Here is a 113,555-nt window from a genome sequence, read left to right on the forward strand (position 1 = left end):
CAATGCTATGTTTTTAGTGAAAAACCTTACAAAGTAGTGTACAAAACAATTATTTGGATACTGGAATGTATATTGTGTAAAATAATACACAAAAAAAAACTTAAATAAATACTTTTTTTTAAAGTTTAAAACATATTTTTGTAAGTTCCTTTTAAAAAAATGACTTGTCCAACCAATGTTAATTATTTATATTGTTGAATTATTTTTTTTCTTGTCGATTCGTCCATATAAGGAACTTTTTACTCTTTGAACTTCTATTTGGGAACCACGTTAAATGATCAATATATGAATGTGTATATTTTCTCCATTGTTGAAGCATATGATAAAAAGATCATAACATGTCATTTTTCATATCGCATGTATTATCAGCCCTCGGTCAATATCAACCCTCGAGCCATGCGGCTCTTGGGCTGATATTGAACCTTGGACTGATAATACATGCGATATGAAAAATGCTATGTAATAATCTGATATTATCATATATTTAGTACAAAATACAGCAATTTTGTATATCTAATAAAGGTTCTTTTTTCCAGTCTGTATCACCTACCCTGTATCGCATACCCCGTATCGCATAGCTAAACCCGTATCGCATACCTGGCGTGACGTCATAATTCGAATGACTTCAACGTTTCACATATAACGTCCAGTTGCTGTATTTCTTGGCAAAGGAAAAAATTAGTTCCAGTAAAAAAAATGTCCTATCATTTCAACTAAAATCGATATTTTTCCAAACAATATTACCCAGTAACGTTACGAGCGAAAAAAAGACCCTATAAGATGTAGAAATATCTGAAGTTTTATTGTTTATTTGGTCATAATTTTTGTAAAGTTTCTTTCCAATACCTGATGGATTAGATTAAACCCAATTACAAATTTTTACGATTTTAATTTGGTTGGAATAGAAAGCAAACTTTCAAGAAAAGTTTTTCTTGCAATTCACCTCATCAGAAAATTAAAATTATCATGAATAATATCATCGACAAATAAACATGCAATAAAACTTTCTACATCTTATGATATTTATTTGATAAATATTAATTTTAGTTGAAATAATAGCCTAAGGGTACGACCATTTGATATTCGGGGGGGGGGGGGGAGGGGCAGGAGGATTTTGAAAATAAATAACTCAGCCTTGATAATAACAAAAATAAATGGTTTGTCATTACCTTAGCTGTATTTGGCAAAACGTTCAGAAATTTTTGGTCCTCAATGCTCTTCAACTTCGTACTTTATTTGGCCTTTTAGGAAATTTTTATCCTGGTATCTATGATGAGTTTATCTGTGGTAGTTTGAAAGAAAATTACCTGACTTGCAATGTATTGAAAATAAATAACTCAGCAGGTCTAATCGACAGTATGAGAAGGCACCAGATTCTTCATAAATTCATCTTTTTTCCCAAAAAAATCGGGAAACACTTCCCAATTTTTTTTTAAATAAAGGTATAAATATTATTTAAATATACTTGAAATGTCTGAAAATTGGTTTCATTTAACTGGAGGTATATTGTCTCAGGAAAACTTACCTCACTTTTATTTAAACAGGGCCGTAACTACATTGTGGCAAATGCTTGTCTTCATATCAAATTGTGTTCACGGCGAGTGCCTTGCAAGAAGCAAGTTCTGTTTTCCCTCAGACGTAGCCCTGATTTTTCGGGATGAATGTTTCTTATTTATTCGTCTTTTGTTCATTGATCGCCATTTTGTATTCTATTAGTGTTGCATTCCTTTTGTAATCTAGTAATTTTGTTATGAACTTAATCATGAGTTTCCAAAAAAACAGCAGCCACGAATTCCATTTTTGCTTTTTCATGCACATTGGTCTTTTGATGTTGTCCATAGAAACTTAAGTCTTACACTGAATTTATACATTTTGCTTTAAGACCAAAATATTGTCAAAAAATTGTTAAAACAAAACTTGCATTTTCAGATTATGAAAGGGTCTTCGGAACACCCAGAAAGCATGATTTTGCATCATTTGTTCTATAGCTTCTTGGGCCTTCAGTGGCTTCAAAAACCTTTTTAAAAAAATTGTCTCGCTCCGCTCGGCATAATATGTTTGCCAATACTTTAAAAGAGGCTAGTTACAACCAAACTTTAATACTATGTATGTATGCAATACATGTATACAGTTGGGAATATAAAAGATTCATTTCTGCAGAGGATGACTAATTCTGATTAAATGGTACATAATGACTTGACTATACATGTATTATTTATAATAAACAAATCTATATTTTCAATATAGTTGTGAAAATGAATAATCAGTCCCTTGCTTTAATGAAAATGAAAAATCTTGCCTCAATTGTGCAGAAAATGAATAATCTGTCCTCTTAGTTTACAAAAAATAAATAACCGATCAAAAACAAATCCTACTGTCCAACCCCCCCCCCCCCCCCCTCCCCACCAGAATATCAAATGGTCGTCCCCTGAGGACAGTATCGTTAGTGGATGCATTTTAATACATGATCTTTAACGTATATTGAGAATGTTCTTTGCTAAACTATTATTTCGGACGGTTTAAAAAACAGAAAGGGTTATCCTATGAGTCTGATTCTATTAATATATATATTATAAACAGAAAAGTACATCATGGCAAAATCCGTATCGCATGCTGTATCAACATGCGATACGGGTTTTCCCATTAATTATTCTATATGTATTATATATTAAGTACAAAATATAGCAATTTTGTATATCTAATAATAATTCTTTTTTCCAGTCTGTATCACCTATCCTGTATCGCATACTCCGTATCGCATAGCTAAACCCGTCTCGCATACCTGACGTGACGTCATAATTCGAATGATGTTAACATTTCCCCTATGACGTCCAGTTGCTGTAATTCCTGGCATAAACGAAAAAAAAAAGAGTTCCACTCAGTCCTTTGATATTTTTCCAAAAATTATTACCCATTTACGAGCGATTTATATATAAAAGAAGACCCAATAAGAGGTAGAAATATCTGAAGTTTTATCGTTTATTAGGTCAAAATTAAAATGATCATGGATAATATCATCGCCAAATAAACAATAAAACTTTAAACATTTCTACATCTTATAATTTTAATTTTAAAAATTAAAAATTTTAGTTGAAATAATAGCCTAAGGACAGTATCGTTAGTGGATGCATTTTAATATATAGGGGACATTACGATGTGGATATTAAGCAAATAAGGAAGTCTTTAAAAATAAGTCAGCTGGAAAAATAGAGGAAATCATAATGTTCTTTTCTAGCTTATAATTTCGGACGATTTAAAAAAAAAAAAAAGAAGGTATATCCCATGAATCTGATTCTATTAGAATAAATGAAGCATGCGATACGGATTTTGTCATGTATTATTCTATTTATCATATATTTAAATAGAATCAGATTGATGGGATATCCATGTTTTGTTTTAAATCGTCTGAAATTATAAGCTAGGAAAGACCCATTGGTGGACATCAGCTGTTGTCTGCTCTATGGTCGGTTGTTTGTCTCTTTAACACGTTCCCCATTACCATTCTCAATGCTATTATGATTTTCCTGTATTTTTCCAGCTGACTTGTTTTTTTATAGACATCCTTATTTGCTTAATATCCACATCGTAATGCCCCCTATAATCTTATTACATTCTCAATATATGTTAAAGACCATGTATTAAAATGAATCCACGTACGATACTGTCCTTATATTGCAACTAAAATTAACATTTATCAAATAAATATATAGGATGTATATAAGATGTAGAAATGTTTAAAGTTTTATTGTTTATTTAGCGATGATATCATTCATGATCATTTTAATTAGCTGAAGAGGTGCACATCAAGACAAATATTTCTTGGAAAAATTGATATCTACATGTATTCTAACCAAAATTTAAACCGTAAAAATTTGCATTTGTGTTTAATCCATCAGGTTATGAAAACAAACTTCACGAAAATTATGACCAAATAAACAATAAAACTTCATATATTTCTACATCTTAAAATATCGATTTTAGTTGAAATGATAGGACATTTTTTTAAGTGGGAACTCATTTTTTTCCTATGCCAGGATAAACAGCAACTGAACGTCATAGCTCAAACGTCATGTCAGGTATGCGATACGGGTTTTGCTATGCGATACGGGTTTAGCCATGCGATACGGGATATGCGATACAGACTGGAAAAAATAACCTTTATTAGATATACAAAATTGCTGTATTTTGTACTAAACATATGATAAATATGGATACTAGAACACACCCATGATAACTATATGCGTAAGCCTTATTATAGTATTGGTATTGTCATCTGATAAAGCCATGCCGATTATAAGATGCACAGTTGTTTCTGCTTTCAAAATCTTTCTGTATGAAACCGTCGACCTGGAACTTATCAATTATTGGTGATATTATTTTTGTGGGAAACAAAAGGGCCTGGAATGGAGTATTTTTTAATCAACAGCATTGTCCTATATTAGTTATAAATAAAATTGAATTCTTAGATTCGCTGTTTTACGTCATGCCGGCTAAAAAATTGAAAACTGTACCTATACGCCTTAATTTAAGTCCAGATTTTTAGTATTCGTATTGTCATCTTAGAAAGTCATACTGATTAAAATACTACAATATAGTGCAGTGACAGAATAGGAAAAAGTCGATTATTAAAGGAGTTTAATTTCACTTCATGGTACACGGCTAAAAGTTTGCAAAGTCCTAGAAAAATGATTTTACTTGAATTTAAGATTGGTCGTCAAAAAGTCGTATGGTGCAGTTTTTTTAATTTCAGCTTTTAGTCAGCAAATTTGACATCAAATGCAGATAATAAGTGGCATGCAATTTGGCTTTTTATTCAAAAGCTGCCATCGCATATCTTTCTTTTTTGTCTTATTTAAACGTGAAACATAATGTTTTATGCATTAGGCAAAAAGGGTAATCCTCAAAGCCTTTTGATGACAAATTATGAAGGTAAAAACTACTGTTAACGGGGAAATTTTGTGTTTTACCCGATTTCAACATCATACAACAAAGCGCTGATGAATGGATTATATCGTATCTACTATAAAGTAATAAAACTGCAATTTTTCTTTTCATGTACATATGTTTTTATGAGATCATATTGTTTAAAACGATATTTTTGTCAATTTCAAAAATCTCGTCTAATCAATCATTTACTTAATAACATTCCGGATAGTTGTGTCCCGTCCATGATTGGGCTGGGACATAGTTTTTCTGTAATATTTGGACTTGATATTACTTGTTTTTGTTGATTTTTAATTGTTTCGTTGAATTATTTTGGTGTCCGTAATTCTTTTTTAAGGTTGTGTTATTTTGATTTTATTTATGTAAAAGGCGAAATAAGTTTTTCAATGGTTTATTTAGGAAATAGGGATCCGACAAAATCCCCAAAAAGATAACAAAACTAGAAAGTCCGCTGAAACTTTGCGTTACCATTTCAAAGAAGCAAACATTCATTTTAATCCCTTAATTAAATAGTGTTATTTTATTAAATGCAGAAGTAGAATAATTATTTTTACAAACGTACAGTAAATTGAGGTATTTTGACACAGTTGATTGGTGTAATGATGAAATATACCCAAGATTACGCATATAATTGTGACTTTAATTCATAGATGTACATCTATCATCTGGTTCATTCTATTCGCTTGAAAATTGTTTATAATAAAAATGGATACGAATAATGCATACGTCTACATGGCATAGTGATATCTACAGTTCGCACTGCAATTTGAAATGCAGAACATTTTAAAGACCTAAAGTAAACCTTGTTGCTCTGAGTTTTGATTTCAAAACTCAGATATATTGAAGACTACCTTTCTCTTTTTACATTTTAGTCAGTCAGTACTTACATTTCCCAGTTAGCTTGTGATAAAGGATACTACAGAAATTAGAATGTTCGCTTCATATCTTGACCTTTTTCTTTGATATTGAAACGGATTGACGACTACAAACAAAAATCTATGACAAACTTTGGAGGGCGATTTTAACTTTCCAAATGTCAATTCCCCAGCTAGGTCTCAATGTACTACACTCCTCTGCGCCATCGTATAATGTGCACATATCTCAAATGATACCTTACGCTGGTGCTTGTTGAGTCAATACAGTCTTCTTGGACAGGGGTGTGTACCCCTGACTACTTAAAACAGGCCGCAGAATTTTAAGGGATATTCAAACATATTAGTCGACGATAATATCAAAACGGCATGGTAAAAGTAGAAGAACGACGTAAATGACAAACAAAATTCTGCAAAACTCTACATAGACCACCAAAGATAAACACGAAACATACTGAAAACAAGGGGGTATCTCGTGTGCCCCCAAAAGGTTTCGAAGATTCTGTTTCAATTGTAACACCTGAGTGTCGAACGTGGAAATTTATTTTTGGTGTCATGTACTTAATTTTGAAGAACTTGCGACTGAAATAGACACAAAATAGGTTTTTATATTACCGTATCACGAATAATGGTACCTTTAAGCTCTGTCGTGGCCCAATTCACTAGCACGTCTTTTGGCGAGTTACAATTTTTAGATACTAATTGTGTCAGATCAGATCTGAAAATTTGCAATTAATTTGTGTTCCATTCCTGTTTCTAATATATTGATACTTTTGATTCGCACGACACGGGTAACATTTTTTGATACAACCAAACTGAACTATTTTTTGTTTTTCCTGGAATTCCCCTAGCTTTGTTTAAAACATAACCATCGGTAACTTACGTACTGGTGCCTGTAATGTTTCTTTGAGACATACAGACAAAATGGCAGCTGGCTCAAGTCAAGAAACCGAAGTCACGGCTATCAAAGGTTGTGCTAGGTGTACTATTGTTTATCTGTGGGTTTTTTTTCACTTTTTGGCCATGGTGTTGTCAGCTTATTTTCGACTTATGACTTTTAATGTCCCTTTGGTATCTTTCGTCTCTCTTTCATTTGCTTTCATCTATAGTAAAGAAAACTACAACCAAGACGAGGAATTTCATTCTCTAAAACAGAACATTTTAGTAAAGGCTGTTTAATGCTTATTTGTCATATACTTAGAAGTAAATTACAAGAACATTCACAGAAGAAAGTTTTTTTTACCATCAGTAGTGTGGTATAAAGTCTATCTCTAGTTCCGATATCCAATCACTTATACAGACCAGAATGTAGGGCATAACGACCACGACAATCGGAAACATTGCACAGACTACAGTCATATGATCATGGCGAGTGTATACTGTCGATGCGGATCACAGATGGTTTATTTTCTTGGCTTTTGTTTAGAGATATTTTGTGTTTCAAGCAGCAGGACAAGACGTTTCTTTCAATACAGGGTTCTTTTGACATTTGTCCTAGAGGTGCACTGATGTTTCAGTTGTTTTATTGTCCCCCATAAAATAGATTGACATGGCCGAAGTGTATTTTGTAATGACGATGATGGCCAATGGTGATGGGTAAAAGCTCGCTATATGTGGTACACAAACATTTGACCACCACTCTATTGCAAGGCACAACACGTCAAATGTCCGAAGTTTAACATTGATAATATCATTATAGGATTCGTGCTTAAGAATTTTGTCGTGTTCTTTAAACACTACGGACCAATACTGACATTCGAAATTTGCTAAAACTTCCACTTGCGAACATACGTATTCCAGCCAATGGTCAGAACGTCGTAATAACGTTCCCACATCACAAAAGTCATTTGAGGTCTGAATTACTGATTTAAGTTAGGTATATTTAGTGCTATGTCAATATATCCCGCATAAAAAAAAATCTTGAGTCACTTAGTTTGGGATTGAATAACCGAAACGTTCTTCATTTTCAAACGAATAAAAGGCTATTCTTTCATAAAATATACCGTTTTAAAGTTTTAAGTTTATCTTAAAATGATTTATTTTCCTATTGATACAAATTTATTTCATAGAAATCGTCACGACATTGTAAAAACTCCACTATAAGTATGTTTTGAAATAATTTGTGTTGTCTGTTTTGCATGTAGCGTATTCAACGTATATGGCTAAAACTAAAAAGTTTTCACTTTCATTGATGTATACTAGATAGTTATATGAATAAATACATATTTTTTCATAATTTTCTATAAATTTTGTTAAGTTTTGACAGACGTTGTTCTTATTATTTGAAAAAAAATACATCATTTAAAACTGAAAACTATCCCCCTTTTTGTACAGTCGCATACGTGTGTTTGGAAATCTCATATAATGATGGATTTCCACTTTTTGGATGAAAAATTGAATAAAGAAGAAAATAGATTTAAGTATTCAGTCATTCTACTGTAAAAAGGGTATTTAAATTGGAGTTAGATATTCAATTTTATTTTTCCTTGAAAACGACATATGACCTTTGATCAAGATTTCTGAAAAACTGCACCATATTTTTATTTGACGACCAGAAGAATCTCAAAGTACACATATTTCCGAATCCAATGATATATGATATAGCCGTATACCATTTTTGACGATTAAAATTTTATAAATCCGACTTTGGTCACCGGCCTAATAGGGAACAATGTGACAATGATTGAATTCAGTAGTGTCAACCCTTATCCAAAATTCGAAATACACCGTATGGTGGTGAGCCCGTCAGATGCGGAACGTACAGATAAGGTAATAGGTAACAGGTGAATATACTATTGGTATCGGTATTCGTGCCCGCGTCACACTGTCCCGATTTTTACGCAGATGGCAACACGATTATGGAAATTTTCAAAATCGGGACTGATCGTATCCAGATCAGGCTATTCGTAGTGCCATCTTTAACCATCGTAGAACCATCGGCCACTTTTCTAGCCTTCAGGGACAACTTCGGAAAGGGTTCTAAATTTTTTAACATGTTAAAAAATCCCCGAAGGTGCGTCCGACGTGGAGGGTTCGTATTGAGTTCGTATCACCATCCTCACCATCGTAATGTCACCGGGAATGCATCTTTGACATCGTATTGCATTCGTGTTTCCATCGTTTCCATCGGGCAGTTTTGACATAACGATGTCTACACGAATGAATCACGAAGCTACCCGAAGGTCTTACGATGGCAACACGTGAAGACCTCGTAATCCCGTCGTGTTGCCATCGAATAAAAGTACGAAGGCGACAAGATGGAACTACGACGGCAATAAATCCAGCTAAATGTAAGTTAATTTTCGCGCTAAAATACATTTAAAGTGCCATGCGCGATATGCACTGGTCAGTCTCATACCACAGTTAAGAAAGACGTTCACAAAACATGGAGCTCATATCATATGATTCTATGAGAACAAGAAAGGCGACAGCGTTGTTTCTATTAATTCAAATGGAACAAGAAGAGCAGCTATTACAGGCTCAGGATTTACTTTTACAAGTAAAATATAATTTTTTGTCAATTTTTCATATCAAGTAACATAATGAAAATCATAAACGCGCCTCGTACACCAACACTGCAGGTACACGTATATAGGGAAACCAACCTTTTCTTCATTATTCTGATTTTTTATGTATCGTCTGAGTTGTTGTCACACGAATGTTTACTCCATAACCATTTTGTTTTCTATATGTCATATTTTGCCGCATTTGTTGCTTTCCCCATATCCTTCCTTTTGTCTATATTATTATGATATTCTCCTGGAAAGAGCTCTTTTTGAATAAAAGGGATCAACGAACCCATTACCTTACCTTTAAGATAGATCATTTAACATGGGCATAATTATGGGTGATTATTCAGACTAGTGCACACATTTTACGAGACTAAGAGTCAAGTTTTACCCTTCAACCCCACGGTCTTCCGTCTTATGATTATACCAGAAATTAAATGTGCAATATAATATATATTCAATATTGATCAAACAATTTAAAACGCGTGATGCCTTCGGCATATAATTCAAATGCATCGTAAGCTGTACACAACGTCTTTTAGACATCGTATGGCCATCGCGCCATCATCGTAATCCATCGTGTAGCCTTCGTAATCCATCGTGTAGCCTTCGTGATCCATCGTGTAGGCTTCGGCTGAGATATGAAGCTTAAATACCCGTCTTCGGTTAACTTTCGTATTTCCATCTTTTGCTATCGTATATAATTTCGGCACCATCTTATAGACTTCGTTATTCATCGTACTTGCTTCGGTCACTTTTTGGTATTTTAACGAGATCGGGACCAACTTCGTACGAACTTACAATTTTCGCATTCGGGTGTCCATCGTATATAAAAATCGGGACAGTGTGACGCGGGCAATATAAAAATCGGGACAGTGTGACGCGGGCATAATCATAATGTTAGATCTGGGGTTTTTTTTGTTCTTCCCTCGCCGGGATTCGAACCCATATATATTTCTTTCACCAGTCATTTTGTCCAATTTTCTGAACAACATGGTATTAATTAAATTTACTTACACCAGTGATATCGTCCCATGCTGTATTGAACTCAGAACCATCTATTTTCCCATCATCCAGGTGAGCCAGGAAGTTCCTGTAATATTTTATTCTGGCTAAATCTGAGGTTGGTGTAGCTTCATGAGCAGTAGGCAGTTTGTCATATCCACCATGAGGAGGGTTCAAACTGGCCAGGTTTCTAAGTAACGTTATCATGAGAGTAACATCAAATGTTTTAGAATCAGGAACATCTAAAATAAACAAGAGGCTCTCAAGAGCCTGAATCGCTCACCTTGAAGATGATAACCAAAAACTGCAAAATTTCCTTAAAATTACCAATTTAGTGGCAGCAACCCAAAAATTGGTTGTTATATTCATCTGAAAATTTCGAGCTGATAGAACTTGACCTAATGAACACTTTTATCCCATGTCAGATTTGCTCTAAATGCTTTGTTTTTTTAGATATAAGCCAAAAAACTGCATTTTACCCCTAAGTTCTTTTTTTAGCCATGGCGGCCATGTTTTTTGAAGTAACAAAAAATAAAACACAAACTTTATTCTAGGTACCCTAAGGATCATTCAGCTTAAATTTGGTTGAAATTGGTTCAGTAGTTTTAGATGAGAAGATTTTTAAAGTAAGAAAACATGATAAACAAATTGTGTAAAATTGTCCTTAGATGGCAAGAACTCTTTAAGGGGTCAATTGACCTTTTTGGTCATATAAACTTATTTGTATATCTTACTTTGCTGAACATATTTACTGTTTTTACAGTTTATCTTTATCATTAATACTTTTCAAGATAATAACCAAAAACTGCAAAATTTCCTTAAAACTACAAATTTAGTGGCAGCAACCCAACAATGGGTTGTTAGATTCGTCTGAAAATTTCAGAGCTAATAGACCTTGACCAATTGAACACTTTTAAAAACCCCATGTTAGATTTGCCCTAACTGCTTTGGTTTTTGAAATATAAGCCAGAAACTGCATTTTACCCCTATGTTTTATTTTTAGCCATGGCGGCCATGTTTTTGACGAAACAGAAAATAAAACACAAACTTTATTCTAGATACCCTAAGGATCATTTAGCTTAAGTTTGGTGGGAATTGGTTCAGTAGTTTCAGAGGAGAAGATGTTTGAAATAGTTTACACCAGGCAGACGACGACGACGGACGACGACGGACGACGACGGACGACGGACGCCAAGTAATGGCTAAAGCTAACTGTTCCTTTAAAAATATAAAATCATCACATTATGAAGAGTGGAGGCTATCATAACGCATAAGATATTATACATTGTAATAAGACTGTATATTGACCTTTATGTTAGATGTTATTTGTGTGATTGGGTTGCTCTCTGATTGGATTATAATAAACAACATCTCATTATTTTCATCTGCACTAAATGGATGGAGTGTTGGTATAAGACATGACAATTGGAAATCGTACCACATCTCCTTATCATTCCGACTTAAAGAGGAATGCACACTATTTGTCCGTTCGTCACTCCGTCACAAGTGTAGTTTCTGAGTAATATAATTTTTTTAATACACTAAAATACAAAATGTACCTAAATGTACTTTAACCTATAATGGATTACTTTTTAAATTGTTATTTGTATGGAGAGTTGTCTCATTGGCACTCACACCACATCTTCCTATATCTACTAAATACATAAACCCTATGGCCGATCCACGGCGTCTGACAGAGCTGTTTCTGTTGGTTTTTTTTACATTTCCTATTTGTCAGGACAATTAAAAATTAGTGAAAATACTACTTCTTGTGTTATCTTGATAATATATTCTACATAATACGAATCCTGGCTGCTTCTGTTGCAAGTGAACGGTTATGCCAAATTACTGTTTACGTCCGGTTCAATTTTGGGTCCTCATCGCGGTCCGTGTTTAAGTCATATTAATTTCTTTCAAAAGCAAATTCAACGATTGTGATGGGGAAAATATACAAAACTAATTTCAGGATAAAGACAATAACTGTTAAGTGTCTTTTAATATCAACAGTATTAAATGTATTTATACTCGGATCGAAACAGGAGTAACGTTGAAGCTCGCATTACACCTGTTTCTTAGCCTCGTAGAAGCTGATATTTAAAGATTTGTTTTGAATTTTAAGTTTTGGTGTTTTAACGCCACTTTAAGCACCGCGTTTCGGCTATTTCGTGGCGGCCAGTTTTTATTGGCGGAGGAAGCCAGAGTGCCAGGAGAAAACCACCGACCTTCGACAGGAAAACTACGGAAGCCTGTAAGTGTCAGGGATGACTTAGCTTATCTACCTCGTTATAACAACTTAGCTAACTTGTTTTAACAACTTAGCTAACTTGTTTTAACGACTTAGCTAACTTGTTTTAACGACTTAGCTATCTCGTTCAAAACTACTTAGCTAACTTGTTTAAACATCTTAGCTAACTTGTTGTAACAACTTAGCTAATATAACTTGTTAAAACCACCAAGCTTACTCGTTATAATGACTTAGCTAACTCGTTTAAACAACTTAGCTATCTCGTTTAAACGACTTTGCTAATTCCGTTACTCGTTAAAACGACTTAGCTAACTTGTTTAAACAACTTTGCTAACTTGTAATAACGACTTAGATAATCTACTTACAGCACTCGGCCAACGAGATCCCGACACTTAAAGACACTTTAACAGATATTGTCAATGTAATATAGATCAAATACAGTTATTGGTATACTATTGGGGTCAATAATGACCCAATAATTGTGTTTAAAATTGTGTATTGAGCTGTTTAATATCTGAATATAAATATTATACTTTCCTTAAAAATTAATTGGCCTTATCGGACCAACAAGAAAATTGGCATTAAGACTTAAGTCTATCTATACTTACTCTGTTCATCTGAAGCTGGAATTTTACATGCTGAAGCTGGCATTTTACATGCATGTTTAAATATGTTCATTGACAATGAAATCTTTGGAAACACAGATTTCACTGAGGCTAACATAACTGTATAGTTATTGAATGATTATTATAGTAAGTTAATTCTTCCCGAGGTGCAAAATTGCCCTAAGGCGAGGCCGAGAGCATGTTATATCCGAGGGGACACTTAACTTACTTTTCAACGAATATCCAGTCAGTAAGTGTTTATTACATCTGTAACAGGAGTGGAGTTTCCACTGGCTTCGTTTTCCCGTTGTCTACCCAAGTTCGAAGATATTGGACAACCATTTATAAAACCACGCAAATATAAACAAGATGTGTATTAAGAGACATACAAGAATAATAAAACATACGGTGGTGGCTAGTCTAATTGTCATTGTAAAGTTCCACATTTGTAAGCCAAACGGTATAAGCATCTGCTCATTTCATATCCTCGTGTAGACTTTCGCGACAGGTGACGTCATACTTATAGTTCCTAAAAGGACAACGATTCCGGCCGGGCCGGGTGTCGGGTACGTGCAAGAACAGGAAGTTCAGACAAGAATAATTACATACTCACACATTAGTTCTAAGATCGATGAGGTAAACTTACCAACATTTCGAATACAGGCACATATATTTAACTCCGCCGCATTTTTGCGCCTGTCCCAAGTCAGGAGCCTCTGGCCTTTGCTAGTCTTGTATTATTTTAATTTTAGTTTCTTGTGTACCATTTGGAAATTAGTATGGCGTTCATTATCACTGAACTAGTATATATTTGTTTAGGGGCCAGTTGAAGGACGCCTCCGGGTGCGGGAATTTCTCGCTACATTGAAGACCTGTTGGTGACTTTCTGCTGTTGTTTTTTTCTATGGTCGGGTTGTTGTCTCTTTGTCACATTCCCCATTTTCATTCTCAATTTTACATATATTGTTATTCAATAGTATTTCACTTAAATGTTAAAAAGTCATAAAGACATCACGAGACATCATTACGGAGTAAGAAATCTAATTCCAAAATCCGAGCGGAGCATCCAGGCACACATCTTGTCCAAGGTTCCTGGAGGGTGAATATGGTAAAAGTCGTCATGGAGATTTTCTTAATCTGTACAGTAGTCGAAGTAGAAGTTCCATACAGATAATTCCATAATATGGTCATGTTTAATTACGTTAAACTCATAAGCATAAAGGCCAATATAAAATGCAATGTTCCATCCTTGTGGCCGTTTTTCCACGCACTGAAATAATTTCAGTTCAATCTCCCATAATTGTCAGACACTTGAATAGTTAAGAAGCGCATTCATCTTATAAATTCTAACTCACCGAGAGTCTATAAAAGTTGTTTTCTATTGTGAATTCGGTTTCCAACACGTTATTGCACTTTTTACAAGCATACTGTTGGTGTAATTGATCAAAATGGTTGGTAACAGTATAAAAATGAAAAAAAGTACCCTCTATTTTTTTTCACTAAATGTCTTGAAATTTCTTTTCTCTTCACTGTCGTTCAAGAAACGCGGCGTTTTACATGTAAAAATTACATTTCACTTTTGAAATCAACACTGACTGAGTTAATATGCATATGGAGAACAATTTTACGACTGATTTAAGTAGCGGTAACATGATGGACATGAACCTCCCGTACGCTGTTTGAATTTAGTTTGTAGATATGGCGGCCGAATTTAACGGTTTCAACGCGAACTTGAAAAAACGGGACAGATCTGAATAATTTCGATGTTAAATACGACATGAATTTTAATGTGTTTAAATAAACAAGAATTCAGAAATTTTGGTATTTTGTGTAGCTTATTTAAATTTTATTGTACCACATGCAGAAATTACCGAAGTTAGGACAACATCTAACGCTATATTTCGTCTGCTTCAACTTTCCATTATCAGTGAGGTCAAAACAAATTACCTAAATAATCACAGGTACTCCATTTAAAAGTCACAAAATCATAATTAACGATAACATACTTAGCGTAAAAGTTCCGTCCTGCCATGGGAACACAGAAAAAACCTCTGCAAGCAATACATTTCGGATTTTTTTATAATGGTCATGTGGCATGCGGGATAAACTCCGGTACACTGATCATGACTACTTATGTTTATCTGCCAAATTGTTCCCCACATCAAGGAACAGTGATAATGTTGGTTATACTGTTGAATATGATCACGGTTATTCATGTAGCCGATGGCGAATCCAGAACTTTTCATAAGGGGGCCCGTTGATGGGGCGCTCCAGTCATGCTTCAGTGATTCTCTATATAATCAACAAATGTTTTCCCACGAAAAGGGGCCGGGCCGCCAAGCCCCCCCCCCCTTGGATCCGCCTATGGTAGCCCACAGACTAATTCAAAACTTAACAAGTTTAAAACAAAAAAAAAAATATTCAAATAATTCACAATCTTCTAATTCTGTACTTCCTTTGGCAAACTCTCAACAAATCTTTTCATTGAGTATGTCACATATCAGATATCTACCTTATACAGTCCCAGGAGATGGAAACTGTTTTGTTTTCTTTCTCTAGGTTTAATCATAAAAGAAGACTTGAAAGACCGTAGTCTGAGTAGTACATTTAGTACTGTATGTATTGTATGCTCCCATATTGTCCAAAATTGGATTTTATGGGAAGATGGAGTTATTATGATAACCCATGAGAATACCATGACTTTGATAGATATATACAGGGCATGTTACTTAAAAGTATGTGGGCTACATCCTTTAAAATTCAAGCTGCAGCAGTCGCCTGCATATTTTATGCGTCAGTTTAAACCTGATTAAAATATTTTCACTCTATCACTATCAGGTTCACATTTCAACATATTTAGCAATACACACTTATGGTTATATAACATCACAGTACCAAAATTGTACTCAGTAACCAAATTGCACCTATTCAGCAAAAAAAACCTGCAAAAATCTTAGTACAAGTTTTCTTATCAGTCAGGGGTGCTACTTAAACAAGTGATTTAATTATCACCTATTTCAGTGATTTTTTATATTCAGTTATCACATATTTAATATGTTTGCTATGTAATAATACAATCCAGTTTCTATAACTAATTTATTAACAAGTACATCGTTTGATGGTCAGACTACAGAATGACAACATGTGTATAAGAACTTTAATTGATCTATTTAATTACATGTTTATTTAAGAATGTGCAGACATGTGAGAGTTGCTGATCTGTCAATTATAATTACTGTAACAGATGATACGGTAATAAAGTGAGGTGAACTTTATAACACTTCTCCGGCCTTAGATAAAAACAAATTAAAAACAAATTAACTCAATTACCGAAAATTAATGTCTTTTCACGGCTACTGATTGATAAGTCCATATCAGTTTGAAAACAAATAAAAATGTCAGATCACAAAGATTCATTCGTTAAAGTTTGTCTGCACTGAAACTATAATGTCCTCTACTATGAAAATAAAAATAAAAATGTTCGCACTGGTCTTGTTGTTATTTCTTACACTAATTGATATGTACACACATGCACTGCGAAGTACTTAATGCACTTCAAACGGTTGTGAGGATTATTATGCCTCTTTATAAATCAACCATTTATTTCAACACAAAATCCTTTAAATGCGATGGTTCTTTTCTTATTCTCTTCGGATAGCGTGGTTCCATTTGTTCAGTCATGTTTGACGGTTTCTCGATTTGCGGTTGTTCGGTCTCAGGAGTATTTATCGGTATAGTTATTTCTGGCTCAAACAAATCACTGTCATTGTCACATTTTTCTTCATTTTCGTTGTTTGTGCAATCGAAGTTTCGTACTCTGATGTGGTCAATATATCTACGAATGACACGTCCATCTTGCAATTTAATATGAAATGAAAGTGGTCTTGATTGTTTTATAACTTCTCCTGGAATCCATTTAATCTTTGAACCAATTGCGAAATTTCGGGCAAATACTCCCTGTCCTACATTAATTTGTCTGTTCACAGATTTCTTATCGTGATAATGTTTCTGTTTTTGTTGTCTCTCCTGAACTCGCTTCTCGATATTTGGAAAAACTAAATCTAGACGTGACTTGAGTTTCCTTTTCATTAGCAATTCTGACGGTGCCAGTCCTGTCGTTGTTTGTGGTGTAATACGGTAGTTGAAAAGAAAACGGTTCAACTTTTCCTGGATAGTTCCTTCTTTGATTTTGTTCATTCCTTCTTTGAAACTCTGAACTGCTCGTTCAGCACAACCATTACTAGCTGAATGCCACGGCGCGGAAGTGCGATGTTCAATTCCATTTGATTTCACATAATCGGCGAATTCCTTACTAGTAAATGCGGCTCCATTATCACTAATAATAAGATCACATAATCCATGTGTTGCAAACGTTTGTTGAAGTTTTGAAATCGTAGCTTCGGGTGTTGTAGAATTCATAACGTGTATGTCTATCCATTTTGAATACGCATCAACCATAATTAGAAATGATTTGTTCATAAATGGTCCTGCAAAGTCGATGTGTATTCTTCACCACGGATGGCTCGGATATTCCCACGGATGTAACGGTGCTTCTGCTGGTAATTTTCGGTTTTCCTGACAACTATAACAATTAACAACAGTTAATTCCAAGTCATTATCCATTCCCGGCCACCATATATAGCTTCTTGCTAGACTTTTCATTCTAGTAATCCCTGGATGTCCTTGGTGTAATTCATTTAACATGGCTTCACGTCCTGGTTGTGGTATAATTACTCTTCCTCCCCACAATATGCATCCGTCCTGACTACACAGTTCATTTTTTCTACTAAAATACAGTCTTATGTCTTCACTGGGACATTTTGACGGCCATCCATTCAAAATGTATCTAAGCACCATAGACAGTATTGTGTCCTTGCGTGTCCACTTTTGAATTTGTTTAGCATCAACTGGCGTAGTGGCTAAATGTTCCATTAATAATATAGTATCACCTGGCGTTGGTGTCTTTTCAATGTTTGTTTTCAGCGGTAGTCTACTTTAATAGTCCATCCGCATTACCATTCAAACTGCCTTCTTTGTATACAATCGTGTACTCATATGCAGCTAAAGTCAGTGCCCACCTTTGAATTCGAGATGCGGCCATTGTAGGTATAGGTTTATCTTCTCGAAATAAACCTATGAGCGGCTTGTGATCGGTAATGATTGTAACGGGGTGTCCATACAAATATTGATGAAATTTCTTGATACCAAATATTATGGCCAGACTCTCCTTCTCAAGAACGGAATAATTCTTCTCTGCTAATGTAAGTGTTCGAGATGTATAAGCTATTGGTGTGTCGCTGCCGTCGTCCATTTTATGCGAAAGTGCGGCGCCTAATCCATATGGTGATGCATCACATGCTAAGATTAATTTCTTTTTCGGATCGAAATGTACAAGTACTGATGCGGATTTCAACAGCTGTTTTGACTCTATGAACGCTTTTTCCTGTTCTTTTTCCCAACTCCATTTTGTGTCTTTCTGTAGAAGTACATGTAGCGGCTTTAACAAGTGAGTCAAATTCGCTAAGAATCTATTGTAATAGTTCAGCATTCCAAGATAAGCTTTCAGTTCTGTCACGTTTGTCGGACTTGGTGCTTTATCGATCGCCTCAACTTTACTCTCAACTGGATATATTCCGTGTTTGTTTATTTTAAATCCCAAATAAACAACTTCTTCGGCCATGAACACACACTTCTGTTTCTTTAACCGAATTCCGATTCTCTTAAATCTAGACAATACCTCAGAAAGAGTATTAAGATGTTTCTCCCTTGTTTTACCCGTTATCAGTATATCATCTACTCGAACCAAAACATTGGCTATACCTTGAACAACATTTTCAAGTGTTCTTTGGAAAATACCTGGGCTGGACGCTACACCATACGGAAGTCTATTGTATCTGAATAAACCCTTATGTGTGTTTATAGTCACATACCTCTTACTGTCCTCATCAAGTTCAATCTGTTGATATGCTTGGTTTAAATCCAATTTTGTATATTCTTGTCCTCCTCCAAGCGTTGCGTATAAATCCTCTGTTTTAGGAATAGGATAATTATCCAACTTTGAAACGGCATTAACGGTTACCTTGTAGTCACCACAAATTCTAATAGATCCGTTCTCCTTAACTACAGGTACTATCGGAGCGGCCCAGTCGGAAAATTCCACTTGCTGAATCTGACCCTCCTTCTCAAGACGTTCAAGTTCCATCTCCACTTTATCCTTCAACGCATACGGCAAAGGGCGAGCCTTGAAATATTTCGGTACGGCACTCTCATCAACATAAATCTTGGCTTTCATGCCTTTTACAGTTCCAAGTTCATCTTTGAAAACCTCCTTATTTGCTTCCAAGATCACATTCAAATCACTCGATTGCTTATCACTTCCAACGACGGAGAAAATATCCTTCCAATCCAGTTGGAGTTTGTTCAACCAGTCTCGGCCAAGTAAATTCGGACCTTTACGCTTCACTATCAGTAACGGTAATTTTGCGCTTTCCTTTTTGTAATTGACATTGACGATTGCACGTCCTATTACAGGAATCTGCTCTCCCATGTATGTTCAGAGTTTAGCACTTGTCGGTTCGATTCTGAATTTCGACTTGTATTCCTTGTAAGTATCCTCGCTCATGATAGAAACTGACGCTCCGGTATCTACTTCCATGGCTATTTCACATTCATTTACATTGATTTGCACTTTGTATGCCTCATTAGATTTATTTCCAAAATGAAAAACTGAGTACACTACCAACAATTTGACTAGCGTTTACATGTACATTAAATGCCGCTATAAAAACAGTACTTTTAGGAAACATTACTAATCAGTACATTAAATGCCGCTATATAAACAGTAAGTTTAGTAAACATTACTAAACAGTACATTAAATGCCGCTATATAAACAGTACTTTTAGGAAACATCACTATTCAGTACATTAACTTTTATATCATTTTCAGTAATGTTGGGAAAAAGTTGATTACAGTACTGAAAATTACAGTCATTTTTCAGTACTGAAAATTTCAGCCATTTTTCAGTACTGAAAATTTCAGCCATTTTTCAGTACTGAAAATTTCAGTCATTTTTCAGTACTGAAAATTTCAGTCATTTTTCAGTACTGAAAATTTCAGTCATTTTTCAGTACTGAAAATTTCAGTCATTTTTCAGTACTGAAAATTTCAGTCATTTTTCAGTACTGAAAATTTCAGTCATTTTTCAGTACTGAAAATTTCAGTCATTTTTCAGTACTGAAAATTTCAGTCATTTTTCAGAACTGAAAATTTCAGTCATTTTTCAGTACTGAAAATTTAATTATTTTACAGTACTGAAAATTCAATCATTTTTAAGTACAGAAAATTGTAGTCAAATTCAAGACCTAATAAAAAACTCGGTTATGCTATCACAAGGGGCCCTATCACAAATATCATAAGCCCCAAGGGTGAGTTGGGAATAGAAATATGCTCACTTGGTCCTGTTCCGATCGGCAGTAAAAAGCTTGTTAAAGTGGGGCGTCCATCTGGCTGTGAAAGATGTATCAAATTTGCAGCTACGTCCTGTCAGAATGCATATATCGAGGTTTAATCCAATGCCTCGAGTAAATAGAGTGACAAGATCTCTGTTAAGAACCCTTGCAACAACTCTTCTTGTTGCATGGCAAAATTTTTGTCCCTTACTTATATACCTTTATTTTCCAGTGGAAGTTGAAATTCCCCCTGATCATCATCGGGATGGGCCTCTATTATTAAAAGACCTACTAGTACCTGTTGTATTTATTGTTAACTTGTTCTCGTCCAGAACCATCGTGAAATATTTGCCACTGGACATAAAGCAATCAACAATCAATAAAAATTAATCATCAGCAAATATCATAAGTTGGTTTGGGATAAAAACAAGAATTTTATTTTAAAACTCCATGGCTATATTTTATCTTTCATTTCAACACATTAATACATTAAAGAGGATTCTTTTGATGAACTTTATGACCACATTCGTTATGTGCCTGTTTCAAGCCACGACTTCTCATTTTTGATTGTTGTTATTTGTTGTATGTCATAACTGGTGTTATACAATGTTTTTGGCGTAAACCAGTGCGGGGTTTTTTTCCTGACGATTAGTTTCGCTAGTTATCAAGATGACTTTTACAGCTTTCCATGCGCAATGATGTTTTCATTGATGATTTATGTGAAAGGCGGAAAAGGAGCTGTCATAAAAACAGTCAAATTCAATCACATTAGCAACAAATACAAAACTATCAGACAGGGGTCACCAATACAGTTTTTCAATATTAAGCAGTCAGCACCATAAAAGAAGTTCTGAATAGGTCCGAGAGAAAAAAAATAGATGTCATCTAGATGTAAAGCACAATGTCAGAATATCGTTCATCAAACTAAATGTATAACTACACAAAGACATATCTATAACATGACTTCGTCCGACTTGGGACAGAGGTGCATATAAATATGGTGGGTTAAACCGATTTTGTCGACGTCTGACGTTGAACATTATGGTTATTTATATAGTATCCTTGTTCTGTTGTTGTTCGTTGGGAGGCATACCACATCTCCTTGTTTTATTAATAGAACTAAATATGTAGATTATATATATGCAGTCGTCTATATTAAAACTGTTGCTCTTTCATACTTTCTTGTAGCACTTGAAATGCAATGACGTCTTTAATATAGTTCACGTTTCTCTTATAGATAGAAAAGATTCTGTTGATACCATGACAGTTTGTTATCAGTAATAATTTAAAAGTAATTCAAAAGAATAAGCACACGTTTCAAGATATTTTTATAACACTAACCTTGGATCAAGTCAGGAACCTGTAGTCTAGTGGTTGTGGTTGGTTCATTTCGGTAATATGTGTTGTTTGTAAATTGTTTTGTTATACATGTACATTAGGCAGTTAATATTCTGATATGAATTGTTTCATATTCATATGTCACATGTTTAAACCTTTTATAGCGACTTTTACTCACTCTATGAAGGTCGTACAGTCGACTACAATTGCGTATATCTACCTAAAACTTTGGTGAATTATTATAGTTGTATCTGACATTGAAAATTATAACAACATTCCTTATTTTTACCAACACTGATATTTTCTATTCAACGGCAAGAAAATAGAACTTTGCTTCGTATTGTTCTTTGTGTGGTTTAATATAGCATAAGAATTTTGACAGCAGTAGATTTTGAATGAAAAGCTGGACTAATTTTTAGGGTAGTAAGGCAGAATCCAATTAAAATACATAATTCTAAATATGAAAAGAAATGTTAGTTAAATCTCCACAAAACAGTAACACTTCTACAAAAGATATTTCAGTCTATTACTAATTGGAGTCTTATTAGACTTTCTTCATCTTTTACGTTACAAGTAAAGGAGTGTTCAAGTGCAAAAAAATGATTTTTTTGTCCTTGACCTATTAAAAGCACTTTCAAAATCACGGTTAGTGTAAAAGATCTAAACTACAGACAAATTTTCTACCTATGAACCCAAAGTGAATCGATCTATCACATGATTTTTTTTAATTGGAAATGAACACGAATCGAGTCTTCACAAGAATTTAACAGTAACTGAACATATTGTAGATAATATTATAGAAAGTAAATATGACTTTTTTTGGTCGTGAGCATGTTTTATACAACCTATTTTTATTTCTTTCTTGTTGATCAAATTTCTTGGTCCTCAACAATTAAAGTCAGTCCTGTAAGCTCTAACCAATAATGTCTCAGACAAATACAACTTATAAGATGCAACGAGAATGCTCAAGCTGAAACGTTTCGCTTGCTTTTATATTCACGAATTATTTTATGCTGATAGACCAAGGTTAGAGTTTTAGTACAGGTGTCACATACATCACACATTGTCAAAGATCCATGAAAATGAAGTCAATGTGAGATAAACCAATTTAAGTCAGAAAGACATGTATAGCTGACAATCATTATACACGCGTAATATAGTTTTTCTATTGCTTATCTCATACAAGAAACAGCCAAAACAATGAAAATTACATATTGACCAATGAACCATGAAAAAATAAAGTCAAGGTGACTCGTCAGATGACCCCTGCTAGACAAGACATTTAAATCATAAAATCATTTCATACACTATATCTAGTTTTATATACTAGTATTGCTAAAAGAAATAGACAAAAAAACTAAATTTAACATTGACTAATGACCTGTGCAAATTAAACAAATAATAGTTCACAAGACACATAGAAAACTAATGACTAAGCAACACGAATCCCACCATGGGTTTGATCTCGGGTGCTCCTGAAGGGTATGCTGATCCTGTTCCACATATAAATGTAGCACCCATCCTGTTGCTCATGTTATTACAAATCCGTTAAATAGTCCAATTCGGTAGTTCATTAATAGGTAAGTGGGAAAATAACATAATAAAAATAGAAATTTGTTTTCAAGCAGTTGCTTGACAATGAAAATGAGGTCAAGGCCAACAGACATAATACAGACTTTCGTTATACATGTATAAGCCACAAGGTATGAAGCCTCCAGTTAAAGTCAATTACCATATAAAATATCAAGCTCAATACAAATAGCTAACGCCGTAGGATTGTTATCTGTATCTTTCGCATGTCACAGGCATGACAATAAAGCAAGAAGACAAGCAAAGTCATGTACATCGATGACTCGCATCCTGGATTTTAGTTGTATTTGTTGATCAACTTTGAAACAAATTACTCAGGGAAAAGGGTCTTACTTGCAAAAGACAGAACGAAAGATTTTTTTCTAATCCATTTATCAACTTAATATTCTAAAAATAATTTATTCAAACGCCTGTACCAAGGTAGGGACCTTCTCATTGCTTGTCTCATGTCCAAAAAAACATAAAAAAAATCTTTGTTGATTTAGTTTTCATTCACAATGCAGAGCATGCTACATGTATCAAGTGTCGATGGTATGTTTCCCTTTTGATTTTTGTTTGGTGTTTTTTATCGATTGATTGCTGTCGGATACGAATGCGTTTTTTTGGAGCTACATGAATGGTGAAAGCATAAAATTTCTACATGTCAAACAACATGGAAAGGACTATTTCAATGTTTTGTACTTAAATGTTTCATTTAAAACTAAATTTTCTCTTTTGGGACTTTATCTGTAATGTTCATACAATAATTTTAATTTAAATTGTATATTATTATGAACGAGCTTCTGGTTTTGAAAATATACACTCATGGCAAGTTATTATAGGTTCTTTCGGTCTCTTTAAAAATACACCACCACTGTGTGTCTCTTACAGTTTTATTTAAATGTTCTTCCCTGCAGGCCTGCACATAATTACTTATTTGTATGTTATATTCTTGTAGGATGTTGATTCAATGATAAAATCCTGTTTAATAAACCGTATTAGACTCTTTGAATTCTTCATTCTGTTGCTGAAATCTAAAAATAAAATTCAGGGTACAATTTTCTTAAATAATCATCAAATACTACGGTAACCTTACCAATCAGGGTTATTATTAAGGAATTTTAAGATGAGTCCATATATTTAGCATTTCTGACACGTGCAATGGTGAGATTAAGGATTTTTTGTGATTTATAATTTATCATTGCAGTCTCCATGATAAACTAGAACAAGATAAACAAGAGTGCACACGCTGAAATATCTCGCCTTCTTTACTTATCATTGATATTATGTTGATAGTCCTAAGTATAAAGCTTTATTAAAGACTGTCACATAAACTTAACATTAACCAAGATAACTAAAAAAAGACCAATGAACTATGAAAATGAGGTCAAGGTCAGATGAACCATGCCAGGCAGACCTGTACAGCTATGCTTCCATACAACAAATATAGTTGACCTATAACTTATAGTTTAAGAAAAACAGACCAAAACACAAAAACTTAACACTGAGCAATGAACCATGAAAATGAGTTCAAGGTCAAATTAAACCTGCACGACTATATAGATCATAAAATATTTCCATACACTAAATATAGTTGACCTATGGCATATAGTATTAGATAAAAAGGCCAAAACTCAAAAACTTAACTTTGACCACTGAACCATGAAAATGAGGTCAAGGTCAGATGACATCTGCTCGCTAGACATGTACACCTTACAATCATTCCATACAAGAAATATAGAAGATCTATTGCATAAATTATGAGAAAAACAGACCAAAACACAAAAATCTAACTATAACCACTGAACCATGAAAATGAGGTCAAGGTCAGATGACATCGACCAGTTGGACATGTACACCTTGCAGTCCTTCCATACACCGAATATACTAGCCCTATTGATTATAGTATCTGAGATATGGACTTGACCACCAAAACTTAACCTTGTTCACTGATCCATGAAATGAGGTCGAGGTCAGGTGAAAACTGTCTGACGGGCATGAAGTACTTGCAAGGTATGCACATACCAAATATAGTTATCCAATTAGTTATAATAAGAGAGAATTTAACATTACAAAAAATATTAACTTTTTTTTCAAGTGGTCACTGAACCATGAAAATGAGGTCAAGGACATTGGACATGTTACTGACCAAAAGTTCGTAACATGAGGCATCTATATACAATTTGTGAAGCATCCAGGTCTTCTACCTTCTAAAATATAAAGCTTTTAAGAAGTTAGCTAACGCCGCCGCCGTAGCCGCCGCCGCCGGATCACTATCCCTATGTTGAGCTTTCTGCAACAAAAGTTGCAGGCTCGACAAAAATTTAATAATAACATTAACGGTACCAATTTTCTGCACCAGATGCGCATTTCAACAACACTTGTCTCTTCAGTGATGCTCGTGGCCAAAATATTTAAAATCCAAAGCGTATATAAAAGATGAAGAGCTATAATAAGTTAACCCTTAAAATTAGATCTATGAATATTTTTTAGTCATTGCTATAACATTGTTTTTATTATCCATAGTTCATGGATGGAGTATGATGCATGCACATACATATTTTTTTAAATTCTGTATTTTACTGATAAATATACTCACTTTTATAGTCAACATCACACTTTTACACTAACAGCAGCAACTGCAGGTGAGACACAGAGTTCTGTGGATTCATTTAGAAAATGTTCAATCTATGTATCCCTATGAAGATTTCTTGTTCCCTAGTTTGGTAAAATAATTAAGCTCATTAGTATGCAGAGGAAACCAGTTTTTACAATTCTAGATAAGTTAACGGACAATGATAACGGATAAAAATTTATGAATATAGCAAAGTGGGCTAAAACAAATATGAAATAATATAAAATAAAATTTTGAATTAAAACCAAAAAGTATACAGATCTTAAGATTAATGTTACAAAGAAGTATGTAAAGTTTAAGCAATAATCATAAATTGATTTTGAGATACGGCGTGACATGCATGTAAAAATACCCTCCCCCTTTTTTACAAAATACTAAATAACTGAAAAATGAAATTTTAAATCATCACCAAAAAGTATACAGATCTTGAGATCAATATAACAAAGAAGTGTGTAAAGTTTTAAGCAACAATCATAAATTGATTTTGAGATACGGCGTGACATGTAAAAATACCCTCCCCCTTTTTTACAAAATACTAAATAACTGAAAAAACAATATTTTAAATCATCACCAAAAAGTATACAGATCTTAAGATTAATATAACAAAAAAAGTGTGTAAAGTTTTAAGCAATAATCATAAATCGTTTTTGAGATACGTCGCGACATGTAAAAATCCCCTTCCCTTTTTTACAAAATACTAAATAACTCAAAAATGAAATTTTGAATCATCACCAAAAAGTATACAGATCTTAAAATTAATATAACTAAGAAGTGTGTAAAGTTTTAAGCAATAATCAAAAATTGTTTTTGATATACAGTGCGACATGTGAAAAAAACACCCCCCTGTTTTAGTTACAAAGTGCCGCAACTCAAAAAGTTTTAATCTTATTTTGACCGAAAAGTATACAGATCATTTGACTATCATAAGAAACAACTACAATAAGTTTCGTGAAATTTGGATAAGTCGTTCTCAAGTTACGGCGCGAAATGTTTACGCCGGACAGACGGACAGACGGACGGACACCGGACATTTGTATAACATAATAGGCGTATAAAAAAGTAATCAAAGCGCTGTAAGCACTGTAGGCAGTTAACCAAAAACCAAGGCAAACATAATTACGAAAACTGTGGCAATGTTGCTTCAACATTTTTTAAAGATTTAAAAGAACAAACATTAAACATTCATATTGAATATCCGTGTTGAAGGCCGTACTTTAACCTATAATGGTTTACTTTTTTAAATTGTTATTTGGATGGAGAGTTGTCTCATTGGCACTCACACCACATCTGCCTTTATCTATATATAATTGTACATTTATGTTCATTTAATGAATTAATTATTAAGGCAAATAATTCATATTTTATTAAGGTTTTCAATAGCAACGCACATGACCGTTCGTGGTCATGAGTCTTTCATGAGTCAGCAGTGGTACAAATTTGCAATGATTGCAGTTCTTCTAGTTGATCGTAATTGTTCGTATTAGTTGACTGTTAATGGTTCAAGATGACTTTAGTACGAGCTTGTAAAAGTATGAATGGACTTGCTTCCCTGGAAAGCAAACTGAGTTTGTGTTGTACAGTACAAAAGTTATGAGACACAAATCAGACAAATGTTTACTACTACAGGGATCAATGGTGAGGTCTGACTGACCTGTCCATAGTAAATGTAAACGACTCCCACCTTCACTCCAAATCAACGATGTCTAAGTTTGGAATAAAATGACAGGTGTTAGGGTCTAGCAAAGTGATATGCATATGTGTCACATATGAGATTGACCTTGTATGTCATTCAATCTTTTCTGAAATGACAAACAGGAATGAATATGGTTTAGGCGTTGGTATCTCAATCTTTTGCAAGTTTTAAAAACACACACAAGAGGGTTTGGGGTGACCCTAGGGACTACCCCTATTTTTCATTTGATTTTTTATATTGTCCCATATATGAATATAAGTATATGGTTTATGGGTGGGGATCTCGGCCGTTATCAAGTTTTCCAACAGGAGGGGTGGGGGACCCCAGTGACTTCCCCTATATTTCATTCGATTTGTTAAATTGTCCAATACATGAATATATATGGTTGAGGGGTGGGGATAAAGGAAATAAAGATATGAATGAATGAATGTTTCTAAGTTATCAAACAGGAGTGGGTAGGGTGACCTTAAGGACCCTCCCTATATTTCATTTGATTAGTGCTCATACATGAATATATATGGTTTAATTTAAAGGTTGGGATCTCGACTCTTTCCAATTTTTCAATCAGGTGACTGCAGGGACTCCCCCTATATTTCATTTAATTTAGAGTTGGGGATCCCAACTGTTTCAAAGTTCTTCAACATGAGGGGTAGGGTGACAACAGGGACTTCCCCTATATTTCATTTGATTTGTTATATAGTCTTATACATGAGTATATATGGTAAAGGGGTGATGATCTCGAATGTTTCCAAGTTCTCAAACAGGAGGGGGTACAGTGACCATAGGGACCCCCTTATAATTCATTTGATTTGTAATATTGTCCCATACATAAATATATATATTGTTTAAGATTGTGGATCTCGACCATTATATATTCTCAAACAGAGTGGCCCCACGAACTCCACCTATATTTCATATGATTTGTTATATTGTCCCATACATGAATATATATATATATATATATGGTTTAGGGGTGGGGATCTTGTCCTTTACCAAGTTTTGGTAATTTTTGTCTCTTGTGGATAGTTGTCTCATTGGCAATCATACCACATCTTTTTTTTATATAAGAAACTTCCAGCTATTTTAACTGACCTATCAAAATTGAGAAGGAAAAAATACCCCTTGAAATTGCAGTAATATGTTCAACTTGAAAAGCATTTAACATGCATTACCACCATTTATCACTGATGAAAAAAAAATTATACTGTTACCAGGAACATATATATTGTTAGATAAACTGTTCCCAGCTGTCACAATGTATTGGATTTTCACATTAAAGATCATTAAAATTGGTGTACAAAATATTTTCTGCTTTTTCTTTCTTTTTCATTTAAAAGTCTTTTGGTTTTTAATTCTAGTGTTTATATTTATTAACATGCATAGATGCATAGATGTATTTTGTAACCTGTCTGGATTTTTTTAGTAGCCAAATCCGGGATTACCTTTATCCGCTTCCGGAATCGGATCCGATATTGTAATCTCGTGGCAGCCATTTTGGTTTCAATGTTGTTTTTGACAGATAGTGAGATACGATTTTACTCGGATTTACACATTATTTATCGGCGATTTTATGTATAAAGCTAGCGATAGAACAAATTGAACATGGCTGTCATGAATAGTAATGATGAATATAAGTTTGAGATCGTTTATTAGGAAACTTTGGTAAAAATGTTTGCAAAGTTATTTTTTTATATTATTTCAAGGTCCGTCGGGCATGTCGTGCGTAGCTAGTAACAAAGTAGAAAGTCCGACTGCAAAAGTGGAAGGTCACAGACCTTGGACCACCGCTAATTTAAAACCCTGCGTCCAAATTGAAAAGATACGAAAATTTCGTCTTCTTTTAAATTCAAAATTGCCGCCAACAGTTGAACTTATATACGTAGTTGACTACGTATTGTCGACAAACAATATTCCTACGACTTTTGCAATTTGGGAAATCTTAACTACTTGTCTTTAGAGATTTTCGGCGATTAGATATTTCATACATTTGTTCTTTGACATCTTATCCAAAAGCTCAGAGGATAATAAACTACATAAGGATTCCTAATCTGTAATCTGTAATCTGTAATCTGTAAACGAGTTTCTGCCAATCAAGGCACACCTCAAAATGTGCTCTACTTCCTATGTGCAACTTTAAAACTTTTGGGAAAATCGACGATCATTTAAGGTTTTTCTGGTCATATTTTTTGTAATTCAGAATGAAAAGTATAAAAAAAACTGTCCAATAAGTTACAAATAATATAGTAGCCAGCTAAATTATAACAATGGCACGTATTTCAGCATTTATTGGGTAGCACACAAATCCAGAGTGCTCGCATAAGGCAGCTTAACTGCCTAAAAATGAAGCTTTGCTGTAGTAAAATATAAACTTGCGTAGCAACAGATCAAAATGATTAGATCTATTCGTCAACTCCCCCCCCCCCCAAAAAAAAAAAATCAAATTATTGTCCCCTTAAAACAAAACAACCATTACCATGGCAACCATAAAAGAACCATTGTAGTAAAGTTACAGATTGCATAACAATATACCCGGAGACAAATTATTTTAAGTGACAGTTTTGATGGCAACATCCCGTGGCGGATTCAGTAATTTTCATGAGTGGGGCCCCGCTGACTGCCTAAGAGGGGCCTCGCTCCAGTCAAGCTTCGGTGATTCCCTTTATAAGCAAGCAGGATTTTTTTCCCAAAAAGGGAGGCTGGACCCTCACCCCGAGTTATAATAATAATATAATAAAACTCATTAGGATTAAACCAAATTTCAATAAGGCGCTCTACATAAAATATCAACTACATAAATGAATAATTTACTTATATACAAATGTAAACAATAGATCTAAATAAACAAACTATAATTACAACAACAACCAGGTGCTCCGCAGGGCACATCTGTATACGACCGCAGTGGTGCAACCCTGAACGGTTGGAGAAAATTTGGTCACAATATTGAAGCTTCATACTGTCTGAATTTGGATTGTGATCGAATTTTTGTCATAATTAAGGTTTTTGTCACAAAATAAATGTGGCCAGAGATCTAACAAATCTACTATACAATACTGTGCAATTGAAGGCTTCTTCGTGAATTTTTTCAAAATTCGAATTTCGAAATTTTTTGAAAAAAAGGAATCCCTTAAAAAATTTAACCCCCCTAAAAAAACTTATTGAAACCCCCTTTTTAAGCAATAACCCTTCAACTCAATCCCATCATTTCCCTTGTAGTATGGAACCTTGTATTACGATTTCAGAGAGATTCATTCACCTAAACAAATTTTGTTTGGAAACTAGAAACATGCTTCTTTTTTGCCCTTTTTTGGCCCCACTTATTCCTACATATTTTGGACAATTATTCCAAAACTTAATCCTAGCCTCCCCTTTGTTATGTGGAACATTGTGGTACAATTTTAGAGAAGTCAATACAATTACACACAATTTATTGTCTTGAAACTAGAAAAATGCTGGCTTTTGGTCCCTTTTTGGCCCTTTATTCCTAAACTTTTGACCCATAACCCCGTAAACGAATCCAAACCTTCTACTTGTGGGTTTAAACATTGTGGTACAATTTCAGAGCAAATGAAATACTTATACACAAGTTATTATCCTTACTAGAAAAATCCTTGTTTTGGGCTTCTTATTCCAAAACGGTTGGACAACCATCCCCAAAATCGATCCCAACCTTCCTTTTGTGGTATTGACCCTTTAGAAAAAAAAATCATTAAGATCTATTTTGTTAAACTAAAGAAACTGTCCGGAAACCAATTGGGCTTCGGACGACGCAGACGACAACGACATCATACCATTATACAATCCAAAAAACTTTTTGAGGTCGTATAAAAAACACCTATAGTATAATTTTTTTATTTCACTGGATAATGAATTCCACGCCTTTGTGCCACTAAAAGAACCAGATGCTCCGCAGGGCGCAGCTTTATACGAAAACAAAAACTCCCAAAATCAATCCCAACCTTCCTTTTGTCGTCATAAACCTTGTGTGAAAATTTCATAGATTTCTATTTTCTTATACTAAAGATATTGTGCAAAAACTAAGAAAAATGTTTGTTTTGGACCGTTTTTGGCCCCTAATTCCTAAACCGTTGGGACCAAAACTCTCAAAATTAATCCCAACCTTCTTTTTGTGGTCATAAACCTTATGTTAAAAGACGTAGGTCCGGTAAGGGCCGATTTTGGCCTCAATTTTCAAGTTCATCTGACGAAATATTTTAGACACTAAGTCTTTTTAAACACTTAAGTGTCTATTTCAATTGATTCAATTAGTTTTTGTGAAAGATTTCAACTGATTAAGTCATTAAAAACGCTCTGATTCAAGCTTAAACATGAAAAATCTATCAAATTCGCCAAAAATCGTCACTTTTCAGATGGTTTTGGTCAAAAATGAAAGTGCCGCATCCGTGTTCATCCTCAACCTTTATATATAGTATGTATTATCATCAAATACAACTTACATTTCAATATTATGGATGAACACGAATGCGGCCACTTTCATTTTAGACGATCTTCGCTAGCCAAGGGTTACGAACCACTCCCGCTCTCTCGTAACCCTTGGCTAGCGAAGATGATTTTAGACAGAAACCGTCTAAAATTTGTCTAAAATGCTGAAATTGTGAAGATTTCAGTAATTTAGCGTGACTTTATGATGATAGTACCCGATATATGTGCATTGTATTGTCAAACACAGCCCATATTTATGTACCAGAATCATTCTACTTTCCAAAAAATGGCTTAACGATTACATTATCACAATTTTGTAAAACTGCTATATTTTGGGGCCAAAAAGGAGTCTTACCGTACCTACTCCTTTAATAGAATTCTGTTTACTGAAAGTTCTTGTGCGAAAACCAAGTAAAATGCTATTTTGGGCCCTTTTTGTCCCTAATTCCTAAACTGTTGGGACCTCCCAAAATCAACCCCAACCTTGCTTTTATGGTCATAAACCTTTTGTTTAAATTTCACATGTTTCTATTTACTTATACTTAAGTTAAAGTGCGAAAACACCAAATGTTTTCGGACGACGACGACGACGACGACGACGACGACGGCAACGTCATACCAATATACGACCGAGACCACAATTGTCTGTTCTTCTTCGCTTCGTTGTTCACGAATATAGTCCCTAGTGTTTACTCGTTTAAACTAATATCAATTTGACATGTTACTTGTAACTTTTCTTTTCATTTAAAGTACCTAATACAATACCAAAGAGCTTCCAAAACTTAAAATTACTGGAATTTATTACAGCTTTGTGTTTATTAACTTAATTCTCTGGTTGATGAGCTCTTTTGTGGCCGGTAACAGAGTAGAGAGTAAAATCACAAAAATACTGAACTTAAGGTCGTGATAACGTCGCTGTGAGATCGTAGCGCAATCTCTCCGAATAGAAACACGCTTTCGCTACGCTCTCGCAACGATTGTACAGCGACCTTTGCGATCTTATACGATCTTAATGCGCTTCCACTACGCTTCTACCACGACCTAATTTCGCCACGACCGCACCACGATTGTTTTGAACATGTTTAAAGATGGCCACGCTCTTCACGATCTTGAAGATCTCACCACAACCGTGGTACGACCTTACTGCGACCTACACGATCATCAAAATTTGCATTTTTTCCACAGATCGTAGTGCGATCGTGGCTTAGTTGGACTGGGGTATAAGAGAAAACTCAATTCGGAACATCCATAATCACGTGGCTAAATCAAATAACAAAACGCATCAATAAAAGGATAGACAAGAATTATCAATTTCCTATTTTGGTGTCTGTATGATCTATAAAATATATAACTTTCTCACTGAATGTATATGTTCCGGACCATATGAGTATTTGGACCATACGCGTACGGTCATGACCATATGGGTATATACTCATATGGTCCGACCATACGCGTATGGTCGGGGTAATTAACACTCTGTTACAGTTTACTTGTAATACTTCTAAACTCTTCATATGGTATGACCGTTCATTCAAAAGACGCTATCATATAGGTAATTTTATCGTTATATTATAATAAAAAGATAAGCTAAATAAAAATAAGAAGTTTCACATTGTTAATTTTACTTAATTGTCAAATTTAAAGTAAACACATTTTATACCGATGGTCATTACCGATGGTCATAACCGATTTGTTATTACGAGTAAATGGCAATATGTCGACTAAAAAATTAAATTCCAAAAATTTCTTAATGAACTGTTACATAAGAAGTCACTGGAAAGTAGCATACTATTAGTTTATTTAAGTTGTGTTGTGAAGATGGTGTATTGCATTCAAACATTTTACGATATTTGAGATCTAGAGCTTCTTAAAAACACTGTAGACATCAGAATTGCCAAAGACCTCGGTATCACTGTACGCAGCTGCAAAAAAGGCTTGTTTTTCACTCGCAAACAAAATGTGTAAATGAAAAAGATCGTGCACAAAACTTGCAAATGCAAAAAAGCTATGATACCGTGTGGAAGTGAATGTCATCCAAGCCTACATGCACTAATGTAACTAGCGATGAAAACTAACTATGGCATCAATATTAAATTTTTACGTAGATTTTTTTATTATATAATTAAAAAATTGTCATGTTTTAAACCATCACTGTTTTTTTTAGATAAAGTTCTTGTATTATTGAAACGTTTATAATGTAATTTGGAAAAATAAATATACCTATATGGTCCAAATACTCATATGGTCCGGCCCGTTAATAACCAAACGAGTATTATACTCATATGGTCCGACCATACGCGTACGGTCGGACCATACACGTATGGTCGGACCATACACGTATGGTCGGACCATATGAGTATACGCATATGGTCATGACCATACGCGTATGGTCCATATAGAGCTTTCTTACAAATTGACGAAAGGTACGTATGCTTGACGAATCATACGTAAGACTCGTTTAAGCGATCCTTTATTTTGACATATTTAAATAATAGTCGTGGAACTTCGGACAATTATCCTACATACAACGACAGTTATTAAATTGGACTTTTCCGATATATTTATAGGATGTCGGGACGTACGATATGTTAAAATATGATACCACCAGGTCGGATGAGATAACACTACAAAATATCCTAAATATATCTAGTAGTCAGACAAAAAAAATGCCCCTAAAAAACTAAAAACCGACCCCTCCCCTACGTATACTCTTCAATATTACAATGTTTTGAATCATCGCCCCCCCTCCCCCTAAATGTGTATATATGATATACCGGGGCAATGGAACGAATATTTTAGCGTATAATTGCGTTTTGCCTATAGTCCTCAACATTCATCAAATATTAGCCACTGGACGATAAGTGATAACTTCGCGTCTATCTTTAAACTTGTGTATTATTAAATCGTCATTATAAAATCCACAATGTATATGGTGTAAAATCGTAGATTTATTTTCTTGATATACAAAATCTGTTTTTCTAGATTTATTCAACATTACTTTTTCATCATTTTTGTTTAGCAAATCTCGATATTCCACTTTGACAATTTGCTGAAAGTGTACTATAAAAAATAAAATAAATGTTAATCTTGTCGTTAAATTTAGACTAACGTACTTCAATAATGCCATTGAAAAGTTAATCGTGAAACTCGTGCTTAAAAATTTCCCGCGGAAATGTGTGTTCTCGTGGTTAACGTAAGTATTACGTATCGGACGTAAGTGTATTTGACACTATTTTTCTCTGTTTGATTATATTAAAATCGTGTATTATTTGCGATATTATTCTTTTTTGAAAAATAAACTTGATTCAGAAAAGAATTCTGTTTTACTGGATAAAACACAGACTCTTTTAACAGTTATTGTGGAAATGAAATACGTGCTCCCTTTACGTTCGTTCGTACCTTTCGTCAATTTGTAAGAAAGCTCTAATACTCATATGGTCCGGAACATATACAAAGAGGGTAACCAAAGATTTTGCGACGATGCAAATATTAAACTTTACAATATAAATAAATATCTTTAACCAACGAATTCAAATAGCAAAAGCTATGCAATTAACAAATATATACTTATATGCTTCATGTAAATTATTTAACAATGAAATACATTAATTATGAAATTTGAAGTTTTACCAAGGGCGCTAATAATTAATTAATAACACTGTCTACCACACAGCATTTCGGGGACACTCCCTCTGGTATCATTCCCCCTCTTTTATAGCTGACTATGCGGGGGATTTTTCTAATTATTGGGGGCATTATGATGACCTATAGTTGCTAATGTTTGTGTCATAGTCACAGTCATCCTCATTGCTTCCCTCAATCTTTATTCTATCACCAATAGTTTCAACACCTAGTCTGATCAAGTCTTGATCAGTAAGGTGCTGAAAAGAGTCATCTTCTATCCTATCATCTTTAAAAATTTTAATTTGAAAGATTTGTAGATTAAGTTCTACAAGAGCACGTTGTATAGCAGACGACATGTTGCCAGTATGAAAATAAACCCGAAAAATATATACATGTTTTCGGTTATTTTCGGAAGTCTACCACCACCACATAATGAAAAAAAGCACTGAAAGTAATTGATTAACCACCTAGTATAATATTTTTTGAACCAAACATAAAACATTTTGACCACTGATCTTAAAGTTGTTTGAACTGAACATAATATTTATTTTACTGAACATAATGATCAGTCTACAGAACATAATATTTATTTCACTCAACATAATGATAACAGTACTGATAATAAAGTGCTGCGCTTTAGCGCATGATACGCCCGTTGCTCTTTTAACTTGTTTTTAAAAGTGTTAGTTATTGTCCAAAAATTGGAAAATCCCCCCATTTTTAAGAATAAAAAATCATAACACGGAAATGTAAAATCTTAAATTTATAAAAATTGAAAGGGAGCTTACATCAATATATATAAACAATTCACCAAAGTCTCATGGACATTGGTGAAAGCCTTTTTGAGTTATTGTCCGAAGTGTTAAAAATCCCCCTTTTTTATGAATAAAGCCCCATAAATCCAAAACTTAAAATCTGAAATTTATAAAAATTGAAAGGGGGCTTGCTTACATCAATAGATATAAACAATTCACCAAAGTTTCATGGACATTGGTGAAAGCGTTTTTGAGTTATTGTCCGAAGTGTGGACAACGGATCCCCTTTTTTATAAATAAAGCCCCATAAATCCAAAACTTAAAATTTGAAATTAAAAAAAACGAAAGGGAGCTTACGTCAATAGATATAAACAATTCACTTAAGTTTCATGGAAATTGGTGAAAGCGTTTTTGAGTTATTGTCCGAAGTGTGGACGACGGACGGACAGACGGACGGACAACGGTATACCATAATACGTCCCGTCTAAAGACGGCGGGCGTATAAAAAGTGTGTTTGACCACTGAATATTTCGGTTTCTGTAATCAACATAATGAGAAATCTACATAATATAATAATATGTTGACAGAAGATATTTTCAAAAGTACTGAATATAAAGACAAAAGTATATTGATTAAAGTGCTGAATATAATACCAGATCTGCACAATATAATGATTATTCTACTGATCATTATGATGTTATTGCTCAACATAATTGTTATACTACTGAACCATGTGAACATAATAAAAAGGGCACTCATAATCGAGAAAAAACGCTGAAAATAATTAAACTTTCACAGCATATCCTAAATATGAACAACGAAAGACAGCTATCACAAATAGATTCTGGGTGTATCTGTGACTGGGAAATGTGTTGGTCTGGAACCACACACACACAATAAACAGTACGGACTCTGACTCTGGGACTAGCTCTTGTAACAAAAGACGACTCTGGTTAGCGCAATGTATAATTTAATAAGTTCAGCATGGAAGTAGAGTTGGGACTGCTCAGTGTAATACTAAATCCATTTTGCCACATCAAAATAACAACATAGTTTATATAACAAACCAAAACTACTTGTACTTGACAAATATTTCTCTAAATGAGTGAGAAAATTCAAATAAGGGATAACAGAAAAATTAACACATACATGTAGATAATAATTAACAATTATAGAACATACAGACTTATTTATGGGATTAAAGCCTTGGCTTGTCAAATACGAATAATCTGAGACTACTATAACACGTGTTATGGTAGTCTCAGGAATAATTATAGATCATTTTGAAGTAAAATGTCGCCATTTAAAAAAAACAAATCAAAACATGAAATTATATTAGCTTAATCTTCTAAACTTGACCTAAATCTTGCACAATAAAAATATCAAAATCCATAGTGAAATATTGCAAATATAACAAAATCACTGGTTTTACAAAATCTTTAACAAAATGTCCAAAAAGTATCAAAATAATTTTTTGTCCATTTTTCCACTGTGACACAGCTATGGCGTTCCATATTCCTTGTCTGTCCTATTATATTCATATATGGTATTTGAAATGAAAATAAGCACAAAACCAGTCATTTTAACAATTAAGATCCTATCAAGGAACCCTTTTAAGGTGACTATATCAGAGACAAAAACAAAATGTATACAATAGATATAAAAAAAAAGAAGATGTGGTATGATTGCCAAATAGACAACTCTCCACAAGAGACCAAAATGACAGAAATTACCAACAATAGGTCATCGCACGGCCGTCAACTATGAGCAAAGTCCATACCGCATAGTCAGCTATAAAACTTTAAAGGCCCCGAAATAACAATGTAAAACGAGAAAACTAACGGCTAACTCATGTACAAAAAATGAACGAAAAACAAATTGAACACATAAACAAACAACCACTGAATAAGTATACAAGACGAAAAGAAAAGGACAGTACAAAATATGTTAAGAATCTAATCTAAAATAAAAATGAAATTATCCTCGTACAAAATAAATATTTATATATAAAAAAGGTGACTAGATGCTCTGCAAGGGTAATTAGCATATTTCGAATTTTACTTAATATGTTTTTGACCAGCAATTTAAAAATGAATAAATACATATTTGAACAATAAAAAAAAGAATTTTTCATCATAGGATCGGGATATTGTAACTTGATAAAGGAATTCGAATGTGAAATGATGGTAGCTAACCACGGATCCAAGAAAAGACACGTATTATATGTCAATAAACACGATATTAAAATAAGAAGATGTGGTATAATTTCCAATGAGATTTCTGTTTACTACAAGCTATAACTACTGGAAGAAAAAGCTCAAGTAAAATTAAATGTTATCAAGGATTGGAGCGGCCTTGTTATCTGAAAGACAGAGAAAACAACATGATTTTTTTTATATCGGGAACTTTTCAATATTCCCAACTATAAAATCCGACAAATTAACGAAAAAGTTTTTTTTTAGTGAGAACAACATTTTATCAAACCATAATTATTTATTTCTTCAATATAAAAAGAAGGAGATGTGATAGGATTTTCAAAGTTAAAAAAATAAATGGATTTAAGCAATTATAGTCGGCAATAACAGGTTCCGACATGAAAAATAAGAATTAATACACAAACTGACGGCCTAATTCATAATAAAACAATTTACGAAAAACATATATGACATACACGAAAAAACGACAAACACTGAACTACGTGCTTTTGACTTAAAACAGGTACATACAGAATTTGGCGGGGTTAAAAATGTCTGTGTGCGCTCAATTTCTAAAAAAAAAACCCCTATCACAACACAAGACCAAACTATAAAAAAAATCAGTTGAATGATCGGATCATCATTCAATACTATCAATGACGATATCAGATCAGGTGCGGGATCCAAACCACGGAACACCCTTAAATTCCACAAAATAAAAATAAAATCGAAAAACTTGAATGGGGTTTCAATCACCAACACTCCCTCTCCCCTCATGCCGGATCCGCTCAGTCAGACTCAACTTTTGAGTGTGTAATTTAGGTATAAAAAATTGATAACAATACAAAATAAATAACTGATATCAAATTGTAACAGAAAAAGGAGAGAAAATCATTCCAGACATGTGTTGCAGCATTGGATTACAGTAGTTTTAATAAATATTTATATGACAGAAGTATCATGGAAAATATAAACTAATCATGAATGTGGCAGAAGAGATAGTACACGGTTTATGTTCTTCTCATTGATATTGTTCAGGAAGGCTCAGAGTGATTGTACAGTAAACTTGCAAGCGATTGTACAGTCAATAAAAATATCCGACATGGAGAAAATGAATATATTTGGATTTCTACTGGAACAATGACTTCAAAACTTTCAGACAGGTACGACTATATATCAGAAAAGGTACATGTGGAAATTCAGGTAGCAAACATTGATTTTTCGATGTTTTTTTATACATTTTTCGTCGTTTTTTTTATACATTTTTGATCCCTGTTGTGTGGCAAATTTGATCGTTTCACACATCATGGAGCTCCATCATTCTAAGGAAAACGTTTGGATGCACATAGCTTTCTTATTATTTTATTGGTTCTTTATGAGAATATTTAAGCTACCAAAACCTGAAGCAGAAACGTTACATAGCTATATATAGTAACATAAGAGTTCATCCAATTTTCTTCAAGCAACTTGTTATTTTGCAAATGTCGGGGCCCCTTTTGACAGTCTCCCGAATGACCAAATTATAAGAAAACCGTACAGTTCCGTTTCCACACTATGGTACTGGTCCCTTCGAATAGAATCACGCTTTCACTACGATCTCGCTATAATGATACAGCGACCTTTGCGATCTTACCACGACCTTAGTGCGAACTCACTAATACCTGATTCCACCACGATTGCTTTGAACATGTTCAAAGTTGTATACGCTCATCACGAACTTGAAGACCTCGCCACGACCGTGATACGACCTCACTGTGATCTTCAAGATCGCGCTACGATCGTCAACATTTGCATTTTTTCACAGATCGTAGTGCGATCGTTGCCTAGTGTGACCGCAGAATTAAACTTTATTAGTTGAATAGAGCCACAAGAGCTTAACAAAAAAATATTACTTCCCTTAGCCCCATATGTTTACCATTTCCTTGTAACAGGACTCAATTTGGCAAAAAAGAGGGAAAGTGCAGAGTTTATAAATTAGCCAAATTATGTTTAATAAAAAGAAATAATATAGATATTCAGACATTTAAAACTTTTTTCAGTTTAAAAAAACAAATGAAAATAGTGTTCAAAAGTAAACTTTCGTTAAAAAAATATGGATTATTTGAAGAAAAAAAAACAACAAATTGCACACATTTAAAGAACATTTTATATATAAAACAGAATTTACAAATAATTTAACATAAAACAGATAATGTTTATCTGTTTATCTTTTAATACAAAAAAGTTATGTATTCCTGTCGACAGGAAAAATATGTCCACAAATCCGAATTTTGAGCGTCCGTCGTCGTTAACTTATAAACAAATTTTCTCCTCTGAAACTACTGGGCCAAATTTTACCAAACTTAGCCACAACCATCATTGGGGTATCTAGTTTAAAAATTGTGTCCGGTGACCCGCCAAACTAACCAAACTAACCAAGATGGCCTCCATGGCTAAAAATAGAACATAGGGGTTAAATGTATATTTTTGCTTATCACTCTGAAACCAAAGCATTGAACAAATCTGACAACGGGTAAAATTGTTAACTAGGTCAAGATCTATCTGCCCTGAAATTTTCAGATGAATCGGACAATGGGTTGTTGGGTTACTGTCCCTGAATTGGTAATTTTAAGAAAATTAGGAGTTATTGCCCTTTATAGTCAATTTTAAACAATTTTCATTAATTTTGTAAATTTGGGTAAGTTTTTACAAAATGTGTTCCTCTGTAACTAAAGGGCCAAGTTCCTTACAGATAGAGAAAATTGTAAGTAGCAAGAATGATGAGTAAAGTATGATCTACGAACAGATCACAATCACCAAAAAACAATTTTGTCATGAATCCATCGTTTTCCTTTGTTTAATACACTCATAAACCAAGGTGCGCAACACAGGCTCTTAAGAGCCTCCAGTTATACTTCATTGAACTTTTGATGTCGTCCCTTAGGCCGTTAGTTTATTTCGTCTTAATTGTTTCACATTTTTTTTGTCGTGGCCTTTTATAACTGATATACAGTATGGGTATTTGTCATTTTTTGTCAAAGGCCGCACGGTTGGTTATAATTGAAAATACTACTTCATTGATCTCCAGTTGGTAGTTGCCAAATTGGCAGTCATACCACATCTCCTTACTTGTTATGATATTGTATACATTTTTCGTACATGACTTTAAATTTCGCGTCCTGTCTTAACTATAATATATGAAATATTAGACGCTTGACATTAAAAGCAAACAACTAACAATCAATCAATTTAAACTCGTGTTTAATAAGTAGAAAATCAATTAATTTTTGGAGTTAAAAGGGGGAGGTGCCAGGAGGTCTTTGAATGTAAATATGGTGGCCTGGTAAGAGCTGGAATCAATAGGCATGCTTAGCGACAAGTTAAGACTTTAAAAATAATTAAAAAAATCCGCAAAAAATCGTGCTGCCCCATTCCCATCCTTAGAATAACAAAAGGTCGTACCCTTACTGTTATTGTCCGTGTGTTTTATTATTTATCCAGCTTGTTGTCCATATAGTGTCCTTCTAAGGAGGCAACTGTTTAATATTCGGGGGGGGGGCTTGATAATCACAAAAATAAATGGTTTGTTCCGTGGTAGTTTCAAAATACATAACCTGACTTACAATGCATTGAAAATAAACTCTGCAGGTCTATTCGAAAGTATTAGATGGCAACAGATTCTTCATAAAATTCATTTTTTCCCCAAAAAAAGTCGTGAAACACTTCCGAAAAGTTCATATAATAAAATTATTAATATTATTTAAAATATACTTGAAATGTCTGAAAAAAGGTTTCATTTAACTTGAGCTATATTGTGTCAGATACACATACCTCACTTTTATTACAGGGCAGTAACTACATTGAGGCAAATTTTATGCTTACGTTATAATTTTATATATACTCAAAATTGGAATAAAAAAGAAGTATCAATTTAGATATTTCTCATCAGACTCGTTATTTTTCCTTAAATCTTTTATTTTTTTATTTATTTCAAAGTCTAATTTTCTGTCAACCAGTGTATTCGCTGATACTGTTTTTCTCTTTAGCCCTTTCTAGCCTATTTTGCTGCAATATACTTGATACATAATTTTCTAAAGTTGTTACTTTACAATTTTTTATGCCTCAATTATGGGCATTATGTTTTCTGGTCTGTGCGTGCACTCCTCCATCTGTCTGTCCCACTTCAGGTAAACGTTTGTGATCGAGGTAGTTTTTAATGAATTTGAAGTCCAATCAACTTGAAACTTAGTAAACATGTTCCTTTTGTCTTTGTCTGAGTTGTCATTATAGATGGTCCTAGCTGTCTTTTTTAGACGGTCCGAGTTGTCCCAGGACGGACATGTTCTGCAACTAACTAAAATGCCCCAAGTTTGAACACGTTATTTGATTTCGTGATCACCAAACTAACCAAATGAAATGTGAACTACATTGATATATTTCGTAACTTTTTACCTTAAAAAATCCTGGTCCTATGTAGATTTGGAAGTTGTCGTCAGCAAAAGATTAAAACACCGTTCATTGTGGGCTTCCGTTGTCGTTGATTTCTATATTTTATGCAATTGTCAATTTCATCATGCAATACTTTCTCCGCAATCAGGGGTTCATTAAGGGATACACACAGTTTGATATTCATGCTAATAATATATAACAGTTACGATTTAAAAATCAATTTGAATTTAGGTTGCAGTAAGAAAAAAAACAATATTAGGTCAATGTCATAAAGATATAAACTTTTTAGTATTCTGAATAAAACTGGGGAAAGGAAGGGCGCATTTAAATCTTGCCCTATCCCAGTTTCGCCGTCTCATACATATTTTTTGTATGAGGCTAAGAAACTGGGGAAGGACGAGGTTCTACCGAGCCCTTCCCCAGTTTTGCGCAAAGCACAAAAAAAGTTTATATTTTTTCTGTCATTGACCTAATATTGCTTTTATACTGCAACATAAATTAATAAATTGATAGCTATTCAAATCGTAACACAAACGAAAGACTTATTTTCATCCCTTCATGGAACCCTGATTGTGGAGAAAGTGTGCCATGATGAAATTGACATCGTACACAATAGAGCTTTGTTACAATATTTTATATAAAATAAACACAACTAGTTGCAGTATAAAAACATTTTATATTTTTCTGACATTGACCTTATATTGTATGTGTAGAAGTACTTAAAGATGACAAAAATTTTTAGTACTGAAAAATGACTGAAATTTTCAGTACTGAAAAATTACTGAAATTTTCAGTACTGAAAAATGACTGAAATTTTCAGTACTGAAAAATGGCTGAAATTTTCAGTACTGAAAAATGGCTGAAATTTTCAGTACTGAAAAATGGCTGAAATTTTCAGTACTGAAAAATAACTGAAATTTTCAGTACTGATAAATGACTGAAATTTTCAGTACTGTAAAGAACTTTTTCTCAACATTACTGAAAATGATATAAAAATTTATGTACTGAATAGTGATGTTTCCTAAAAGTACTGTTTATATAGCGGCATTTGATGTACTGTTTTGTAATGTTTCCTAAAAGTACTGTTTATATAGCGGCATTTAATGTACTGTTTAGTGATGTTTCCTAAAAGTACTGTTTATATAGCGGCATTTAATGTACTGATTAGTAATGTTTCCTAAAAGTACTGTTTTTATAGCGGCATTTAATGTACATGTAAACGCTAGTCAAATTGTTGGTAGTGTAAACTTCATTTTCACTTTCACTACTTTCATCCTGCTCCATGAAATGAGCACGTGGTTTAAAACGTGATTTAAACTCTCTGTGATTTTCACTTAAATTCCCATTGCACTGGGGTAAAGCTGATGACCGTAACTGCATTCACGGTCATCCAAAGATGTCGGATGAAAAATTAGGTCAGTTTCTGTATTGCCTGTTAAAGTGTTTCTATATCATTTTCTTTACAAATCATACATTGAAACGATGTAAATTTATAAAAGAATCACTCGGAAATCACTAATTACTTCTGAGAAATGTGCATGAAACGGGAAATTCGATTTGAAAAAATCGCCAAGATGACCGTAAATCACAATCGAGATGACCGTAACAGAATCAGCGATTCATAACAAGGCTGACCGTAACTGCTTTTAAGATGACCGTAATTTGTAAATGATGACCGTAACTTTTAAAGGATGACCCTCAATTCTAAGAAATATCCGTATTTATATAACTATCTTTTTGTATCAAATGATTAATCGTGTTGGTATACACATATTAATATGAAAGTTTTATCCTATAGGTAGAAGAAAATAAGACGTGCTTCAAATGCAAAGATTACCATATGTATCTTTTTTACAGTAGAGGGTTCAATTTTTAAAATGAATTTGCCAAAAGACATGCGGTGCACAGCCTTCAACTGCTCGACAAAAGATTTTTTTTTTTGTTTCTGGGATTCCTTTTAATGACATATAATAAATACACATTTTTAAAAATGCCAAAAAATTGCATATTATATCGTCCTTCATTTTGTCGTGCAAATAAAATAACAGAAATATTTTGAAAATCCTTAACCTTAACCTTAATTCTCTCCGGCCAGAAGTCGCATAAGGCCTCCACGCTGTTTTTCCACCCTTTTCTATCTTTTGCCGCTGTTCTGGCTACGTCCCAACTTGTCCATCCTTGTTGGTTCCTTTCTTTCTCTGTTGTTTTTCTCCATGTAGTTTTTGGCCTTCCTCTAATTCTTTTCCCTTCAGGTGCCCATTGTAGAGCTACATAGCTGTTGTTGTCTCTTTCACGTCTTAATGTATGTCCTATCCATGTCCACCGTCTCCTTCTGATTTCGCAACTGATGTTTCTGGTGTTAGCTATTTCATTTACTGTTTTGTTCGATGTTTTACTTTGCCATCTTATTTTTAGGATCTTTCTTAGGCATTGGTGTTCTACAGTATTTAGTTTCTTTTCTTCAATGTTTGTTAATTTCCATGTTTCGCATCCATACAATAATACAGGTCTTACTAATGATTTATATAGGTGTATTTTTGTTTTTCGGCCAATTCCTCTTGCATACCATATATTTCTTAGGCGATGGAATGTCCCTCTTGCTTTCTGTATTCTGTTTTTGATGTCACAACTGCCTCCTCCCTCTTTGTCCATGACTGCTCCCAGGTATGTGAATTTGTCTACATCTTCTATTTTCTGATCGTATAACGTTATCAACTCTTTATTCTTTGTTTGCTGGGATCTCAGAGTTTTACATTTTTTGGGGTTAAGTTTCATTCCAATTCTTTCAGCTTCAGTTGTTAATTTCTGTGTTTTTTCATCAAGGTCGCTAAATTTTGAGGAAAGAAGTGCGATGTCATCAGCAAAGTCAAGATCTTCTAGAACAGTATTAAAGTTCCATCGTATCCCTCTTGCTTTGTCTGCAGTTGTTTTCCGCATGATCCAGTCAATGACTAGAAGGAAAAGAAAACCTGACATTACGCATCCCTGTTTCACTCCTGATTTTATCTCAAACCATTCTGATGTTTCTCCCTGATCTATGACAGAACACTTAAATCCTTTATATATCTCCTTTATGGTTCTTATTATCTTGTCTGGTATTCCATAGCTCTTCATGATATACCATAGACTCTCTCGGTGGACAGAGTCAAATGCTTTTTCGAAGTCTATAAAAAGTATTATTAAAGCTGCCCTCCATTTATTTGTTTGCTCAAGTATGTTTCTAAGGATAAAAATCTGTTCAGTTGTTTCTCTTGTTGGTCTACATCCTGCCTGCTCATTCCTGAAAATATCATTCGAATAAACTAGTGAAGGTGAGCTCCAGCAAAGTAGATCCTTAAAATACTATTGTACGAAAAGCGTATCACAAGGCGGAACGTTGTCAATTTGTATGCATACAGAAATGTTATTCATACAGTCAGGATTCTACTTCTTCAAAATTATCTCCCCATTACGCCAGTTCATGCTCACAGTCGTAGAAATGGAAGCCATTGTCAGTCCGGAATGCGGTTCGATAAAATTGTTTCCCTTGTTTATTTCGCTCTCCTGTCAAATCATGTAATTTCGCTACCTCCAATGGTAGACGCTACAACGATGGGTGTCGTCAAGAAAGGTACGATTAAAGGAATCAGCTAGGAATTAGACAATCACCATTGGTATAGGTGAGTTGTTTAATAGTTGTTGCTTTGTGATAAATGCATGTTTTGGATTTATTGATAATCAGGAATAGCTGGAAAGGAAAGAAACGTGTTGCTACGTGAACCCGGAAAGGCCCGGACGAATTTAAAAAAAAAATCTAGAGACGATCGTTCTGAGTGTGCCACCTACACATTCAAACGTGTACACAAGCACAATATTCCATATCTATGTAATGTGTTTTCATAATTATGTGATATAGAGCAAAAAAAAGTAGCAGTTTTTTGTGTCTTGTTGTTAAGCATTTCCACGGGAGATAATGCTATATAAAATACTCTTGCTTTGTACGTTTTAAATACAAAATATACACCCGAAACATGCCCTAACATAAAAAGGTGCACTCGATTTTTCTCTTTTCGATACAATCGTTAACTGTTTTGGGGAATTTTTTCTTGATTCACATAATGGAAGGGCAGACACGAAAATTTCTGAACTAAAAGATTGATATGTTCTCCGTCCGTGATAAAAAAAAATCGGAGGTAATGCATTTTCTTCATCCAACTTATAGATACTATATATAAAAAAAGAAGATGTGGTATTATTGCCAATGCGACAGCTATCCAGAAAAGACCAAAATGACACAAACATTAACAACTATAGGTAACCGTAAGGCCTTCAACATAGTCAGCTATAAAAGGCCCCGATAAGAACAATGTCGTCGACTTGATATCTTATTGTTTTGCATTACTATGTAAAAGATACATTGAAAACTTATGCAAATGGTGTTTTAAAAATAAGAAAATTGTCGTTTTATTTGTTTCTATTAACTTTTTTAAATTTTGTTACTATATCAAACATTACAGTAAACTTTTATCGCTTTCTCGATAAACACAGAGCTTCGATTCTTTTGTTCTATTTCAAAAGTGTTTCCGCCTGCATATATCAAGACAAATTAAGATTTTAATCTGCTTCCTCTGGACCCATACACATGGGCTCGATTACCAAATATTCGTATGTATTATTAATGTTTTTAATGCTCCATTTATTGACATTATGTTTTTCTGGTCTGTGCGTACGTTCGTCCGTTCGTCTGTTTGTTTGTCCGTTTGTCCAGCTTCAAGTTAAATAAAATTGAAACTTAGTACACATTTTCCCTATGGAATGATCTTTTTAATTCTAATGCCAAATTACAGTTTTATCTCATTTTCATAGTCCACTAAACATAGAAAATGATAGTGTAGATGAGGCATCCGTGTACTAGGGACACATTCATGTTTCTTCAAATTTTCGTCGTATCGCTGTAAATTTGTGTTAAAATTTTAACGTCGATATCAATAAATATTTCATTGTTTACGAGAAATATACAATTTACTATCATTGTTATAAATCCTAAATATGGCCAATTATATTATAGTTTAAAAAAAGAAATTTATGAAACATATTTATATCCGCTAACCGAGCCCCTATTGAGATCGACAAACTCAACAAAAAAGCTTTGAATACAATACGGATATTTCTTAGAATTGATGGTTATCCTAGAAAAGTTACGGTCGTCCTATATAAATTACAGTCAGTCTTTACAAATTACGGTCATCCTTTACAAGTTACGGTCATCTTTTTACCAATCACGGTCATCCTTGTTTTATGTTACGGTCATCTTGAAAATATTTTGATTATGATTTACGGTCATCTTAACGATTTTTTCAAATCGAATTTCCCGTTTCATGCACATTTCTCGGAAGTAATAAGTGATTTTCGAGTGATTCTTTTATAAATTTACATCGTTTCAATGTATGATTTGTAAAGAAAATGATATAGAAACACTTTAACAGACAATACAGAAACTGACCTAATTTTTCATCCGACATCTTGGGATGACCGTGAATGCAGTTACGGTCATCAGCTTTACCCCAGTGCATTGGCAGATTTGTTACGGCATTTCTTTGCGATATGTCCTTTCTTCTTACAACTGTGGCATTTTGCATCCTTGAACCTGCATTCAGCGGCTAAGTGATTTCCTCCACAACGGTAACAATCTCCTTGTTTCGAATTTCCAGAGTTGTTTCTTGTATATGATTTTGAAACTTTGTTGATTTGTTTCTGAAATGTTCCATTTGTCCCACTCGCTTGGATGTCCTGTGCATTCTTCTCTGCAGTCTCCATAGCGGTAGCAATTTCCAATGCCTTTTCAAATGTTAAATTCGGCTCTGCTAACAGCCTCCTCTGTATGCGGTCACTCTTTATCCCGACGACTAACCTGTCACGTAACATCGCGTTTAACGTGTCACCATAATTACAGTGTTCTGTCAGACTTCTTAGTGCTGCAATAAATGTCCTCACCGACTCATCGCTGTGTCTTGGTCTACTGTTAAATTTAAATCTCTGAATGATTTCTGATGGTACTGGATCTCGGTGGTCCTTCACTAGTTTTGTTAAATCGGCCAGTGATTTCGTTCCTGGTTTGGCTGGTGCTAATAAATCCCTTATTAATTTGTAGGTATTCTTCCCACACAACTTAAGAAAATATCCCTTTTCTGGTCTTCTTCGTCTATCTCATTAGCATTAAAATAATGTTCCATACGTTCTACATATTGTGTCCAATCTTCGGAGTAGTGGGGGAAGTGGGGGTTCTGGGCCACTTTTGCTAATGCAAACCCTATGGGAGTGAGGTTAACCTCCCAGAGTTAACCTCCCTAATAAATGACGTCAATTTAAGTATTATGACATTAATTAATTAAATTAATTACTTTGTGTATGTCATAGATGAGTGTATATTAAAAGTCTGATGTAATTGATTGATATTATTGATTATTGCTATATAGATGTTTAAGCCTTTTGTATATCGATTAAAGATTTTATCCACGCAAATACGAGAACGAGAGTTTCTGTGTGACTCTATTCCTAATGAGTTTGTTTTTCTTAAGTTTCGGCTTCTTGGTACCACACTAGTAATAATAATAACAATAGTATGTACAATATTTAATATCCCCGTCAATTCAGACAAATATGGGTCGGAGAGCCATCCACATGGTGCCTTTACAATATAACAAAAATATATATAACTATTTAATACATAAAAGAAATAGAGAGTCGTCTACCACTCAACAGTATCTATAACCTCACGAAAGGGCCAACAGTATGCTATCTTTCGTGCAGGGGTGTAAACTGTCGAGACTTGAAGTTAGTCTTTCCGGGGTAGTTAACTCTCTCAAATATCGCGAGCTTTAATCCAAGAATTGAATTTGATTAACCAATGTAACCATTTTACATAATATTGCTTGATTCGATATATGACAAGTACAGTTTAGCTTTCATCGTTTTCATCGTCTTCATCCTCCTCTCCTTCCTCTTCCTCGTTATCATCATCATCGTTATTATCTTCACTTTCATAACTATTGTTAGTCTCGTTGTCAATAACTTCATCTAGATAAATTTCCAACTGAGGTTTATATTTCCTGATAGCTACTTTGATGGCTTTCTCGTAATCCATGTCATCGTTAACTAGCTCTGTGATCTTATTCATGACTTTGCCATGCAGATTACCATTTTGTAACTGTAGTAAATACTCAATTAAACTACTATATCTGGACATCAACTGATCCATATCCTCGTCTTTTAGTTTGCGATTAGCCTTACTCCTGGCGTGGTCTTCTATCATGTCACCATCGATGTATTTATCAACTTTTTCTTCCCATATATCTGCATTTGCCTCTCTGGCAAGTTCAGCTAATTTTATGAAAGCCATATCTTCTCCACCTTCTATATCAATTTCGTTTACACGAGGCTTCTTTGAGGGTATGTCTTCATCCTCAATTTCCCTTTTTCTTTTTAAATCATTATTTTCCGGGCACCACTTATTCATATGTCTAGCTAAATCAGGAACGCTTTCAAAGACTACACCGCAATCATCACATGAAGGCATGATTTCTTTATCGTCTGGTAAATACGTCTGCTCACTTTGAAATGATTCTTCAAACTGATGTGGTTCTAGTTCTTTTCTGCTAATATACTTCTTAGAATCACCCCCACCAACCATGTTCTTGCTTTCAAATATATTAAGTTTTAATCTGTCGTCTTCCGGTGTATCTTGTTTCAGATCAATGAATAGACTTCCATATGGTCGTTGTGTCCCTTCTTTGTACTTATTCATGAATTTCTTCGGATTATTAGGATACATCTGTCTAGCAAATATGGCTGGCCCAACTTGATCACGTGGGTTTTTGAATAGGACTATATACTGGCTATTGATGCTCATGGTTCTACTCTCCTTTCCCTTCGAGAACGCATTTTGCAGTATACAAGCTACACTTAGGTTTCTGTGATGACTGCCCTCGACAAATAGTTCACACACATCCTTACTATTGGTGACGTCTCTCATTAAATCGTCTAGGATGATTAAACTTGGATATCTAGAGTCAATGAATGAATCATCATTCAAATTTTCAGGTAAACCTTGAATAAACATTATGTTCTTGACTGTCTGTTGCATTTCACTAAATAATGGCTGCCATCGTTTATAACACCATATAATCCTCTCAGGTGATGGTTTTATCATAGTCCGTGCTCGCTCCAATAATGTTTTCATCCAAAACGTCTTACCTGAACCAGTAGGTCCAGCCAACATCATAGTGAATGGATGATGTAGTTGGACATTTTGTGGCGGCGGCGGTGGCGGCGGCGGCGGTGGTGGTGGTGGTGGTGGTGGCGGCAGTGGAGGCGGTGGTGGTGGTGGTGGTGGAGGAGGCGGTGGTGGTGGTGGTGGTGGTGGTGGTGGTGGTGGTGGTGGTGGTGGTGGTGGTGGTGGAGGAGGCGGTGGAGGCGGTGGTGGATACGCATGACTGCTCGGTGGATATGGTTGATTGGTTTCGTGTTTTCTCCTATAATGTCTCAACATAGCATCTTTTCTCGAAAATTCCGTGCCACAATCTGGACAGGTATTTGACATCTCAGAGAGCTCTTAAAACACGTCCTCTACCGTCAAATGATAGAAACAAAGTGATTAGAATATTGACCTTCATCCTAATTAAATTCTCCAATGTCCATAGGCTAAACTTTGTATCCCATCATCTAGTAAGTATATTTTGTCATCATAAGGGGATAAGCCCAGTTTGTTGATGGATATATTATATAACTTGTGGTCATATGAACGGATCTGTGTCATGGTAGACATGTGGATTTCTTTATTGAACAGACATTGTTTATAATGTTCGTGTCTTGTGTCATGTTTGATCACACTCTTCTTTATACCTTTTGCTGTTTTCTTCTCGCAGAGTTGTTTATTCTCCTCATATATCAATGAGTACATCTTCGACTTGAGGCCGACAAATTCCTGTATGGGAATACCATGTGTTTCATCCTTCATCTTTCCTAACACCTTCTTATTCAATGTGCTATGTAGTGGATGATTTGGGTCATATTCTGATGTATCAAACAAGTGATTGTCCTCCATCATATCCTGATATATATCATTAGTGCTAACGGTGTAGCATAATGAGTCTGTGTCAGTAAATAAAAGTTTTGCTTTGGGTCCATATTTGTTCTTCATATAGTTATAATGAAAGTCATACATTAGTGTCTTTGACAAATCGAGTATAGCAAATCCAACGTAAATGGGTCTATTCAAGTATAATCGTTGTTTCAGCATGTGAACTGCCACCAAGTTTTCGTTGAATATTTTAAAGGCATGAAACGTTGGTTTGCTGATAAGTTTTCTTGCTTTAGACTGATCACTCAAAAGCTTTATATCTGTTCTTTTCCTTAAATTTTCCATTGTTTTTCCAAAGACTGCATTATTCATGAGTTTAAAAAAGTCCTTCTCAAACTCATTCTTTGCAAGTTTTTTTTTCTCTGTGTTAAAATCGATATATTTTTTTAGCCAGGGTCGTTGCTCAAACGCGAGTACCCTATGAATCTTGGTAAGTCTCATTCCAAGTGATAAGTAGAGTTTCAAATTCCTATAATGTACCACGTATTTTTCCTTTGGATATAAATTCGGTATCAATTTTTCAGTCGACGTTCCTTTTAAATCTAAATCTTCCAATAGCTTTTTCGCATAGGGCGATAACATTTCATCTGTAACCTTCAACTTTTCGGGAGCGAGTGGATATTCGCTGTGGTCATCGTGCAGTTCCTTTGGATATTCTAGGTCAACTTCTAGTATATAACCATTTTCTTTCTCATCTGCAATGTCACTTATATGAAGGTTTTCAATTTCACAATCGTCTAGCCATTTGAAGTCTTTAACCGGAAGAGCCTGAGACATGGCCCATCCGTATAAGTTGTTGGCATCTAGGTACATCACATGGCTATTTGGTTCATTTTCGTCGTAATTTGGAACATTTTTATTGTTAGCTTTAGCATGACGCTGGGATATCGTTGATATTCCCCCTCTTAAACCTTTCTCTATAAACAAATGCATGTCTACGTCAGTGAGTAATTCTAAATTCACACCTGTCATTTTCAAGGCAGCTTGCCAGGCTAAACCGGGCGAGGTATAGAAATGTGCAGCATCCAGTCCATAGTAGTTGAGACAGATCTCCCTGAAATTTTCAAAGACGTCGGCTAATGCAAGGACATCTGATAGAACGTATAGATCGTGGTACTGTCCGAGATTCTGTATGTTAAACAATTGCCATACCTGTTGTGCATGTGCATAGTCCAGTGTGGTTATACCTTCTCCCGATAGTGTACTATAAAAATCTTCAATCGGTGGTAGTAGAGTTTCCGCAAACTTTGCCTCGAAATCAAAATACTCGTATGGGTATACTTGTTTTCGCAGAAGTAGACTTATCTGTTCTTCTCCAATGTGTCTAAATTTACTCGAACCTTCTTTTGCCAGGTTTTCAACGAGCTTTTGTAATGAGGAAGACATAAACTGTAGAGTATGGAAGCGCATATGGTACACCCCTTGTAAAGTTATTTTGTTGCTAATAAGTCGGAATTATTAGTCAAGTTGTGTGTTATAAGCTGGAATCTTATCATCAAGTTGAAGTCAAGTTGTCGGAATGATGTAGAAAAATTGTTTTACAATGTCGACTTGCTGATATAAATATAATGGCATAGTAATAAGAAGTCGACACGTTGAATTCAACTTATTAATTGATTAAGTCGACAACTTGTTTATTTGATATTATATCATCATGTTGAAGTCAACTTGTCGGAATGATGTAGATAAAGTTTTTATTACAATGTCGACTTGCTAATATAAATGTAAATGACATAAAATAAGAAGTCGACTTGTTTATTAATTAAGTCAACTTGCTTATTTGATGTTAACTTTATTCGTTCTCACGGTCAGATTCCCACGGTCCGTATTTTACTTCCTGTGCTGACACATTAAAGATGGAGATCGACAGCAACAACATCAGCGGGAGCAGTGGAAACGAGTCATAAGTAAGTTTATATTTGTTTTCTTTGGAGACTTAGCGTTATATTTTAATATGAAGCAATACTGAACACAAAATGAAAAAGATCATAGGGAGAAAAAACGTTATTGTTTGAATGAAAGGGCATTGAAAAGTTACAGTTTAACGTGACCTGTGATAAGATCTAGAGTAAGACGTCTGCTATTATTAAAGATATATTCTACTTAAAGGGTTTCACCCCTCTCCCCACCATCCCATCACAAGTACACTACCCGTTCTGTACGACTGTCAATGAAAAATGGAAAAAAACTGAATGGTCCCTCCCTTTCGCCTTTCAGAGTCCTTTGTAGATCAATCTCCATGACTCATTTAATTCATAACAGCTAAGCAAAAAAAAATTAGTAATCTAAACAAATAATTTGATTCACAACTAGCAGGGTGGATCTTGTCATTTATAAGGGTTGGGTATGGGGATCCTAGCCCACGATAAAGGGGAGTTCCAACTATATGTCCCCATTCAATTGCATTGATCTTCCAAATAAATGTAAAAAAGGGTTCCAACCCCGGACCCCCTGGATTCGCCACTAATGCCAGGTAGAAAAGCATGATGCGAAACGAAATATGTGTTCACTTTATTTTGATATTGACCGATTAGAAGATTTTGCTATTCATTAAACATTTCAATTGAAGAAATATCGTCTATTTCAGCTGCTTGGTCACCTGCCCGTCTAATAAATGGTCAAAGACTATGGAATCAAGCAATATTTTAAAGGTAATGTTGAAAGTAAAACAAAGAAATATGTTGCTGACATCGAACATCAAATCAACACACTTTGGCTTAAAAACAAACAAAATTTGTCAAAACTTTCTTGTATAGTTTTTATAATGTTTTTCTTCATTTAGACTAATCAGCTCCATCTTCGTGGAAAGTATGAAAAAGGTTTAATACTGTATTGTGATTTATTTTTTGTAAAAACTGCACCTTAAACGGCCAAAAATTACAAAAAATAAAGGATTACTAAAATAGGAAAAATGAGCACATATTTACACGGCTCTAGCGAAAAATATAGTGAACCATGATATAAAGTTTTCTTCATATTTTGTCTAGCATGCGCAGTAAAAGCGAGACATGTAGGTACGGTTTTACAGGCGACGGTGAATATATGGCGTTAACATTGCAACCAAGTTTGCTGTTCATGTCTTTATCTCGTGAAGCATAACGAGTAAGGTTCTTATATTTAGGATGCAGATTTCCTACATATTGTTCTTGCCAGTCAGTCATGTGCCATTTATCTTTGACCTATTTTAAATGCTTGAATGACCCTGAAGAACTCTAATAGTCAATTTTGCAACCGAGTTTACTGCTTAAGTCCATATCTCAAGAAATAGAAGTCTAAGGTTGATAATATTTGGCATTAACGTCTCCAACTACAAGGGGATGATAGTCTGAAGTGTAATTTTAGCTTTGACTTAGGTTGATGATATTAGACAAGGAGGTTCCCCACTACCAGGGGATGTCATTTTGATACCTGTAATTTGATCTTGGCCTTGTTTTTATGGTTGATTGACTTTGACAATATGCGACCAAATTTTATAAATTAGTCAATGATTGATAAAGAACTAGATATCATGTTTAAGGAGGCATGATGTTACAACAAATTTAGCAAAAATTGAAACATATTTTTTTCATAACAAATTTTATTCATTAGGTACACTATTCGTTGTTTCTTTAAGATATGATACAAAAATCAACCAAACAAAATAAATTCGTTTAGGCATCAGATGACTTTTAAAATGTTTATTCGATTGCAATATGCTGGAAGAAGATATGTCCTCTTGTTTGAAAATGAAAACATGTTCAAATGTAAAAATATCATATGCTTATACCTGATACCTATAACGGGTAAATTTAAAAATGAAATATGTTATAAATATCGCCATGAAGATTTATTTTGGATTGTCAAAACTTACTGTGTATTTTTCCATTTCGTATTCCATTAAATGTGAAGGCGCAGCGCATTTCCTAGTAGTTTTATAGTAAGCTGATGACGTCACAGTGAACACCCTATTTAGATATCAAGCCAATCGGATTTTTCATTTTATCATTACATCATACGTGTAATTTCTATCTTTATGTTTCAGTTACTCTGTTGTCTCCTTTGTGTTGCTGATCATGACGTTACAGGAATACCTTACCCAGGCGATGATGCTTCTGTGCCTGAACTAGTCCAATACTATCATCAATTATGCTACACGTCCCTTCAAATATGTGGATTTCTCTTGTTTGTTCACGGAACATTCATGAGTTGTTCCATGTTAAAAAGACTTAAGAGAAGATTAAATATCAGACGGCGTAACAACCAGTCGCCATTACCTACAGTTGTAAGGACAATCCTGGCTTTACACCGTAATGGCCTGTCTAATGTTGGATACAGGTATATGTGGAGGACTCTGAACATAGGCTTTGGACTTTGCGTCACACAATCAAGAGCAAGGCTTTGCTTAAGAACAATAGACCAACAGGGTGTACTTAACAGATCGCATCGAGTTCTTCGAAGGAGAGTGTACTACAATAGAGGACCAAACTATCTGATTCATGTCGATGGTTACGATAAATTAAAACCCTACGGCATAGCTATACATGGGGCAATCGATGGATACTCTCGTAAACTTTTATGGTTGATAGCAAGTCCCTCCAACAATAACCCCAGATATGTCGGTTACTGGTATCTTAATTGGATCAAACAAAAAAAGATGCTTCCAAGGGTTGTTCGATCGGATGCAGGAACAGAAAACGTCATAATGAGGGATTTACAAAGATCGTTGCGACATAATCAAAACGATGAAATGTCGGGACAAAATTTTTTTCTCGTCGACAGATCTGTTGCAAATCAAAGAATAGAAAGGCTTTGGGGTACACTAAAAACGAGTTTCACCCAGTTTTGGAGAAACCGTTTCCAGGATTTCCAAGACACTGGACTTCTTAATGTATCGTGTCCAGTACATAAAGAATGTGTTCGATTTTGTTTCCTCTCCGTTATCCAACATCAATTGGACATGTTTGCTGAGAACTGGAACTCACATAGAATAAGAAGACAACGTGCTGAAGTTGTAACACCAAGTGGTATTCCAAATATGTTATACTATCAGCCAGAGATCTTTGGTGGAAGAGACTGTTCATTTCCTTTACCATGTAACTTACAAACAATTGACAATCTTATAGAGGAATATACAGAGAACTTTCCAGAGCATGGCTGTAGCAATGAATTTATTAACATTGTCGAGTTGCTTACTGGAAACAGACGAGATCAGTTTCCCATCATCACATCATACGATGACGCAGAGCTATTGTTTTGGACATTGATTGCTGCCTTACCGAATTGAACATTTGCTATACATTTTTTATACAATAATGATTTTGCATAAACATTTTTTTAGAAATTAATTATATATATAATATAAGTAGGTTTGATATTTGGTTTTACCATACAAGAATTAAATCAAACAAAATTACTAGGAGTTACTATATACTGTTTCTTGGTCTAGATGTTTTGTTGTTGATTATGGTAAATATAAAAGAAAATACTCTCTACGCCTAGTGCAGCATGATACGATCACATTTATCAAGGGAACAAACAGTAGGGCAAGTGTTGACACAAAGCTCATGCCTGATTTGTAACGCCTGGTCTCGGCACAAAAAAGTTTGCCAATGGGATATGATATTCCTATGTTGATCGCATTCGTTTGAATGGTTTTGTTTCTACTTTCTTGTACTCAAGGATCTAGTTTAATGACAAACTTTTTGCGCCAATACTTTAGGATATGAAACAAAAGACTAGTAAGAGGCTGTATCGCTCACATCAACCGTGGCTACATAAGCCAGCCCAAATTAGACCCCGATATAATAGGTATGTTCCCCGTTATTGCCCATCAAGGATGGATATAGCACTGCTTGAAAAGTGTTCATACAAAAACAAATGTTATCAAGTTTGGTCTCAGTAGTTTTGTTTGAGATCTTTGATCCCCCTGGCCCTCAGCTCAGGGTCCAATGTTAAACTATGTTGTTAGTAATTCCTGCAATCTTGGGTTATAGTCTTGAACCTACCAGACATAGTTTGCCTGTGCATTTTAAAAGATCATTGTGACCAAGTTTCATTGTAATTTGCACTGTACTTTTAGAAAATATCTTTCAATAAATTTCGCCATATTGTATAATCTCAACTACGTTCGTCACTGGCAATCAAGTTGGATTGTACCCTGTCCTGCCGAACACAATTTTGCTAGAAGGCCATCCAATGATAAGTTTTGCTTCAATTTGCTTAGTAGTTTCTAAGTAGAAGATCTTTCTATGCATTTCCAAATAAGATGCACTTACACTACGTTTTCCGCGGGCGGCCATCTACGATTGGAGACATACCTGACAGATATATTTATTGTAAGGATTTACTAGTAGTTTGTTTGCAATTAGTTCTATAAATTCTGTGTAAAAATGTGCTCCGTAGAGCGTAGCAAGTAACGACCGTATAAAGGGTACATTCGGGTAAGTGTTGACACAAAGTAAATGTAGACATATTAAATTGCTAGACTCCATCCAATTCAATCGCCCCGAAAGGGCCAATCACATCTCTAGACCCGATTTGGGCCTCTTGTTTGTTGGAAACGATAAACTAAAAACTTAAAAAATTAAGTAAAACACAATGTATGAAATCTACAAAATAAAAATATAAATCTATAAAGTATACACATGTCGAACAACATTTTTCGTTTCATCAAGTTGAAGCATTTTCAGTCTAGATCCTTTTTGTTAATTGTTAATGTTTGTGTCATTTTGGTCTTTTGTGGATAGTTGTCTCATTGGCAATCATACCACATCTTCTTTTTTATAAGTAAGTTCAGAGAAGATATTTGAATGCATTTCATACAAGTGTGGCAGTTAGTAGATAGATATAGGAAGATGTGGTGTGATTGCCAATGAGACAACTCTCCATCCAAATAACAATTTAAAAATTAAACCATTATAGGTTAAAGTACGGCCTTCAACACGGAGCCTTGGCTCACACCGAACAACAAGCTATAAAGGGCCCCAAAATTACTAGTGTAAAACCATTCAAACGGGAAAACCAACGGTCTAATCTATATAAACAAAACGAGAAACACGTATATATTACATAAACAAACGACAACTACTGTACATCAGATTCCTGACTTAGGACAGGTGCAAACATTTGCAGCGAGTTTCTGATTTAGGTCTGGCATATCTGGAAAGTAGGATGAAAACAATTTTAAAACTAGATCATCATTGCTGAGTGTTATCCATGCCCGCCGTCATTTTACACCAAATTTATGAAATTTTGGAAGTCTTTTCGAATATTCTCTAGAAAATCTTCAATGGGTTTTTAAATTTTTATTGTAAATATACACACTGCAGTTTAATATTCATAGATCAGTAAAAAAAATATATTGTACTCTTGCATCCAATCACGGCGTTTCTAAGTTGACTTCCTTCATCTGCCTTGGGTACACAAAAGGCCAACCTAATGTTGGGGAAATGTAATATATTGTAGTACCGGTTTCCCTTTAAATGATGTTTTAATTTTTTTTTTTTTTTTAATTTTTTTTTTACAAAACTTTGGAATTTGCCCAACAAATTTTGCATGCAGTATCACAATAATAATGATTTGTCCTCTGAAACGTCAAATATTACTTTTGAATCATATATTTTCTTGTTTTCCAAAAACAAATGCGTTAAATTTTCATCTTAGAAACTGCCAACTTTAAGTTTGAGAGTTTTACTCGAGGATGGTATTAAATTTATGTCTTCATCAGTCCAATGATCCTTGATTATATGTGCATCGAAAATTTTAATAAAAAGAGTCAATAAATAACAAAATGATTTTGGTTTTGGGATTTAAAGGTGACTACTAACACCGTAAATTGAGGTGTATACCCAATTAAAAGTGCTAAAATACAAAAATGTGACCACAAAACTTTTTATGAACAGAAAGAAATTTAAATCTATATACTAGTCTATCATTTAAAACAATTTGCAGCCGTGTTTTTTCCGGAACTGTTATATTATAAAAAGAAGATGTGGTATGATTGCCAATGAGGCAACTATAAATATCCACAAAAATGACCCAAACATTAACAACTATAGGTCATCGTACGGCCTTCAACAATGAGCAAAGCCCATACCGCATAGTCAGCTATAAAAGGCCACGATAAGACCGGTAAAACAATTCAAACGAGAAAACTAACGGCCTTATTTATGTAAAAAAAAAATGAACATTAAACTGTTAACTTTTCTCTTTTGAGATCAGTTGCAGTACTGTAATGCCAATTATATAAAGAGGCACAGCCTGGACACTGTGTTATGTCTGGACGACCTGATCACTATAAGGCATCAGCCACATTTTGTAGCTAAGTCCTAATAAACCAATACATAACTGAACATACAAAATGCGTTTACAAAGAAAGATACAAGAATAACAGATACTAATAACATCTGTTTCATTGTTAATTTTGACTCAATCAGTGCCCAGATGAAGTATAAAGTCAAGTATATTCAACTTTTTAAAATGAATACTTGAATGTTTTGATAACCCAAGTCAAAGTGGACAGCAGTTTATTAACATTCACAGTTCTAACTAATGACAGCAGTTCATTAGCATTCACAGTTGACAAATTCAAGGCAATGGCTAGTTTGCATAATAGGCATTTCATAGCAGTTTATTTAGCCTTCACAATTATTAGCAGGTTTTTGTGACGAAAATTTTATATGAGATACATGTACCCAAAAAAACTGATGTCAGCACTGAATATTCATGAGAACTGGTATACTAACAGCTATCAATAATGCATATTCATACAAAGTGCTAAGTTGATTTTCCAAGCTGTACATCAGAGAAACAGATTTCACCACTAATAACTCGTGTATTACAATATTTCTCCATTCTCCACAGTAAAATTTAAAAAAACTAAGAACGGCTAGCACTTAAAATATTGAAAATTGACTGTCTCCAGTGGAGAAATATTGCAACACACTTGTTGCAGTGGTGAAACTATATTAATTCTCTTTCTCTTTTGGATTTAAACCAAAAAAAAAAAATAATACACGTAATAATAATGTTATGTAATATGTAAAACATTGTATTATGTTTCCAAAATTATGTTTCCAATTTTGGAAACAAACTTCAGTAACATACATCAACTTCATTAAAAGAGGGACGAAAGATACCAGAGGGACAGTCAAACTCATAAAATGGATTGTTTGGTCAATATTAACCATAACCAATCGGCTATTTGCAGCCTATGTTTACCTAATACTCCCTCCCCGTTTTTCAAGTCTTGAATAATGAATATGATGTATTTTTGTTTTTTAACAAAATCATATTAAAATAGTCGTATCTTCATTTTCAAATAACATCTTGCACTGCAAGTATATGATATTAGTTTATTACATTCCTGCCAACATCAACTATTCTATTTGAATAAACCAGTATCCCCCCTTTTTGGGCTGTCTGTGTGATTTCTGCTTTCCCCTACAAATTTATGTCAGAATATACACATGCATTAACTGTAACTTCAACTTACTGTACTGTGGGTTTGTGAATGCATTCCATTTAGCCTAAATTATAATTTATAATTGACAAAAATAGTTTTTCACTAGCAAGAATTTACACACAGTTTGGAGCCAAAAATGCACATTTGATCATTCAAATGAAGGTTTACTTTCAAGCTGAAAACACAAGTCAGGTCCAAGCATTTTTATAACAAAGATTAAAATCCAATCAGCTATCTAACTGCTATGGAACTGCTGTCATAACTGTTGTCCAATTGACAACACTTTAAAAGGTACCATGACTGCTAAGAAATGGTCAAATTAGACAGTTTTTTCAAACTGGTATTATATAAAATGCTAAGAACAGCTAAAATAATGCCAAAAATATGAAAAACTGGTAAATAACAGCTATTAGCTAACGAAAGCAGTTCAGTTTGACTTGGTAAATTCATAGTTTGGGTGGAATTAATAAAGTGATGACTTCACCGAATATTAATCACATTTTTCTCAGCAACTACCCATCTTTGAATCCTGATGGACAATTCATTATGTATTAATGCCATACCCTGGGTGCAATCAGAGAGCAATTAAACATTCACTTCCTCTTTATCGTGGACTTCATTTTATATGGCCCCAAACAGTTTTTGTGGTTGCATATTGGTATGGCATGAATTGTGAGATCTGTTCCTTCCTATGCCAATTAGAACCAAACTCTATCACAAGTATTCACGGATGGCGTCCTTTAAAAATTGTGTCTGGTAGGTTCAATCTATAAGATTACTGCCAGCATGGAACATAGTTAAACATTGGACCATAAGGAAAGTCTTTGAAACTACTTGCCAAATTGTAACCAAACATGGTCAAAATGGGTATCCAGAAGGTTCAGGTCCGATCCAGGATGGTTAACAACATGCCACAGATCTTAATTGAACATTTGAACTTAAAAGGGAAACACAATCTAAGATAGCTGAAAGTATTTGGCCAATAAGGATCAAAATTGATCATGGTGGTCCTTGGAATGTAACCTTTTTATGCAGTTAAGCTGCTTTATGCAAGCACCCTGGATTTGTGTTCTACCCAATAAATGCTGAAATACTTGCCATTGTCCTTATCTAGCTGGTAACTTTGCTATTTATAACTTAAAGGATAGTTTTTTCATACTTTTCGTTCTGGATTACAAAAGATATGACCAGAAAAACCTTAAATGATCGATTTTCCCAAAAGTTTTGAAGTTGCACATAGGAAGTAGAGCACATTAGGATTCCTTATGTTGTTTATAATCCCCCGAGTCGAGACAGTCGAGATCCCCACCTTTAAATTAAACCATATATATTCATGATTGAGAACTAATCAAATGAAATATAGGGAGAGTCCTTAGGGTCACCCTACAAACTCCTGTTTGATAACTTAGAAACAGAAATTTATATCCAAAATTTTCCACTTTATTTCATCTGGATTATAAGTCTGCTAGTCACTGATGTTTCAAATAATGCTTCCTCAACCATATATATCCATGTATTGGACAACATAACAAATCAAATGAAATATACTAGGATCATCCCACCCCTCCTGTTTGAAAACTTGATAACGATTGAGATCCACACCCCAAACCATATATATGCATGTATGGGATAAGATACAAAAACATTAAATGAAATATTAGGGCAGTCCCTAGGGTCACCCCATCCCCTCTTGTGTGTGTTTTGAGAACTTGTAAAAGATTGAAAAACCAACTCCTAAACTAAATCATATTCATTCCTGTTTGTCATTTCAAAAAGATTGAATGACATACAATGTCAATCTCATAGGCGTCACATATGCATGTCTTTCTATGTTGTGATGTTATGCTATTGTTTCTGTAAAAGGGAGAAGGTTTGGATCCATTAAAACGTTTAATCCCGCTGCAAATGTTTGCACCTGTCCTAAGTCAGGAATCTGATGTACAGTAGTTGCCGTTTGTTTATGTAATTTATACGTGTTTCTCGTTTCTCGTTTTTTTTTATAGGTTAGACCGTTGGTTTTCCCGTTTGAATGGTTTAACACTAGTAATTTTGGGGCCCTTTATAGCTTGTTGTTTGGTGTGAGCCAAGGATCCGTGTTGAAGGCCGTACATTGACCTATACTGATTTACTTTTTTGAAATTGTTATTTGGATGGAGCGTTGTCTCATTAGCAGTCACACCATATCGTCCTATATCTATGTCACTTTGATAGACCTAACCAACGTGTACTAGATCTTGCCCAATTTTCGGTGACCATAGGAATGAATAATTATTGAAGTTTTGTTTGAAAGACTTCATAACAGCATTATGTAACAATATTGTTTTTTGATAATTGTAAAATTTTATTGATGGAAAATAATTAGTAGGTTTAAAGAATTTCCCTTAATTATAATTTGAATTATTACTGGTCCTATAAAAATTTGCATTTTCATATGGCTCATTATAAAGAAAACATATCTTTCAAGCCCAAGAATGTTTGACCAACTGTTTTTATAATTACCTGCCATTTTATTCCAAACTCAGACATCATAAACTTGGGGTGAAGGTGGGGGACATTAACATTTACTATGGACAGGTTAGTCAGACCTCACCTTTGATCCTTGTAGTAGTAAACATTTGTCTGATTTGTGTCTCATAACTTTTGTACTGTTGAACACAAACTCAGTTTTCTTTCCAGGGAAGCAAGTCCATTCATACTTTTACGAGCTCTTACTAAAGGCAACTTGAACTACTAACAGTCAACTTATACCAACGTTAACTATCAACTAGAAGAACTACAATCATTGCAAACTTGTACCACTGCAGACTCATTACCATGAAAAAAATATACTTGATATATGCGATGCTTTTAAAACTTTGACAAAATATGAATTATTTGCCTTAATGATTAATTCATTAAATGAACATAAATGTACAATATATGACTGTCTAATGTTTGTTCATTTTAAAAAAATCTTTAAAAAAATTGAAGCAACATTGCCACAGTTTTTATAATTATGTTTGGCTTGGTTTTTGGTTAACTGCCTACAGCGCTTACGGTGCTTTGATTAAATTATGAAATGTTGATGAATGCTGCATCTGTAGGCAGCATTTACAGCGTTTTTCTTCACACGAACGACATTCTCCAGAAGTACTTCTATTATCAGACACTTCAGCCCGCACCAGCAGGTTCCGCAGACTACTAGGTTGCCTAAAAGCTATCATTGGAGGCTCGGGAAAAATCTTGGATAGTTTGGAATTCTTTTCAACTGATTTCCAATGCTCACGAATGACACCAAAGCTGTTTTTGAGAGATGGGTGGTAAGTAAGAACACATGGAGTCCTTTTATTTTTCTTTTTAACTTTGTATTCCAATAGTTCACTCCTGGGAATTGATTCCGCTTTCTGAAAGCTTTTTTTGATATTTCTGTGTTTGTAGCCCCTTTTCTTCAAGCGAGTTTCAAGTTGACGTAGTTGTCTTTTAGTTGTTTCTGTGTTGGAACATATTCGCTTGACTCTAAGTGCCTGACTGTATGGAATACTCTTGGTAAGATGAGCAGGATGGCAACTTTTAGGGGACAAATATTGATGAGTGTCAGTGGGTTTAGAATATAAATCTGTAGATATGATGCCCTCTGTGAGCGAACTTGAAGTATCGAGGAAGGCGATTTTGGATTTAGACTTCTCATGAGTAAATTTGATACTAGGATGTATGTTGTTGGCATGAGTGATAAAAGTATCTAAATCCTCGTCGCTTTTATTCCATTTCATATCCACATCATCTATAAATCTAAACCAGGAAAGCGGTTTTTCGATGGAAGTTTCAAGGAGTTGTTTCTCTAATTTGCCCATAAATATGTTGGCATATGACGGAGCCATTTTGGTGCCCATGGCAGTTTCATTTACTTGCAAATAATGATCTCCATCAAAAGTGAAGTTGTTTTTCTTAAGTACCAGCGTGAGCATTTTGACCAGGCATTCGGTAGGTGGATATTTCACTGGTCTGGAATCCCAAACTTCTTTACATGCATCGATGCCATCTGCATGTGGAATATTAGTGTAGAGGGAGGTGACATCCATGGAAACAAGAGTCGTGTCGGAGGGGAGTGGATTTAAGGCCTGCATTTTTCTTAGATAATCGGTGGTATCTTTGATGTGAGATGGTAAGTCTTCAACATGTTGACGAAGATGGAAGTCAACAAATTCCGATATTTTTTCCGTTGGATGACCGTTCGCTGAAACTATAGGTCTTCCTGGGTTATTGGCCTTATGAATTTTAGGTAAAAGATAAAATCTGCCCGGTTTTGGATTTTCTGGTTTCAAATATTCAAGAGTTTTGTCATCGATGAAACCATCGTCATGCATTTCTACCAAACTATCAGTAATTTCTCTGCTAAAAGATGTTGTAGGATCAGAGTCTAGTTTTTGGTAGAACCTTGCATCGCCAAGTTGTCGTTCAGCCTCTTGAATATAGGCAGATTTATCCATGACAACCACTGCACTGCCTTTGTCTGCAGGTTTAATGACGATATTGTTGTTAGATCGTAAGTTTTTTAGTGCAGTCCGTTCTTCATTGGTAAGATTGTCAAAAGGTTTATTGTTATTTTTAGTATTTCTAATAATGTCCGACTTAAAGTTATCAATAAATGATTCCAGGGTAGCATTTTTGCTCGGTTTAGGGATCCAAGAGCTCTTTTTAATAAATTTGTAGTTGTTCTCGTCTTCTGAAATTTCTGAGTTCCTATCCGAGCTTATTATGTTATCCTCCTTCGACGCGAAATATTCCTTAATACGTAGACTTCTAGCAAAATTGTCAAGGTCTTCCGACAATTTGGTGTCATTGACAGGAGCAGGTAGAGGTAAGGCCTCTAGAGAAAAAGAGATGTTTCCGATTCCGTTAAATGGTGTTGAGACAGATTGACCACGATGTTGGAGGGTGAATCAGTCTTTTGAGGTCTACGTTTAAAGCGTCTAATTCGTTTAGTCTTTCTCTCTGATGGTAAGGAAGGGTGGATGTATTCCATGCCATCCCTGCGGAATTTTCGTTTTTGTTTTTCACTTAAATTGTTGGATTGTATAGTAGTTAAGTCCTTGAGGCGAGTGTTGATAGCATCACAATTGTCAGATGTTAGATCTCTTTTGCAGCTATTCAAAAGGGTGTTAAAGTCGCCAGTGAGAGTTTTGAGATGTCCTTCGCAGTGTTGTTTGAGGAGGACCACTAACCGCTTTGAGCAATGAAAGAGGGTTTGGTCCCATCTGGGCCTTTTTCAAAAAATGTGGATTTTCTTGTACAATCAATATTTCTAAAAAAGTGTAAATATTTTTATCCAATTTTTAGATACACCATTTAGTTTTTGGTGTGTGTAACAAGTTCCAGCAAATTCAATATGACATTTAGCTACAGAAATTGCTTCAAGTGGGTTTCAAAGGGTCCAAAAACCCCAAAATTGCTTGTACGAAATTGAAAAACTAGTCTTTTTTAAATGCTGGTTTTAATACCCAGCGGAAATTACTATTTTTCTTTTGTTATTATGAATATATAGGTATCACTGCAGGTATGTATACACAAATACAGGGAATTATTAGATTTTATTAGCATTTTTTTTTACTTTTCATTTCGTACTTAAAAAAATGTCAACTACATAACACAAATGAAATAATGTTGCCAATAAACAACTGATTATATCCCTTGTAACTAAGGAAGTGTTCTCTACTTACTCTTCATCCTCTGATGACGTGCTTAAAGTTACAGGATGACATCATTGATTCATTTCATTATAGATTAGTTTTGGTGAGTACAAATTACTCCGTAATTTTATTCTATGTCAACTTTGTAACGGCAAAAACATTGATAAATTTTGGCATAAATATATTTTTTTTCATAAATCATTCAAAGTCTATAATACTGACTCTAATTCAATAAAAACCATTTATCTGGTAGTATTAGGGTCAAGAAAAACATCAAAAAACCACTAATAGGTCAACTACATAACGGTCAACTACATAACGCAGTGAATCGTTATGTAGTTGACAAAAAGCGTTATGTAGTTGACAATGCTGAATTAAATTCACTTTAAAATATGTTTCCAAAAAGTGTTATTTTAACCATGTTAACTGTTTTGAAAAAAGTGTGATGATTTTTATGGAAATATATATCAAGCAAAATGTAAATATTATTAAAAAAAAATTAGGTACCGAAACTAAATCCGTTATGTAGTTGACATATGTCCCATACTTGTTTCTATGTTATTTTTTAAAATATTTTTGTAGTAGCATTTAAGATTGCATATTTTTATTTCAGGTTGTATTGTTGTTAAACTATTCAATTTCATATATTAAAGTTGAAAATTGAATATTTTTTTGTATTGTTATTTCACAACTGAAATATCCACATTTTTTGAAAATGACCCATCTGCGAAGTAATGTATTGGATAAAGAGCCAGGTGCTTGTGGCTTGATCTTGATTTGTAGTCCGTTAGGAATACTTTCATTATACTCGTAGTTAATCAAATTAGATAAATGGTGTTCAGTTCTAATTTGTTTTTGTTTTATAGCTCTAAGTTGTTTAAAATAATCATTGATGTTCATGATATAGGAGCTAAAAACTAGAATTTACTGGGATTATGTGAGTAACATGATACAGGTCATTCAGAGGAAAAATAATATATATATATATATCTTGATGATGTAATATTACATCCAATGTACTTAATGAAGATACAATGTAATTCTTTTGTTAAATATATCTATAAATATCTAATGTATTTCCGTTTTTGTGTAATACATGATTTTACATTTTGTATTGTACTAGGATATAGATGAATTAACATTTTAAATGTAAAATATGAATGGTTTGCAATGGTAAGAATTAAATATGTACATATCATTTCGATTGAATAATAAAAAAATGTTGTAATTTCAGATATTTGATATTTCTCTCTTTGTTTGATCATTGTTATTCGAATAAATGTCAATCTAAATATAACCGAATGCTACTTTCAGTTCAGTGAAAGAAATATGAAAACTTTAGTGAATGCACTAAAGTGACATTCCTTTTTATTGTACGAATCTTTATATGTTGCTATTTTTTTTTTTTAATTATTTTTATCTTTGATAATACCTGTTCTTGAAAAGATTGTTAAAAGCACTCTTAATCAAGTCATTCCTACATGCACGTTTCATCAATATATAAATAACTTTTAGTGTTTACTAATAAATCACAACCCTGTCATGATAATAATCTAACCAGTAGTACAATTGTGTACCATCAAATCTAATGATTTAGTGAAAAGCAAAACAAAATAAAGGGGGACCAAAACAAATTAAGAAACAAAAACAAAACAACAAAACAACAAAACGTTTGGTAAATGTATCGAAGAATTATAGATATTTCAAAGTAGAGACTAATTTTATAACAAGAAAAAAGAAAGCACCTTCTTTAAATATTTAAATATGCTTTATAAAGAAAAGACGTTATCTATTACTATCGTCAGAAGTATTTCGTTTCTTTAGTAGCATCATCATCATATATATATCCTGTTCCAGTTAACTGCTACAACGTACATGGAAAGATTGTATTCGGCATAGACCAAAGCCCCGGTGATCTCTGAGCTTCTTTTTTTACCTTGAAATTGTCTTTACACGATCATAAGTACTTGCTTGGTAACAAATTCCATAGAAAAGCCAGCCCGAAATTGGTCGGTTCTTCGAACAACATGATTGTCATTTATAAAATGAACATATATATTTGGATGGTCAGATTCTAGGTTTTGTATCTGAAAGAGGTAGCGATATACAGATGTAATGAAAAGATTTTGACCAAATATGGTACCACTTTCGTCAGTGTTGATAGAAGGAGAAACCTATTACTTGTTCATTCTGCAATTTGAAAATTTATTTTAATGGTCACCATGTCTAGATAGCAATGAAAAAGGGTTTATGTCCTGGATTGTTTAAGCTTATTCCTGATCTTTTGTAGTACGTTGTTCTTGCATATATTGTTGAGTTTGTTTTTTCAATTGCATCTTGTAGAGATGTTTTCTTTCCATGTGAGTGTTCGATATTTCGCAACAACATATTAACATTAACAACAGATGTTAAATACATATGCTATGAAAGAGGGGCAAAGGTGCAAGAGGGACAGTCAAACTCATAGATCGAGAATAAACTGACGGAAGGGTAATCCTATCCTGCCCCATATGTGGCACCCGTCGGGTTGCTCATGTTATTACAAACCCGGTAAATAGTCTTAATCGGTAGGGCAGATTCGTGGTGAAAAGGAAAATGGATTGTAGTTCCGACATAAGGAACACATCGGTTATTCCATAACGGTCAACTAACTCGTGATGGCGTTCGTAAAATTTACGAAGGGATGACTTCTACTTCACCATTTGGAACTCATGGTTTAATAGCTTCTTTGTGAGCAGTAACCCTATATCAAGGAAATCATGATAGGAAATACAAGCCCGGGAATATCGTATCAATTGGGAGATATATACTCCGTATGTAGGCGCTTCTGGAATATTGCTTCATAGAAATGGAAAGTTCACAATTGAGAAGCTGAAATAGTGACGGGACACGGCTTTTCTATTAAGCATATACGATACTGCATTAGGAGCATAAATGCGTCCAAGAACCCCTTTCCCCTCAGTCTTACATAACACTTCTACTGCTTGATAACTCATCTCTGTGTGAAAAGCACATAATCGTTATCCTTTTTTTTTTTTTATAGAAAAATGACAAGTCGTTCTTTGACATACCCCTAGTTTTTCAATTTTCTACTCATACACTGGTGACGCTGTACAAAGTCTGTGTAGCTGCTGTGTGCAGATGAAGACGGTAGATTGCTACAAAGGTTGTGGGAATTGACAATTTGAAAATCGTCTCGTCTGTCATGTATTCTGGTACTGAGATGACAGCGGAAGTCAAATTAAAGGTATGAGTTTAAAAATAAGGGTGACGAAACCATGTCTTTTTGTTTTTTATTTCCAGTTCTGGTGGAAAATTGATTGAACCCAATCAAAAAAGTTTAAATTGCTGATGAAAAGAAAATTATCAGTTTATCTGCATATCTTCTTGTTTAAGACAGGTGTCAGGAGGAACTCCCGGCGTTTTACATTTGCGCAGATCTGCTTTTCATTTGCGCCGATTTTTTCTTTCCGGTTTTGTTATTTCATTTTTTTCTTATTTATCATTATAAACCTCGGGGAGGTGAAATACTAGAATTTCAAGCATGATAAGACAATTTAAAAATAACACACCCTGTTATTTCACTCAAATCACCTAGAAAGATTCTATTTACAGAATTCGAAAGCACAACATTAAAACCCATAAATGCAGAATACAATGAATTATAAATCTGTTCATGTCGAGTATTTATTTACTTCACATCTTATTATTCCTTCCTTGTAATTTCATTACTTCTATACTTGTTGCGTGCAGAGGTGGGCATTTCAAGAGTTCTCATTTTTACATAAGTAGCGGCCTCTATTTTCTTGATGAAACCCATAAAATTATATGTTAAGGTGGTGCGATTAGAACTGTTTATTTTAATGCGAATGAAACGATTCTGTACAATTATTGTTCTCTTAGGCAGCAACCATTTGATTTTCTGGGGGGGGGCTATGGTTATTTTTTCTGGACAAATTTTTTTTTCGCCTACGGCGAAAAACAATCTATTTTTTTCGCGACAAGTCGAAAACAATTTTTTTCTTTCAATTTTAGCATTACATATAGTGGCAGCTGAGGGTGAAACAAACATTTTTTTTTCTCAGAATCAAAAACAAATTATTTTTTTCTCCAAAAACTGGAAACAAACTTTTTTTTCCAAAAAAAACCATAGCCCCCCCACCCCCCCCCCACCCCCCCCCCCCCCCCCCCAGAAAATCAAATGGTTGCTGCCTTACAATTTTCAACTGGTGCAGTAGCTCCGTACTCTGTACTTAGCTTAATAGACTGGATTTTCCTCCACCAGTTCTGAGCCAGAAAGAACGACAATAATATATTTGTAGCGGAAAACAGTTATATACATGTAATAATTGACAAATTATATCATATGTAAATCTGGCTAATGGATAAGGTTTATTTTGATGATTAAAAATTAACATTCGCCATTAGTTTACCTGTACACAATCGGCGCAAATGAAAGATCGAAACATTTAAAAATCAACGCAAATATCATGCATAAGCCCGGAACTCCGACTCATATGAAAATAAGAAGAGGTCAGCATGGAGAGACGTTCGTTCCCATAGGTATGCCGACAATTTGTTGAAAAAATTAAACCAGGCAGAAGCTAGCGAACAATAGCTAGCGAACAATAAGCCAGCGAACAATAAGGCGATATATCGAGAAACCAAAAAACAGAATAAGACAACAACGGCCGTTAAATAAAAAAATATTTAAAAAGGCAGAAAATCAGTTAAAATATAGCAATTTAAACTCAATTTTGAAATGGTTTTTATCCAATCTATTGATTTAACAAGTCGCATAACTTTTTAGGCTAATATTCAGTACCACAATAACTATGCATCTATCAACGGATTATTTGTAGGTGTAGGGCCACCTATGCACCCTCTTCAATTTAGAACGTATGTAAAAGTAGTCCTACCCTGTAAAATATAGCACCTTTTATGTCATTGTTTAATCTAGAGCTCAAAATTTGAAAAAAAATGTCAAAAAATTAGGAGGGTCAGCCTATTCCAGGGCTTCTAGAGAAAAATAATGAGGGGTGTCACAGGGAATGACTATAAAGGTCTTGTAGAGGAGAAACGGGCGCTTCTTTTGCGCTAGGTATCGAAGGGCGCAATGTTCAAAAATCTGAAACTAGAGCTCAAAATTTGAAAAAATGTCAAAAAATTAGGGGGGTCGGCCTATTCTAGGACTTCTAGAGAAAAATAATGAGGGGTGTCACGGGGAATGACTATATAGGTCTTGTAGAGGAGAAACAGGCGCTTCTTTTGCGCTAGGTATCGAAGGGCGCTATGTTCAAACATCTGAAACTAGAGCTCAAAATTTGAAAAAAATGTCAAAAAATTAGGGGGGTCGGCCTATTCTAGGACTTCTAGAGAAAAATAATGAGGGGTGTCACGGGGAATGACTATATAGGTCTTGTAGAGGAGAAACAGGCGCTTCTTTTGCGCTAGGTATCGAAGGGCGCTATGTTCAAAAATCTGAAACTAGAGCTCAAAATTTGAAAAAAATGTCAAAAAATAAGGGGGGTCGGCCTATTCTAGGACTTCTAGAGAAAAATAATGAGGGGTGTCACGGGGAATGACTATATAGGTCTTGTAGAGAAGAAACAGGCGCTTCTTTTGCGCAAGGTATCGAAGGGCGCTATGTTCAAAAATCTGAACTAGAGCTCAAAATTTGAAAAAATGTCAAAAAATTAGGGGGGTCGGCCTATTCTAGAACTTCTAGAGAAAAATAATGAGGGGTGTCACGGGGAATGACTATAAAGGTCTTGTAGAGGAGAAACAGGCGCTTCTTTTGCGCAAGGTATCGAAGGGCGCTATGTTAAAAAATCTGAAACTAGAGCTCAAAATTTGAAAAAAATGTCAAAAAAATAGGGGGGTCGGCCTAATCTAGGACTTCTAGAGAAAAATAATGAGGGGTGTCACGGGGAATGACTATATAGGTCTTGTAGAAGAGAAACAGGCGCTTCTTTTGCGCTAGGTATCGAAGGGCGCTATGTTCAAAAATCTGAAACTAGAGCTCAAAATTTGAAAAAAATGTCAAAAAATTAGGAGGGTCGGCCTATTCCAGGGCTTCTAGAGAAAAATAATGAGGGGTGTCACGGGGAATGACTATATAGGTCTTGTAGAGGAGAAACATGCGCTTCTTTTGCACTAGGTATCGAAGGGCGCTATGTTAAAAAATCTGAAACTAGAGCTCAAAGTTCGAAAAAAATGTCCAAAAAATGGGGGTAGGGTCGGCCTATTCCAGGAGTTCTAGAGAAAAATAATGAGGGGTGTCACGGGGTATGACTATATAGGTCTTGTAGAAGAGAAACAGGCGTTTCTTTTACTCTAGGTATCGAAGGGCGCTATGTTCAAAAATCTGAAACTAGAGCTCAAAATTTGAAAAAAATGTCAAAAAATTAGGGGGGTCGGCCTATTCTAGGACTTCTAGAGAAAAATAATGAGAGGTGTCACGGGGAATGACTATATAGGTCTTGTAGAGGAGAAACAGGCGCTTCTTTTGCGCTAGGTATCGAAGGGCGCTATGTTCAAAAATCTGAAACTAGAGCTCAAAATTTGAAAAAAAGTTCAAAAAATTAGGGGGTCGGCCTATTCTAGGAGTTCTAGAGAAAAAAAATGAGGGGTGTCACGGGGTATGACTATATAGGTCTTGTAGAGGAGAAACAGGCGCTTCTTTTGCTCTAGGTATCAAAGGGCGCTATGTTCAAAAATCTGAAACTAGAGCTCAAAGTTCGAAAAAAATGTCAAAAAAATGGGGGTAGGGTCGGCCTATTCCAGGAGTTCTAGAGAAAAATAATGAGGGGTGTCACGGGGTATGACTATATAGGTCTTGTAGAAGAGAAACAGGCGTTTCTTTTGCTCTAGGTATCGAAGGGCGCTATGTTCAAAAATCTGAAACTAGAGCTGAAAATTTGAAAAAAATGTCAAAAAATTAGGAGGGTCGGCCTATTCCAGGGCTTCTAGAGAAAAATAATGAGGGGTGTCACGGGGAATGACTATATAGGTCTTGTAGAGGAGAAACAGGCACTTCTTTTGCGCTAGGTATCGAAGGGCGCTATGTTCAAAAATCTGAAACTAGAGCTCAAAATTTGAAAAAAATGTCAAAAAATTAGGGGGGTCGGCCTATTCTAGGACTTCTAGAGAAAAATAATGAGGGGTGTCACGGGGAATGACTATATAGGTCTTGTAGAGGAGAAACAGGCGCTTCTTTTGCGCTAGGTATTGAAGGGCGCTATGTTCAAAAATCTGAAACTAGAGCTCAAAATTTGAAAAAAAGTTCAAAAAATTAGGGGGTCGGCCTATTCTAGGAGTTCTAGAGAAAAATAATGAGGGGTGTCACGGGGTATGACTATATAGGTCTTGTAGAGGAGAAACATGCGCTTCTTTTGCACTAGGTATCGAAGGGCGCTATGTTCAAAAATCTGAAACTAGAGCTCAAAGTTCGAAAAAAATGTCCAAAAAATGGGGGTAGGGTCGGCCTATTCCAGGAGTTCTAGAGAAAAATAATGAGGGGTGTCACGGGGTATGACTATATAGGTCTTGTAGAAAAGAAACAGGCGTTTCTTTTGCTCTAGGTATCGAAGGGCGCTATGTTCAAAAATCTGAAACTAGAGCTCAAAATTTGAAAAAAATGTCAAAAAATTAGGGGGGTCGGCCTATTCCAGGGCTTCTAGAGAAAAATAATGAGGGGTGTCACGGAGAATGCCTATATAGGTCTTCTAGAAGAGAAACAGGCGCTTCTTTTGCGCTAGGTATCGAAGGGCGCTATGTTCAAAAATCTGAAACTAGAGCTCAAAATTTGAAAAAAAATGTCAAAAAATTAGGGGGGTCGGCCTATTCCAGGGCTTCTAGAGAAAAATAATGAGGGGTGTCACGGAGAATGACTATATAGGTCTTGTAGAAGAGAAACAGGCGCTTCTTTTGCGCTAGGTATCGAAGGGCGCTATGTTCAAAAATCTGAAACTAGAGCTCAAAGTTCGGAAAAAATGTCCAAAAAATGGGGGTAGGGTCGGACTATTCCAGGAGTTCTAGAGAAAAATAATGAGGGGTGTCACGGGGAATGACTATATAAGTCTTGTAGAAGAGAAACAGGCGTTTCTTTTGCGCTAGGTATCGAAGGGCGCTATGTTCAAAAATCTGAAACTAGAGCTCAAAATTTGAAAAAAATGTCAAAAAATTAGGGGGGTCGGCCTATTCCAGGGCTTCTAGAGAAAAATAATGAGGGGTGTCACGGGGAATGACTATATAGGTCTTGTAGAAGAGAAACAGGCGCTTCTTTTGCGCTAGGTATCGAAGGGCGCTATGTTCAAAAATCTGAAACTAGAGCTCAAAATTTGAAAAAAATGTCAAAAAATTAGGAGGGTCGGCCTATTCCAGGGCTTCTAGAGAAAAATAATGAGGGGTGTCACGGGGAATGACTATATAGGTCTTGTAGAGGAGAAACAGGCGCTTCTTTTGCGCTAGGTATCGAAGGGCGCTATGTTCAAAAATCTGAAACTAGAGCTCAAAATTTGAAAAAAATGTCAAAAAATTAGGGGGGTCGGCCTATTCTAGGACTTCTAGAGAAAAATAATGAGGGGTGTCACGAGGAATGACTATATAGGTCTTGTAGAGAAGAAACAGGCGCTTCTTTTGCGCTAGGTATCGAAGGGCGCTATGTTCAAAAAGCTGAAACTAGAGCTCAAAATTTGAAAAAAATGTCAAAAAATTAGGGGGGTCGGCCTATTCTAGGAGTTCTAGAGAAAAATAATGAGGGGTGTCACGGGGTATGACTATCTAGGTCTTGTAGAGGAGAAACAGGCGCTTCTTTTGCACTAGGTATCGAAGGGCGCTATGTTCAAAAATCTGAAACTAGAGCTCAAAGTTCGAAAAAAATGTCCAAAAAATGGGGGTAGGGTCGGCCTATTCCAGGAGTTCTAGAGAAAAATAATGAGGGGTGTCACGGGGTATGACTATATAGGTCTTGTAGAAGAGAAACAGGCGTTTCTTTTGCTCTAGGTATCGAAGGGCGCTATGTTCAAAAATCTGAAACTAGAGCTCAAAATTTGAAAAAAATGTCAAAAAATTAGGGGGTCGGCCTATTCCAGGGCTTCTAGAGAAAAATAATGAGGGGTGTCACGGAGAATGACTATATAGGTCTTGTAGAAAAGAAACAGGCGCTTCTTTTGCGCTAGGTATCGAAGGGCGCTATGTTCAAAAATCTGAAACTAGAGCTCAAAATTTAAAAAAAATGTCAAAAAATTAGGGGGGTCGGCCTATTCTAGGACTTCTAGAGAAAAATAATGAGGGGTGTCACGGGGTATGACTATATAGGTCTTGTAGAGGAGAAACAGGCGCTTCTTTTGCGCTAGGTATCGAAGGGCGCTATGTTCAAAAATCTGAAACTAGAGCTCAAAATTTGAAAAAAAGGTCAAAAAATTAGGGGGTCGGCCTATTCTAGGAGTTCTAGAGAAAAATAATGAGGGGTGTCACGGGGTATGACTATATAGGTCTTGTAGAGGAGAAACATGCGCTTCTTTTGCACTAGGTATCAAAGGGCGCTATGTTCAAAAATCTGAAACTAGAGCTCAAAGTTCGAAAAAAATGTCAAAAAAATGGGGGTAGGGTCGGCCTATTCCAGGAGTTCTAGAGAAAAATAATGAGGGGTGTCACGGGGTATGACTATATAGGTCTTGTAGAAGAGAAACAGGCGTTTCTTTTGCTCTAGGTATCGAAGGGCGCTATGTTCAAAAATCTGAAACTAGAGCTCAAAATTTGAAAAAAATGTCAAAAATTAAGGGGGTCGGCCTATTCTAGGACTTCTAGAGAAAAATAATGAGGGGTGTCACGAGGAATGACTATATAGGTCTTGTAGAGAAGAAACAGGCGCTTCTTTTGCGCTAGGTATCGAAGGGCGCTATGTTCAAAAATATGAAACTAGAGCTCAAAGTTCGAAAAAAATGTCCAAAAAATGGGGGTAGGGTCGGCCTATTCCAGGAGTTCTAGAGAAAAATAATGAGGGGTGTCACGGGGTATGACTATATAGGTCTTGTAGAAGAGAAACAGACGTTTCTTTTGCTCTAGGTATCGAAGGGCGCTATGTTCAAAAATCTGAAACTAGAGCTCAAAATTTGAAAAAAATGTCAAAAAATTAGGGAGGTCGGCCTATTCCAGGGCTTCTAGAGAAAAATAATGAGGGGTGTCACGGAGAATGACTATATAGGTCTTGTAGAAGAGAAACAGGCGCTTCTTTTGCGCTAGGTATCGAAGGGCGCTATGTTCAAAAATCTGAAACTAGAGCTCAAAATTTGAAAAAAATGTCAAAAAATTAGGGGGGTCGGCATATTCCAGGGCTTCTAGAGAAAAATAATGAGGGGTGTCACGGAGAATGACTATATAGGTCTTGTAGAAGAGAAACAGGCGCTTCTTTTGCGCTAGGTATCGAAGGGCGCTATGTTCAAAAATCTGAAACTAGAGCTCAAAGTTCGGAAAAAATGTCCAAAAAATGGGGGTAGGGTCGGCCTATTCCAGGAGTTCTAGAGAAAAATAATGAGGGGTGTCACGGGGTATGACTATATAGGTCTTGTAGAAGAGAAACAGGCGTTTCTATTGCGATAGGTATCGAAGGGCGCTATGTTCAAAAATCTGAAACTAGAGCTCAAAATTTGAAAAAAATGTCAAAAAATTAGGGGGGTCGGCCTATTCCAGGGCTTCTAGAGAAAAATAATGAGGGGTGTCACGGAGAATGACTATATAGGTCTTGTAGAAGAGAAACAGGCGCTTCTTTTGCGCTAGGTATCGAAGGGCGCTATGTTCAAAAACCTGAAACTAGAGCTCAAAATTTGAAAAAAATGTTAAAAAATTAGGAGGGTCGGCCTATTCCAGGGCTTCTAGAGAAAAATAATGAGGGGTGTCACGGGGAATGACTATATAGGTCTTGTAGAGGAGAAACAGGCGCTTCTTTTGCGCTAGGTATCAAAGGGCGCTATGTTCAAAAATCTGAAACTAGAGCTCAAAATTTGAAAAAAATGTCAAAAAATTAGGGGGGTCGGCCTATTCTAGGACTTCTAGAGAAAAATAATGAGGGGTGTCACGGGGAATGACTATATAGGTCTTGTAGAGGAGAAACAGGCGCTTCTTTTGCGCTAGGTATCGAAGGGCGCTATGTTCAAAAATCTGAAACTAGAGCTCAAAATTTGAAAAAAAGTTCAAAAAATTAGGGGGTCGGCCTATTCTAGGAGTTCTAGAGAAAAATACTGAGGCGTGTCACGGGGTATGACTATATAGGTCTTGTAGAGGAGAGACATGCGCTTCTTTTGCACTAGGTATCGAAGGGCGCTATGTTCAAAAATCTGAAACTAGAGCTCAAAGTTCGAAAAAAATGTCCAAAAAATGGGGGTAGGGTCGGCCTATTCCAGGAGTTCTAGAGAAAAATAATGAGGGGTGTCACGGGGTATGACTATATAGGTCTTGTAGAAGAGAAACAGGCGTTTCTTTTGCTCTAGATATCGAAGGGCGCTATGTTCAAAAATCTGAAACTAGAGCTCAAAATTTGAAAAAAATGTCAAAAAATTAGGTGGTCGGCCTATTCCAGGGCTTCTAGAGAAAAATAATGAGGGGTGTCACGGAGAATGACTATATAGGTCTTGTAGAGGAGAAACAGGCGCTTCTTTTGCGCTAGGTATCGAAGGGCGCTATGTTCAAAAATCTGAAACTAGAGCTCAAAATTTAAAAAAAATGTCAAAAAATTAGGGGGGTCGGCCTATTCTAGGACTTCTAGAGAAAAATAATGAGGGGTGTCACGGGGTATGACTATATAGGTCTTGTAGAGGAGAAACAGGCGCTTCTTTTGCACTAGGTATCGAAGGGCGCTATGTTCAAAAATCTGAAACTAGAGCTCAAAATCCGAAAAAAAATGTCCAAAAAATGGGGGTAGGGTCGGCCTATTCCAGGAGTTCTAGAGAAAAATAATGAGGGGTGTCACGGGGTATGACTATATAGGTCTTGTAGAAGAGAAACAGGCACTTCTTTTGCGCTAGGTATTAAAGAGCGCTATGTTCAAAAATCTGAAACTAGAGCTCAAAATTTGAAAAAAATGTCAAAAAATTAGGGGGGTCGGCCTATTCCAGGGCTTCTAGAGAAAAATAATGAGGGGTGTCACGAGGAATGACTATATAGGTCTTGTAGAGGAGAAACAGGCGCTTCTTTTGCGCTAGGAATCGAAGGGCGCTATGTTAAAAAATCTGAAACTAGAGCTCAAAATTTGAAAAAAATGTCAAAAAAATAGGGGGGTCGGCCTATTCTAGGACTTCTAGAGAAAAATAATGAGGGGTGTCACGGGGAATGACTATATAGGTCTTGTAGAAGAGAAACAGGCGCTTCTTTTGCGCTAGGTATCGAAGGGCGCTATGTTCAAAAATCTGAAACTAGAGCTCAAAATTTGAAAAAAATGTCAAAAAATTAGGGGGGTCGGCCTATTCTAGGACTTCTAGAGAAAAATAATGAGGGGTGTCACGGGGTATGACTATATAGGTCTTGTAGAGGAGAAACAGGCGCTTTTTTGCGCTAGGTATCGAAGGGCGCTATGTTCAAAAATCTGAAACTAGAGCTCAAAATTTGAAAAAAATGTCAAAAAATTAGGGGGGTCGGCCTATTCCAGGGCTTCTAGAGAAAAATAATGAGGGGTGTCACGGGGAATGCCTATATAGGTCTTGTAGAGGAGAAACAGGCGCTTCTTTTGCTCTAGGTATCAAAGGGCGCTTTGTTCAAAAATCTGAAACTAGAGCTCAAAGTTCGAAAAAAATGTCAAAAAAATGGGGGTAGGGTCGGCCTATTCCAGGAGTTCTAGAGAAAAATAATGAGGGGTGTCACGGGGTATGACTATATAGGTCTTGTAGAAGAGAAACAGGCGTTTCTTTTGCTCTAGGTATCGAAGGGCGCTATGTTCAAAAATCTGAAACTAGAGCTCAAAATTTGAAAAAAATGTCAAAAATTAGGGGGGTCGGCCTATTCTAGGACTTCTAGAGAAAAATAATGAGGGGTGTCACGAGGAATGACTATATAGGTCTTGTAGAGAAGAAACAGGCGCTTCTTTTGCGCTAGGTATTGAAGGGCGCTATGTTCAAAAATCTGAAACTAGAGCTCAAAGTTCGAAAAAAATGTCCAAAAAATGGGGGTAGGGTCGGCCTATTCCAGGAGTTCTAGAGAAAAATAATGAGGGGTGTCACGGGGTATGACTATATAGGTCTTGTAGAAGAGAAACAGACGTTTCTTTTGCTCTAGGTATCGAAGGGCGCTATGTTCAAAAATCTGAAACTAGAGCTCAAAATTTGAAAAAAATGTCAAAAAATTAGGGAGGTCGGCCTATTCCAGGGCTTCTAGAGAAAAATAATGAGGGGTGTCACGGAGAATGACTATATAGGTCTTGTAGAAGAGAAACAGGCGCTTCTTTTGCGCTAGGTATCGAAGGGCGCTATGTTCAAAAATCTGAAACTAGAGCTCAAAATTTGAAAAAAATGTCAAAAAATTAGGGGGGTCGGCATATTCCAGGGCTTCTAGAGAAAAATAATGAGGGGTGTCACGGAGAATGACTATATAGGTCTTGTAGAAGAGAAACAGGCGCTTCTTTTGCGCTAGGTATCGAAGGGCGCTATGTTCAAAAATCTGAAACTAGAGCTCAAAGTTCGGAAAAAATGTCCAAAAAATGGGGGTAGGGTCGGCCTATTCCAGGAGTTCTAGAGAAAAATAATGAGGGGTGTCACGGGGTATGACTATATAGGTCTTGTAGAAGAGAAACAGGCGTTTCTATTGCGATAGGTATCGAAGGGCGCTATGTTCAAAAATCTGAAACTAGAGCTCAAAATTTGAAAAAAATGTCAAAAAATTAGGGGGGTCGGCCTATTCCAGGGCTTCTAGAGAAAAATAATGAGGGGTGTCACGGAGAATGACTATATAGGTCTTGTAGAAGAGAAACAGGCGCTTCTTTTGCGCTAGGTATCGAAGGGCGCTATGTTCAAAAACCTGAAACTAGAGCTCAAAATTTGAAAAAAATGTTAAAAAATTAGGAGGGTCGGCCTATTCCAGGGCTTCTAGAGAAAAATAATGAGGGGTGTCACGGGGAATGACTATATAGGTCTTGTAGAGGAGAAACAGGCGCTTCTTTTGCGCTAGGTATCAAAGGGCGCTATGTTCAAAAATCTGAAACTAGAGCTCAAAATTTGAAAAAAATGTCAAAAAATTAGGGGGGTCGGCCTATTCTAGGACTTCTAGAGAAAAATAATGAGGGGTGTCACGGGGAATGACTATATAGGTCTTGTAGAGGAGAAACAGGCGCTTCTTTTGCGCTAGGTATCGAAGGGCGCTATGTTCAAAAATCTGAAACTAGAGCTCAAAATTTGAAAAAAAGTTCAAAAAATTAGGGGGTCGGCCTATTCTAGGAGTTCTAGAGAAAAATACTGAGGCGTGTCACGGGGTATGACTATATAGGTCTTGTAGAGGAGAGACATGCGCTTCTTTTGCACTAGGTATCGAAGGGCGCTATGTTCAAAAATCTGAAACTAGAGCTCAAAGTTCGAAAAAAATGTCCAAAAAATGGGGGTAGGGTCGGCCTATTCCAGGAGTTCTAGAGAAAAATAATGAGGGGTGTCACGGGGTATGACTATATAGGTCTTGTAGAAGAGAAACAGGCGTTTCTTTTGCTCTAGATATCGAAGGGCGCTATGTTCAAAAATCTGAAACTAGAGCTCAAAATTTGAAAAAAATGTCAAAAAATTAGGTGGTCGGCCTATTCCAGGGCTTCTAGAGAAAAATAATGAGGGGTGTCACGGAGAATGACTATATAGGTCTTGTAGAGGAGAAACAGGCGCTTCTTTTGCGCTAGGTATCGAAGGGCGCTATGTTCAAAAATCTGAAACTAGAGCTCAAAATTTAAAAAAAATGTCAAAAAATTAGGGGGGTCGGCCTATTCTAGGACTTCTAGAGAAAAATAATGAGGGGTGTCACGGGGTATGACTATATAGGTCTTGTAGAGGAGAAACAGGCGCTTCTTTTGCACTAGGTATCGAACGGCGCTATGTTCAAAAATCTGAAACTAGAGCTCAAAATCCGAAAAAAAATGTCCAAAAAATGGGGGTAGGGTCGGCCTATTCCAGGAGTTCTAGAGAAAAATAATGAGGGGTGTCACGGGGTATGACTATATAGGTCTTGTAGAAGAGAAACAGGCACTTCTTTTGCGCTAGGTATTAAAGAGCGCTATGTTCAAAAATCTGAAACTAGAGCTCAAAATTTGAAAAAAATGTCAAAAAATTAGGGGGGTCGGCCTATTCCAGGGCTTCTAGAGAAAAATAATGAGGGGTGTCACGAGGAATGACTATATAGGTCTTGTAGAGGAGAAACAGGCGCTTCTTTTGCGCTAGGTATCGAAGGGCGCTATGTTAAAAAATCTGAAACTAGAGCTCAAAATTTGAAAAAAATGTCAAAAAAATAGGGGGGTCGGCCTATTCTAGGACTTCTAGAGAAAAATAATGAGGGGTGTCACGGGGAATGACTATATAGGTCTTGTAGAAGAGAAACAGGCGCTTCTTTTGCGCTAGGTATCGAAGGGCGCTATGTTCAAAAATCTGAAACTAGAGCTCAAAATTTGAAAAAAATGTCAAAAAATTAGGGGGGTCGGCCTATTCTAGGACTTCTAGAGAAAAATAATGAGGGGTGTCACGGGGTATGACTATATAGGTCTTGTAGAGGAGAAACAGGCGCTTTTTTGCGCTAGGTATCGAAGGGCGCTATGTTCAAAAATCTGAAACTAGAGCTCAAAATTTGAAAAAAATGTCAAAAAATTAGGGGGGTCGGCCTATTCCAGGGCTTCTAGAGAAAAATAATGAGGGGTGTCACGGGGAATGCCTATATAGGTCTTGTAGAGGAGAAACAGGCGCTTCTTTTGCTCTAGGTATCAAAGGGCGCTTTGTTCAAAAATCTGAAACTAGAGCTCAAAGTTCGAAAAAAATGTCAAAAAAATGGGGGTAGGGTCGGCCTATTCCAGGAGTTCTAGAGAAAAATAATGAGGGGTGTCACGGGGTATGACTATATAGGTCTTGTAGAAGAGAAACAGGCGTTTCTTTTGCTCTAGGTATCGAAGGGCGCTATGTTCAAAAATCTGAAACTAGAGCTCAAAATTTGAAAAAAATGTCAAAAATTAGGGGGGTCGGCCTATTCTAGGACTTCTAGAGAAAAATAATGAGGGGTGTCACGAGGAATGACTATATAGGTCTTGTAGAGAAGAAACAGGCGCTTCTTTTGCGCTAGGTATTGAAGGGCGCTATGTTCAAAAATCTGAAACTAGAGCTCAAAGTTCGAAAAAAATGTCCAAAAAATGGGGGTAGGGTCGGCCTATTCCAGGAGTTCTAGAGAAAAATAATGAGGGGTGTCACGGGGTATGACTATATAGGTCTTGTAGAAGAGAAACAGACGTTTCTTTTGCTCTAGGTATCGAAGGGCGCTATGTTCAAAAATCTGAAACTAGAGCTCAAAATTTGAAAAAAATGTCAAAAAATTAGGGAGGTCGGCCTATTCCAGGGCTTCTAGAGAAAAATAATGAGGGGTGTCACGGAGAATGACTATATAGGTCTTGTAGAAGAGAAACAGGCGCTTCTTTTGCGCTAGGTATCGAAGGGCGCTATGTTCAAAAATCTGAAACTAGAGCTCAAAATTTGAAAAAAATGTCAAAAAATTAGGGGGGTCGGCATATTCCAGGGCTTCTAGAGAAAAATAATGAGGGGTGTCACGGAGAATGACTATATAGGTCTTGTAGAAGAGAAACAGGCGCTTCTTTTGCGCTAGGTATCGAAGGGCGCTATGTTCAAAAATCTGAAACTAGAGCTCAAAGTTCGGAAAAAATGTCCAAAAAATGGGGGTAGGGTCGGCCTATTCCAGGAGTTCTAGAGAAAAATAATGAGGGGTGTCACGGGGTATGACTATATAGGTCTTGTAGAAGAGAAACAGGCGTTTCTATTGCGATAGGTATCGAAGGGCGCTATGTTCAAAAATCTGAAACTAGAGCTCAAAATTTGAAAAAAATGTCAAAAAATTAGGGGGGTCGGCCTATTCCAGGGCTTCTAGAGAAAAATAATGAGGGGTGTCACGGAGAATGACTATATAGGTCTTGTAGAAGAGAAACAGGCGCTTCTTTTGCGCTAGGTATCGAAGGGCGCTATGTTCAAAAACCTGAAACTAGAGCTCAAAATTTGAAAAAAATGTTAAAAAATTAGGAGGGTCGGCCTATTCCAGGGCTTCTAGAGAAAAATAATGAGGGGTGTCACGGGGAATGACTATATAGGTCTTGTAGAGGAGAAACAGGCGCTTCTTTTGCGCTAGGTATCAAAGGGCGCTATGTTCAAAAATCTGAAACTAGAGCTCAAAATTTGAAAAAAATGTCAAAAAATTAGGGGGGTCGGCCTATTCTAGGACTTCTAGAGAAAAATAATGAGGGGTGTCACGGGGAATGACTATATAGGTCTTGTAGAGGAGAAACAGGCGCTTCTTTTGCGCTAGGTATCGAAGGGCGCTATGTTCAAAAATCTGAAACTAGAGCTCAAAATTTGAAAAAAAGTTCAAAAAATTAGGGGGTCGGCCTATTCTAGGAGTTCTAGAGAAAAATAATGAGGCGTGTCACGGGGTATGACTATATAGGTCTTGTAGAGGAGAGACATGCGCTTCTTTTGCACTAGGTATCGAAGGGCGCTATGTTCAAAAATCTGAAACTAGAGCTCAAAGTTCGAAAAAAATGTCCAAAAAATGGGGGTAGGGTCGGCCTATTCCAGGAGTTCTAGAGAAAAATAATGAGGGGTGTCACGGGGTATGACTATATAGGTCTTGTAGAAGAGAAACAGGCGTTTCTTTTGCTCTAGATATCGAAGGGCGCTATGTTCAAAAATCTGAAACTAGAGCTCAAAATTTGAAAAAAATGTCAAAAAATTAGGTGGTCGGCCTATTCCAGGGCTTCTAGAGAAAAATAATGAGGGGTGTCACGGAGAATGACTATATAGGTCTTGTAGAGGAGAAACAGGCGCTTCTTTTGCGCTAGGTATCGAAGGGCGCTATGTTCAAAAATCTGAAACTAGAGCTCAAAATTTAAAAAAAATGTCAAAAAATTAGGGGGGTCGGCCTATTCTAGGACTTCTAGAGAAAAATAATGAGGGGTGTCACGGGGTATGACTATATAGGTCTTGTAGAGGAGAAACAGGCGCTTCTTTTGCACTAGGTATCGAAGGGCGCTATGTTCAAAAATCTGAAACTAGAGCTCAAAATCCGAAAAAAAATGTCCAAAAAATGGGGGTAGGGTCGGCCTATTCCAGGAGTTCTAGAGAAAAATAATGAGGGGTGTCACGGGGTATGACTATATAGGTCTTGTAGAAGAGAAACAGGCACTTCTTTTGCGCTAGGTATTAAAGAGCGCTATGTTCAAAAATCTGAAACTAGAGCTCAAAATTTGAAAAAAATGTCCAAAAAATGGGGGTAGGGTCGGCCTATTCCAGGGCTTCTAGAGAAAAATAATGAGGGGTGTCACGAGGAATGACTATATAGGTCTTGTAGAGGAGAAACAGGCGCTTCTTTTGCGCTAGGTATCGAAGGGCGCTATGTTAAAAAATCTGAAACTAGAGCTCAAAATTTGAAAAAAATGTCAAAAAAATAGGGGGGTCGGCCTATTCTAGGACTTCTAGAGAAAAATAATGAGGGGTGTCACGGGGAATGACTATATAGGTCTTGTAGAAGAGAAACAGGCGCTTCTTTTGCGCTAGGTATCGAAGGGCGCTATGTTCAAAAATCTGAAACTAGAGCTCAAAATTTGAAAAAAATGTCAAAAAATTAGGGGGGTCGGCCTATTCTAGGACTTCTAGAGAAAAATAATGAGGGGTGTCACGGGGTATGACTATATAGGTCTTGTAGAGGAGAAACAGGCGCTTTTTTTGCGCTAGGTATCGAAGGGCGCTATGTTCAAAAATCTGAAACTAGAGCTCAAAATTTGAAAAAAATGTCAAAAAATTAGGGGGGTCGGCCTATTCCAGGGCTTCTAGAGAAAAATAATGAGGGGTGTCACGGGGAATGCCTATATAGGTCTTGTAGAGGAGAAACAGGCGCTTCTTTTGCTCTAGGTATCAAAGGGCGCTATGTTCAAAAATCTGAAACTAGAGCTCAAAATTCGAAAAAAAATGTCCAAAAAATGGAGGTAGGGTCGGCCTATTCCAGGAGTTCTAGAGAAAAATAATGAGGGGTGTCACGGGGTATGACTATATAAGTCTTGTAGAGGAGAAACAGGCGCTTCTTTTGCGCTAGGTATCGAAGGGCGCTATGTTCAAAAATCTGAAACTAGAGCTCAAAATTTGAAAAAAATGTCAAAAATTAGGGGGGTCGGCCTATTCCAGGGCTTCTACAGAAAAATAATGAGGGGTGTCACGGGGAATGACTATATAGGTCTTGTAGAGGAGAAACAGGCGCTTCTTTTGCACTAGGTATCGAAGGGCGGCATGTTCAAAAATCTGAAACTAGAGCTCAAAATTCGAAAAAAATGTCCAAAAAATGGGGGTAGGGTCGGCCTATTCCAGGAGTTCTAGAGAAAAATAATGAGGGGTGTCATGGGGTATGACTATATAGGTCTTGTAGAGGAGAAACAGGCGCTTCTTTTGCACTAGGTATCGAAGGGCGCTATGTTCAAAAATCTGAAACTAGAGCTCAAAATTCGAAAAAAATGTCCAAAAAATGGGGGTAGGGTCGGCCTATTCCAGGAGTTCTAGAGAAAAAAAATGAGGGGTGTCACGGGGTATGACTATATAGGTCTTGTAAAAGAGAAACAGGCGCTTCTTTTGCGCTAGGTATCGAAGGGCGCTATGTTCAAAAATCTGAAACTAGAGCTCAAAATTTGAAAAAAATGTCAAAAAATTAGAGGGGGTCGGCCTATTCCAGGGCTTCTAGAGAAAATTAAGGAGGGTTGTCACGGGGTATGACTATATAGTTTTTGTAGAGGAAAAACAAGCGCTTCTTTTGCGCTAGGTATCGAAGGGCGCTATGTTCAAAAATCTGAAACTAGAGCTCAAAATTTGAAAAAAAAATGTCAAAAAATTAGGGGGGTCGGCCTATTCTAGGACTTCTAGAGAAAAATAGTGAGGGGTGTCACGGGGAATGACTATATAGATCTTGTAGAGGAGAAACAGGCGCTTCTTTTGCACTAGGTATCGAAGGGCGCTATGTTCAAATAATCTGAAACTAGAGCTCAAATTCGAAAAAAATAAAAAAAAAAATGGGAGTAGTGTCGCCCTACATGTATTCCAGGACTTCTAGAGATAAATAATGAGGGGTGTCACGGGGTATGACTATATAGGTCTTGTAGAGGAGAAACAGGCGCTTCTTTTGCGCTAGGTATCGAAGGGCACCTGATTCAAAAATCTGAAACTAAAGCTCAAACTTTAAAAAAAAGGCAAAAAATTAGGGGGGTCATCCAGTAGCGGCATAACACAAAAAAACTCATCATAAATACCAGACGCGCGTTTCATCTACAAAGACTCATTAGTGACGCTCGAATCAAAATAATGATTGAAAGGCCAAAATAAAGGACGAAGTTGAAGAACATTGAGAACATAACATTCCTAGTATTTTGGCAAAATACAGGTAAGGCAGTCTATTCCTGGTGTAGAAAAACCTTAGTTTTTTCAAAAATTCAAAACGGTGTTAATTTAAAAGATTATATCAATGATAAGCCAAGTCAACACAAGTGCTGACTACTGGGCTGGTGATACCCTCGGGGAAATAAATCTCTACCAGCAATGGCGTCGACTCAGTGGTTGCATTTTAAGTTTTAACTCATCATAGATACCAGTATTTAAATTTTATATTTACGCCAGACGCGCATTTCGTCTACAATATATCAGTGAATGTCCTGTGAAGGGAAAACAGGCGCATCGTTTGCGTAAGACTTTAAAGGGTGCTATAGAAAAAGGAAGATGTGGTGTGAGTGCCAATGAGACAACTCTCCATCCAAATAACAATTTAAAAAGTAAACCATTATAGGTTAAAGTACGGCCTTCAACACGGAGCCTTGGCTCACACCGAACAACAAGCTATAAAGAGCCCCAACATTACTAGTGTAAAACCATTCAAACGGGAAAACCAACGGTCTAATCTATATAAGCAAAACGAGAAACGAGAAACACGTATATATTACATAAACAAACGACAACTACTGTACATCAGATTCCTGACTTAGGACAGGTGCAAACATTTGCAGCGGGATTAAACGTTTTAATGGATCCAAACCTTCTCCCTTTTTCTGAAACAATAGCATAACATCACAACATAGAAAAACACACGATAAAATATCAATTGGTAGACTTAACTCAATCAAAAAACGTATGATTACACAATGAACAAATATATTTGATCTGCAATATCTGAATACAAATGCATAGTTAATTAAATATTAGAGACAAAAATTCATGAACAAAAAGCTAACAAACAAATTTAAACAAAGCCATGGCAGGACATCACTGAGAAATATTTAACCCTTCGAAAATATTGATCAATATTCACTTTAGAAAAAAAAACGGTTTTAAAAAAAATAATTATAATCTTGAAGTTTATACAAATGTAGTAAGAATAATGCTATGTTCAATTTTGTCGAAAGGAACTAAAAACTTTTAATGAAAAACTCAACTGTTAGACAAGAACGCGAAAACCAAAAAAAAACATATCATAGTCAGCAAAGACTAATTTGCAATTTCTTGTCATATAAAGTCATAATTTCCCCATCCGAATAACATGATAAAAGAGTTTGTAAAATGTGTTATGTAAATACTGATAAAAAAATGCTGATTACTGGCTGATTTTCTTTTTCAAGGGTATGTCGAAAAGAAAACGACGAAGATAAAAAAAACTTTAGTGCGAATGGCAGCTGGTATATAACCAAATTGGAATTGAAATTAAAAAACACTCTTCATTTTTTTATGATATAATTTGTTAAAATAGAACTAGTTAAACACTATTTAAATATCACCTGAGTTTGATCAATAATTATCGACTCGATAAGTTCTTATCTGCACATGCAGCTCCTGTACCCGTACACAGCAAAACATGTGTTTCATCCTCATTGTTTTCAACACTTTAAATAACCAAGTTTATAAAGTTATGTGATTGACACCTTGAAATAGGTCCTCCACAACTCATAACAGCAGCAAGATGGCAGATTATCAGCATGAGAGAGGCAGGAATGTCGCTGTGACAATTGCACGTATTGTCGTTCATCACTTTTTCACTATAAGTCGTTGAGAGAATAAAAATTAGGCAATACACGATATAAAAGACTATCCGAGATCAAAAAGACCCCCTATGCCACCTGCTAGGGAAAATCAAGCATGATGAAGCTTAGTCAGAAAGAAACCCATTGCATACAATACAATCCTGAAAAGAGAGAGGTGGGCATACAGGAGCCTTTTAACAATAATTGTTCGAGATTGAATCATCTCTACTGGTTATTGTGCGATAAGACCATTTCAGGGACGTTTGCTTACGAACAGACACACAGTTATCCGTATCAAATGTAGTGCAGAGCTCGCCAAAATTGGAAATTAGCATCGTGGAGGAAGATCCAATGTTCAAATGGAATTCGGTTCATCTTCCTTGGCCAGATCGTAGCCCGGATTTGAACCATATCGAGCATATTTGGGACACTATTGGGCGGAAAGTGCACAAAAGGACACACCAGTTCAAACACATCATGAAATAAACAATGCCCTTCATCAGAAATGGTTGCTGCTACCTTAACAACATATTAGCCGATTCATGGCAGGAATCAAAAGACGTTGAGATGCGGTAATTCGTTTGATTGGAGGCTGCGCACAAAGTACTTATTCTTTGGCGTATAACGACCAACCATGATGCGAACAGTCATCTGAAGATATTTTTGAAATACCTGACATTGTAAAGTTCGACTACAGTAAAAGTTGAAAAATGCATTTTTTGTACAAAAAACACTACATTTTGTTATTAAAATTGTGGTTGCCAATGTTATCATAAACTATGTTTCAATAATATCCTACACATATTTTATTATATTTCATCCAAAAAAAGAGGCTGATTTTTCAAGTTTAAAAAATCAAGGTGCTGCAATACTCTTTTCCATGTGTATATATAATACAGCCGTGCGTAAGATGGGTCCATTAGGGTTGTTAACTAAGCGTCTTTTTGAAATAAGTCACTCGCCTATTGCAAATAAGCAGTCGATGCTCAACATAAGAATACAACGACTCGCAACTATGTGAGTTAAAGAACATAGGTTGTTAACTATGCACTATATAACCGACTTCATCTAGTCAGCCGTTTAACAAACCTCATCTTCACAAAAGTACAAATCGGTCTAGGTGTCTCTATAGAAAAGTTTGTTAAACGGATAAAATATTTCGACGTAAATTCGATAAACGATGCTTGATAGTTGTTCGTTTGAGTGAAACTTGGATTACAGTTCTGTTTCAACAGAATAAAGAATTCACGTTTATGCTTCGCATCATTTATGTTTTACTTGCCAATATGACTAAGTGCCGCCCAAGACCAAGAAGTTGTGATGATCCAGGTTGCTTTTCATTCCATATTCAAGTCAAGCATTTTCATAAAACTATGGACGGAAAAGATTACCGAATTCAACAACAAAGAGATCAACGTACTATCGATCCCGTAAGATTTGAGGAAACTCGAGTTTTTCTCGATCACTGAGATCATACCATGATGGGGAAGATGAACTAATACTTTAAAGCCAAATATATTCGCACTTGCGTGATTGGTACTTTAGATGATCTCTTAACCAACAAGAACACCACCAAACAGAGACCGACTTAGGACATGTGGCCGCAACTTATAAGAAATATGAAAGATAATAAGGTGAAGTGTAACTTGTATGCAGACATACTAATTATACAGCAGGGTCAGTTCCGCGTGATTACCAATTCTAGAATTTTAACAATGAGGAAAAACAGGGTTCCCGAACTTCTGAATACCGCGTATCGCATCTATAATCGTATAATTGGGGTGATGTAAATGATCTCTTGGAGGAATGGAAAGGTATTCTCAGTCATTTATTTCTTGGTTCAAACAATAAGACATGGAGTCACAACCTCTATTTTCAAACACAAAGGTTCGTGGTTCCATCTCCGTTTCTGGGAGACAATTTCAGGGACCAAATTTTCGGCTCTTCATTCACACCATTTGCGAGTATTATGTTCTGGAACAACGATAGTCTGTCGGAAGGATACGCGACTGATCACGTGTTAAAAGAGAGCCATACCACTTGTACGTAAAAGACAACTTGTTAGCTTCAAACAAAGAGCAGGCTAATGGCGCTACAAGGCAGCACTCGCACAATAAAAGTAGAAAGGGGTATGATTACTAGTAATTTAACTCATAATAACTTGTTTCCGAAATAACTATGATTAAACTAACATCTCTAGAAGGTCTATATTCTTGATGATTCTCCAAGACTGTAAAGGTTATGAGAATGTAAAGGTTACTACTTGTAACCAATGATTCAGCGGTTTTCTCTGATAAATCAGAGTAACTACTGTGAATATATGCTGCATTCTATTAAACAAGAGATGTCGACGTGCATCAATTTAATTTGAGTGCCGGTGCTATTGAGAGGAGTGACTTGCGGGTACACATTGTCTGTAGGTGAAATTATGATATGTATTGGTGTATATACAGTAACATGGCTATCTTAAAAAACGATAGTATTGACGGGTAAGTTATAACTAGATGATTGTGAGGATTGAATAAAAAAAAATATAATTTGACGGATTTCTTAATCTTTACGAACATTTACGGATTTGTTTGCTAAATCTCTTCCACCACCTTTTTATAAGAGGAATCTTCTGCAATTTTATCATGATGACCTATATAAATGTCATTTTTTGTGAGTATGAATCTAAAAATTTTCAATTTTTATATCGAAACTATCCAGTTAATATGTATCCAAAATTCTTCTAAAGTCTTGTAAGTGCTCGTTCATTTCCGGAACAAATGGCTTTTAGCTTTGTATTACTTTTCCTTTCTTAAAATAGAAATAAAGGACTTCTTAACTATGTGAGAGATGTATTAATCATAGAAAGATGTCAAAGTGACGTGACATTACATTGAGTGCGGCACATAGTAAACGCCATGTGTGTGGTATTTACGAGAGGTATGAGTATGATGCAACGTATTACCCTCAATTTTTAAGGTTTCAATATCTACTCTAGTTTGTCTCAACACATCTCACTCCGTGAATCTATTCAATTTCTCTTTCTTGTTCTTCTTGTTTTGCTTACAAAACATTCATCACCTGGATCTCAGCTGCCGTTTTATTTTCGTGAAGTTAACAAATCAATGGTTCTGCATGTTTGAATTTGTGGTCATACTTGTCCAGCTTGTTCATTATTTTATTTTCACGTTCTTTTATTGCTGCATCATATTTTATTTGCATCCATTTTATATCCGTTTCATACGTGCTTTTGAATGAACCAACATTTCATTACAGAATCCGAAATGGCCCTCAAAAGTTTCAGGATGGTGATATTGTGGTAATTCATGTTCCAGTATCTGTCGAAACTATTCTTGATCGTCCTTTTTATCAATGACCCTTTCTGTTGTTACTTTCCCTGAAAAGTATTATTCAAGTTGGACGACCGTTTCCGATGGATTTGGGCTCTTTTTGGTGAGTCGTCCAAGTTCGTCCCAAAGATGTCCCATTGGCGATAATCTGAAGACAATACTGGCCACGGCAACACTCGAATGCGATTATTCTCCAAAATTCATTAAAATGTGTTTACAACGGGCGTTTTCTGTTTAAAATGTAGTTTAACGATGCCTTCCGAGAAACGGGAGAACTAGTGGAGCCAGAATTTCGTTCCTATACCCTTTTGCATTTAGGTTTCCTTCACTAATTGTCAGATCGGGGCGTTCCTGGTAGGTTATCCATCCCATACCATTAATTCGCCACCCTAAAGCCAATTTGTTTCCTGTACGCACGCATCAAAAATCATGCCTTGTACCTGCGGCAGACCATGTCTCTGCCATCGATAAATGTCAAGTTGAATTTCGATTCAGCGGTAAAAAGGATTAGTCTCCATGTTAGTCTATGTCATCGAATCCGTACCCTCTCCATTCAACTCGCGACATCCTTCGATTCTGCGTAAGGATAGATCACTTCAACGAACGACGAGCTCTTAGGCTGCCCAGATGAAGTCGGCTACAAACTGTTTGCGCATATAGCCTATTTTTGTTTCTTCCATGAGTTTTTCCAAATCGATTACGGAGATAAATAATGCGGATTTGCCAATCTTCACATAACTTCGTTTCACGTGAGTTACAACCTCGGGGACGTTAAAATGTTGTACCAGTATCTCTAAGACGAGTCTTTAGCGCCTTTCAAAGTCATTCTAGAGACATTGAATAGTGCTCGATACATTTAATGATCAAAAGGACAACTCAGTTCCATCTCTATAAAGGTAAATGGTTGAAAAAATGCGTATTTGTTTGAAATCGGAAAATGGCGTAAAGTTATCTTCGAATTTAAAAGAAAATACTAAATGATCATGAATAGATTATTCAGGTCATTAGTTTTAATCGTGAAAATATTACAAACTAATATATTAAATATATTTTACTTAAAAAGCAAAGTAAAGTTTCTTTTTTTTTATATATACACATGGAAAAAAATTGCAAAATATTGATTTTTTAAAACTTGAATAATCAGCCTTTATTTTGGATGGAATATGATAAAATATTTGTAAAATAATATTGAAACATAGTTTATGAAAACATTGGCATTTTAACGAACAAAAAATGTTTGAAAAAAAAAAATATTTATCTAACCACAATTCTAAAAACAAAATGAGGTGTTTTTTTGTACAAAAAACTGCATTTTACAACTTTTACTGTAGTCGAACTTTACAATGTCAGACATTTCAAAATTAATCTTAAGACGATTGTTCACATCATGGTTAATCGTTATACGCCAAAGAAATAGCACTTTGTGCGCAGTCTCCATTTAAACGGTCAACCGCCACTTAACGTCTTATGATTTCTGCCATAAATCGACTAATTTGTTGCTTAGGTAGCAGCAACCATTTCTGATGAAGGGCATTGTTTATTTCATCACGTGTTTGGACTGGGGTGTCCTTTTGTGCAAATTACGCCCAATAGTGTCCCATACATCCTTGATATGGTTCAAATCCGGGCTATGATTGGACCAAGGAAGATAAACAGAATTCCATTTGAACAATGGATCTTCCTCCACGATGCTTATTTCCAATTTTGGCGAGCTCTGCACTACATTGGATACGGATAACTGTGTGTCTGTTCGTAAGCAAACGTCCCTGAAATGGTCTTATCGCACAATAACCAGAAGGGATGATTCAATCTCGAACAATTATTGTTAAAAGGCTCCTGTATGCCCATCCCTCTCTTTTCAGGATTGTATTGTATGCAGTGGGTTTCTTTCTGACTAAGCTTCATCATGCTTGATATTCCCTAGCAGGTGGCATAGGGGGTCTTTTTGGTCTCGGATAGTCTTTTATATCGTGTATTGCCTGATTTTTATTCTCTAAACGACTAATAGTGGAAAAGTGATGACCGACAATACGTACAGTTGTCACAGCGACATTCCTGCCTCTCTCATGCTGATAATCTACCATCTTGCTGCGGTTAAGAGTTGTGGAGGACCTATTTCAAGGTGTCAATCACATAACTTTATAAACTTGGTTATTTAAAGTGTTGAAAACAATGAGGATAAAAACACATATTTTGCTGTGGACGGGTACAGTAGCTGCATGTGCAGATAAGAACTTATCGAGTCGATAATTATTGATCAAACTCAGGTGATATTTAAATAGTGTTTAACTAGTTCTATTTTAACAAATTATATCATAAAAAAATAAAGAGTGTTTTTTTAATTTCAATTCCAATTTGGTTATATACCAGTTGGCAATCGCACTTAAGTTTTTTTATCTTCGTCGTTTTCTTTTCGACATACCCTTAAAGCTTGAAAAAGAAAATCAGCCAGTAATCAGCATTTTTTTATCAGTATTTACATAACACATTTTACAAAATACTTTTTTCCATGTGTATACATGTACATCTATTTTTATCAGACAACACCCGCACGTGGACGAGGGTACTTATACCGTCTTTAAGGTTGTGGCGCTTGTATTGTCATTGATAAAGTTAACTGGTCTGTATGTAGTTTTACTATCATACTTTTTTAACAATGCAGTATTCTTTGCTGATTTTGGTTATCTGGTACAAAACCTCCGATATGAAAAAAACTTTTGAAAGAATAAAAAGTAGACTGTCTATTAAGTATGTAAGTGTATATAGAACTTTAGGTTATATACCAGCTGGTATTCGCACTAAAGTTCTTTCATCTTCGTCTTTTTTTTTTCGACATACCCTTGAAAAAGAAAATCAGCCAGTAATCAGCATTCTTTTCATCAGTATTTACATAACACATTTTACAAACTCTTTTATCATGTTATTCGGATGGGGAAATTTTGACTTTATATGACAAGATTTTGAAAATTAGTTTTTACTGACTCTGATATGTTGGTTTTTTTTTTTAGGATTTCGCGTTCTTGTCTGACAGTTGAGTTTTTATTTTTTTTTAGTTCCTTTCGACAAAATTGAACATAGCACCTTTTGAAGTCTTACGCAAACGATGCGCCTGTTTTCCCTTCACAGGACATTCACTGATATATTGTAGACGAAACGCGCGTCTGGCGTAAATATAAAATTAAAATACTGGTATCTATGATGAGTTAAAACTTAAAATGCAACCTCTGAGTCGATGCCACTGCTGGTAAAGATTTATTTCCCCGAGGGTATCACCATCCCAGTAGTTGGCACTTGTGTGTTGACTTGGCTTATCATTAATATAATCTTATAAATTAACACCGCTTTGAATTTTTGAAAAAAACTAAGGTTTTTCTACACCAGGAATAAACTGTCTTACCTGTATTTGGCAAAACTGCTAGGAATGTTTGGTTCTCAATAATCTTCAACTTCGTCCTTTATTTTGGCCTTTCAACCATTATTTTGATTCGAGCGTCACTAATGAGTCTTTTGTAGAGGAAACGCGCGTCTGGTATTTATGTAAGTTTTTTTGTGTTATGCCGCTGCTGGGTGACCACCCTAATTTTTTGACATTTTGTTCAAATTTTGAGGTCCTCTACAAGACCTTTGTAGTCATACCCCGTGACACCCCTCATTATTTTTCTCTAGAAATCCTGGAATAGGCCGACCCTACCCCCATTTTTTGGACATTTTTTTCGAATTTTGAGCTCTATTTTCAGATTTTTGAACATAGCGCTCTTCGATAACTAGTGCAAAAGAAGCGCCTGTTTCTCCTCTACAAGACCTATATAGTCATTCCCCGTGACACCCCTCATTATTTTTCTCTAGAAGCCCTGGAATAGGCCGACCCCCCTAATTTTTTGACATTTTTTTCAAATTTTGAGCTCTAGTTTCAGATTTTTGAACATAGCGCCCTTCGATACCTAGCGCAAAAGAAGCGCCTCTTTCTCTTCTACAAGACCTATATAGTCATTCCCCGTGACACCCCTCATTATTTTTCTCTAGAAGCCCTGGAATAGACCGACCCCCCTAATTTTTTGACATTTTTTTCAAAATTTGAGCTCTACTTTCAGATTTTTGAACATAGCGCCCTTCGATACCTAGTGCAAAAGAAGCGCCTGTTTCTCCTCTACAAGACCTATATAGTCATACCCCATGACACCCCTCATTATTTTTCTCTAGAACTCCTGGAATAGGCCGTTCCTACCCCCATTTTTTGGACATTTTTTTTCGAATTTTGAGCTCTAGTTTCAGATTTTTGAACATAGTGCCCTTCGATACCTAGTGCAAAAGAAGCGCCTGTTTCTCCTCTACAAGACCTATATAGTCATACCCCGTGACACCCCTCATTATTTTTCTCTAGAAGTCCTAGAATAGGCCGACCCCCCTAATTGTTTGACATTTTTTTCAAATTTTGAGCTCTAGTTTCAGATTTTTGAACATAGCGCCCTTCGATACCTAGCGCAAAAGAAGCGCCTGTTTCTCCTCTACAAAACCTATATAGTCATTCCCCGTGACACCCCTCATTATTTTTCTCTAGAAGTCCTAGAATAGGCCGACCCCCCTAATTTTCTGACATTTTTTTCAAATTTTGAGCTCTAGTTTCAGATTTTTGAACATAGCGCCCTTCGATATCTAGCGCAAAAGAAGCGCCTGTTTCTCCTCTACAAGACCTATATAGTCATACCCCGTGACACCCCTCATTATTTTTATCTAGAAATCCTGGAATAGGCTGACCCTACCCCCATTTTTTTGACATTTTTTTTCGAATTTTGAGCTCTAGTTTCAGATTTTTGAACATAGCGCCCTTCGATACCTAGCGCAAAAGAAGCGCCTGTTTCTCCTCTACAAAACCTATATAGTCATTCCCCGTGACACCCCTCATTATTTTTCTCTAGAAGTCCTAGAATAGGCCGACCCCCCTAATTTTCTGACATTTTTTTCAAATTTTGAGCTCTAGTTTCAGATTTTTGAACATAGCGCCCTTCGATATCTAGCGCAAAAGAAGCGCCTTTTTTCTCTTCTACAAGACCTACATAGTCATTCCCCGTGACACCCCTCATTATTTTTCTCTAGAAGCCCTGGAATAGGCCAACCCCCCTAATTTTTTGACATTTTTTTCAAATTTTGAGCTCTAGTTTCAGATTTTTGAACATAGCGCCCTTTGATACCTAGCGCAAAAGAAGTGCCTGTTTCTCCTCTAGAAGACATATATAGTCATTCCCCGTGACACCCCTCATTATTTTTCTCTAGAAGCCCTAGAATAGACCGACCCCCCTAATTTTTTGACATTTTTTTCAAATTTTGAGCTCTAGTTTCAGATTTTTGAACATAGCGCCCTTCGATACCTAGCGCAAAAGAAGCGCCTGTTTCTCCTCTACAAGACCTATATAGTCATTCCCCGTGACACCCCTCATTATTTTTCTCTAGAAGCCCTGGAATATGCCGACCCCCCTAATTTTTTTACATTTTTTTCAAATTTTGAGCTCTAGTTTCAGATTTTTGAACATAGCGCCCTTCGATACCTAGCGCAAAAGAAGCGCCTCTTTCTCCTCTACAAGACCTATATAGTCATTCCCCGTGACACCCCTCATTATTTTTCTCTAGAAGCCTTGGAATAGGCCGACCCCCCTAATTTTTTGACATTTTTTTCAAATTTTGAGCTCTAGTTTCAGATTTTTGAACATAGCGCCCTTCGATACCTAGCGCAAAAGAAGCGCCTGTTTCTCCTCTACAAGACCTATATAGTCATACCCCGTGACACCCCTCATTATTTTTATCTAGAAATCCTGGAATAGGCCGACCCTACCCCCATTTTTTTGACATTTTTTTTCGAATTTTGAGCTCTAGTTTCAGATTTTTGAACATAGCGCCCTTCGATAACTAGTGCAAAAGAAGCGCCTGTTTCTCCTCTACAAGACCTATATAGGCATTCCCCGTGACACCCCTCATTATTTTTCTCTAGAAGCCCTGGAATAGGCCGACCCCCCTAATTTTTTGACATTTTTTTCAAATTTTGAGCTCTAGTTTCAGATTTTTGAACATAGCGCCCTTTGATACCTAGCGCAAAAGAAATGCCTGTTTCTCCTCTACAAGACCTATATAGTCATACCCCGTGACACCCCTCATTATTTTTCTCTAGAAGTCCTAGAATAGGCCGACCCCCCTAATTGTTTGACATTTTTTTCAAATTTTGAGCTCTAGTTTCAGATTTTTGAACATAGCGCCCTTCGATACCTAGCGCAAAAGAAGCGCCTGTTTCTCCTCTACAAAACCTATAAAGTCATTCCCCGTGACACCCCTCATTATTTTTCTCTAGAAGTCCTAGAATAGGCCGACCCCCCTAATTTTCTGACATTTTTTTCAAATTTTGAGCTCTAGTTTCAGATTTTTGAACATAGCGCCCTTCGATATCTAGCGCAAAAGAAGCGCCTGTTTCTCCTCTACAAGACCTATATAGTCATACCCCGTGACACCCCTCATTATTTTTCTCTAGAAGTCCTAGAATAGGCCGACCCCCCTAATTGTTTGACATTTTTTTCAAATTTTGAGCTCTAGTTTCAGATTTTTGAACATAGCGCCCTTCGATACCTAGCGCAAAAGAAGCGCCTGTTTCTCCTCTACAAAACCTATATAGTCATTCCCCGTGACATCCCTCATTATTTTTCTCTAGAAGTCCTAGAATAGGCCGACCCCCCTAATTTTCTGACATTTTTTTCAAATTTTGAGCTCTAGTTTCAGATTTTTGAACATAGCGCCCTTCGATATCTAGCGCAAAAGAAGCGCCTGTTTCTCCTCTACAAGACCTATATAGTCATACCCCGTGACACCCCTCATTATTTTTCTCTAGAAGTCCTAGAATAGGCCGACCCCCCTAATTTTCTGACATTTTTTTCAAATTTTGAGCTCTAGTTTCAGATTTTTGAACATAGCGCCCTTCGATACCTAGCGCAAAAGAAGCGCCTGTTTCTCCTCTACAAGACCTATATAGTCATTCCCCGTGACACCCCTCATTATTTTTCTCTAGAAGCCCTGGAATATGCCGACCCCCCTAATTTTTTTACATTTTTTTCAAATTTTGAGCTCTAGTTTCAGATTTTTGAACATAGCGCCCTTCGATACCTAGCGCAAAAGAAGCGCCTCTTTCTCCTCTACAAGACCTATATAGTCATTCCCCGTGACACCCCTCATTATTTTTCTCTAGAAGCCTTGGAATAGGCCGACCCCCCTAATTTTTTGACATTTTTTTCAAATTTTGAGCTCTAGTTTCAGATTTTTGAACATAGCGCCCTTCGATACCTAGCGCAAAAGAAGCGCCTGTTTCTCCTCTACAAGACCTATATAGTCATACCCCGTGACACCCCTCATTATTTTTATCTAGAAATCCTGGAATAGGCCGACCCTACCCCCATTTTTTTGACATTTTTTTTCGAATTTTGAGCTCTAGTTTCAGATTTTTGAACATAGCGCCCTTCGATAACTAGTGCAAAAGAAGCGCCTGTTTCTCCTCTACAAGACCTATATAGGCATTCCCCGTGACACCCCTCATTATTTTTCTCTAGAAGCCCTGGAATAGGCCGACCCCCCTAATTTTTTGACATTTTTTTCAAATTTTGAGCTCTAGTTTCAGATTTTTGAACATAGCGCCCTTTGATACCTAGCGCAAAAGAAACGCCTGTTTATCTTCTACAAGACCTATATAGTCATACCTCGTGACACCCCTCATTATTTTTCTCTAGAAGTCCTAGAATAGGCCGACCCCCCTAATTTTTTGACATTTTTTTCAAATTTTGAGGTTTAGTTTCAGATTTTTGAACATAGCGCCCTTCGATACCTAGCGCAAAAGAAGCGCCTGTTTCTCCTCTACAAAACCTATATAGTCATTCCCCGTGACACCCCTCATTATTTTTCTCTAGAAGTCCTAGATTAGGCCGACCCCCCTAATTTTTTGACATTTTTTTCAAATTTTGAGCTCTAGTTTCAGATTTTTGAACATAGCGCCCTTCGATACCTAGCGCAAAAGAAGTGCCTGTTTCTCCTCTACAAGACATATATAGTCATTCCCCGTGACACCCCTCATTATTTTTCTCTAGAAGCCCTGGAATAGACCGACCCCCCTAATTTTTTGACATTTTTTTCAAATTTTGAGCTCTAGTTTCAGATTTTTTAACATAGCGCCCTTCGATACCTAGCGCAAAAGAAGCGCCTGTTTCTCCTCTACAAAACCTATATAGTCATTCCCCGTGACACCCCTCATTATTTTTCTCTAGAAGTCCTAGATTAGGCCGACCCCCCTAATTTTTTGACATTTTTTTCAAATTTTGAGCTCTAGTTTCAGATTTTTGAACATAGCGCCCTTCGATACCTAGCGCAAAAGAAGCGCCTGTTTCTCCTCTACAAAACCTATATAGTCATTCCCCGTGACACCCCTCATTATTTTTCTCTAGAAGCCCTGGAATAGACCGACCCCCCTAATTTTTTGACATTTTTTTCAAATTTTGAGCTCTAGTTTCAGACTTTTGAACATAGCGCCCTTCGATACCTAGTGCAAAAGAAGCGCCTGTTTCTCCTCTACAAGACCTATATAGTCATACCCTATGACACCCCTCATTATTTTTCTCTAGAACTCCTGGAATAGGCCGACCCTACCCCCATTTTTTGGACATTTTTTTCGAATTTTGAGCTCTAATTTCAGATTTTTGAACATAGCACCCTTCGATACCTATTGCAAAATAAGCGCCTGTTTCTCCTCTACAAGACCTATATAGGCATTCCCCGTGACACCCCTCATTATTTTTCTCTAGAAGCCCTGGAATAGGCCGACCCCCCTAATTTTTTGACATTTTTTTCAAATTTTGAGCTCTAGTTTCAGATTTTTGAACATAGCGCCCTTTGATACCTAGCGCAAAAGAAGCGCCTGTTTATCTTCTACAAGACCTATAAAGTCATACCTCGTGACACCCCTCATTATTTTTCTCTAGAACTCCTGGAATAGGCCGACCCTACCCCCATTTTTTGGACATTTTTTTCGAATTTTGAGCTCTAGTTTAAGATTTTTGAACATAGCACCGTTCGATACCTAGTGCAAAAGAAGCGCCTGTTTCTCCTCTACAAGACCTATATAGTCATACCCCGTGACACCCCTCATTATTTTTCTCTAGAAGTCCTAGAATAGGCCGACCCCCCTAATTTTTTGACATTTTTTTCAAATTTTGAGGTTTAGTTTCATATTTTTGAACATAGCGCCCTTCGATACCTAGCGCAAAAGAAGCGTCTGTTTCTCCTCTACAAGACCTATATAGTCATTCCCCGTGACACCCCTCATTATTTTTCTCTAGAAGCCGTGGAATAGGCCAACCCCCCTAATTTTTTGACATTTTTTTCAAATTTTGAGCTCTAGTTTCAGATTTTTGAACATAGCGCCCTTCGATACCTAGCGCAAAAGAAGTGCCTGTTTCTCTTCTACAAGACCTATATAGTCGTTCCCCGTGACACCCCTCATTATTTTTCTCTAGAAGCCCTGGAATAGGCCGACCCCCCTAATTTTTTGACATTTTTTTCAAATTTTGAGCTCTAGTTTCAGATTTTTGAACATAGCGCCCTTCGATACCTAGCGCAAAAGAAGTGCCTGTTTCTCCTCTACAAGACATATATAGTCATTCCCCGTGACACCCCTCATTATTTTTCTCTAGAAGCCCTGGAATAGACCGACCCCCCTAATTTTTTGACATTTTTTTCATATTTTGAGCTCTAGTTTCAGACTTTTGAACATAGCGCCCTTCGATACCTAGTGCAAAAGAAGCGCCTGTTTCTCCTCTACAAGACCTATATAGTCATACCCCATGACACCCCTCATTATTTTTCTCTAGAACTCCTGGAATAGGCCGACCCTACCCCCATTTTTTGGACATTTTTTTCGAATTTTGAGCTCTAGTTTCAGATTTTTGAACATAGCGCCCTTCGATACCTAGTGCAAAAGAAGCGCCTGTTTCTCCTCTACAAGACCTATATAGTCATTCCCCGTGACACCCCTCATTATTTTTCTCTAGAAGCCCTGGAATAGACCGACCCCCCTAATTTTTTGACATTTTTTTCAAATTTTGAGCTCTAGTTTCAGACTTTTGAACATAGCGCCCATCGATACCTAGTGCAAAAAAAGCGCCTGTTTCTCCTCTACAAGACCTATATAGTCATACCCCATGACACCCCTCATTATTTTTCTCTAGAACTCCTGGAATAGGCCGACCCTACCCCCATTTTTTGGACATTTTTTTCGAATTTTGAGCTCTAGTTTCAGATTTTTGAACATAGCGCCCTTCGATACCTAGTGCAAAAGAAGCGCCTGTTTCTCCTCTACAAAACCTATATAGTCATTCCCCGTGACACCCCTCATTATTTTTCTCTAGAAGTCCTAGAATAGGCCGACCCCCCTAATTTTTTGACATTTTTTTCAAATTTTGAGCTCTAGTTTCAGATTTTTGAACATAGCACCCTTCGATACCTAGGGCAAAAGAAGCGTCCTTTTCTCTTCTACAAGACCTATATAGTCATTCACCGTGACACCCCTCATTATTTTTCTCTAGAAGTCCTAGAATAGGCCGACCCCCCTATTTTTTTGACATTTTTTTCAAATTTTGAGCTCTAGTTTCAGATTTTTGAACATAGCGCCCTTCGATACCTAGCGCAAAAGAAGCGCCTGTTTCTCCTCTACAAGACCTATATAGTCATTTCCCGTGACACCCCTCATTATTTTTCTCTAGAAGCCCTGGAATAGGCCGACCCCCCTAATTTTTTGACATTTTTTTCAAATTTTGAGCTCTAGTTTTAGATTTTTGAACATAGCGCCCTTCGATACCTAGCGCAAAAGAAGTGCCTGTTTCTTTCTACAAGACCTATATAGTCATACCCCGTGACACCCCTCATTATTTTTCTCTAGAACTCCTGGAATAGGCCGAACCTACCCCCATTTTTTGGACATTTTTTTCGAATTTTGAGCTCTTGTTTCAGATTTTTGAACATAGCGCCCTTCGATACCTAGTGCAAAAGAAGCGCCTGTTTCTCTTCTACAAGACCTATAAAGTCATACCCCGTGACACTCCTCATTATTTTTCTCTAGAAGTCCTCGAATAGGCCGACCCCCCTAATTTTTTGACATTTTTTTCAAATTTTGAGCTCTAGTTTCAGATTTTTGAACATAGCGCCCTTCGATACCTAGCACAAAAGAAGCGCCTGTTTCTCTTCTACAAGACCTATATAGTCATACCCCGTGACACCCCTCATTATTTTTCTCTAGAAGTCCTCGAATAGGCCGACCCCCCTAATTTTTTGACATTTTTTTCAAATTTTGAGCTCTAGTTTCAGATTTTTGAACATAGCGCCCTTCGATACCTAGCGCAAAAGAAGCGCCTGTTTCTCTTCTACAAGACCTATATAGTCATTCCCCGTGACACCCCTCATTATTTTTCTCTAGAAGCCCTTGAATAGGCCGACCCCCCTAATTTTTTGACATTTTTTTCAAATTTTGAGCTCTAGTTTCAGATTTTTGAACATAGCGCCCTTCGATACCTAGCGCAAAAGAAACGCCTGTTTCTCTTCTACAAGACCTATATAGTCATACCCCGTGACACCCCTCATTATTTTTCTCTAGAACTCCTGGAATAGGCCGACCCTACCCCCATTTTTTGGACATTTTTTTCGAACTTTGAGCTCTAGTTTCAGATTTTTGAACATAGCGCCCTTCGATACCTAGCGCAAAAGAAGCGCATGTTTCTCCTCTACAAGACCTATATAGTCATACCCCGTGACACCCCTCATTATTTTTCTCTAGAACTCCTAGAATAGGCCGACCCCCCTAATTTTTGACATTTTTTTCAAATTTTGAGCTCTAGTTTCAGATTTTTGAACATAGCGCCCTTCGATACCTAGCGCAAAAGAAGCGCCTGTTTCTCCTCTACAAGACCTATATAGTCATTCCCCGTGACACCCCTCATTATTTTTCTCTAGAAGTCCTAGAATAGGCCGACCCCCCTTATTTTTTGACATTTTTTTCAAATTTTGAGCTCTAGTTTCAGATTTTTGAACATAGCGCTCTTCGATACCTAGCGCAAAAGAAGCGCCTGTTTCTCCTCTACAAGACCTATATAGTCATTCCCCGTGACACCCCTCATTATTTTTCTCTAGAAGCCCTGGAATAGGCCGACCCTCCTAATTTTTTGACATTTTTTTCAAATTTTGAGCTCTAGATTAAACAATGACATAAAAGGTGCTATATTTTACAGGGTAGGACTACTTTTACATACGTTCTAAATTGAAGAGGGTGCATAGGTGGCCCTACACCTACAAATAATCCGTTGATAGATGCATAGTTATTGTGGTACTGAATATTAGCCTAAAATGTTATGCGACTTGTTAAATCAATAGATTGGATAAAAACCATTTCAAAATTGAGTTTAAATTGCTATATTTTAAATGATTTTCTGCCTTTTTAAATATTTTTTTATTTAACGGCCGTTGTTGTCTTATTCTGTTTTTTGGTTTCTCGATATATCGCCTTATTGTTCGCTGGCTTATTGTTCGCTAGCTTCTGCCTGGTAAAAATTAACAAATGTATTGTCAATAAGAAACTCCGACAAACTGATCACTTGTTCCTCTGTAGCAATTCAATTCAATTCAAATTCAATTCAATTCAATTCAATTCAATTCAATTTTTTCAATTCAATTCAAAGTTTTATTTAGAGTGGATATTCAATAAACTACATAACACAAGCTCTAGTGAGCTTTACAAATCGACTTAATAACAAAATACAATACACACAATACAATACAATACACACATACAAAAGTCATGAAAACAACACAATTTTAAACATATAATGCATAGTAAGATACCATAATGACATATATAAGTTAAAGGCATATAGTACACTTAAAACATAGCACAAGTTAATAATAAGATTGCACAAATCAAATAGTCACACAGAAAATAAAAGTAAAATAAAACAGGCATAAACACTATATGCATGCACTGCACTGGCATGAGCTGTTACTTGGATCCCATGTTTGTACCAATTTTTTGAATTGGTCGAAAGATGTTTCCACTCGACAATGGTTCGGTAGCTCATTCCAGATTTGTGCAGCATTATAGCGAAACGATCTTAAGCCATATTTAGTAGTTCGAACTCTTGGTAGTACTGCTGTTTCCTGTGATCTTAAATCATACTTGTTAATTTTTATATCAATTAAATCATTAGGTAGCTCGGACTTTTTTGGTGAATTATTTTAAATGTTTCTATTGCAATTGTTTTTATTCTTCTTATTTTTAAAGATGGTAATTTAGATTTTTCTAGCAATTTTTCGTAAGGAATATCATAATCTTCATAAATGAATCTTAGAGCTCTTTCTTGAATTTTTTCCATTTAAAAGAATTTTTTTCACTACAGTAGTGCCAAATTACTGGACAATAGTTAAAGTTCGAAAGTATGAATGAGTAGTATGCTGTTAACCTACCTAGCCTGTTTAAATATTTATCCATACGTTTTAGAATATTTAATTGTCTTGATGCCTTTTTACATATTTCAGAAATATGATTGTTAAAATTTAAGTCCGAATCTATAGTTATTCCAAGAAGTTTAACATTTTTTTTTTACAAGAAATTTTATTTCCATTTAAATTAAATATCAAATTATGTTTATTTGTTTTTTTCCCAATGGCTATAGCCTGGAATTTGTCAGGATTAGCCTTCATTAAATTTATAGAAAACCAGTTTATTAGATTTAAACTATCAGTTTCTAAACTTTCAACAACTTTATCTAAATTATGATCACTGTATGATACAGTGTTGTCATCAGCATAATTGTAAATGGTGCTTTTTTGTACAAAATGAAATATGTCATTTATGAAGACATTGAAAAGAACTGGACCAAGAATTGACCCTTGTGGTACGCCTTTAAACATACGATCCCATTCGCTGTAAGAACTTCCAATTTTAATTCGTTGTTTTCGGTTTTCTAAATAACTTTTTAATAATTTTAGAGAATTTTTAGACAGACCGTATGCTTCTAATTTAAGTAAAAGTAAATCATGAGGTAAACAATCAAATGCTTTAGATAGATCCATCAAAATTGCAGCAATAAATTTGTTCTCGTCCAGAGCTTTTTTCCAGTCTTCTATTATTTTAATAAGTGCAGTTTGGCAACCAAAACCTGACCTAAATGCCGAAAGAAGAGGATGAAAATGTTTATTTAAGAATTCCATTAGTTGGTCATGAATAGCTCTTTCATAAATTTTAGAAATACATGGCAACACACTTACAGGTCTATAATTTTCTTTATCAAGAGAGTTATTCTTTTTAAAAAGTGGGGAAACCTGAGCAGCTTTAAGATTATCAGGAAAAATTGAGCTTTCAATTGATTTATTTACTAAAATTTTAATAGGATTTGCTATTACTGGCTGTGCCAATTTTATAATTTTTGGTGAAATATTGTCATATCCAGTGGTTTTTCTTATATTTAACCTATTTATTTGTTTACTCACAAACTCTTCTGTTACAGGTTTAAAATTCAACTCATTATAATCATTTTTATTTTCTTCAATTTTTATTATACTTGGATGATTTCTGTCTATTTTAATGTTTTTATCTCCTATATCTTTAGCCACATTTATGAAAAATTTATTGAAAATTTCTGATACCTCTTTAGGATCACTGAGAATTTTATCATTTTCATATAAAATTATGTTATTGTTTGATTTAATATTTTTATTTGATAGAAATGGTTTAATAGTGGAATAAAATGTTGTTGACTTTGGACCACCAGCAGTTCTTTCATAAAAATATGTTTTAATTGAGCTCTTTTTTATTTTTGTCACAGTATTTCTCTGTTTTCTGTACAACTCCCAGTTGGCATCACTTTTATTTTTAAGAAATCTGTTATGGTACATTCTTTTTTTGTAGATTGCACTTCTTAGATCTTTATTCATAAAGGGTGCAGGTGCTACTATTGATCTTCTTTTTTTCATTGGTATATGCTTGTCAATGATGTTAACAAATTCAGATTGAAAATTTGAATACGCTTCATTGACATCATCAACTGACAGCAAATTATCAAAATTTACACAATTTAGTTTATGTACAAATTTTTCCTGGTCAAAACTTTTAAAACTCCTGTAATTTATAAATTCCTTTTTAATTTTAGGCACAAAACCTTTTAACTGAAACGAAATTATGTTGTGATAATCACTGAGCCCACAATTAAAATTAGATATATTTTGACAAAAATTTGGTTTGTTTGTCAGGATAACATCAAGTAAAGTTGGTAATGCATTTTTTGTAAAACATGTAGCTTTTTTAACTATGTTTGTAAAATCAAAAACATCACACATATTTATTAGAGGTTTACATTTTTCTGCATCTAAACAATTGTAATTTAGATCACCAATAATAATAACATTGTCATATTTTTCAGATATTTTATCAAATGTTTTATTAAAGTCTTCAATAAATAAATTATCATTGAGGGATGGGGGTCTGTAAAGACCACATATCAGCCACTTTCTGTCTTTAAAGTTTATTTCAGTAAAAATTGATTCGATTGTTTTACATTCAAGTTTGGTCTTTCTGTCACATGCCAAATCTGAGCGGATGTAAACTAGGAGGCCTCCGCCTTTCGCTGTCCGGTCTGCTCTCCATAGGTGGTAATTGTCAATAAAGAACTCGCCGTTTTTAAATTACCTTTTTGTTCACTATTAACAAAATATTCCATATGTTATTCTAAAGAAATACATTTATAGCGTATGCCAACAATTTAATATAAATGAACCAAAATGAAGATATACTAAATTAACAAAGATTCACGAAATGAAACTTAGAGTTAAATGTTGTGTTTTTTTTCTTTCTTTTCTATAGCCCTATCCACCTCTCACACACTGCTCCGTCTTGATTGTGCCTGCCCTTTTATTTCTATAGTACTGCTTAGTGCTTTACTTTTACATTTTCTTTCTCAAGTTATTTGCAGGAAAGCTACATACAACACACTTTCAGTAAAAAATTCAATTAGCAATCATTAAATTGAACATATTTATTCTAACCTCCAAGCTTAAGACTATCAAAATGAGGAGACGTATGATTGCCAATGAGACAACCAGCAATTAGAGTTAAAATTACTTGGAAGTGAGCAATTTTAGACCCCTGTACCGTTTTCATCATTGAAAAAGTACCAGTGCGACTATATCATATATGATATCAATAGTAGCCTTTTGGGTAAGATTAGTTTAAGACACTTCAATGTATCGCAAATCTATAAATGTATCCCTGAATATTTATTTGTTTGCTTTTTTTCAGATTTTGCCATTTGAAATTCTTTGCATGGAATGAATTAGTTATGTCTTCGGAAGTGACGACAAGTGCTAACCAATCTTTGCCGCCAAATAAAAAGTACCATGTATATATTTGTAGATCTCAACATGAAAATGACAACAGCTGGGCTTCTAAATTAAATGATCACCTACAAAAGCATGGATTTTCTGTATATTCCTCAGAAAATGACTTCAATCCAAACGTAACGGTTATTCAAAATGTTGAGAAAGCAATGCAGTCATCGCTCAAAATAGTGTGTGTATTATCACCACGCTATATATCTAGTAAAATGTGTCAACTCGAAACAGAGATAGCGTTAAAGTTGTACTTGCATGACCGTCAGTCGAGCACAATTCTCCCTATAATGATTGATACTTGTGATGTACCAGATTGTCTGCAGCCTTTGCGGTATATAGATGCCAGAAAAGCTGAGAGTGACTGGTTGCCAATATTGCTATCATCATTAGCCAAGCCTATAATATCTAAACCTCTCGCAGTTTTACCGGAGGGAAAACAGTATCACGTGTTTTTCGTGTATAAAACTGTAGTCCCTGATAAAGATTGGGTAAAAGAGGTGGCATGCAGTCTTGAAGCCCATGAATCAGGTTTAAAATGTGCTTATCATGAACGAGACTTTATTCCAGGATTAACAATAATAGAAAACATTGTGCATTTTCTAAAGTGCTCATTAAAAGTGGTCATAGTTTTGACTCCTGATTTTCTTGAAAGTTCCTGGACTAAATATGAAACCGAATTAGCCAAGTTGATTAGTTTGAATCCGGCAGGTGACGTTCGTATAGTTCCAGTCGTTGTTCAGGATTGTACGATTCCTGAAAGTTTGATCAATTTAACATATTTGGACGCTACTGACACATTCTTCACATGGTGGCCCCGATTGCTGAAAACCATCAATATTCCAAGTAAGTTCATGTCAATAGGAGATAGAGAGTATATATACGTCAATGATACAGCAAGCTATAAACATAAAACCTTTAGTTATTTCACTGATTGAGTTTGAACGGTAAGCACACTATCAAAAATCAGGTGTTCCCACCGTACTGTGCATTTGTCGTTCATATATACAAAGTTATGTCGATATTTACTTCTAGAAACAACTCTTTATCAAGTACAGTTCTATGTCGTCTTTTAGTAGCAGTGAGTTGAGAGCTTTTGCTTTGCGTTGAAGGACTCACTGTACTAAGCCAGGAATATGACATTTATTCATCATTCACTTGGTGTGTCTTAATCTTTTGATTTTGCCATTTGATTCTAGACTTTCCGTTTTGAAAACTTCTCAGAGTTCGGTAAATTTGTCAATTTACTTTTTTTTCTTTTAACTTTCAGATGAAGAACAGCAAAGACAAAATGTCGATTTAGTTTTAACTGTGAAGGGAGGGTACATCTTTGATTGTTTCTAAGGCCATTAAATTTACGTGTTCTCTTTCTTTACAGATAATGAATTACTTCTACTACCGCCAAAGAATGAGGCCATGCTACAGACTTTAAAACTAGGAACATTTGTTGGAAAACTTGCAAAAGAAGAATTCAAATCATGGTTGATTGATATCGAATTTGTAGAAAATGAATATCTACTTGTTACTGATGCCCGGAATAAAAAGCTAAAAAAGTTTTGTTTCAAAGGACAACTCCAAAATGAAGTCTCGTTTGCAAACAGACCAATGTTCTTTACCTGTTTTGACGATCGTATGACATATGTTACATTTCCTGACGAAAATATCATCAGGGTAGTGAACTCGAATAATCAACTTGAAGTTGTAACTGAGTTAACAGTCAATAAAGGTTGTTGTGGGATAGCCAAAATTGATCAAGATAAGTTTGCATTAGCATGTCGATCCAAATGCAAGATTTATATCATGTCCAGAACTGGAAAAAAACTTCAAACAATCAAACCAATTATAGGTAAAGATGAAATATCAATCAACAATATTCCGTCGACGGGGACAGACGAAGCAAATGATTCGGAAGAAGAAGGTGCCAATAGGGGGCATCCACAAACGGCAGGTCAAAAGGATTTCGATGCCTTAAAACGTCATCGTCAAGCCTTGAAAAAGTCAGATATTCAATGCAGACTTGTCTGGGCAGGATTTATTGATGCATCAGAAAAACAGATATTTGTTACCGACTATGAAACTAAGCATCTGACCATTGTATATATCGAAAACGAGACATCTTTTCGTCACAAATCTATTCCGCTGGTCGATCCTAGAGGTGTAGTGATACATGACAATAAACTTTTTGTGTCAGCTGGTACGATACGATTATTGACCTTAGATGGAGAAGCAATCACTGAAGTCCCCCTCCATGGTGGTCCTATAACCTTTCCAAGGTCTATTGCATTTGACAAGACTGGTCATTACATGGCAGTTACTCACAAAGGAGATGGCGATGATTGTTTTTCCGTTTTCCAGTTACTCTCATCCTGATTTAATCGTAGTATATAAACGGTACTAATTTTACTGCACCAAAAGCAAATTTGGATAACTAGACAAACCATGTGATGGTCTGAAACATTATACAATGTAAACCTCTTTTTCTAAACTTATTGATGTGTAAACTGTGGCGATAAATTCATAAACTGAATAAAAGTCCAAATCTTTATGATTCATAACCCAAACATTTTCAACTTTAAATCAGCAACTTCTGATATATTGGCTACTATTTACTATATATATTATGCCCAAGTTATTGCGTCAAACTATTTTATGAAACTTTTACATTTCATGCATTATTTCATGTAATATTCATTATAATAGAAATAACAGTTATGTATTTGGTGGTGTTTTTTTTTTCTAATCTCAATTAACTTGAACCCTTTGAATCCTGAGCATCTGTATTGCGTATGAATACATCTAAATGGAGGCTACGAAAATAGTTTCAGCAACATGGTCGATCCAAATGTAAACCCAGGGATAAAATGCTAACTCAACAATTCATTTCAAGTTTTTGTATATATGCAAATTACGTTAGCATTATTTAAGTATGATCTTAAGCAATTTCTTAGTATAAAGTGGTTAATACATTTCACTGACATGAAATTGAACAAATACTCACCATCATCTTTGAGAAGTCAGTTAAAACCGGTGTTGTTCCAGATGACTGGAAAACTGCCCATGTCTCTCCCGTATACAAAAAAGGCCAAAAATATAACCCTGAAAACTACCGCCCAATATCACTCAAATTTGTGTGTTCCAAACATAACACTTCATGAAAGATGCAGATACTCACAACATCTTATATCCCCTACAGCATGGATTTCGCAGAGGTCGATCCTGTGATACACAACTTCTTGCATTTATAGATGATGTATCACTTAAAATGGAAAACGGTAATCAAACAGATATTTTCATTTTGGTAATGGATTTCTCTAAACCATTCGATGTAGTTTCACACTCTCTTCTTATTAATAAACTTCACCATTAAGGGATACAGGGGAACTAAACTTGTGGATACATTTTTTAAACAATCGCAAACAGGCAGTAGTTCTGGAGGGGAAGAGTTGAGTCAAGGGTACCACAGAGGGTCAGCTCTTCGATAAAATCTTTTTCTGTATTATATTATTATATAAACGATATTCAAATTGGTCTAACATCTACAGTGCGTTTATTTGCAGATGACACAATAGTTAATTTGGCAATAAAATCAAATTCTAATGCCTCCAAATTACAAAACGATCTTGACAAATTGGCATCGTGGGAAAGTAAGTAAAAAGACGGCATTCCACCTGGATAAATGTAATGTTATTTCAGTCACCAGAAAACAAAACAATCACATTTACCTTCACATTACACAATCACTCCTTATAAAATATCTTGGGGTAACCATTAGCTCAAACCTTAAATAGGATGTACACATTAACAGTTTATGCAAGAACCCAAGGCTTTCGAAGGAGGAACCTGAAAATATGCTCAACATCCATTAAGGGATAAGTCCCTAGTAAGACCATCACTAGAGTATACTTGCTCTGTTTTGGATCCATACTTACAACAAGACACAGATAGCATTGAAAAAATTCAAAGGAGGGCTGC

At 35.7% G+C, this 113,555-nt stretch overlaps 5 protein-coding genes and 1 long non-coding RNA gene across 6 annotated transcripts in view; 2 read left to right on the forward strand and 4 right to left on the reverse strand.

Moving 5' to 3' along the window:
• The window catches only part of LOC139506020 (serine/threonine-protein phosphatase 6 regulatory ankyrin repeat subunit B-like), a 101,895-nt gene extending 88,669 nt beyond the window's left edge, over positions 1 to 13,226 (reverse strand). The window contains exons 1-2 of the mRNA XM_071295337.1: positions 13,184 to 13,226; positions 10,343 to 10,572 (exon numbers count right to left, since the gene is read on the reverse strand). Of these exons, the coding sequence (XP_071151438.1) occupies positions 10,343 to 10,572; positions 13,184 to 13,226 (273 nt within the window). The remainder of the gene's footprint in view (positions 1 to 10,342; positions 10,573 to 13,183) is intronic.
• An 11,036-nt stretch (positions 13,227 to 24,262) lies between these two features.
• On the reverse strand, positions 24,263 to 43,420 carry LOC139505254 (uncharacterized). Its single transcript, XR_011659617.1, has 3 exons — positions 43,313 to 43,420; positions 26,136 to 26,254; positions 24,263 to 24,570 (listed from the first exon to the last, which is right to left on the reverse strand). It is a non-coding gene; the product is annotated as an uncharacterized lncRNA (long non-coding RNA).
• Positions 43,421 to 43,464: 44 nt separating this feature from the next.
• On the reverse strand, positions 43,465 to 49,703 carry LOC139506396 (uncharacterized). The gene is made up of 4 exons (XM_071295457.1): positions 49,690 to 49,703; positions 48,852 to 49,424; positions 45,380 to 46,589; positions 43,465 to 43,494 (listed from the first exon to the last, which is right to left on the reverse strand). The coding sequence occupies exons 1-4, from the start codon at positions 49,701 to 49,703 to the stop codon at positions 43,465 to 43,467; spliced, it is 1,827 nt and encodes a 608-aa protein (XP_071151558.1).
• Positions 49,704 to 51,965: 2,262 nt separating this feature from the next.
• On the reverse strand, positions 51,966 to 53,837 carry LOC139506535 (uncharacterized). The gene has a single exon (XM_071295490.1). It carries the CDS (start codon positions 53,835 to 53,837, stop codon positions 51,966 to 51,968), a length of 1,872 nt encoding a protein of 623 aa, XP_071151591.1.
• Positions 53,838 to 54,089: 252 nt separating this feature from the next.
• Positions 54,090 to 57,778, forward strand: LOC139505265 (uncharacterized). Its single transcript, XM_071294989.1, has 3 exons — positions 54,090 to 54,334; positions 55,015 to 55,078; positions 56,449 to 57,778. Exons 2-3 carry the CDS (start codon positions 55,055 to 55,057, stop codon positions 57,688 to 57,690), a joined length of 1,266 nt encoding a protein of 421 aa, XP_071151090.1. The 5' UTR covers positions 54,090 to 54,334; positions 55,015 to 55,054; the 3' UTR covers positions 57,691 to 57,778.
• A 10,838-nt stretch (positions 57,779 to 68,616) lies between these two features.
• LOC139505282 (uncharacterized) lies at positions 68,617 to 112,299 on the forward strand. The gene is made up of 4 exons (XM_071294992.1): positions 68,617 to 68,708; positions 70,579 to 70,782; positions 109,495 to 110,429; positions 110,962 to 112,299. The coding sequence occupies exons 3-4, from the start codon at positions 109,535 to 109,537 to the stop codon at positions 111,951 to 111,953; spliced, it is 1,887 nt and encodes a 628-aa protein (XP_071151093.1). The 5' UTR covers positions 68,617 to 68,708; positions 70,579 to 70,782; positions 109,495 to 109,534; the 3' UTR covers positions 111,954 to 112,299.
• Positions 112,300 to 113,555: the final 1,256 nt, after the last annotated feature.

Source organism: Mytilus edulis, chromosome 1 (assembly GCF_963676685.1).
Source record: "Mytilus edulis chromosome 1, xbMytEdul2.2, whole genome shotgun sequence".
In the NCBI taxonomy this organism is placed as follows: Eukaryota; Metazoa; Mollusca; class Bivalvia; order Mytilida; family Mytilidae; genus Mytilus; species Mytilus edulis.

Excerpts from the sequence above, each read along its gene's own strand:
- LOC139505265 (XM_071294989.1), top strand. The coding sequence starts at position 55,055 with ATGGAATCAAGCAATATTTTAAAG. Across the intron at positions 55,079-56,448 it reads AATCAAGCAATATTTTAAAG|TTACTCTGTTGTCTCCTTTG; the intron begins GTAATGTTGAAA and ends TTTATGTTTCAG.
- LOC139506535 (XM_071295490.1), bottom strand. The coding sequence starts at position 53,837 with ATGCGCTTCCATACTCTACAGTTTATGTCTTCCTCATTACAAAAGCTC.
- LOC139506396 (XM_071295457.1), bottom strand. Across the intron at positions 46,590-48,851 it reads AAATCTGCCAATGCACTGGG|GAATGAGCAGGCAGGATGTA; the intron begins GTAAAGCTGATG and ends TGATATTTTCAG. Across the intron at positions 43,495-45,379 it reads CGGAGAGAATTAAGGTTAAG|CATGAATATCAAACTGTGTG; the intron begins GTTAAGGATTTT and ends ATATATTATTAG.
- LOC139505282 (XM_071294992.1), top strand. The coding sequence starts at position 109,535 with ATGTCTTCGGAAGTGACGACAAGTGCTAACCAATCTTTGCCGCCAAAT. Across the intron at positions 110,430-110,961 it reads GAAAACCATCAATATTCCAA|ATAATGAATTACTTCTACTA; the intron begins GTAAGTTCATGT and ends CTTTCTTTACAG.